Consider the following 119,424-nt stretch of genomic DNA (forward strand, 5'->3'; position numbering starts at 1 on the left):
AGTGTACCAAGTACACTTTATAAAGCTAAGCTTTCTCCAGCTTGACTGGGAACGTGGATCACCTGCAATCTTCCTAAAATTCAGATTTTGATCCTAATAGGTGTTATGGACTGAACGTTTGCATCTCCCAAAACTCATATGTTGAAATCTAACCCCCAGGCATTTGGAGGTGAGGCCTTTTAAGAGGTAATTAAGTCGTGAGGGTGGAGTGCTCATGGATGGGATTAGTGCTCTTATAAGAAGAGGCCAGAAAGCTAGCTCACTCTCTTCCCACCATGTGAGGACACAGCAAGGAGACCGCCCTCTGCAAACAAGGAAGAGGGCACGCACCCAGAACCTGACCAAGCTGGCACGCTGCTCTCTGACTGGTGGCCTCCAGAACTGTGAGAAATAAGCCACCCGTCTGTGCTAAATTGTTATAGCAGCCCGAACAGGCTAAGCCAGTAAGTCTGGGGAAGGAACTGAGATCCTATATTTCCAACAAGCACCCAGAGAGTGCTGACCCTGCTGATCCCAGGCCACACTCAGAGCAGCAAGGTCATAAAGCATAAATGAAAGCGTAAAGTATTAATAATAGCAGTACTACTACCTGCTGTCTTTTCAGTTCTACTAGGTACTGGGTACTCTTCTAGGTGGTCGATAAATGTTAAACTTATCAATGCTCACAAAAATCCTACAAGGTAGTGATTAATATCTCCAATTTACAAATGAACATTGAAAAAGCAGAATTGGCTTGGCTTTTAGTCACATTTTTTTCCCCCACAAAGTAAGATACACAGGCAGAATGGAAATGATAGTATCATTGTCTTTATTTTCATTATTAATATCAAACAGAAGAAATCAAGCTACAGGAGCCCGCACCACTGCCATGGCTTTGGCCAGTGAAGGTTTTCAGTGTCTGTTCTATTCACATGTCCTTTCTGTGGCCTCATTGTGAGTCAGAAAGTAATCTGGTCCAGGGATCAAAGCCTGAAAAGTTTTCCCATTTCCTTCCCCACATTCAAAACAAAACAGCTCTGGGCAAGGGACGCATTTCTGTCCCATGGTTATTTGATGAAGGCAAATAACTACTAAAACCTGATTTGGAATAAAAAAGCATTCTTAAAATAAATATTAACCACCTATGGTAAAAAAAAAAATACACACACATGGACACACACATACACGTACAGATACACATGACAGTTTCAGCTTCTGGCAGAGGAGCTGTGCTGTTGTCTCTGGTTGATAGTACCAATTCATTCCCACATGGGTGTTCTGTGAGTTAACTACTTCACATTTATGTGGTTCTTTTTTCGTAACGATTCCAAAATGTCTCATTAAAAATAAATCCAAGAAAAAAGTAAAAGCTAGGTTTCCTTTCAGAGGATCCTAGGGCCCCTTGTAGCTGGTGGGGAGGAGATTTTCTATTGCTCTGCACAGACCACCAAGGTGCCTTAGGTGTCTTCCTTATCATAAAAGACTTCACCAGCGAAATTTACCCCCTACTTGGCTAAACAGCCAAGATTTCAAGAGATTTCAAAAACCTGAGGGTTTAGGGCTCAATCTGGCCTGCTCAATTGGGCCTTTTTTCGTTGTGTTGTTTACTGTCTGTATAAGTCAGATGCCCGGCTTCACTTAAAAAAATCAGAAGACCTAGCGACACTGGACCCAGATTTCTGCATTAGCTTTAGCTACTTGGAGGGGTGGAATGGCCGTCCCTCTTGACTGTACCAGCAACTTTCACTCATGTCTACTACCTGCCTGGCCCTGTAGGCTTCTGAGTTTGGAATTCCTGATTTATAAGCAGGATATATAAACAGCCAACATTTGCTCATCATTATCCTGGGGAAAATCTGGCCAAGGATGTTGGAACACTGACAAACAGCTTCCTTTTAACAAAGCAAAAGCAGCTGGCTGACACAGAATTATTCACTGAGTTTGTGGAGACTGGGTGCGCCCTGATTTAAATGCTATATTGCTCAAATACACAAGCAACAAATCCCCTGTGTTCCTCCCTGTAGAGCAGCTGGTCATCAGTTGGTATACTCTTGGCTCATTTCCTGGGAGGCTCATTTAAAGTGCTGGAAGGGAGTTTAGAGGTGGCCCAGTAATTTCCCTGTCTAGTTTGCGGGTTAGCAGGAGGTGAACTTCCTGAGGGTCATAACGGTCCATAGAATGGATGTACAGTATACGGTAGAAAGAGATGACACCCAGAGAACTGAACTACTTTTATTTTTTTAAAAAAAGCAAATACCTTCTTGTACTCAATTTAGAGGGTGGAGAACATGAAGTCATCTGATCTTTTACTCATTCCATAAATATTTATTAAGCACCAACTTTGTGCCATGCACTGTGCTAAACTGGGGATGTGAATGATGAAGGAGAATGAGTCCCCTGGCCTGGAGAAGTTCAGTCTGGAGGTGGTTATCCAAATATTTATACCCTGATAGCGACCCGAGAGGTTGTTGGTGCCGTCTTACAGGTAGAGCAAAGCCCTGTCCATTAGGGTTCCCAAAGAGATCCCACAATACTCCCATCTGTTTGCTTTCAAACAGATATATTTTGCCTCAAGAAAGATTTTCCAGAGGTCCTACTGTTCTTCACCCCTAAGACCCCTCCACCAACATAAATACCCTGGGTAAGGGTGAAATCTCAAAATCCTCCAGGGCCTGGCAGCTAAAAGATGAGTGGGAGACGCCACTCAGCGACTGCCAGCCGTTGGTGGGCCGGAACACTGGTCCAGTGTTGCCAGAACCTCAGGGTTTGTGAGAGAAGCCAGAAATTGGGATTTTAAAAAAATGTGACATCTTCTTTTGTGAGAGTTAGGGTTCAAAAATATTTTTAAACCCAGTGTAGATCATCAAAAATGGCAGATTTCATCAAAAGGCAGATTTCAGTTAAGGGTCCCCAGATTGTGATCTCAGTTCCAGGAGACCCAATGCCCCACCCACTCACTGTATGTAACGCAAATCTTACCAAGAACTGGCAACCTGGAATTTGCCTTTTCCAGGAAGTCCCAATGGGCCTTTCATGTTTTTGAAGATCCAGCACATGGAGATATTGACTTCCTGCATCTCTCTCCCTCCCTCCCTCTCTCTCTCTCTCTCTCTCTCTCTCTCTCTCTCTCCCCCCCTCTCTCTTTCCCTCTCTCCTTCCCTCTCTCCCTCTCTCCCTCCGTCTCTCCCTCTCTCCCTCTCTCCCTCTCTCTCTCCCTCTCTCCCTCTCTCCCTCTCTCTCTCTCTCTCTCTCTCTCTCTCTCCCTCTCTCTCTCTCTCCCTCTCTCCCTCTGTCTCTCCCTCTCTCCCTCTCTCCCTCTGTCTCTCCCTCTCTCCCTCTCTCCCTCTGTCTCTCCCTCTCTCCCTCTCTCTCTCCCTCTCTCCCTCTCTCTCTCCCTCTCTCCCTCTCTCTCTCCCTCTCTCCCTCTCTCTCTCCCTCTCTCCCTCTCTCCCCCCTTCCCTCCCCCTCTCTCCCCCCCACTCTCTCTCTCTATTTCTCTTTCTTTGTTACTCTTGCTGTCTATCCAAAAATATTCTCATTATAAGTGTGAAACTTGAACACATTCGTCAATACAAGTTATTCTTTAAGAGTAACCTTTGGACGATATGTGTATCAAAATGTAATTGGGTTCTTCTGACACTCAAGCTTAACTGTCACATTCGCGTCATTCTGGCTTGGAATCAGATCCTTTCCTGGGCACTTTTACTTTTGGACTGGTCTTGAGCTAAAAGTCCCTGAGTGGCTTACCTTTCAATGCCTGCAAAGACTTCATTCTCTACCATTCACAGGTGCTCTATTTGCCCTACCTGGATTGTATAAACTAATTACATGAAAGATTTTGTTTTGATTTTCCATCTCCCTGTTCTCAGAGCTGCCTTCTTTTTATCCAAATTTGGCTGAAGAGAAACAAGGTAGAATTGAGAATATAAAGCCTCCCTGGCTTTGTTTTTATTCAGAGAAGATATTTTCATTCTTTAATTATTTTACTGCAGTTTCTCACCTCATTAGGACCTAAGTTATGCACAATAAGTAGAATTAATTTTAATTAGTAGCCCTGAATTGTGAACTTTCCTTAGCAAATCCCAGAAAAGCCCTCAGCTTTAATAATGCTTCAGATTCCCTGCCTTTCTAGAACAGTATTTGAAAAAACAAAAACAGAACTGATATATAAACCAGTTTCCCTAACACAATATAGTTATTTAAAACATTCTAATCACCTTGGGATGCTTTGACTAATGCTGGGTCTTTTTTTCCTAATCTCCTTCTAGTTGCCATCAAAAGAACCTGTTGAGTATCGCGGACACTGATTCTTCTCTAGAACTGCCTGTCCCTCGGGAACTTAAAAATGATGGTTTGATCATGACTTCAAGCTGAGGCCTTAGTAGTTAGTAATGCCTAAATGTGATCCAATTTTCTGAGAATGAGGAAAGTGACAATTTATGGAAACCAAGACAATAATAATAGCTGGCATTTTTAAATTGCTTGCTACATTCCAGCATTGTTCAAATCACTCTGCCTCTGTCTGTCAGCTCATTGAACTCCTATTATCACCCCATTCTTCTAGGTGGCATAGCTGAGGCATGGAGAAGCGGTGTGACTTGCCCAAGGTCACAGAAGTGGGAGCAGAGCACAGATTTGAATCCACACCCTCTGCCCAGAGCCTGAAGCCTTAACCACTTGACGGCCCCGCCTGCTGGGACTGAGGAAAACCGAAGCAGAGGTATGGTTGAAGCTGATGCCTTTTCCTTGTTTTTTTCCCTTAGTTTGCCTTGGGTAGCCTTAGTTATTCCGTTTGTCCCAAATTCTTCATTTGTAAATTCCAACAGTCTATTTCCCAGGATGTTGCGGCGACTCATTATTTAAATATATTCATAGTTCCTCGGAAGGCGACTCATTATTTAAATGTATTCATAGTTCCTTGGAAGAAAGGCTACATAAATATTACAGAACCATTTAAAAATAGATGAAATGTCTTCACCTGAGTATATGACGGTCACGTTTCTCATTCTGAATAAATGAATGGGTGCTGACTTTCTGAGTCCCGAGCACGCAGTTGCTCTGGGCCCCTCTGCGTCATCTCACAATAGGGGCTCACATCCGACTCTTCAGACTAGAACGAGGCCCCCTGAGGCCTCAGGAAACCACCTCCCAGGCAGTGGCTATGCCTCCGTGAGCCTTATTCTTCAAACCTTCCACTATGCTAAGTGCCAAAAGAGAAATATGACGAAGCAGCAGGAGAATGGATAAATTATGATGTACTCATACCGTGGAATACTACTCAGCAAGACAAAATGAACTAAATATTTGTACAACACGGGTGAACTTCCCAAGCATTTATGTTGAAAGAAGACAGACAAAAAGTAATACATGTTGTATCATTTTATTCATATAAAGTTTAAAAACAGGCAAAACCCAGGGTGATGGGTGGGGTGTGTATAGGCCAGGAAACTTAGTGTGGAGGGAATGTTTTACGTCTCGGTCTGGGTGTGGTTAACCATGGATGCAGACGTGTGTGACAATCGTAAGGCCATACGCTTGTGATGAATGAACTTCCTACATATTATACCTCAATAAAAAATAAAAGGAAAGGAAAAGTACGTTTGTAGAAGACTGTGCAGCTGCAAATGCATGGAGGGGATCCACAGCCAGAGCTGAAGGCTGGGACCAGCTTGCAGCGGGGCTTGGATGTCAGGCTAAGGGGTTCGCCCTTTAGGTAGTCAGCCCAGGGCCCTCATGGAGGAGCCAGGGGATCGGATGGGAGTGTTGAAATCTCACCCAGCATCATTTGGCAGAGAGGGAGGCCCAGAGCGGGGGCCAAGCAGAAAGCTGGGAGATGAGATAACTGTAAATAGTCCTCATCTGAGAAAACTAGAATTGTATTTCTACTCCCTTGATGAGTAGAAATCATCAAGCACATGTTGGGTGATACACATGTCCACCCATGAGGCTGGGGGAGCAGGCGGTAGCCATGTGGACCCACCGCACCACCCAGGCACGCGGACAGTGTTTAAACAGTCTGTCTGTGGCTGCACCACTGCAGGCCCAGAAAGCCTTGGGGCTCCCCAGGGCAGGCTTTCCCGGCTCCCCGCCCTGCTGGGCTTCTCCTACGTCCCCACTCCTCACTCCTGTCTGGTTGCAGGTTTCTTCTTCTCTTCACAGCATTTGCATGGAGGAGGAAGAAGCAGGCCCTGCTGGCCACACTGACCTAAATAAAATGCAAAGGTCACCGGGTCATCTCCATGGGGATTGTATATGATTTGCACATTCTCACTCAGGCATGCTGTCAAAATTTAAGACATTTTCCAAATTAAAATTAAATACTGCTGACTTAAAGATAAGCATTTTTGAATAACTGAATTGAACATAGATGATTTTTTAATGCAGGTCCTTTTTTTATATTTGTTTTGAGCTCTTTCTACTTATTCAATGAACATTTCTAACAAAAAGCTGAAGTTTATCTGTTTATGTGCTTTAAATATATATACATTGGGCATAGTGCTGTGTCAGTAATCTGGGCTCTTTTCTGACGTAAGCTTTTTCAGGTATGGTCATGTATTTTTCATCAGACACACTAAAGTAGCCACTTACAGGCCATTAAGTAAATAAGATATTTGGATTTAAAACAAATGCATTTCTGCAAATGTAATACTCTAATTTTAAAAATGAATTTGTGTGTATGTGTGTGTGCACGTGTGCGTGCTTGTGCATGTGTAATGTACAAGTACTGATTTACAAATGAACCTTCTGGTACTCTCAGAATGAAGTTGTGTGCATTTGTTTGTGTGATTACTCTTTCCTCTTTCATATGGCTACCTTAGTTTCCAGATAATATATTTTTATGAGTGAGAGAGAAAGAGGAAACCATAGTACCTCCTGAGTCAGGAGGAATGGCTCAAAAGCTCACCAGGCCAGTCGGGAGCAGAGACACTAATAGATCCAGGGCCTCAACTAGTGTTTTAGCAATTCCCACATTACTTCAGAGTCCAGTATCCTCTAATCTCACATTTATATCTCCCCAAGATTCATGTGAAAGCCCCTTTGGTCAGTTTTAAGTATGCACTGTGGTTCAAAAGCAACTCAGGCTTCCAAAGAAAACCACAATCCAAAGACGAAATCAGAATTTCTTCAGGATTTAAGTGGGCATTTATCTCAGTCTTACGATTCTTAGACACTCGTTTCCCAAATAATCTCGTCTGAAAGAACAGATCTGAAATGTTCCACCTCCTGCAAGAATGTACAGTACAATGATGCCCTGTTCCAGGACATTATATGCTTTAGTGAGTCTTTAACAGACTTTGGATACTTTGTTTTCCTACTGAGGTGTCAACTGAACTCATAATTGCGTTTAGGGTCACCGTGGCTTCCTTCTGACTGATCTAGTACATACTTAAAGACTTCCTGATGTCCAGACCTGAGAACATCATCACCCATGGGGTCATCGTGAAAGTAGTTGTCTTTAAAATCTGCAAACAGTTCTCAGAATGGCTAATGTGATGTTTGCGCACACACACCCCTCCCCCAACTCAAACTATTAATTTGGTTGTGCTGGAACTCTTTGGACTCATCTATACAGCCATTTATTCTGGAACAAGTTCATTTCTTGCCATGAGAATTGGAGCTATTTTGTATTATAGCTTTTGGACCTGATTGCTGCCAACTGGGATAATTGTATCCATGAAAGGTTTTCTCTTCTCTCTCTCATGTTTGAAGTTTTCCGTTGTTGTCATTGTTGATTCCTGAAGATATGGCAAGGTTTCTTTTTCTTTATATCATCCCAGCTAAACTGTTTGGTGTTTCACAAATAAATAATACATAGCACATAGTCATTCATTCAGGAAAAGAAAGTTAAGTCCCACTGAATTTCCTGGAGCCAAAGAACACCCCTTTATCTTTTCTCTCAGGGGGTGTTTAGGATATAAAATTAGAGCAAACCGGAGGACATGTTAGCATGCATCAATGTGCTTTGGCTGCCAAGTACAAGAGGTGAAATGAGTCTCTGATAAATATCTTAGAGGGTACACACTCGTACTGGACAACCCAAAAACGACTGCCCTGTACTGGGAAGAACACAGTGCTCCCTTCAGTAATTTAGAGGCTTCTGTCTTTGCTTGTGGCAGCCCGTACACACTGGGTAGCTCAGTTGGCTGGAGCATTAAGTACCCACTGCTCCACAGGAGAGAATAGGCCCAGAGTTCTCCAGGGGCTCTGAGATGGGAATGCCTGGCACGGACCCAAGGGGAGGGAGTGCAGAGATGGGCCCTGACCAAGGTGGGCTGGATGCCACCGGGAGCCATCTGGCCGGTAGGGCCTTTCTGAAGTTGAGGGACACCAGGCCTACTTCCATTTATTTTCAGGGTCCTGGTGTATTATAAAATAAATGCTGAAAAAGGTATTGAAATTGTGGCATATTTTAAATATTTGCAACAATTACAGCTACAAATTGAACATCTTTTTTTCCCATTGCTGTATTTCTGGGGTTGTTTTACCTCATTGGAGCTTATAGCCAAAGTCTACATTTGAGGCCCTCAGGGAATGGTAGGCTCTGGCCTTCCTGGGACACCACTGCCCATAGTTCATGCCCAACTCGGACCAGACAGCCTGACAGGCAAGGCCCACACTGTCCTTAGAGCTTCTTTCTTACCCTATCCTCTGTGCTGTCTGTGCCCCCGAGTAAGTATATGTCAAATACGTGAACTGAATGTTCTTTAAACATAAGCAAGAACTTTTTAATCTCATTCCTCTTCTGAAATGACTCCTGATTTGGCTCCCGACTAACTGTGCATCTTACCCACCTTTGACGTTCTAGACAAGCTCCATATTTTCTTTTTTTTTGATATGGACCATTTTTAAAGTCTTTATTGAATTTGTTACAATATTGCTTCTGTTTTATGTTTTTTTGGTTTTTTTGGCCACGAGGCATGTGGGATGTTAGCTCCCTGACCAGGGATCGAACCCCACACCCCCGGCATTGCAAGGTGAAGTCTTAACCACTGGACCGCCAGGGAAGTCCCAAGCTCCATGTTTTTTTATGAAGTCTACCCGTCGCAGTCACTGTACCGTATTTCCTGGATATGCTCAGAAGTCCTCCCGCGCTTTTACCGACAGAAGCATTTACAACAGTGTGACACTCCCACACCTCCATCCCCAACTCCCACCCCGGCCTGGAGAATTCAAGCTCTTTTCAGTCAGGAAACATGTCTTATTCTTCTTTTGTATCTATAGCGTAAGGCCTAAAATTTCATGGGCTACCTTGACATCTTCGAGCCCCACGGGGCCCCAGAAGCCTAACCATAAGTTCTCCTGCTTTTGCCAGATGTCCCCCACCCAGTGGGTAAGGCACCCCACTTGGGTAGTTCCCCTATTAACCCCACCAGCTTCATTCCCCCGGTCCTCAACCTGATGGATATTAGTTCCCTGTCAGCCATGAAGTTGTTCAAACTAGCCAATCACATCCTCCCGCCGGAACCAGGGGTCACCCTACCCTCTGGTTAATAGAAAGCCTACCTCCTCCCGCCCCTGCTTATTTACTCAACTCCCAAGAGCAACCCCCACGCGGCCCTACGTGGTGTGTGATGTCTTCCCACAGGCTGTGAGTATATGTGGCTAATAACCTGCTGTCCATCTCATCTGTCCAGGGCCAGGTGTGGTATGTTTGGCCATCTTGTACTACTTCGTGTGAGGAATCCCTCCTTCAATGACGGGGTGAATAGGAGGTGATCAGAGCAGTATCCTAGACAGAGCTGGCACTCAACAACTTTGTGTTGATTCCATGATCTTCCTTCTGTGAAGTTCCTAGCTCCAGTTAGGAGACTGGAAATTAAATAAATGTTCACTGTAGATGACGACAGATATATTCTCCTACAAAGAATCCACATCCATTAGAATCATACAGCAATGGCTTCCATTCACTTAATTATATTTCAAACAATCTTTTCTCTACTACTCACCATGTCGTTGACCAACAAAAGTAAAGTTGCCTTAGGGCGAATCTGTACTTAATTTCTATACTACTGATCTGGCATCTACATTGTAATTCCTAATTGCTAATAGAAATAAACTATAACATTGTCCACTTATGAAAACAAGATGCTAAGTATCATTTGATATGATCAAGAGACTAAAATAACTGAAAGCATATGAGAACTCAGGCTTTTCCCACAAAAGAATTTACTTAATCTGCGCCATCGCTTTCATTTATCTCACTTCTTTGTAAGCAAAAATGGCAACACTAAAGGCACTGAAAATCAAATAGCATCTTCCTCCAGGAATACTACTGCAGTTAGCATTAAGCTTATTAGTGCTTCAGAGAGAGTTTCATTGGTTACTCTTCTATTTTATCACTGGGTTTCCGAAGGTCCAAGAAAAAAAAAAGCCACATGTTTTTACTTCTGAGGGCTCCTGCTTATCCTAAAGCAGCAGGTAAAATAATGCACAGCAGCCAGCAGCTCTCCCATGCAGTTTCCAACTCACACTCATGCTCACATGGGTCACCTCCTCCCAGCGCCCTGCCACTCCTCTCCTAGGGCTAGTGCTGGTGACTCAGGGACAGAGGTTCTGAGAGGGAGCAGGAAGGCTGACGAAACCTCAGATCCACGCTGGTACCACTCCTCCACCACACTGGGCATGTCATGACTCGCTTTCTAGCCTCAGCTTGCCAAGAGGAAAACTCCAGGAGGCAAAAGCTATGGGAAAATGGTCATTAAATAATTCCAGAAAGCTTCAAACCATAAGCCAAGTACAGGGCCCTTCTCTAATGCCTGTCCCGGTCAGGTGCCTAAAAGTCTGCGCTCCCAGCCTCTTCACTGCTCCTTCTCCAGAAGGGATGGCCTGCGTGAAACACTCAGTATACTGTGATGCGTATGTGCTGATCACGTGATAATTATAAGGCTATTGCCAGAGGCAAGGGTATGCGCTCAGGGTGGAGAAGCAGACAAGGAAAAGAGATTGCCCAACAACCCCAATGGCTTGCTACTGGTGTCTAACACTTCACTGGCATGTGGAAGAGGGAGCCAACCGGGCCAGGCGTGCATGTACTCGTTAGTTCTGCAGGCTCCACACGTGGATGTCTTAGCTGTGCACCACGCATGCGTCAGTTCCAGAGCGTGGCTCTCCATGCTTATGCAGCTCCTGGCCTCTGCCTCCAAAGGAGGATGGACTTTGCTTCCCACAGCAACTGGAAAAGGCGGAAGTACAAAATAAAAGACATTTTCCCTCCTTTGCAGAGAGGGAAGGCAGGGTGCCAAGCCCCTAAGAAAAAGCAAAAATGATTCCTCTTGAAATAAGAATTCTGTGTCAAACGGAGAGAGCTCTTGGGAAAGCATCTGGTTTGCAGTTTTTTGTACCCAGAGTTTATCTGCTTTGCTGCTTATTGCTGCCAGCTTAATCAGCCAAAAAAAAAGTCCCCACATGTGACCTGTAGATATGGAGACCTTTCTCAGTAGTCAATATACAAACTTTCCAGATTTATTTAAATTTTTTCAGAAAAAAATCAAAAGAGAAAAATTGTTTTTCCATAATCCAAGTATCCAATACTAATACTGATACACTAATATGTATATTCCAGTAATTACATGGGTACATATATGTATGTTTTAAAAGCAGAACATACCATCTTTGTAATTTTTTTAAAATTTGCATCATGCTTATATTTCCATGATAAGAAATACCTATATCTACTTCATAATTTTTAAGGCTGCAAGTGGATGGATATGCCAGTCAATTCTCTATTATTAGATAGTGTGGAAATGTTCCATTTTTCTGGATCATAAAATCAAGATGCCCTCTCTGTATAATTGGGTTCTCAAGCTGGCAGGTCAGACCGGCTTTTTGGAGCCTCCACATTCCTGCTAAATCTCACCTCCACCCTTTTCTAAATGCTACTCTGATTCCTTCTAACAATTTTCATCATAATCCATACAGATATTACACAGAAATTCGATATTCCTTTCACTGTGGTAAGAAAACACACCTAGGAGTCAGGGAGCATGGATCCTAGTCTGACATCTGGCATTGTGTAAAGAAAGTTCAGCGCAACCATTATGGACTGAATTATTCACCCCCCTGCGCCTGTTCACATGTTGAAGCCCTAACCCCCAGTACCTGCAACTGTATTTGGATATAGGGACATTAAAGAGGTGATTATGTTAAAATGAGGCTTTGCGGGTGGGTGCCTCTCTGTGGACACACAGAGAGACCCCAGAGGAGTTTGAGCAGAGGAAAGGCCACATGAGGCCACAGCAACAATCTGGTTGTCTGCAAGCCAAGGAGAGAGGCTTCAAAAGAAACCAAACTTGCCCACACCTTGATTTTGGACTTCCAGCCTCCAGAACTGTGATAAGTTTCTGTTGTTTGAGCCACCGAGTCCGTGGTGTTCTATTATGGCAGCCCTAGCAAAGGAATGCAGCAAACGCTGAGTAAATGATTTGAATCCATGAGCCTCAGTGTCCTTCCAATAAACTAGGGGGTGAGATTCCGAGATCTGCATGATTCCTAAACCTAAATCTGTCATTTATTTTAAATGAGATTGGTATTGAAGAGAACACTGAGCTTCACTAGCACACACCCCTGGAAGTCCAGAGGACAGTCAGAGACTTCAGGGCTGTTGATTTAGTGGAGTCACCATGTTTTCAAGGGCCCACATCTTTTTCTGTTTCTTTGTTCCGCACACCACAAGTGTGGGCTTTGTCTTAAGCCTAGGTCTCTTTATGGTTCCCAGATAGATGGCTGTCCACAGCAATAGGGCAAAATCCTTCCTTATTCACAACCAGAAGTGGGGAGAGAAGGCCAGTACCCTTCTACTCATATTTCATTGGCCCAAAGGGCTTAGACCTCTCCATTCCCAACTTAATCACTCACTCAGAAGTACAGGTCCTGTGAAGGGCTTGGATTGATCATCTGGCTGGAAAGGGTGTGGAGAGTTTACTGTAATGTCCTCTAAAGCTTGGAGTAAATCATTTCATTGCTGGTTGGCTATGATTTCTGTGTAATCAGTATGCATACTCAGGAAAGTGACACCATAATCTGCAAATATATTTCAAGCATAATAACATTTTTGTGAATACTAAATTTAACAATTAATGTATGAACATAACTATATAGTTCAGAGACACTTAACTAAATATTTAATGAGTTTTGATATCACTGTTTTCTTTGTGCATTTAGAAGCCAATACATTTTTTTCAGGTTTAAAATATTCAGACCCCTGAAAAGCTCTTAGACTCCAGGCATCGTGCACAACGAATAAAAAGGCCCCAGAGGCAAGACTAGAATGTGAAGGTAATTAAGAAAATCAAAAATGTGATAAATGATTGCATTCTTTGCCTGAAGGAAAACTGTTTATGGGCGAAACAAAATCCCTCAGGAAGGGGGAAGCAAAAATAGAAAAAAATTTCAGTGTGTATCCAGGGAAATAAATTTTGACCACTAAAATCAAAGATGTGGGCAGGCACTACTAGAATCCCCTTTTCTTTACTAATATGTCCTGCAGCAATGTGTCCAGCAAAAAAAATAAATAAATCAAAACCAAAGCCAACAACAAGGGCAGCAACAACAGGAAAAACCAAAAGAACTGTAATTCCTCTCTCTCTTGCAAACTGGGATCTTTGTTTGACATAATACAGGCCAATGAGAAACAAGTGAAAGTCCACTGAAGATTTCTGGAAAAGTCTGCTTTCCTATTATAGATGTCTCCCTTCCTCTTTTTTACTTTTCTTTTTCTTCTCCCTACCTGGAATGCAGATTTATGGCTGGAGGTGGAGCAGCCATCTTGTGACTATAAAGTGACCATGAATAGAAAAGCCCCATGCCAAGGTTATGGTAAAATAAAAAGGCAGAAAGCACCTGAAGGTTGATGGTATCACGGAGCTGCTGCACAAGTCCTGAACTGCTCACCTCTGGACACAAGAGAAAGAGAAACACCTACTTGATAGAGGTATCTAACTGGTTTCTATTGCATGCAGCTGAATAGGATCCCTATTTAATGCAGAAAGCCTCATTGATATGGCAGCATTTTAGTTGGGCCTAAGGATGAATAGGATTTAAACATGAATTAAGATGGAGAAAGGCACTGCAGCCTGAGGAAACAGCAGCAAAAAAGTGCCCAACTAATAGCATTTTATCTTATGGGAATGAAGAAGAGGGTCTACATCGTTTATTCCTGTGCAAACACGAGGGAGAAAATGACGTTCAAAGGTTAGATTGAGAACAGATTTTAAAACGGCTCTTCCCAATAGACATATAATGCAAGCTATATATATAACTTAACATTTTCTGGTAACCACATTGAAAAAGTAAAAAGAAATAGGTGAAATTAATTTTAATAATACATTTTATTTAACCTACATATACAGCATGACATTTCAACGTGTATCAATATAAAAAATTATTAATGATATATTTTATATTCTTCTCTTCATTTGAAGTCTTCAAAATGTGGTGTTCTGAAGACCTCATTTGAGGCCTTCAGAACCTCTCAGTTAATTCTGGCCACAGTTCAAGTGCTCACTAGCCACGTGTGACTAGTGGCTACCATAATGGACAGTGAGGTCTTAGAGAGTCTTGAATCTCATATTTAAAAATTTGAACTCTGGGAATACCCCAGTGGTCCAGTGGTTAGGACTCTGCACTCTCACTGCCAAGGGCCCGGGTTCGATCCCTGGTCAGGGACCTAAGATCCCACAAGCCTCGCGGTGTGGCCAAAAAATAAAATAAAAGTTTGAACTCTAACTACAGAAGTATAAATAGCCATAATTTAATTTCTAAGAAAACATCTAATATAGCCCAAACATTATTGTATTTTATTTCTTTTTTTTAAATAAATTTATTTATTTTTTATTTATTGTTGGCCGCATTGGGTCTTCATTGATGCACACGGGCTTTTTCTAGTTGCAACTTCTCATTGCGGTGGCTTCTCTTGTTGTGGAGCACGGGCTCTATAGGTGCGTGGGCTTCAGTAGTTGTGGCTCGCGGGCTCTAGAGCACAGGCTCAGTAGTTGTGGTGCACGGGCTTAGCTGCTCCGCAGCATGTGGGATCTTCCCAGACCAGAGATCGAACCCGTGTCCCCTGCATTAGCAGGCAGATTCTTAGCCACTGCATCACCAGGGAAGTCCCTATATTTTATTTCAAAATATTATGGTTTATGGTTTTTGGAGGCAAAACCTACAAACAGTAAATTTTCAAGCTTCTGTGGAACAGTAACACCAGTGGTCTGGAACCCAAGGTCAGGGATGTCTGCTGAGTCCCCTTAGCATTACAATGCTTCTTTCACAAGAACATTTTTTTGGGGTACTTTAAAGAAAAAAACAGAAGCCAATAAGAAAGAAAATAAAGTCAGTTACCCCAGATAACTATGGTCAACATGTTAGCAAATTGACTTCTTGAACTTTTTTATGTATGAATACTTTTACACAGTTGAGATTATACTTTTTATACTATTCTATATTCTTAACATTATTTCATAAGCACTTTTTCTGTTAAAAATTCTTCAAAAACATCATTCTCAATGGCTACCTTATACTATTTCTTCATATGAATAAACTATAATTATTTTGAACATTACCTTAAATTAGACACTTAGGTTGTTCCAAACTTTTTGCTGCTGTAAATAATTTGTGCCAATCATCTTTATACACAAAACTATTCTCACACCTCAGTTTATTTCCTTAGGACAGATTCTTAGAGGTAAAATTACTGTAATAAAAATCATGAACTCTTCTTCATCTCTTGATATCGATCTTCCAGACTACTTCCCAGGAAGATATGAAGCAATTTACACTCTCACTGAAATTGTGTGAGCATATATATTCCTCCACACTGTTACCCATATTCTGTATTAACCTTAAAAAAAGGCAGTGGAGGAAGAGAATAAATGTGGGAAATCATATGTCAATGTGCTTTAATTTCAATTAGTTGATTACTAGTTAGAATGAACACTTTTTTCCTTTGTTATTTAGCAAGTAGTGTTTCTCATCAATTTTACGTACTGTTTATCTATTAACAATATGCATACTTTGTCACGCTTTTTTTTTTTAACATCTTTATTGGAGTATAATTGCTTTACAACGGTGTGTTACTTTCTGCTTTATAACAAAGTCTTTGTCATGCTTTTTAGAAAACATTTTCCAGTTTGATTACCTTCTAAATTTCTCTTTTTTTTTTTAAAGTCAGGTTTATTGTGATATATTTTACATGTAGTAAAATTCACCCTTTTAGTATAAATTTCTATGGATTTTTACAAACACATACAGTTGGGTAACCAGCATCACATTCAATTTATAGAATATTTCCATCACCTCCAAAAAACTTCCCCATGTCTTTCTGTAGTCAACCCTTCTCCTCTCTTCTGCTGCCTGTAGCCCCTGGCAACTACCCATCTCTTTTCTGTCCCTATAGTTTTGCCTTTTCCAGAATGTCATATAAAGAAATCATATAGAATATAGCCTTTTAAGTCTGGCTTCTTTCGATTAGTATAAGGCATTTGAGACATTCATCCATGTTATTGTATATGTCAATACCTTGTTCCTTTTTATTGCTGGGTAATATGTATGGAATCCCATATTTTGTTTATCCAAATACCAGTTGAAGGACATTTGGGTTATTTTCAGTTTTTGTCAACAATGAATATAGCCACTATAAACACTCACATACAAGTGTTTGAACGTAAATTTTCATTTCTCTCAGGTAAATACCTCAAAGTGGTATCACTGGGCTATAAGGTGAGTGAATATTTAACTTTATAAGAAAACCACCAAACTATTTTCCAGAATGGATCTACCATTTTATATTCCGACCAAAACTTCATGAAAATTTCCTTTGCTCCACATCTTCGCTGGTCCTCAGTATTGCCAGTTTTGTTTTGGGTTTTTTTTTGGGCTATGCCCCGAGGCTTGCAGAATCTTAGTTCCCCAATCAGGGATCGAACCCAGGTCCTCGCAGTGAGAACGCGGAATCCTAACCACTGGACTTCCAGGGAATTCCCTGTTTTGGGGTTATGTTTTTCAGCCATTGTAATAGATGTGTAGTGGTATTTCATTGTGATTATAATTTGCATTTCCCTGAGAAATGCAAAAACAAATAAATAATGCTTAATGCAATAAATATCCTAAAGAAGTTAAGTTTATGAATTCAAATGTAGTGAACTTTTCATTTGCTATTTTTCCACTGTTTTTAGATTAGAAATTTCTTTCCCAATGAAAAATCAGAAGAAAATTCAGCTATATTTTTAGTTTTTATAAAAAAATTACTTTCTCTAAATTATCCACATTTTAATCCATATTTAGTTAGTTGTATGATGGTGACAAGTATCTATATTCATTTTTTAAAAAAAAGGCTAGTCAGCTTTCTCTATAACGTTTATTGACTAATCCATTCATCCTATTTATTTGTGAAGCCTCCTTTATTAAATAATAGGGTCTATACCTCAGAAATCAAATGTATTCCATTTTTCTATCTGTCCCTCCATTCAACAATTGCTTATTAAGTACTTACTCTGTTCTAGGCTCCATGGTAGGTTCTGGGAATACAATAGTGAACTAAAAAGTAAAGCCCCCTGATTTCTTGGTGCTTACATTCTAGCCAGGGGAGATAGGTAATAATTAAAGACATGAATAATTGTATAATATTTTGGGTGGTAATAAACGCTAAGAAGGAAAGTAAAGCAGGGTAAAGGGCATAAAATGACAAGCAAGTGTCATTTGGGGCTATTTGGTCAGATCACTGTCTCTGAGAAAGAGCTACTTCTGACCAGCATGTATCAAGGTTGTGCAATGTATCAATGCTCTTCTAGAGGAGGAGCCTTCCAGGCAGAGCCACCCCCAAATGCAAAGACTGTGTCTGGAATGAGCTTGACATGTTGGGGAAGAAGCAGGGGGGCCACTGTGGATGAAGCTAAGTGATGGGGATGGAGCATGTAGATGAGGTGAGGAGGGCACGTAGAGGCACAAATCACAAAGATCCTTGTAGACGATGTATGTTCTAAAACAGATCAAAGTTATTGGAAGATTTTGAGCAGAAGGATGATGTGACCTGACTGACATTTAAACAATAACGTTCTGGTTACTTTGTAAACAATAGTTTCATACATTTAATTTAAATAAAAATCTATTGGAAGAAAAATTAGTAAGTAACAGCAGAGTCATACTTGAATATAGCCCCAAACGATAAAGGTCATATTTTAATGCCCACCATGTGGGAAACACTGCTTAACTGATTATTGCTGGTATCCAGGCAACAATTCCTACAAGATTCTCTCACGACAAGCCATTTTCCTGAACTTTCCTGTTAATTCTCAGAGTTCTCCCACTGATTCTTCAACAGGGATTTCTCTCCTCCCTGGTATTCAAGCCCAGTTACAGAGCTTCATGGTTTTCAAAGTTATCGTACATCTATGATTACAGCAGAGCTCGGAGGAACTCACCTCGGAAAGGTCTGGAACTCTGAAGCCAACCAGAGCTATCCGAGCCTCCATCAGTGATCCAACTGTGTGCTGAGAACAAAGTACCAGAGACAGAAGGACAAATAAGCACAGATAAACTGTCTCAAAGGCACGCCCAGGCACAACCTCCTCCATCACTGCGCCTGTTCTTCTGGATTGGCATTATCAGTGAGCAGTTTGGAGAGCTGTGGTGTGATTCCAGATATGCCTAGAGAATCTCCATGAACTGTCTTGTGATCCAAAAAACAGAGTTTGAAAGATGCTTTCCTACCCAACTGAATAAACTGGGCAAAACTACCTATTTATTTTGGAAAAAGTAATATATACACATGATAAAAAAAATTCAAATAATATGAGAGTATACAGTGAAAAGTTTCAAGTGGGAAGTATGTACACGTGGCTATGAATGAGTTAGCATAGGCATGGAATGTTTCTGGAAAGATGCCCAAGAAATTATTTGCAGTGGTTGCCTCTGCAGAGGGGAACTACAGGGGTCCAAAGTGAGGAAAATTAGAAGACCTTACTTTTCATAGACTCTGGTACTTTCTAAACTTTTATTGGATTTTTTTTACTATGTGTATATATTAATTTTCAATTAAACAAATTAACTCAAAATGATACAAATATGGCATTTGTTTCTATCACTCACGTGAGGGATCCTGGAAGTTCACAGTGCAGAGGCATTCAGCCAGGTACCTCAATTCTAGCCAGAGAGAAAGACAGTCCACCTGAATCTCAGCTTCCTAGCTGCTGCTGAGCCAGGAGGCCCTGAGCTCCCTCCTGGAAACAGAACTCTAGCCTTGCCTGAGATACGACTGGAAAGTTCAGTTTGAATCCCATCCATGAAACCCACTGTGGGACACACAGCAAATTACTTAACTGCTCTGAGCCTCACTTCCTTCATTTGTGAAATGGGGGAAATAATACCTGCTGGTGTTTTTTTTCCTTTTCAAATTGAAGTAGAGTTGATTTACAATGTTGTGTTAGTTTCAGGTGTATAGCACAGTGATTCAGATATATATATATATAGATATATATATATATATATGTATGTATATATATTCTTTGTCAGATTCTTTTCCCTTATAGTTCATCACAAAATATTGAGTAGCGTTCCTTGTGCTATACAGTAGGTCCTTGTTGGTTATCTCTTTTATATACAGTAGTGTGTATTTGTCAGTCCCAAACTCCTAATTTATCTCTCCCATCCTTCCCCTTTGGTAACCATAAATTTGTTTTTCTATGTCTGTGGGTCTATTTCTGTTTTGTAAATAAGTTCATTTGTATCTTTTTTGTAGATTCCACATATCAGCAATATGTGTGTCTTTGTCTGACTTACTTCACTTCGTATGATGAGCTCTAGGTCCATCCATGTTGCTGCAAATGGCATTATTCCATTCTTTTTTTATGGCTGAGTAATATTCCATTGTATATATATACCACATCTTCTTTATCTGTTCTTCCTTTGATGGACATTTACTGCTGGTGAATTTTTAATGATAGAGAGGGCTTTTTTGTGTGCAAAGGAACACTCCCAATTACTTGGATTTTAATTAATATTCACTCTGTTGAAAGTTTTCATTTTTAAGCCATTAAATACTGTTTTCAAATAGTACTTTTATATTTTTATGCTGCTATATATTAGATAATATATATATGTTTTTAAGAAATTTATTTATTTATTTCTGGCTGCGTTGGGTCTGCATGCGGGCTTTCTCTAGTTGCAGCAAGCGGGGGCTACTCTTTGTTGCGGTGCACGGGCTTCTCATTGCAGTGGCTTCTCGTTGTGGAGCACGGGCTCTAGGGGCGTGGGCTTCAGTAGTCATGGCACACGGGTTCAGTAGTTGTGACACATGGGCTTAGTTGCTCCGCGGCATGTGGGATCTTCCTGGACCAGGGCTCGAACCCGTGGCCACTGCATTGACAGGCAGATTCCACTGTGCCACCAGGGAAGTTCCAGAACATATCTTTTTAAAAATCAAAAAAACTCATTCTTTGATTAACGTTTAGTTCATTCATAAATTTAATAAATGAGAATTTCTTAAATGGTCAATACCTCCTACATAGTTAATGAGATTCCTTTAGACATTTCAAATATGAATTTACTACATTTTACTCTCTCAAACACTTAACAGTACAGATTTATAAATCTCACAAACAAAATCTTTCTTAGAGTTTAAACAATTCTTTATCTAATAGATCAGACTTAAACATTTAATCATCACATTCTCCTAAGCTTATCAAATATCTTTTAAAAAATCATGTATAGAAAACGGCCCAAGGATTTTTTTTTAAAACTTGCTACTAAACAATTTACACAAAAATATCACTAACTCAAAGATTTTAAATATTCTAAATACTTTCCTGGGGTTTTACTCACTACCACTGTAGGTCAGCTGAGATGACTCAGTTGAAAAGGAATCAGAATTTGAACCCACGTACTGGGTTGTTATTGTATCCCATTTTGTTTCATAATTTTAGATGTCTGTTGACTCCCATCCTGTGGCATTTTGTTGACTATATGATGATTAGATATGTTAATTTATATACAGATTCTTACCGAATATTCAGAACACTGGGAGTATTCAGTTATTCATCACAATTTACAGTTAGAAAGGAAGTGGAAGAAGATTGTGAATAGCCTCCCAATATTGTCCTCCCATTCCTTATAACAAAACCTAATTTTTCTCTGGCCACCCTACAGGCAGCTAATAGATGACATTTGTCAGCTTCCCTTGCAACTGGGTGTGGCCATGTGACTAAGTTCTGACCAATCAGATGGAAGCAGAAAAAAGTTGCAACTGTAGAATGTATAGGAAGCCTCCTTAAAAGGAAGGGGTACACCCTTCAGTTTCCCTGTCACCTTCCTGCTGCTTCAAATGAGGAGCTCCAGCAACCATCAAGTGCCACAGCCCAAGGATGACAGACACAAAGAGTTCTGTTCCCTGGTGACCACAGAGCACTATGCTACTCCTGGACTGACTTCCTAAAGATTTCTTTTAAATTGAAAAAAAATAAGGTTCTATCTTGTTTAAACTGTTATTTTTCAGGACGCTGCTACCCATAGCCGGACTTAATCCAACTGCCCCACCTTCCTCAATAACAGAACCCTGCGTTATGAGCTAGAAAACCAAGAATGTTACATATATTAGATACAAGGACCCAGTGTTAATAAAATACATATTTTTCATTGTTGCCACATTAGGGTCATAGGTTTTTAAATTTTTCTTTCATAATATCTTACAGATGCTAATTCATCTTTCATAAGATTAAATTGTTAATTTAAAAATATTTAAAACGTCTCCAGAAGAAAATAAGTAGCCTGAATCAGTGCTGCCCTATGCCAGGGTCTGTGTGAGATGTGGGCCCCTCTGGGGTGCGTGAAGCAAGCCCTGGGCTCTCAGCCGAGTTAATTGGAGCCTTGGGGGTGCTAGCTTGTCCCTCCTCACCTACGGGCCCTCCTATAGCCTTTGGCTCAACCTCTCCCACACCTCACACTGCCAGATTGGCTCTCCTCATCCATTGTTCCCAAAGAAGCTTGGCGGAAATATAACAAGAGGTTGGAGCTTTTCTTTCATTTAGCACTTCAAATATTTGAATTTGTATGGGATGACTCAATTCCAGGAAACTTCAGACATCCTGTGACACTTGTTCAGTGCAGTGTTAAAAAAAGACCTACTCCAGGGTCTTACGGAAAGATGTGAGCAAGCCAGCTTGTGGGAGGCAAGGACAAAATGTAACTTCAGAAGAGCGTCTCTTTCATTGCCTTGTGGTTTGCAACGCTGGGCTTCCCTGCCCCACTCCCACAGTGTTCTCCTGAACCCAACCCTGTGTGCTTGGCTCCAGAAAAGCCTGGCTACTGACTTTCCCATAGCAACTGGCTTGCACGCTCTTCCAAATGCTATTTATGAACGTGTGTGTTTAATCATAAACTCTTTCAAATCCTTCGCGGGAAATATTTACTAAATGCTCATTAAAGCCTTGATACAAACACTATCTCCTTTACTTCTCTTATCTATCCTTCAAAGTAGGCTTCGTGAGACCCATTTTACAGAGGAGAAAACTGAAGCTCAGAGGTTAAGAAACTTGCTCAGGGTCTCAAAGTAAGTACTTACTGGAGTTTGCATTAATCTCAAATTCAGGCAGTTTTTCCTACTGCCTGGCTCAGCCACGCCAGAAAGGAACTGAATTTTTTTTTTTTTTTTTTTTGGCTGCGTTGGGTCTTCGTTGCTGCACGTGGGTTTTCTCTAGTTGAGCGAGCGGGGGATACTCTTAGTTGTGGTGCGCAGACTTCTCATTGCTGTGGCTTCTCTTGTTGCGGAGCACGGGTTCTGGGCGTGCGGGCTTAGTAGTTGTGGCTCAAGGGCTCTAGAGCACAGGCTCAGTAGCTGTGGCGCACGGGCTTAGTAGCTCTGTGGCATGTGGGATCTTCCCAGACAAGGGCTCGAACCCGTGTCCCCGGCATTGGCAGGTGGATTCTTAACCACTGCGCCACCGGGGAAGCCCCAGGAACTGAAATTTAATGTCATTTGTTACCAACAAAATAGAAAAATCACAGGCTTTGGAATAAGACACACCTGGGTTTAATTCCAGTTGGTTGTTTCTGAGCTGTATGACCGTGGGCAACGTATTTAAACTTGGTTCTTTCATCTGTAAAATGGAATAATAACAGTACCTACCTAGTGGGACTGTCAAGAGAATGTAAAAAAGAGCTTGCACATGCGAGATACTGGATGAATAGTAAGCAATGATGGCTTTTTTGTTGTTGTTGTTGCTTTTTTTAAAAAATTGAAGTAGAGTTGATTTACAACGTTGTGTTAATTTCTGCTATGTAGCAAAGTGATTCAGTTTTATATATGTGTATATATATATATGCATTCTTTTTCATATTCTTTTCCATTATGGTTTATCACAGGATATTGAATATAGTTCCCTGTGCTATACAGTAGGATCTTGTTGTTTATCCAATGATAGCTTTTTAAAATTAATTTATTCTTCAAGATGATGACTGAGTGCCTAGACTATATCAGGCCTAGGAGTTTCAATTGCTTTTAAAATGGCATTAGAGAAATAGAAATTCATTTTTTCTACAACTGTTTATTAACACCTATTCTTTGCCAAGACTGTTCTGGGGACCGGGGGTCCTGGAACTTACAGTCTATCGAGGTGGTGCAGGAGGATCAGTAAATCTAATAAATAAGTTAATTATGTAGTATGTTGAAAGATAAGTGCTGTGGGGAAAAATGTTGACGAGAGAAGGAGCACGTTGCAGTGTTACACAGAGAGGTCTTGGCAGGCCTCAGCGAGAAAGCAAGATTACAACAAAACTTTGAAGGAGGTGAGTGAGTCAGCCAAGCAGACATCTGAGAAAAAAAAAGAAAAAGAAGTGGATTTACCGTAAAGCTAGTGAAGCTGAAATTTCAAGATCCCTAACTTGCAGGGCCCCTTTAAGGACTTGCATCTAATTTTATTCTTGTGATTTTTTTTTGAGAGACTATTAAACAGTTACTTTTTTTTTTAAGAAGATGTTGGGGGTAGGAGTTAATTAATTAATTAATTTTTGCTGTGTTGCGTCTTCGTTGCTGTGCGAGGGCTTTCTCTAGTTGCGGCAAGCGGGGGCGACTCTTCATTGCGGTGCGCGGGCCTCTCACTATCGCGGCCTCTCTTGTTGCGGAGCACAGGCTCCAGACGCGCAGGCTCAGTAGTTGTGGCTCACGGGCCTAGTTGCTACGCGGCATGTGGGATCCTCCCAGACCAGGGCTCGAACCCGTGTCCCCTGAATTAGCAGGCAGATTCTCAACCACTGCGCCACCAGGGAAGCCCTATTTTTGTGATTTTTTTAACAAAGTTGAATATATTTCAGTATTTAATCCTGTGGAAAAGTATTTCCAGCAGAAGAACCAGTTAGAGCAAAGCCTGTGAGGTAAGTCCACCTGCCTTGCTCGATTCATAGCAAGCAGACCCCTGTGGCAGGAGCGGAATGAGCAGGAGACGTGGGAAGAGGGAGATAGATTACGTAGGGCCTTGGAGGCCACTCTAAGGACTTTGACTTCTATGAGAAGCCATTGGGGGTTTTGAGCAGAGTTGTGACGTTATCTGATTTACACTGTAAAGCATTGTTTTGCCTGGTATTCTGAGCAGAAACATGGGAATGGTTGGGAGTCCATGGCAGAAATCCAGGGGAGAAAGTTGATGGTGGCTTGGACCAGTATGGCAGCAATGATAGCGGAGAAGTATTGGATTCCGAATATACTTTGAAGGTCAAGTCAATAGGATTTCCTGATGGAGTTACTGTGGGCTGTGAAGAAGAGTGAGGCAGAGGCCCTACTATTTAAAGTAGTGAAACAGCAGGAGATGACCAATGAAGTGAACCTAGAGAAGGGAAGAGGACCGAGGTTTTTTTTGTTTTTTGGATTTTTTTGCGGTATGTGGGCCTCTCACTGTTGTGGCCTCTCCCGTTGCGGAGCACAGGCTCCGGACGCGCAGGCTCCAGATGCGTAGGCTCAGCGGCCATGGCTCAGCGGCCATGGCTCACGGGCCCAGCCGCTCCGCGGCATGTGGGATCTTCCCGGACCGGGGCACGACCCATGTCCCCTGCATTGGCAGGCGGACTCTCAACCACTGCGCCACCAGAGAAGCCCCAAGGACAGAGTTTTGAGGCAGGAGGCATACCAACTTTTCAACAAAAGAGTTTGGAAACTCTGGCCTAATACTTGATTGAGGTAATTCTTTCAGACAAAGGCTGAGATTTAATTCGCTCAACATGCCCTTGTAATTTAATTGTCCTGATTGTTTAATTAAATTAAATAAAACTAAGGTGTGTGTGAGGCTTTTCCTTCCCTCTCCCACTCTGTGAAATTCAGCTAAGAAGATGTATTATATTAGGTCAAAGAAAAAGGCATCAGAACTGGAGTTTACAGTTAAGGGTTCTAGTCCCAGTCTACGGAAAACGGGACGTGGGCAAGTCACTTAAACCCCCAGTCACTGATCTCTGCGTCTGTGAGATGAGAGGATTGGAACAAATGTCCCTTCCCCTTCCATAGTTATTCTTTTTTGAGATGAGTCTGTAATTGGTAAGATTTCTTGTTTTGTTTGTTTTGTTCTTGATATAGTATAAGAAGGATAATTTTGAGCAGAAGCAACTTGAAGCACGCTTTATTTATCTCCCTCACACCCATCTTGGTCTGCAAGGGAAGGACATAGCCTGAACCAAATGCTTCCATTAAAACTGAGTTAGACATGACATTGTAAATCAACTATACCCCAATATAAAATAAAAATTAAATTAAAAAAAAAAGAAAAACTGAGTTAGAACACCATCCCCACTCTCTCTGCAGGATTCCTCTGGGAATATACTATGCACTTCCTGCTGAGAAAGGGATGTTTCATTGGCCTGGCAACCTGGGGCTCTCCTGCAGGTATTTCATCAGATTTTTGCCAGTAAGCAGTTTACAGGGCTGAAGCCAGAAGCAGCAGCTCTTCTGTGCATTGGATCATGAAACCCCTTGAGAATCTGATGCAACAGCTGCTCTATCAGGTCAACAGGAAAGATATCATTGCCACCAAATATTAGAAATGGAAACCTCATCCTTTAATAGATGAAGAGGCTGAAGATAGAAGTGAAGAGATTTGCCCTAGGCCTTGCTGTTGGTAAGTAGTGACTGCAGACCAAAAATCTAGGTCTTGACCCTTGGCCAATGTTCTTTCCATTATATGATGATGCCTTGGCAAATTTTATATTTCTCTTATTTTCCTACAAAGCTACTTTTTAAAAATATTTTTTGGGGGGCATGCCATGTTTTGTTCTTAACAGCGTTACTGAGATATAACTCACATACCATAATATTCAACCATTTAAAGGTACAACTCAATGGTCTTTAGTACAGTCACAGAGTTGTGCAACTATCAACACTACCTAATTTTAGAACATTTTATCACCCCAAAAGGAAACCCTATACCTGTTATCAGTCATTCCCATTCCCCCATCCCAGCCCTAGGCAGCCACTAACCTACTTTCTATCTCCATGGCTTTGTCTATTCTGGGCATTTCATATAAGTGAAATTATACAGTATGTGGGGTTTTGTGACTATAGCTTCTTTCACTTAGAATAATGTTTATAAGGTCCATCCATACTATAGCATGTATCAATACTTCCCTCCTTTTTAGTGCCAAATAATATTCCATTGTATGGAACGTTTTGTTTACCCATTCATCAGTGGATGGACATTTGGGTTTTTTCCACTTTTTGACCATTGTGAATAATGGTGCTATGAACACTGGTACAAAAACGTGTACAAGTTTTTGTGTGGACATATGGTTTTGTTTCTCTTGATTTATACCTAAGAGAATTGCTGTGTCATGTGATGTCTGTGTTTAACATTTTGAGGAGCTGCCAAACTGTTTTCTAAAGTGGTTACACCATTTTACATTCCTACCAGCAATGTATCCAGGTTCCAATTTCTCCATATTCAAGCCAACACCTGTTATCATCTTTTTTCTCGTTTTTTTTTTTTTTTTTTTTTTTGCGGTACACGGGCCTCTCCCGTTGCGGAGCACAGGCTCCGGATGCGCAGGCTCAGCGGCCATGGCTCACGGGCCCAGCTGCTCCGTGGCATGTGGGATCTTCCCGGCCCTGAGCACGAACCCATTTCCCCTGCATCGGCAGGCAGACTCTCAACCACTGCGCCACCAGGGAAGCCCTGTTACCATCTTTTTTAATCGTAGCCATCCTAGTAAGTGTGAAGTGGTGATATATGTGGTTAGTGGCTACCACAGTGGACAAAGTAGAACCAAATAGTCAGGTACTAAAATGTAATTCAAAGCCAGATCATAAATTCTACCCTCATTTTTTTCCCTGCAGCCCACACTGAATGAGCCTTTACTATGTGACATTTACTATACTAAGCACTGTCTTAGATTATCTCATTTAATTCTCATGATACTACCAGCAGTAGGTACTATTACTGGCCCATTTTATAAATGAGGAAACTGGCTTAAAAAAGCTAAGTTGGCTTGACTTTGTGACCAGTAAGTGGCAAGTCCAGGATTTAAGTCTAGGTCTATTTATTCCCTGAAATGAAGTCTTTAATCACTACACTCTACTGCTAAATATTTTATTCAGTAGATTTGCTTTTCAAAATGAATCTTAGCACTCATTACTTTTCAAAGTTTTACCCTCACCGTGCCTCTCTCTAGCTCCCAGGGAGATCTGAATAGTTGTTCGCAAACTCAGGTATTGGAATCACCAACTTCAATGTGCTTTATTAGCCTTATGGGTGTTTCTGATATAAACCAAAATTTGAGAACCACTGAGTCTGTTAGAATTAAGTGCAGCTGCAATGAAAAGAAACAGTGCCACAACCAACTTAGAAGTTTATTTTTCTTATCCATTAAGAAGCCCAGAGATGGTCGGTCAGTCTAGGTTGGGTATCAAGCTCTGCAGTGCTGGGAACCAGGCTCCATCCATCTCTTTGCTTTGTGTGGCTTTCGTTTTCCCAAAGTCATCTCATTGTCCAGCTTGCTGTTGGAGCTTCATCTATTATGTTTGCATTCCAGCTAGCAAGAAGGTAGAAGGGGAGAGGAATACATACATTCCCTTTAAGGATTGTCCAGGCATATGCACGCACCACTTCCACTTATTCCCACTGGCCAGAATTGAGATGTAGGGCCACACTCTGCTACAAGGGAGGCTGAGAAAAGCAGCCTTTATTTTGCGTGGCCACGTGGTCAGAGAACTATTATAAGTTCTTTTATGAGGGAGGAATTAGGAAGAGTAAGTATTTGGGACAATTAATCTCTGTCACACACAGCAAAGAGAAAAATTTACCTAATTCCACCTCTACTTTTGACACGAGACCTAAGAGACATTCTTTTTATCAGAAATTTTAGATCCCATAATGAAGGTGGCTAGGGCAGTGGTTCTCAAACTGCTGCACATAGGAATCACCTGGGGATCTTAAAGACCACTGATGCCTGGCTTCCACAGTGGCCCCCCATGGTGATTCTAAGGTGCAGCAAAGTGTGGGAACAAGACTCCTAAATCTTTGATTGTCAACCTAAGATCCATTGCATGTGGATTTGCTTCGTTCTATTTTTTTCTTCCGAATTGAAACCTCAGCAGTTGGACTGATACATATTACTGGTAACAGGGTTAGGTATGATCAGGGTAAATCCACTACCAGCCCTGAAAAAGACAACTCAGGGGGCATGTCCTCCCGACAATAGCCAGTGCCATTCTCACATACAGAGGAAAACACATTTTCATTGTAGCTATATTTAAACACATGTATTATTTCTGTGTGGCATGAAAATAACTATTCTGGTCGTGTGTGTGTGTGTGTGTAGCAGGGCTCAGATATGATGATGTATCATCCTTGAGCATTTATATTTCAAACAGAAGAACTCATTCAAATCAAATTCAGATGACCCTCTCTATTTGGCAGTATGTTTGTCATCTAGGAGCTCAAAATAGCACTTTAGAGATCCAAACAGCCTGAGCTAGTGGCATCTCAAACCATTACTAGCTGTCAGATATTTTATCCATTCAAGGAGTTCGGTGGACAAAGGTTATGTTTCTTTGAATTAATGCGGAGGCCTGTTTTCTAAGTTGAGCTGTGAAAGGAGGAGAAGAGGAGTAAAATGGAAAATTTTCAAAGAAGAAATCTAGACAGGTCATTTCATCCACCTCTTCCCCTTCAGGAAGAATGACACTAAAACATTCCAAGCAGATGAGAATCTATACTATTTTTATAGCTCTTAAATGACAGGATTGCGCAACCCCATTCTCCCTGTACCACATTTCATTATAATTGTAATTGTAATTGAAATAATTTGCAGCTAGGAAATTTTTCTTTGCATTGAAGCCAAAGGCTCTAACCAGGTTAATCCTATTTCCTCCTTGCTGGTCTTCAGTTCAGATGTGCAACAGCATCCTTTGTGAAATTTTCTCACACATTTGGAAACTATAATTAAATAAATCTTCAGGTTTCTCTTTTCCAATCTGAATAACCTCCCTTCACGCCTACGTATTACATTGCTTTTAAACTTGTGGGATTAAACTTGTGGTTCTTAAACTTGTGAGTTTCTCAAACTTGTCTGCACATTGGAATCACCTGGAGAGCTTCAAAAAAACTACTGGTGCCTGTGTCCCACCTCCAGAGATTGTGATTTAACTGTCTGGGTTATGTTGTGAACTTCGGACTTTTTAAAAGATTTCCAAGTGATTTGAACTTGTGGACAAGTTTTCGAACCCCTGTCTGAACCTGCTACTGGCCTATCACACTCCCCTCCTTCCTCCTTGCTACTAGAACCTCAATAACAGCCCCAGATTAGGGATCATAATTGACCTGAAAAAGTGGTTCCCATCCCTGAGTACCATTAGAATCATCTGCAGAGCTTTGACATTAGGAATGCCTGGACCCCACCAACAAATTAAATCAGAACATGTAGGGGGTGGCACCGGGGAACTTATACCGTTAAAAATGCTCTCCAGGGCTTCCCTGGTGGCGCAGTGGTTGAGAGTCCGGCTGCCGATGCAGGGGACGCGGGTTCGTGCCCCGGTCTGGGAGGATCCCACATGCTGCGGAGCGGCTGGGCCCGTGAGCCATGGCCGCTGAGCCTGTGCTTCCGGAGCCTGTGCTCCGCGGCGGGAGAGGCCACAGCAGTGAGAGGCCCGCATACCGCAAAAAAAAAAAAAAAAAAGCTCTCCAGGTGTTCCTAATGCACCACCAGGGTTGGGAGCCATTGGTGAGAAGTCAGTGGTTCTCAAAGTGTTTAGCTAAGACCAGCAGTATCTGCATCACCTGAGAACTTAATTTTTTTTTTTTTTTTTTTTTTGCAGTACGCGAGCCTCTCACTGTTGTGGCCTCTGCCGTTGCGGAGCACAGGCTCCGGATGCGCAGGCTCAGCGGCGCCATGGCTCACGGGCCCAGCCGCTCCGAGGCATGTGGGATCCTCCCGGACCGGGGCACGAACCCGTATCCCCTGCATCGGCAGGCGGACTCCCAACCACTGCGCCACCAGGGAAGCCCAGAACTTAATTTTTTTAATTAATTTTTATTGGAGTATAGTTGCTTTACAATATTGTGTTAGTTTCTGCCGTACAGCAAAGTGAATCAGCTATGTGTATACATACATCCCCTCTTTTTGGGATTTCCTTCCCATTTAGGTCACCACAGAGCACTGAGTTCCTTGTGCTATACAGTAGGTTCTCATTAGTTATCTTTTTTTTTTTTTTTTTTTCCTTTGCGGTACGCGGGCCTCTCACCGCTGTGGCCCCTCCCACTGCAGAGGACAGGCTCCGGACGCGCAGGCTCAGCGGCCATGACTCACGGGCCCAGCCGCTCCGCGGCATGTGGGATCCTCCCGGACGGGGGCACAAACCCGCGTCCCCTGCATCGGCAGGCGGACTCTTAACCACTGCGCCACCAGGGAAGCCCTTAGTTATCTATTTTATACATAGCAGTGTATATATGTCAATCCCAATCCCCCAATTCATCCCACCCCTCCCTTCCCCGCCTTGGTATCCATACATTTGTACCTGAGAACTCTAAATAATACAGATCCTCAGGTTCTAATCCAGGCCTACTGAATCAGAATCTCTGGGGGTGTTTTAACAAGCGCTCCAAGTGATTCCAGCGCCTGTTAAACTTTGGGAAGCACTAGTCTACGCCCATTACAAAGAGCCTGGTCCCTGATTTCCCAGCCTCCCTTTCAACAACAGGTGGTCATGTGACCCACTTCTGGCCAATGAGACCTGGTAGAGAGCTGGGAAGAGGTGGTTTCTGGGAAGGCTTTTACTTTCTTGATACGGGAGAACGGTTAAGGCTAGCGGTGCACTTCTGCGTCTTCCTCCGTCGCCATCTTGAAGGTAGGAGACCCCTCCCTGGAACTGTAGCTGCCATCTGGGGGCCATGAGACAAGCAAACCCAAGAGAATCTCAGAGACCTTGACCCCAATTATAGCATGCTGCTGACCAATACCAGCAGTAACCTACCTCCATACTTCTAGTTATGGAGAAAATAAATCCCTACTTATTTATGTAAGGTCGGATCTTAACAAACGGCACCGCGAAACAGAGGAAAGCGTCAAGTGAGCTTTATTAGGGAGCGCTCCCGGGCGACGTTCACTTGTCCGAGAGAAAGGGGCCAGAGAAGTCACACCCGGTCGAGGGTTGGGCAAGATTTTATAGGGGAAGAAGGGAAAGGGGTGTGGTGAATCTGGGAGGGCGCAGGGTATTCCTTATTTGGTGGTCTCTTCGGGTATCGTGGCAATATCTGGTGTCGGTTGCATCAGTCTTGGGACCCGTTAGTCCCGCCCCTCGAAAGGCGGGAAGGCTGGGCGGGGTGGAAAGTCCTCAGGTCAGTCCCTGGAACTGGGTGGTCCGGAAAGTCTCCATGTCAGTTTCTGGAACTGGGTGGTCTGGAGAGTTTCGGTCTGATGCAACCTGTGAATCTGATTGCGTTCCCCTGCCTCGGGCCAATTGGCCTTACATCTTAAGCCACTGTTAGTAGGATTTTATGTTGGTTGCAGCAGAACACTATCCTTACTGATAGAGAATCAGATCTCCCAGTACTTTCTACACGGAGAAAACTCAGAATTGGATCCAGTATTTATAGTTGGAGTTAATGCTAACTTTAAGGGAATGTCACCTTCTAATTGTGGTATCCTAAATATTACATCAGTGGACCCCAAACCTGGCTACGTATCAGTACTACATGAGGAAGCTTATTTTAAATGATTCCTGAACCTCACCCCAGATGTTCTGAATTGGAATCGCCCAGATTTGTACTGGGAAACCGAAACTTAATAAGGTAACTTTTGCTCCCAGCTGGCCACAGACTACGTGTTGCTGAGACTAGGGTGAGGCTAGTAAGGAGCCCAAGGGGAAATTTTAAAGAGACACTCACTCTCAGTGTCACGCAGCCGTGGATCCTACACTTGCAAGCCCCTGCCAGTGAGTGCCTCCTTAAATTTTGTGTCCTAGGCATGTCACTTGGCCTCACCCTGATTCAGATTATGTATTTAACAGATGATGTCTATCTTTAAGAGGAAACCCCAAATAATCCTTTATAAAAAACAATCAGCTCAATCAACTAAATTATCTAATTTTTCAGTGGTGGTTCTAGCATCGTAAAGACAGACACATTTATTTATAAATTATGCAACATACAGTTTAATTTCAGTTTGGGGTCTGCATCTTGGTGTCAGGTGACATCGGTTCCCTTCTGAGTTGAAAAATAACTACAGCACTGATTGTCTCAGTCCCTGTTCACCCACATGAAAACAGATATGTGATCTTGTGAGAGAAGAATTTAATTAGGTGAGTCAAAGGGTGTCAGATAGCGTGCTAGTGGCAGAATCCAGGACTGAGGTCCTCCTGTAGCTACAAAGCGGTCAAGTATCCATTACTTGAATTAAAAGTGGAAACTAGTAGGTGTTTGTAAAAATATGTGTTGAGCTTGGCTATTCCTGTTTCCCGAAAGCATTTTAGGACACATATAGGCTGCGGTCTCCCAGAAATAGAAGTGTGGGTAACTTAACCCAAAGTTGTGGTTCCTGTGTGCCGCCTGTGTTGGATGGTGCGTCAGCAGAATGCATGGTGAGGAGTCTGAGTGGCCTGACCTTCAGGAGCTTCCTCTGGATGCCTCGTTAGGGTCGGCAGGGAGGTGGGGGTGCTGGCCAGGCAGACTAAGGGAAGTCGCACATGACTTTGGTCGAGGCAGAGCCAAAGGTCCAGGCTAAAGCTTAGGTGCACGTGTTTCACTCCACGTTTCATGGCTCTGGCTTTTGATTTCATAGATATAGTACTGATGGCAACAGCTGGAGGCTTGTAGCAGGACAGCCTTCACCAAGTGAACCATAAAAGGGCCCTCTTGTCACACTGCCCTCCTGCTGCAGAGGTGGCCTTAGATTACCTGTCATCTTGGTGTGGCTGGTGGGCACCCCAGCACAGATCAGGCAAATATTTAACAAGTAGTTGCTACTTGTTAAAAATAATGACCACACTTTCCTGTCTGATGTAGGCTAGAGACTCTGACTGACCTGTCTCTGTGTGATTGTCTCAGATTTACGGCAGCAAGATTAGATGTCCTGTCTCGCTGCGGAAGGGGATTAGTTACAAATTCTACCTGTGAACCAGGAATTGAGTAACTGTTGTCTTGAGGCTACTTCCCTATTTCCTTTTCTGACAGTCTTGAAGCACGCAAGGTAGCACTCAGCAGCCACTGGCAAACCGAGACCGGATTAAATCAAAACTCAAATGTGTCAGAGGGTTTGGAGGGAGCCCAAAAAAGTGTTTGCTAGCCAGGATGACTGAGAACCCACACGTGGTGCCAGAGTGCAGCCAGCCCAGACAGCGCACCCAGGCAGATCTGCGGCGCTCGCTGGAGTCTGTGCTGCGAGGGACCAGCTGGCTCTTTGCAGAGTCACCCTCCTTCAAACACAAACCCTGGGTGTTTTTGTTTTTGTTTTGTTTTTGTGGTACACGGGCCTCTCCCTGCTGTGGCCTCTCCCGTTGCGGAGCACAGGCTCCGGACGCGCAGGCTCAGCGGCCACGGCTCATGGGCCCAGCCGCTCCGCGGCATGCGGGATCTTCCCGGACCGGGGCATGAACCCGTGTCCCCTGCGTCGGCAGGCGGACTCTCAGCCACTGCGCACCAGGGAAGCCCAACCCTGGGTGTTTTGATGAGATGCATCCAGAAATATGAAGGGAAGAAATGGCATGATGTCTGGGATTTGTTTTAAAAGTATTTAAGAATTTCAGCGAAGACTAAAGAAGAAAAATAATAAAAGGGGCTTGATAGAGCAACTGTGGCAAAATCATGATGGTGGTTGACTCTGGAGTTTGGGTAAATAGGAATTTATTATTCTATTCTTTCTGAGTTTGTATATTTGAACAGTTTCATAGTTAAAAATCTGTTTAAAAGGTTAAACTGTCATTGTAAAGATTGTAAACGCTGCAGTAAGTTGATGTATTTTTTGTATACTACTCATTTCTTTTGGGTGACATCAAGCAATAAGGGGCTAGAACTATCTGGAATTTGATCTGGAATATCCTTGCTACTCAGCCCCGTCCGCCTCCTGCTTGGGCTCAGGACCTTTATTTTTCGGTGAAAAGATGGCAGGACAGGGCTTCCCTGGTGGCGCAGTGGTTGAGAGTCCGCCTGCCGATGCAGGGGACACGGGTTTGTGCCCTGGTCCGGGAAGATCCCACATGCCACAGAGCGGCTGGGCCCGTGAGCCGTGGCCGCTGAGCCTGCGCGTCTGGAGCCTGTGCTCCGCAATGGGAGAGGCCACAACAGTGAGAAAAAAAAAAAAGATGGCAGGACTGGGGCTCAAGAAATGTGGGTGCAAATTTGATCTGTTCATTAACAGTGAGACCTTAGATAAGTCACTTGCCTGTCCCACAGCTGCTTTCCTTCCTCTGTGAACTGAGGCTGATCCTGTGATAACACCAGCCTCGCAGGTTCTTGGAAGATCACATGAAATAAGGTACCCTGTGAAGTGTTAGGGAAGTGTTAGTAACAGCAGCATGACCTTGGACCAGGTGGCCAAGTGCTCTGGCCTCGGATTCCTCATTTATAAGATGAGAGGCGAGGTCACATCAGCATTCCCAGAGCCGTGTGAGAATCGCCCCAGAGGAGTGTTAAAATTCAGATTCCGGGCCCCACCATAACCTCCTGAATCAGGATTTCCAGAGGTGAAGCCCAGGAAATGTATGCAGCCGATTCTGCATTGCAGCCTATTGGGGGTGGTGGGGGAGTGGGGGGCAGGCACTGAGTTAAATAATAGAGGTTCTTTCCTGCTCTAACAGCTGAAATGGCTGTTTGGAGGATTGGGAGTCTTTTGGTGCCCAGTTATTTTGATGGTTAGCTGCAGGTCACAGATTTGGGGTAATTTCATGGTGAAAAACAGAGAACCATAATAAATGAGGAGGAGGGAGTCTGAACTAGTCTGGTGGACCAAGGCCCTTATAGCCAGAGGTAGACACACAAATTAAGAGTGGAGAGTAGCGTCAACAGTTGTTCTGCTCTTGCAGCTGCTGTGTAAAAATGCCCAGTGAGCGGGCCTCAGCCAGCCACTACAAGAGCCTAGGGTGGGAGAGCGAACTGTCTCCAGTGAGAGCACCCATAGTTTCTGCTGTCTAGGGGACCCTGGGTGGCCAGTCCAGACAGCAGGGCCACGTGTGGGAGGGTGACCTTGCAGTCCTGTCTGCAGGCGTGCGCCTCTGTCACCATCACCGCTGGCTGGAGAGGGGGACTGGCTGCCCACCACACCCGCGTCCGTCTCTTCGGCGCCCCTCCATTTTCGCCTGAGGCACATTCCAACACTGGTTCATGTTTGCTCACCAGTCACTCTCCCCCCATTCTGAGTTCTCTCAGAATTCTTGCTTGTCTCATCTGAAAAGCAGTCCAAGTCAGTGTTTGTTGACTGATGTGTTCAAGGTCTTGTGCTACTGACCTCAGATGAGGCAAACAAGAGGAAAAGGGAGCCCTTGCCCTTAAAGCACCGGACTGATGTGGGGAGGGAGGAGAGACTGAGAAAAGCACACAGATAACCTGATGCAAAGGACCTGGCAAGCACCACAGGAATCCTGTGAGTTGTGGAAGGACTTTAAGGAGGTTGGTCACATTCAAAAGACTTGATAGAGAAAGCACGGGGACTTCCCTGGTGGTCCAGTGGTTAAGACTCCGTGCTTCCACTGCAGGGGGTGCAGGTTCGATCCCTGGTCGGGGAACTAAGATCCCGCATGATGCTTGGCATAGCTAAAAAAAAAAAAGAGGAAGAAGAAAGTGTGGTATTAGAGATGCATCTTGAATGGTAAGTAGGTCTTCTAGAGGCAGAAAAGGATGGGCAAAGTGTTTGGGGAAGAGCAGGAACAAAAGCATGGAGGTAGGAAAAGGGTGTGTGTGTGTGTGTGTGTGTACACGTGGAGAAAACCAAGCAAAGACATTTCAGCTGGATCCTGGTCTGAGTAGGAGACCAGTGGGACACAGATGTAGGCTGGGCCATTCAGAAGAGGCACTTACTTCAGCTTGCTAAGTAAGAAGGTTTTTGAGAAAAAAACCTGATGTGATCCAAGCAGTACTTTGGGAACACTGAGTTAGTGGCCAGTGTGCAGACCGCAGAGACAGACGGACCAAGCTGCCTACCGTAGAGAGGACAAGAGAGTGGTGACCCTCAGGATGGGCCACACGGGACCACCACATGGTGGTACCCAGAGTCCAGGAAACTCTGGAGTCGGGCTGAGGAGGAGATGTCATGAGGTGTTATTTTAAAAACTCTAGTTAGTCTGAGGTGAGCCACCCTCTGTTCTGACCTATACTTGAGGTCTGGAGAGGCCAGCATTTTCCTGTCTTACACAAGAAACACAAAATCAAGGTTCCTCCCCAAGGGAGCCGCCAAATTCATCTTTCCCTAATATCCACAGCCATTCCACAGGGATCTGCAAGAAAAAAAAACAAGCGGTTGAAATGGAGGTCGGAGTACCCTGTCTTTGTGCCTCAGAACTTCTAAACAGCCCCGAGGGTAGATGATTTCACTTGCGTGTAACAGCCTCCCTCCTCCACCTGTGCCCTCAGTTCTGTCCCTTCCCTGCCCACAGCTCCTGCGAGGTCTCCCTCTCCCATGGCTCCATCCCTCCACCATCCATCCCATGCGCCTTCTACTCCAAACCTCGACCACTGCTGGAGCCTCCTGACTGCCTCTTTGCCCTCTTGCCCCCTCCCTGGCCCTGCCCTTTGAGCCACAGGCAGACAGACACCCGGAGTGGTCCTTTTCAGAGTGAAATAACACTATGTCACTATCTTGCTTCAACCCTCCAAGGAGACCACTCTGGCCTCCTTGCTGCTTTCACGCCCGCCAAGCGTGTGCCAGACTCAGGCTTGGCCCTTGCTCTACCCTCTGCCTGTGATATTCTCCCTCAGCTACTGGTATGGCCCACTGCCTCGCTTTAGGCTTTTATCTGAATGCCACCTCCTCAGAGAGGACTTTTTGGGCTGCCCTGTCACTCCTATCCACGGACCCTGCTTCATTGTTCTTTGTAACGGAGATGGCGTCAGTATCTGTGTGGTGTCCATCTGCACCAGCAGCAGGATGTGAGCTCCATGAGGATGGGGTCTCTGTTTTGTCCACCTCAGTTTGCTCAGGGCCTGGATAAGGGCCAGGTTCTCAAATATTTGTCGAATGAATGAATGTGGAGATCTCTCCGGAAAACACTTTCCTTTGGCTCTGCTTCTGTTTCTTGGTCCTCATTCACTTTGGTCCTTGAAGGTTTTGACTTACCTGAGCACCATGGCTGGGCCCCTCGACGAGCATGGAGCTAAATGTTTCTCCTCCTCCGTCTCAGACCACTCCCAGTACTTTCACGGGCTCCCTAAATATAAATACGTCCCAAGATTCACTCCTTACTCTCCTCTCACTCCCTCTGCCTTTTCTCCATCTTCATCTCTTATCTCTGTGCAGATGATACCTTACTGTTCACTTTCAGCCTGGATCTCTATAAACTCCAGTCCTTCCAATGCCCAGTAGACGGGATGGCACCTCATATTTCATATATTCAATACTTAAAATTTTCCTCCCTCTCCTCACTTTTCTACGCAATATGTGTTACTAGCATTACTGTTTCCTTGGCTTCCAAGTTAGAAGTCTTAGAGTCCTTTTTTTTATTCCTCCTTCAGACTCTCTTTCCTATTAGTCACCAGTCCTATTGAATCTGCCTTTGAAGTGCCTCTTAATGTCTCTTCAGCTATTTCCATTCTCACAGCAACCACCCTGTTATGACCTTTGCCTGCCTGGCCAGAACCAGCTTGACCTCTTTGGTGGTTCCTTTCCTGCTGGCAGGCCCCTATTTAGGACCCCCTCCCCTTATATCTCTGCTTCGAGGAGTCGCTCCCGGCTCTGATCCACCAGCCTCACCTCACTGCGTCTCCAGCCCAGCTGTGGCTCCCTGCTTGCCCCTGCACTGCCCAAGGCTCCCAACCCTGCTCTTAAGTAAAAGTCTAAAAGCCAGGTAGGCCAGGCCCACTCCTTTCTCCCCATAGGCCCAGCTCCTAGCACCTCCGTCCACTCAGAGGCCCCAGCTCCCGTCTCCCCAGGCAATGAGGTTTGAAGTCACTTCTTCACCAGCACCTCTCACCCCGCTCCAGTTTCTTCCCCTCCTTCTGTCAGATGTGACGTCAAATAACAGAATCATTTTTGGAAGAGTAGCTTTAAGGGCTTGGCCACCCTGCTAAAAAATGAATAGCTCTGTATTTCCTATATAATGAAGACCGAATACCTCATCTTACAACTCAAATTTGAGTATGATCTAACTTTTAGCCATAAAATTCCTAAAATAGGCCTAAGACTCAAATGCTGAGAGGGGCTGGGAAGGTAATAGAAATGAACAATATGTATACTACAATAGGGAGTGGTGGAGACTGGCACACTGGAGAGCACGTGTGCTCTTTAAAGAGGAGAACCAGTTGTTGCCATGAAGAAATTTGGGCCTGGTAGTGCCAGATGTTCTCATTATTCAACAGACGCTAGAAATCTGAATTTTTATGCAAAATTTCCTGAGTTTTTAAATGTTGGCTTAAAAAAACATTTGGTACAGTGCAAATCGTGTCTGCAGGCTGGATCCAGCTGCAGAGATACAGACTGGAATTCTGCCCTCTGTACCAAGCAAACCAGCCAAAAGCTCTGAGCCTACACCTGTGAAAACAGTAATAATAGCAATAAGCGAGTGTCAGTATGGTGTTAAAGATCTGTTAGCTCCCGGCTGAGACCTCCTCCTTGGTGTAATCAGAAGGAGAGAGAATTCAAGTGGTAATAACTTTCTCACTATGTGAGTCAGTGGCATTTGCTGCCTGGTCCGTGTACAACCTAAAACCATCCCGTAGCGCCAGTAGCAATGGCCCCATTTGTGTCTCAACCTGGCATAAGGTACACAAACCATGCTTGTTGTAGTAAATAAGTGGCATTTCCAGAGGCTTGGAGACAAAATTCTTTAAAGAGTTCGTGTTCCAAATGTTTGTTTATAAGGGTTTTGGGTTCTTTCCAACATGGAGCACACTTTCCCCAGAAATGGGGATATAAATAGGACCACAGAAGCAACACTGCAGATGGATTACTTTACATTTGCAATGAAAAAGAGTAGCCAAGAAGGCTGTTACAAATATATGGTATGACACATCAACCCCCCACAAACCTCGTCTGCCCTAGTGGCTCCTGGTCAGAAATAAACCTCTGGGAGTCAGGCCTTTGAGAGGAGCCAGGACACACAGAAGGGTGGGGTGGGCTGGCGGAGGAGAGTGTCTGACAGGATATAGAGTTTGTGAAGTCCCTGGAGGGAAGGTGTTGGCCCTCCAACCGCTCTCCCTGGACTTGTCATCAGCACTGGCCTAGGAATGGCCCTCCTTTGAGGCTGAGGGCCTTGGGGTTTGGCCAGGAGTAAGGAAGGGGAGAACACAAGTTAGCGGAGCAATCCTCCAGCTATCCTAGAGCTGGAGAGCACCACAGGACAGTACAGTTTTCCCTCCTGACCAGGGTGCTAGTGCAGTGAGTTTGGGAGAACGAGCAGGCAGACACGTCTGGAAATGTCTCCAACTTACTCAGGTCAGAGGCCCCTCTCACCTCCCCACTCCTTTCTCCCAGCCCTGCCTCTCCCTGGGGGCTGGCTGGAGGTACTTCCTTTACAAGTTCAGCAAATGGAGCTGACAGCACCCCAGGGGACTCCTACCATCTCCTCAGTCTCCAGGGAGATGCCTCCTGAATGAAAAGATCTAAAAAGAGACACACACACACACATTTATACACATGGCTTCCTGTTCCCTCAAGCCCCAGGATAGTTCCTGCTCTGGGCTCCCACACTCAGCAGCCTCATTATCTTCTCGGAGATTTTTTTCTCCTTCCTCATACCACTGCCTCGGCTTCCACACCCACCCGACACACACACACACACACGCACACGCACACACACACACACACACACACACACACACACACACACTTCCCACTGTCACCTCTGAGGGCTAGGAGAGCTATTGAGAAGAGAGAAGTGTCTAGAGCTTCATCTACCTGGCGACTTGACCTCAGTCTCACTGTGGGATACTAAGAAAGCTGTTCCCAGAAGTATGGAGGGCACGTTGCTCTTTTCCCCTCCTCTCTTCACTCCCCTCAATCTCATTCCCATTGATCAGTGAGCCCCTAATTAATTTCAAGGCTTCTGTTCAAACCTAATTTTCCTCCGTCAAGACAGCCACCAACCCCTACACCTCTTCCTCCTCCCCCCGCCCTCCTCCCTCCACACCTCCATACCCCCAGGTTGGGAGACTGTGTGTCTGGCTTTTCTATTTCTGCCATTGATGAGATGCAATTCTAAGGGTAAGACACCACAGGGTGCTCAAAATGTCAGCCAAATTTGTTTGTAAACAGTATTTTAGTTACATTTCCAAGTAATATGCGGAATGTTTTTCTTCAACCTTCAAACCCCTTCTCAGGTGAAGCATCTTTAAATGTAATGCAGTAGGCCCAACTGTTAATCTGAAAAGTGCACTAAAAACACTACAGACGTATCCAAAAATCTGGAAAGGCAGACAAAATTGTATTTATTGTACTTTTTTCAGATTAACAATTAAACCCACTGTTTCTTTAAAGGGAGTGATTCCTCACCCGGCATATAGTTGAAAACAAAACCATATTGAGCATTTTTTAAAAATGTAAAGACTATGCCCTAAAAGGTCAGTTTCTCCCATGCTTCCTGACTTTACAAACACTCAGCATCATACCCTGTAATTTAAAAACCTTAAAAAGTGGACAGTATAATAGGTGTATGTTCCCTTATTGCCTTCTGAGCTAATTGGATTAATAGAAGAACTATTTAGCCACATGCAAACCCTCCCATGAGGATGACCAATTCAAATTCAGAGTAGGCTTATAATATATTTATCAGAATATGCCAGAAATGAGGATGATTTTGAGTTTTGCATTTTAATGAAATCCTGGAGCCTCCAATGAGAAGCAGAGTAGAAAAGGGTCATAGTGTCCTATTTCTCCTTTTCTCTAAAAATAGATTTCTTATTATATAAATATTCTATCTGTATTACACAATAAATCTAAATAAGTGCAAGAGAACTTCTGCTCAGAATCTTGTTGCCTCAGCAGAGCTGACTTTTCATTTGACCCTGCTCCCTTCCAGCCCTTGTGAAAAAACTGCAGTGAGTTCATTCTCCCATTTTCAGTTCATACCTTCTCAGAAGCATGTTCCATGTTGCTGTGTAGTCTTTCTAATTTAAATTTTAATTACTACACCATATTTTAAATTATTCCCCTGCTGTCAGGCATCTATTTTATAATCTTTTCTATAATAATTAATGTAGCAGCTAATCTTTATTTCACATTTTTTCCTTGTGGGCTGTTTCTTCAGAATACATTCCAAGAGGTAGGATAAAAGGTCAGAAGACTGGATGTGAGGAGGTTTTGATGTCACCCTGTGACCAAGGGGCTCTGAGAGCCCTGCCCATGGGCTCCACCTTTTCCATCAGAGATGGACAGTACTCCATCAGAGGTTTATCAAGCAGCTGCCGTCCCCCACTAGAATGCTGGGACAAGGTCAGGGTCCATTTCAGGAAAATATAGCTTAAATATTATGACCTTTAACCCACATGAGCTTGTTATATGTTGTTATTACATGGTTCTCAAGAAGGAGCATTACCAGCACTTTAAGATTATAACAGTCTAACTGAAGGAAAAAAAAAACCCCATGACCAAGTAGTGACATTTTAAGAGTTGTATGCCCCTTTAATAAGTGTAAAATGTTCCTCATTGTTTTAATTTGCATTTCTTTTACATTAGTGAGACTGAATACGTTTCCATGTATTTACTAGTTATTTCCTTTTGAATGTAGCATCTGTTTCTTTCTGAGATAGTTCCTATATTCTATAATAAGGACCTAATATTTTTTATGAGCATTCTATATAACATAGATTTAAAGCCTTTTTAATACACGCTAATAATATTTTCCAGTTTTTCTTTTTAATGTAATTCTAAAGTTGTGTTAATGAGCTATGTCCACCTTCAATTCTCATAGAATTGCTGCAGAAAGCTTTGGAGATTGATTTTGGTTCGAAGGTCAGGTACAAATCACTAACATACATGCTTCCAGAGACAATAATACAAAAGTGTCAAATGTTGGGATTTTTACAATATGCCAGGCATAAATAATGGTAATATCTTTGATAAATGCTGAATTATGTAGTAATTCATTTTGGGGGATGGGGGTACCGCATTAACAGAATAATCAGTTAAAATATATTGGGGGCGGGCTTCTCTGGTGGCACAGTGGTTGAGAGTCCACCTGCCGATGCAGGGGACACGGGTTCGTGCCCCGGTCCGGGAAGATCCCACATGCCACGGAGCGGCTGGGCCCGTGAGCCGTGGCCGCTGAGCCTGCATGACTGGAGCCTGTGCTCCGCAACGGGAGAGGCCACAACAGTGAGAGGCCCGCGTAGAACAAAAACAAAAATTATATATATATACATATATACACACACACACACACATATATACACATATGTATATATATTGGGGGCTTCCCTGGCCGTCCAGTGGTTAAGACTCCGCACTTCCACTGCAGGGGACGCCGGTTCGATCCCTGTTCGTGGGAACTAAGATCCTGCATGCCGTGCTACGTGGCCAAATAAATAAATACATTTTAAAAAATAGATTGGGATTTGGGGGAATCTCAATGCAGGTAATAGGGTTAGGGCCTTTTGGAATGTGGAGAGGCAGGAGCTGGGCTTTCATGGGCTGGTGTGAGATAGGGGTGTGTGTAAGGGGATGGACATAAGATGAGGAGTGGACTGGGAAGAACTGAGATGAGAAGAGTTTTCTCCTGTCTCTGGCCTTCTCCATTCCCTTCCCCTTACCCCTTTCTGATCCCTGGATTGGAGTTCCGTAGGAAGTTGTTTGCAATTACGTTTGGTGTCTCCCTTCATTGCCTCTCTGCTACATTCCTTCCCAGACTCCCCTGCTGCTTCCCCTCCTTTTCTCTTATGGCAGGATAGCACTATTATATTGGGGTCAAACAAGCTGGGTCCCGGCCCTGCCATTTGATTCTTGTTTGACTTTTGCCAGGTTACTCTCTGAGCTTCTGTTTCCTCATCTGTAAAATGGAGACAATAATAGTACCTATTTCTAGAAGGCTGTTATGAAAATTAAAGGAGAAAGTGTTTGAATGCATAGCATAGTATGGTGGGCTATTTTATTGTTCACAAACATTCGGTGCTCCTTCCTGGCGGAGGATTAGACTTCCCAATCCAAGTGATATCAGCCTTGGCCATGAGGGTTGATTTAGCCAATAAAATATGAATGGAGGTGACATATGACACTTTGAGGCAGAAGATTTAAGAGCCAGGACACTGCTTGCCATGTTCTCTTTTCCCTCTGCATAACAACAAACAACGTTCTAGAGAGCAACTGCTGCATTGCATTGAGTCTCAAAGAAAATGTAGAATAGATAGTTGCAGGCAACATGCAGTGAACATGTAGCATGAGCAAGAAAGAAAGCTTTGTTGTAAGTTATAAGCCACTGAGCTTTGGGGGTTGCCTGTTATCAGAACATAATCTAGCCCATGCTCATTGATGAACACAGTATCTGGCTTATTGTAAGAGCTCATATAATGACTGGGGAGCTGTAAACCAATTCCAGTGCTCACATAGGCCTGGAAGACATTTAAGTCCAGCTAGAGTGGAGTGTCCTTGATGACACCTAGTAACAAAGCTTCAAAATACATGAAGTGAGAATTAACAGAATGGCAAGGCAAAATAGACAAATCCACAGTTATGGTCAGAGATTTCAATACTACTATCTCAACAATCTATTGAATAAGTAGACAGAAAATTAAGGGCACAGATTACTTGAACAACAACCAACTTGACCTAATTGACATTTATAGACTATTCCACCCGACAGTAGCAGAATACATTCTTTTCAAGTGCACACAAAACAATCATCAAGATACACCAGATTCTAGGCCATTAAACAAGTCTCAATTCAAATCATTCAGAGGATATTCTCTGACTACAAGGTAAATTAATTAGAAATCAGTAACAGATATCTGGAAAATCCCTAAATATTTGGAAGTTACACTACACATGTCTAAACCTATGCATCAAAGAAGAAACACAAGGAAATTAGAAACCATCTTGAATAGAATGAAAATGAAAGCATAACATACCAAATCTGTGAGATGCAGCAAGAGCAGTGCTTAGGGGGAGAGTTATACCTTTAATACCTTATTTTAGAAAAGAAGAAATGTGCAAAATCAACAAAACTTTCAACTTAAGAAGCTACAAAAAGAAGAGAATTTAAACCAAAGAAGGCAGAAGGAAAGACATAAGGATAAGATAAGGATAAGACATAAGGATAAGAGCAGAAATTAATAGAATGAGTTAAACCCAAAGCTAGTTTTTTGAAAAGATTAATAAAATCAATAGACAAGAAGAAAGAAGAATATTAGAAACCGAAGAGGGGACATCGTTACAGATTCTACAGATATCAAAAGCTTAATAAATTAATATGAACACCTTTGTCAATAAATTTGACAACTTAAATGAGATGAACAAATTCCTTAAAAGACTCAGTCAACATTGATTCGAGAAGAAATGGGAAACCTGCTTAGCCTCATATCTATTAAAGAAATTGAATTGCTAATATCTATTTTTTTTCCTAATATCTATTTAAAATATTAAAGTTAGGCCCTAATCTGGGCCTAACTCTAGATGTGAATAGCTTAACTGGTAAATTTCACCAAACATTTAAAGAAAAATAATATCAATTCTATATAAACTCCCTCACAAAAGAGAGGAGGGGGGTGTATTTCCCAACTCATTTTATGAAGCCAGGATTACTGATATCAAAACTTGTTAAAAACATTATAAGATCACTGACCAGTATCCCTCATGAATGTATATGTAAAGATCCTTAGCAAAATATTAGCAAATTGAATCCAGCAGTGTTAAGAGGAGACTCTGTCACGATCCAGAGAGGTTTATCTCAGAAAAACAAGATTGATTTGAAATTCAAAAATGGATTGATGTTATTTACCATATTAACAAAATAAAGGAAAATACAATATGATCATCTTGATAGATACAGAAAATCATTTGACAAATGTTTCATTTATGACAAAATCTCTCAGCAAATCAGGAGTAGAAACTTCCTAAACCTGAGCTAAAACATCTACAAAAGTCTGCAACTAACACCATACTTAATTGTAAAAGAGTGGATAAGAAAACAAGGGAGAAAGTCTTTCTGAAGTTGGGATAGGCAAAGATTTCTTAAAACAAGGATAGGGACAATATAAAAGAAAAAAAAAAGTTGAACTTTGTCAAAATGAAAAACCTCTGCTCTTAGACAAATTCAGGCAAGCCCAGACTGGAAAAAATATTTGCAAAATACACTTTAGATGAAAGACTAGAATCCAGAATATACAAAGTACTCCTATAGCTCAGCAGTATGAAGATAAAACAATCCAATAAAACAATAAACAATAAAAAATGATTTGAACTTCACAAAAGAAGGTATATGAGTGGCCAGTAAACACATGAAAAGATGCTTCATATCATTAGTCTTCAGGGAAGTGCAAAGTAAAACCACAATGAGTCACCACAACATATCCATTGGAAAGGCTAAAATTAAAAAGACCAAAAATACCAACTGTTGGCAAGGATATTGAGCACCTAGAGCTCTCATACATTGCTGGTGGAAACAGAAAATGCTACCACGACTTTGAAAAATAATTGGGCAGTTTCTTAAAAGTTAAACATACACATACAATCTATCAATGCCATTCGTAAGTATTTACCCAAGACAAAGGAAAATATGTATGGGTATATATCTATACATGAATATTTGCAGCAGATTTATTCATAGTAGTCAAACTGCAAATCAAATGTCCATCAACAGATGAAATAATAAATTATGGAAAATTCATACAGTGGACTATCACTCAGCTATTAAAAGAAACTACTAGTGCACACAACGGTATCAATGATCTCAAATAGTATGCTGAGCAAAAGAAACTAGACATAAAAGAGTGCATGGTGTATGATTCTATTTATATGAAATTCTAGAAAGGAAAAATCTAATCTAGTTACAGAAAACACACTAGTGGTTGCCTAAGACTAAGGGTTGTGGGTCTAGGAAGCATGGACTGCAAAATGGTACAACAGAACAGTTAGGGTGATGAAAGTGTGCTGTTTCTTGACTGTGGTTGTGGTATGGTTGTATACACTTGTTTAAACTCATTAAACCGTAACTTAAATTAGGTGCATTTTATTTTATGGAAATTATACCCCAATAAAACTTATTGTTTTAAAAAGTTACAGAAGTGCTTCAAGGGTACACACACTGAACCTATCAGCCTGGGTTGGAAACCCAGCTCCAACTCTTATTAGTGATATAACTTTGGTGAAGTTATTTAACCTCCCTTTGCCTCTGTTTCATTATCTGTAGCATCAGGATGATAATAATAGTATCTACCTCATAGGATTGTTGTAGGGATTAAATGAATTAACATACAGAAAGCGCTTAGATCAGACAGCAAATATTAATATTATTACTGATATTTTCATTGGTCACAGGACGATCCACAGAAAGGCACAAATATTCAAAAATGAGCCACTCCCTCCATTGTTCATTTTTGTTCATCATTCGTGTTTATTGTTCGTCTCCAGCATCAAGCATGGGATGATAAACCTGATGATAAACTTGATAAATATTTTTTTAGTGGATGAACTATTTATTTAATGAATAAGCACTTATTCAACATGTTGCATAAAATATACCTAGTGATAACAGAGTTTCTGTTTAGAATAATGAAAAAGTTTTGAAAATAGATAGTGGTGATGGTTGTACAACATTGTGAATGTAGTTAATGCCACTGAACTATATGGTTAAAATGGCATACTTTATGTTAAGGACATTACCACAATAAAAGAAAAAATTTTAAGTATCTAATGAAAAAGAACCTACAGCTTTGGATTCCAGGTTTGCAGAGGCTACAAATAACCTCAGAAGAGTCGCTGCAGTTGTTTTGTCTGTGGTTAAAATGTGGAGGAAAATGTTCATTTGTAAAGGCCTTTAAGGTCTGAAGATGGGGATGTTTGTGATCATCTTGAAGGAAAAAAGTGGAAATTTGGATCCATCATAGGGTGCATTAAGAACCAAAAAACTTGATCTATCAAGCATTTGTCTAGTAACATAAAACTCCCACCAACTAAACTACAGCTTGCTTCCCACACAAAAGCTATAAAAATATAGAAGAATCAGCACCTGTTAGCAAAATTATGAATTGAAATATCTTGAGTTCCGGTGTTAAGTTGCTTGATAATTTTATGGTTAACATTCCTCTTCTTTAGAAATGTTGTAATATGATTTGCTTGCATATCTTGAACACCTGTATAGAAACACTGATTTTGCTGCAGTGGTCAGTTTTTAGGAAATGTTGTCAAAATGACCACTTGAAAAATATCATTGGTTTATTTCTGACACTTCTAAAGCACATGGAGAAGTGTTCATTTTATGGATATAAAATACTTACATGTTGTTCCTCCGCTTGGTGGAAATTACTTAAGAATTCATGTCCTGGTGTCTAAGATGATTAAAGTTACATAACAAGTACAGAAGAAAAACAGTTTTAGTGGTCAAATCAGTTTGACTAGCATGTAGTGTTACTTCCTATCATAAAGACAGAATTAAAAGATACCCAATAGTTCCATTAAAAAGGAAAGTTTTATTCGTTTCTTTCTTCTCCATTCCTGTCTCTACTGCTTCATGGCAAACATTGAAGAAAAGAGGAGGCGTATTAGATTCCGTGGTGGCATCTGCCGTGACGTAGAGCAATGCTTTGCCGTCTGCTACGTATTTGGGGGCTGGTAGACTATCTAAACCTTGAATAACTTATTATCAAAATACCACAATGATGAGTTTCTCTCCCTCAAAGAATCTGATTCAGTTTACAGTTACTAATCAGCAAAGAGCACAGGGAAACTTTTATGAAGAAAAAAGCTAGATATAAAGTGTATTATTTTCTTTACAAAATACATAGGCTAAAGCTTTGAATGGAACACCTGAAGGGAGTTTTGCAAGATATTTTAAATATTTCAAAAAGCCCAATGAAAATTCAGTCGATAATAAGAGCTACCTGGCTGTACTTTTGGCTTGCATATTTTTATAGCATGCTGATTAAGTGCTCTAATTAGGGGTTATATATGTCTAACTAAGGCATTACATATGATTAAAAATGGAAAAGTATATTATTGCATATGATAAATATAGTTTGTTTACTAGACATATTTTTTAAAAAATTAATGAGGAAAAAGCATAATGAAACAAATATGAGGTGATGAAAACGTTGGGAACCACAAATCTATACTGATCACTTGGCAATTAGTCACCTTTCTATACTGCTGCTTTAGTGAGTATTATTAATTTGTGATTTATACCTTACATTTTTCTGAAAGAATTTAAAGTGTCTCATGCTAGCTAAATATTGTTCTTTCAGTATTTTGGTTACTTTCTTATGTGTCCAATGAGATTATAGAATCCTTAAGGAAAAGAAGCACCAGTCTTAGATATCCTTATGAACTTCATCCTGTTTTTCTAGCAGGCATTTTCTGGCATAGAGTAAGTGGTATCCCCTTGTCCTACTCATTGACCAATGGATTATTGGTAGAATTTTCTAGTCAGATCCACTTGTTGCCCTCATCCGGCAAATACTGATTCAAAGACTACTATGTGTCAACTACGGTACCTAATGTCAAGTGTAATTAGGCAAAGGGAATAAACATAAAAGGAGTAGGCTGAAAGTGTTCAAGGAAAAGGGAATAGTTTATGCAAAACTGAAACTGGGAAAGAGCTGGGCTGGTCCCAGGACCTGAAAGGACAAGAGGTTTAAGCTCTGTGGGCAAAGGAATGAGATGAGCTTGAAGAGGCTAGCGAAAGCCACATCATGCATGGCCTGGTAGGCCACGGTATGAAGTTCTTAAAATTTTACTTTCTGACTGTTTGGGTGAAGAGATTGGGGTTGGGGTGAGGGTGACAAGAGGTGTATCAGAGAAATCAGCACAGAGGCCAGGTGTTGGCTTAGACCAAAGTGGTAGAAGAGGAATAAAGAGAAATACATTTAAGATTTTTTGTGAAGGTGGAACCATAGGGCTTACAGATGAGTTAGATGTAGGAGATGAGGGAAATGCAGAGGTTTCTGGCTTGCACAGTTGCATGAAACTGAATATACCACTGTCTGAGTTGGGAAGACTGGGGGAGGACAGGTAGAGCTGGGAGACTTGAAAGAGAATCAAGAGTTTGACTGGGGCTATGTTGTGTTTGAGATGCCTGAGAGAGATTGAGAGAGAGATGGCAAGTTAGTAATTATGTTTACAATCTGGAGCCTACTGGATATATGGTTGATCAGCGTATATAATATTTATATACAATATATATTTATTTAATTAAAATGGTATTTAAAGATATGTTAGCGGGACTCCATATTTCAGAGATTGAAGAGGATAGTGTAAGAAGGTAGAGAAGGAACGGGGAAAGGAAATAGGAAGGAAACTGGGATGTGTAATGTACCAGAGGTCAAGAGAAGAGAATGGTCAACTGAGAAGTGTGCAGCTTGAAGGCTACTGAGAAGTGAGCGTGAGGATAATAAAGTGACCATTAGATTGGACAACACCAAGGTCACTGGAGGCCTTAACCAGGTAGTTTGGAGAGCATGACAGAGGTGAGCAATTTAAGACAGTACAAGCAGATAAGTCTTTGGGGAGATTAGGATAGCATATAAAAAGGAAATTCAAAAAAGAGACAGATCTGGGTAAGGGAGATGGGGCTGAAATGAACTAAGTTTTTAGGTACGGTGAGCTTCAGGTTGCTACAGAACATCTGAGTGATAATATCTTACAGGAGGCTGGATTATGAATTGAGAACTTTGGAACCATGTATGTGCAGCCAAAGCTGGGACAGGCATCTCTGGCCCAGATGCCCTTTTAACATACCAGGTCCCCTTGTACTGTCCCTGCTCAAGGTCCTGATGTAAAAGAGATTTAGCATCTAACCTCTCTTCCAGACATGAGGCTTGAACTACTCACCTCAGCTAGTAGCTACTGACTCCATCCTCTGTCTAGAATCTACAAGCCCCCTTAGCCCTTTCCGTGGCCCTACAGTTTTTTTCTGTAAGCGAAATTTCTAGAAGTAGCATTTCTGGGCCACAAGATATGTCTTGATCTGACATTTCAGAGGCATGACCGTGGCAGGTTGGAGAAAGCTGAATGAGATATGCTGTCTCTCTCTGTTCCTGCTCTGAGTGGTACCTTACTTCTGCTTGGTTTCTGTAGCCTTTGCTAAATAAATCAAGAACTTCATCCTTCTTGGGTCAGTTAGTGTGGTCTCTTGAGCCACTCCATGGCCCAAGACTTTCTTTCAGTGTTGGGAAGGAGAAAATAGCTATGAAAATCAGAGGAGGTGGGAGGACTTTTGGAAGTGGAACCCATTATATATGATTACTGAGAACTTTTCTCAGCACTTTGGTTTAGACTGTTTTAAGATTCCTCATGGGAACACTTTCTTGTGAGAGTTGCATGCAGGTATATTTTACAGACTCCTTTTCCTTTTTTCAAAATAACTTTAACATACACCTACTCAAATAAGCCACCCATCTTATATGAACTGAGTCATTTGTCAATAACAAGTGCAGAAGCCAGTGTGGAGGCTGACTGCTCCACCAAGAGCACAAAGTGTATTGTATTTCAGCTTAAGCATGTCGAGCAGTGAACTTTTCCTTGTTCATAGGACATCCATTGACTTACATGTGGGTCCTCAGTGTCCTGAGAGAGACTGTAAGTTCAATGCAAAGGGGACAGGGACACAACATGGGTAGAACGTAATAGAGATGATGTATGGACTATCTCATTGTATTCGTTATTGTATTAGTGTCCTAGGGTGGCCACAACAAAGTACCACAAAGGGGTGGCTTAGAACAACAGAGATGTATTGTCTCCCAGTTCTGAAGGCTAGGAGCCCCAAATCAAGGTGTTGGCAGGGCCATGCCTTCTTCTGAAACCTGCAGAAGAAGTCTTCTTTGCTTCTTTCTAGCTTCTTGTGGTTGGCCAGTGACCTTTGGTGTTTGTTGGTTTACAGCTGCATAATTAGTCTCTGCCTTCATCATCATGTGGCATTCTGTGTCTGCATGTGGCTGCCGTCTCTCAAGAACACTAATTATGTTGGATTACGGCCCACCCTACTCCAGTATGACCTCATCTTAACTAATTATGTCCATTTCCAAATTTTTGTGACCCTATTTCCAATTAAGTTCACAGCCTAAAGTACTAGGGATAAGGACTTCAACCTATTTTTTTTTTTTTTTTTTTTTGAGGAGACACAATTCAGCCCACAACACTCATGTTCACATCAAGGAAGGGATGGGAGGGAGGAAAGGGGGAAAGAAAAGTGATAGTTATGGATAATGAGTTGGAAGGCTAGTTGTCCCCATTACTGTTTCCAGACCACTTCCCTACCCTCTTCTAACAAAAAATTGCTTCCAGGGGGCCCTGCTATTTGGCTAAACTACCCTCTCTTCCTTTCTTCTGGTAGATATTGTTATATACTGAACAGTCTTCTGTTCTTTGCACTAAATACTGGGCAGTGGTTCTCAAACTCTTCTGGATATTCCAGATCACCTGGGAACTCGGTAAAAATACACAGAAGTCCAGGCCCTATCCTACTTCAACCAGCCTGTCTCTGTATCTTCTAAGGCTCCCTCAAGTTTGAGAACCACTGGCCTTGGACATATGGCTTGCAGTCTTTACCCCAACCTTTGCCAACATCGTGGGTACGTTATCATCAGAGTCACAAAGATGACTCTGCCAGCACCAGACCTTTCATTTCTTGACCTCTTCACCCTCAGTGACCTTCTATTCACTCCTTCAGAGCCAGCCTGTCCCACAGCCACACCCTGGACCTTGTCGGCATTATCTCATTAATGTGTGGAAGCAATGTCTCTTGCCTCCTACTGGCTTCCTACAATTCCTTCCTCAGCCCCTGGCCATCTATCTGGTGGCAGCTCCTTCCAGCCCGTCTTGAAATCTGAGATAGCTCCAGACTGCCTCTTCCCACAGGCCCCCACGTGGTCTAGGAGAAATACCCACCCCTACCCCACCGTTGGGAGAGGTGCTCCCAATGCAGCCTTACCGCTCCCCCCTCTCCCCTTTGGTCAGAGCTTCTCTTACCAGTCCTTACACTTTTCAAACTTAAGGAGGCACATTTGAAGTTCTTCAGGTTGCTTCCTTAAAGTATCTCTCTCACTTGGTTTAAGAAGAGAGGAGAACCATTCCCTTCACCTGGTGGGGGGGGGTGGGGTGGGGGTGGGGTGGGCACGGAAAGAAAAAGCCAAGGTATTCCAACAATTCTCCAAAGAAAACTTCTCTCAATTTTTCAGCTCTTGTGCTTATACAAACTCCAGTTGGGTGGATTAAAGGTCACAAAACCAGTTTGACCCCTCTTTACAAGTTCTGCATTGGTGGTATAGCCCCTCATTATAGCACCTATTGTTTTCTTCTCAGTCTTTAGGCCAAAACTAAAACAGAAAGAGCCCCAACTGAACATCCTGTTTACACACACACTGCTCCCTAATTTAGGAAATGGCTAGTTCATTTGTTGAACAATTTTCACTAGGACCATTCCTTGACCTTAAGGGGACCCTTCCCTAATTCGTGGTCCCATTTACTTTCACCACTAGCCTTCTCCCGCCTCCCTGCATCACAGGTTAGATTTCATGGTTCCTACTCTCAGTAATCCTCTTGCCAATGCAATAAATTTCCTTGTCTCCTTATCTTTTCCTCATATCAATCTGGAAAAACCTCCATCCTGGATGAACTCAACAGCCTACAGCCTCCATGCCTGCACCCAGGCAGCTGTGCACCACACTTTAGAAACACAAAAGGGCAAGTTGGTATGAGTATAATTTTAAGGTCACTAGCTCTAGGCCCTTACTGCCAACAATTCTGTTATATTTCTTGGAGAACACAGAAGTCATTATACTGTAACACCTTCTCCCTAGCAAATTTGCCACCCAACCTTCAACTGCACCCATCCTATTCTCTTTCCCTCCTGTTAAAATAGAGATATTCCCCCTTTGGTCCAAGACCAATGCCTCTGTTTCTTCTTTGGATCTCATTCCCTCTCACCTTCTTAGGAACCATACACCATTAATTATCCCTTCTTCCATCTGGATTCCTATCGGTGTCTAAATATACGAAAGTCTCCCCTAGATTAACAAACCTGTAACAGCTTACACTTTATAAAGTACTGTGCATCACTATTATGCTAAGTACTTCATATATGCAAATTATTTAGTCATCATATTACCCTCTGAAGTAGGTAGTATTTTTATCTCCATTTTTTAAAGAGGAAACAGATTCAGAGAGATTACATAACTTGCCCAAGATCACACAGCTGATGAGTAAAGTGGGATTCAAACCCAAGGAGTTTGGTTCCACAGCCTTTTCTATTCTCTGGATTCCCTGTTGGTCTGTTTTTGTTGTCTGTTGTTTCTCCAGATTTTCCATTTCATTGTCTTGTCTCCTCCATGAACTGCTTATTCCCCCCATCCCACTCTAACTTTTATTATGATAAATTCAAAATTTACAGAAAAGCTGCAAGAATAGTGCAGTGGACCCCTATATATACTTTACTGAGATTCACACACATAAATAGGTGTATACACACACACACACACACACACAGAGGCAGTTACACAATGACATGATTCAAATTTCAGTTACCATGGTATACTAACTGTAATTGCGTAAAGACTTCCCTGCCAGAGCTTCAAATCGCTACATAATGAACAGATGCCCATGATGATCGGTGACAGTGACCAATCATGACACTTCTTTCAAAAATCCATCAGATTGGTCACTGCACATCTGTTACTCAGTTCATGCAGACAGCAAAGCATGCAGTTGTGTTACCTCCTTGTGTCTCAGTGATAAACTCACATGACATTTTATAAAAATGGATACTGATCAAAAAAGATGAAAGTGCAGGAAAGAAATTAAAAGTGATAATGCTAAAAGTGAAATTCCAATCAAACATAAATGGAGTTGTAGAAGACAGAACTGGGAATATTGACACTGCCACCATTAGAAACACTCTAGATATGCAGCCAGAGGAGCTTAGTGAAGGCAAACCTATCAAGATTAATGAGGAAAGTGGTTGTGATGAAAAGGATGAAGATGTCCCGGGAGAAGTGACATTAGCAAAAACTTCACATTAAAAGAGCTTCTGGAGATATTTCACAGCATTGTAAGTGCAAATGATAAAAGGATGCAAGCTGATCCAAACTTAGAAAGGAATATGACAATTTGCAAAGGCACAGAGAAGATTCTATATAGTTAGTTATATGATCAGAAGAACTGTTCAAACTACTCTCAGTGTTTTACAAAGAAAATATTTTAATCCTCAGTGTTTCTAATGGTTTAAATTACAGTATACTAAATAAAAATTAGTTTTACTAGTATTTCATTTTCCTACATTTATAACTGACCATAAGAGTTCATAGTGTTTTGACAAAACTGTTTAAAGGTCATGCAACAGTGGTAATTTTCCCCATTGGTTATTAAAAATAAGTTTGCACAGTTTCACTTTACACAGTCATTTCTGAGTCCTGTACTACCATGCAAAGTGAGGACTGCATATATGTATACATATATTTTTTTTTTTTTGCCTGAGCCATTTGAAAGTACTCTGCAGATATCATAATGCTTCATCCCCTAAATATTTCAACATGTATCTCTATCTCTTAAGAACAGGGGCATTCTTCTAGGTAATCACAATACCTCTCTTACCACTCTCAAGAACTTTAACATTGATACCATATCTAATATTCATTATGTATTCAAATTTTCCCAACTGTCTGAATAATATCCTTTGTAGCATTTTTTAAAATCCAATGGCTACATAAAGGCCAAACATAGCCTTTAGTTGCCTTTAACGTAGAATAGTTCTGCTGCTTTTTCTTTTCTTTTCTTCTCCTGACATTCATATTCTTTAATGAGTTCTGTAGAGTGTCCCACTACTTGGATTTGTGTGATTGTTCTCTCATGCTTAGATCTAGATATTTATGTTCTAGAACTTGTTTCCTTCACCTGCCCTCCTCCCATTTCCCAATCAGTGCCCAGGTAGCTATGGTAAGGTATGGTGAAATTTCTGTAATGTCCTTCTCTCCTTTTTATTCCTTTCTCTCTCCTTAACCAAGTAACCAACCAATCCTCTTCTCTCAAAAAAAAACAAAACCAATCTACTCTAAGTAACTCCCTCAACCCTGCCACACATTCTTATGACTGACTGAAATTCCATCATCCATTCCCTTCATTCTGTTGTTTCTAGGAGAGTCTCTCTTTTCACCCCTTGGGTGCTCAAATGCCTGCACATTCTCTATCCCAATCAAAATCTGCTCTCAAGAAAAGACTTAAAACCCTTATATTCAAAGTGAACTGACTACCAGCAGTTTAAAAAGGCACATCTCCCAGGGGAAGATTTGCCTTTTAGCAAAGTTCTGTGGAGATATATGCCCAGTGCTCAGCCAGTTGCCAGGGCATAATAGAGTCTCTAATTTTTTGTTGAATTAAATTGCCTTATAGCTCAGCAGGCAAGTTAGAGATTTCCATATCAAACTCTGTCTTCATTAAAGCACTGCTTTCAGTGGTAACTCTTTCTACTGATAAGTTCATATAGGAGGGCTAGAGTCTTGGATGACCAGGTGGGCATTTGAAGAAAATCTTTGTAATATTGTTGTTTTACTCTTGGCAAACAAAGTAATTCTTGTAATATAATTTTCATGGATGGCTTGTCTCATGAACTAGTTTATAAACTTGAATTCAGAGAAAACAGTTATGATATCTTAAGGTCTCATTCTCCCACGACTCCTAACACATGCCTTACCTGTAATCAAAGTTCAACAGATGTATACATTTGACAAGAATACTACATAGATGATGGTTTGTCCTCTTTTGTTCATCATATCACAAGGTATATAATGTCTGTTCGTAGTCATTTAAGTTTTATCATTGGGTTAAGGTGGTGTGTGAGATTTCTTTGTCAGATTACCTCTTTCCTTTAATTATTAATGAGTACTGTATAAGGAGGTACTTAGAGACTATGTGAATATTTTATTTTCCAGCCTTTCACCCAGTAGTGTTAACATCCATTGATAACCCTTCCCTTCTCAGTTATTATTTTGGTGGTTACAAAATGAAGATTTTCTAATCCCATCAATCCATCTACATTTATTACCTGACATTTTTCTGTAAAGAAGAGCTTTCCTTCCTCTCTTGCACCCTACCCCCACCCCCTGCCTTTTTTTTGAGTATTTTAATTGACTCATGGATCCTTTTTCATTCAATATGCTATAATGAATTGCCATCGTTATTTTTATCTTTCAGATTGCCCTGTTTTGGCTAGTAGGAGGACCTTTAATCTGGCTTCTGTGTCTTTTGACATATCCCATTCGTTTGGAATGCTTATTTGGTTGCTTTTAATTGAGTGCCAGATATTGCATTTGGATAATTGTACAAATAGTTGGAGGCCTACAATAACATCTTTCTCCAAGGAGGATTTATGTTTGCTTCTGGCAAGAGGTTAAGGACACTAGCAATCCTAGATCATTTTAATCCAATTGGAGAACCTGAGAGGATTTGAAGCTGGGAGGGCTGGTCTATTTCTGGTTTACCCTCACTCCCAATGCAGTTCTTTGGGTCCCAACCCAAAACCTGGCGTCACTCCCTTTGACCTTCCCTGAACTTCAGTTTTTATACCCCTATCCCTGCTAGTCTGTCAAAAGTTCTGTTCAGCTTCTTAGCCACCTCTTTGGAAAAAGTGGCTTGAAATGTTCTGCTCACCTCTGAGTTTTCTTCTCTCAGGTCTTATTACCTTAAATCTTTGTGTTAGCTCTTGGAGTAATTTTTAAAGTATTTTTTTCCCAGCTTTTGTGGGTTTTCTGGGTAAGGTGCTAGCCTGAATTACCTAATCCATTACTAGAAGTGGAAGTTCTCCTGACCCCAGAGTTGACTTTTAAAAATAAAGTATGGTCACATCATCTTTCTAATTTAAACACTTCAGTGACTGCCTATCTTTCTGCAGAATTGTTAATTAGGCCTGAACGTCTACATCCCCAAATCATCTCCAGCCACTCTCCCTCTCACTTTCTGCTTTCCAAACCCACTCACTCTTTTTTGCATGCCACACCTTCACAATTCTGGCTTTGCACTTGCCGTTCCCATCTCCTGACCGCTGTTCGTTTCTCCCACCCATCTCCCTCTGAGCTAGTTAATGCTTACTTAATCATCAGAGCTCAGTCAAATGTTTCTTCACCAAGGAAGCTTTCCCTGGCTCTCCCAGCCTAGGCAGGTCTCAGTGATGGCACCATGCTCTTCTGCAAAGAACTTAGTGAGGTTTGTAAGTTTAGGTTGTTCTGAGTGATTATTCAAGTAAAACCTGTCATCTTCCATATCCTATATGAAGGCAGGGATCATGTCTGTTCTGCTCACCATTGCACACTCAGCGACTGTTTGTGGCAGGCATTCAATAAGATAGAAGAATGAATAAAAATAATTGTCAATCAACAAGTCCTTTTCTGGGTCACTTATCTATGCAATTAGCCCACTTATTTTTACCAACAGGTCCTCATGTAGGGTTTCGTTGATGCAGCTAAAATTTCCTGGCTTTTAACTTTGAAGTCTGATAAAAAAACAGTTTCGGTTTCCATTTCTCTTACGGTCACACTGATTTCATGTCTATAGGACATTATTTTTAACCAAAGACACACTGTTTTTTTGATGACTTTACAAAACTTTGAAACCAAGAGTTTTCCTAGGTTTCAATAATCATCGAGAAAAAGCCAGTTCAGATCCTTGATTTCCAATTTAGTTAAGTCTTCAGAAAGTGAAAAAAGTCAGAGTCTCAGGCAGGTGATGAAGTCAAAATAATACGGCAAATAATGTTGCAAATATTTTGTTTAATATAGATTTCCCTGACAGAGTAAATTTCCATCTGTTTTGCATTTGAAAATAAAAGACAGCTGTTTTGTAGGCAAGAAGTCAATAAATAATGGGAACTCTAATTGATACTATAGATTTCTGTTTTAAAACCAGACTTAGGCTTACATTGCTAGAAACTTGTATGCACCTGTACCAATTGTTAATTTTCATACTGTAATATGCTTGACTTGGATATTTTTCTTTCTGTAAACTCATAGAACACACAAGTGTCAACTGTTTCTTTAGACTCTAATTTCTTACTCAGCTTCCCCAAATGGGGTCTTCATTGACCAAGTTAGGTAATAGGAACTGTAAATTAGCTTAGATTTACAGGGATTACAGCTTGCCTCAGCTGGAGAAATATGAAATGAGTGGACACCACTGGGCAACACCTCACTTTCAGGCTTTGTGAAAATAAATCTCCCTCATCTACAAATGAAGAATGCAGCCCAGTACTCTTTTTAAAAGACACACGTTTAGGGACTTCCCTGGTGGTCCAGTGGTTAAGACTCCGTGCTCCCAAGGCAGGGGGCCCAGGTTCAATCCCTGGTCAGGGAACTAGATCCCGCATGCCACAATGAAGATCCCGTGTGCTGCAACTAAGACCCAGCGCAGCCAAATAAATAAGTAAATATTTAAAAAAATAAAATAAAAGCTAGCCCTAGTCCCACCAGGGTCCCTAAGTTTAAAAAACATAAAATAAAATAAAAGACACATATTTAGGCCCTCCTAATTAACCTTTATGTCAAATGGAGGAACCAATGTATTCACCATGTAGGTTTAGAAATGGGGAAATTCTTAGATATGATAGCAAACAGTCCCAACTTTTCTCCTAAACTCTAGTCTTCTTATCTACTAACCATCTCCTCTTTGTTTTTGCTGCGTTGGGTCTTGGTTGCGGTACACGGGATCTTTGCTGAGGCCCATCGGATCTTTCGTTGTGGCATGCAGGCTTCGCTCTAGTTGTGGTGTGCGGGTTTTCTCTTTCTAGTTGTGGCGCACAGGCTCCAGGGCGTGTGGGCTCTGTAGTTGTGGCGCATGGGCTTAGTTGCCCCATGGCATGTGGGATCTTAGTTCCCTGACCAGGGATCGAACCTGTGTCCCCTGCCTTGGAAGGCGGATTCTTTACCACTGGACCACCGGGGAAGCCCCTAACCATCTCCTCTTAATGTGTCCAAAACTACACTCTTGTTTCCCTTTGCTCCCAAAAGCCTGCCTTCCACAATCTTCACCCATCTCAATAAATGACAATTCCATTTTCCTAATTGCTAAGCTGAAAACTGAGGGATCATCCCTGGTTCTTCAGTTTCCCTCATAAACTGTGTCCAATTCAACAGCAAATCCTCTCAGTTCTACCCTTATGATGCTTCCAGAATCTAATCACATCTCGCCACTGCCACGGTTAGTACACTGGTCCAAGCTACCATAATCTCTTGCCTACACCAATAAATGATCTTCCTGCTTTTACTACTGCCATCCTACAAGGCTCTTCTACACCCAGTAGCCAGAGTAATCCTTTTAAAATGTAAATTATATAGATTTCTGTCTCAAGTTGGAGTACAAACTCCTTACCATGGGCCTAAAAGATATGAGATCTGGTCTCTGGCCACCCCTTTGACCTCTTCAGCAGAACTTCCTTTCATTCATTCCACTCCAATCAAACTGGCCTCTCTGATTTTTTTTCTAATATGCCAAGCTTGCCTCTACTTCAGATGCTATTCCATCTACCTGGAATGTTCTTCCCCTGATATCCTCATGGCTAGCTCCTTTATCTTCCTCAGACTTCTGCTTAAATGTTTCCCTTTAGGAAATGCCTTTCCTGAACAGCACATCATTTTTAAAAAGCACCATCTTACCCAGAGTGACTATACATCTCGATTTATCCAGGACAGTCCTGGTTTTATTGGCATCGTCTTAACATAATTGTGAATAATTACTCTCAATGTGTCCTTGTGTGATATATTATGTGGTTGTCCACCCTTAACATGTCTTATTTTTACAGCTTTCACCACTACCTGATATCACCTGTCTGTCTCCTCCCATTAGAATATTTGATAAGAGTTAACCATTTGTTCTATTCTCTAGTATCCCTAGCACTTAGAAATGTCTAGAACATAAATACTCAGTAAATGGGTTGAGTGAATAGGACATTAAGTACCCGATAATGTCAAGTGCTCTCCTGGGAACCAGAGAGGAAAAGATAAATAAGACAGTCTATATTCAACGTACCAGCCCCACCTGAGAGATTCTGGTTTGACTGGTCTTGTGTAGAGACTAGAAACGGATGTATACATATAGGGTGTGTGTGTGTGTACACATATATATAGTCAGTGGCTCAAGTGATTATCACAGGCCAAGTTGCAAACCTCTGGTCTAGGAGCTATATGCCTGTAGAGGAGTCAGAGGTGAAAGGCAAGTGCACTTCAGAGCCATCTCTTTTCAGTGAATGGCTAGGATGTCCAATCTGCCAAAATCATCATATTGAGTTTGGACATTAGCATTAAAATTTATGCTCTGTACATGATCTTGCCCAGTGTGGCTGGCCAGGGCTACTGATGAATTAAATTCCTAAATTCTGTTTTTGTCACTGGAAACAGTGTTTACTGTAGGGATAGAGTACTGGTTTTACAGAGCCTGAACAGCAAGACTGGGAACTATTTATGGTCCAGAATGTTTTAAGACAATATAAAAAGTAGGGACAGGGAAGTTGTCCATGGAGAACAGATTCTGGGACTTGATGAAAATGAGCAGTTGGACACAATTTATTTGCTGCAGGGAATAGCTTTGTAATCAAACCTGTGCATAACCCTAATTATATCCTTAGGATAAATTTACACAGTAGAAATGCTGTTAACTCAGATGATCTCTGCATACAATTTTCAAGATCATCTTTAATTACTTGGGAATTCACTTATTTAAAAAGTAAACTTTTTCTTATTAAATTTAGGAGTACTTCAAGAAGAAACAATTGAGTTGCTTAACATTCTAAGGAATAATGATTCTAGATACTTCAAGAAATCTTGGTAATTCTCTCCTCTGACAATTTATAGTCAGGCTTAATTCTTCCTCACTATGTATTCTTAGCACTTTGCAGGTGTAACTCTATTATAGCACTTACCACACTATAGTGCATTTATTTGTTTTCCTGTTTGGCCATACCCTCCACATCTCCTTTCCCTCCCAGCACTTACCTACCCCTGCTCCAAGTCCACCTCCCCAACCCCAGAGTGTTTTAAACTCTGAACTCTTAAAGCAGCAGTGCCTAGGACATCTTCAAAGTGCAGAATCCTCTGCCCTCTGAGATTTTGATTCAGGAGGTGTAGGGTGCGGCTGGGGAATCTGCAGCCAACTTTCCCAGGTGATCTGGGTGGTCAGTTCACAAACAATTGACAGAAAGTAGGAATTATCTTAGTCATCATTGCATAACTAGTACCTGGTACATATACACCCAATAAATGAATAAACTGAATGAATGGCCTGGAAAAAATGTGGGACTTCTCTGAAGGAATCATTTCATATAGACCAAAACCAGTTACATCAGAAAGCACTTTGATTATGTGCTGTGTGAATTACTCAACAGGTCCAAAATGAAGGGGATGAAAGAGCACACTTGGCTGTCATGGATCCTGTGAAGATAAGAACAGTCCAGCAGATGATTGGGCAGTTTACAAATACAAATCTTGGCTAAACAGAATAGCTGGTGATCTGGCATAAGCGTTTTAGAATTCATCCTATTCATATTTTATCTGTATCATTTTCTAGTAAGCCTTCACTTTTCCTAGACATACGTACCTTGTTGCCTCATCAGAGGTGGAGAAAGAAAGTTTCAAGAAAAAGATTATAAATGAGAAATATTTTTAAAACTTGGAAATGGTCTGCAAAGCGAATATTCTATCACTTTATGAAAATATGAATCTTAAGTTTACATTTATCAAGGCATGTTCATGTCAAGCTCTAAACCAACCTACCTCTGAGCTTTGAATTAATTCACCATTCACGCTGATGAAATTCTCTACTTTTAGTTGCTGTGACATATTCTCTAGTAGCTTTTTCCAGTCTTCTCCCACCAATACCATATTTAAGACCCACTTGAGGTAAATACATTTCAGCCAAAATCTTTTCTTACTCTAGGATCCAAGGGTGCAGAACTGCCTCTCAGGAAACTAGGAAATCTTCCTTCAGATACATTCCAGGAGTTGGCCCATTAGTAACAACATCAAGACAGAATTTTCAATAATAGGTTTTATGTTTTAAAACATCAGTAATTCAGTTGCATGATATCAATTCGTCTTTTCTTTCACTTTGAATACAGTACATACATGCACTTTGAGTTAGAAAATCAGTTTTCCTTATGTACATAGAAAAAATTATAGCTTGGACTTAGCACTCACAGATAAGGAATTGTCAATCTGCCATTTATGCAAATTGGCTGTGTTCTCAGAACAGCATTGCTAAGAGCCAAGGCCTCTGCTTTCAAATCTCAGGTCTTTAATGACTCTCTGAGTCATGCTAGTCAGTTTCCTTCTTGGTGTGGTAACCAGAAATGATTATCTTTCCACCAGAAGGTTGTTGGGGAATTAAGTATTACTGATAATTGTGAAAACAGAAAGGAAGAAAGAGATATTAACACTTTGAAGCATGTATTCTGTTAATAAAAATGAAAACAGGAGGTCTTTGGTCACTTGAAATTTCAGGTGGTCTCAGCTTTTACATAAGTTGTTCATTGGAAGTGCTATACTGAACTGATCAGTCACGCTAAAGCAAATCCAGCAGACAAGGATAACAGAAATTATCAATAAAAGGAGTACATGGAAAGGTAATTAGAATATTTCAATCCTATAAGCATATTTAAAAGCAATTAAATGGCTTAGGGCCACATACAGAAAGTGTGCACATGCATATGCTATATATGTCGAATGTTATGTTTTGTCTTTTGTAGTTGTGAAGAGCGTTCAAATAGGAGCCACTTCTTCATGTACTTATAATATTTAATCCAGTGACTTGAATGTAGTAGATACTCAGTGAATGAATGATTTTTTTAAAAAGTGAATTAAGTTCAGTGACAAGAAGCGAGTTAGGTAAAACTTATTATAGTTACTTGGAATGTTAAACAGCTATTTGTTTAAAAGCTATTTGTTTCCATGTGTTAACATGGAAAACTGCTTATAATATAGTGTTAGGTAAAATAGGAATACACTGTAATGTTATTGTGAAAAACCTGTGAATAAAATAAGACAGCACAACTATAGGAAAATGTTAAAATGGGACTTGAGAAGTTTCAACTATGGGTAGTCTTATGTCGCCTCTCTACTTTCTATTTTTTCTTTAATAAACATGTATTTCTTAATCATATAATTTGGCATATCTGGAATTGGCAGCAAATGCTATAGGAGTTGATGTATTGCTTTGTGATAGCTCTTATATTTCTGACATACTAGATCATGCTGCTGCTGTCTAACTGGTAGAGCCTGCAAGCAGGAAGACTAGTTAGAAGATAACTTATGACAGTTTATGTATTAGCCAAGAATATGTTTAGCTACACATAACAGAAAACAGTTTAACCAAATTGGGGTTTATTTTTCAGACTTACTAAGTCCACGGGTAGCCACTCTAGGGCTGTTGCAGCCTGAATGACCCAGGCTTCTCCTCTCATTCTGCTCCAGGATCCTTAGCTTATAGACTTCATATTTTCCACATCATGTTCACCTTCATTCTTGTCATGAGGTTCCATCTCCATCTTCATGTTAATATTCTAGGAGGAAGAAAAAAAAGGAAGAAATGAATTGGGGTATATCTACGTTAGGAAAAAAAGTTCTTTTTTAGACATCTTCACCGTGTGTCTAGAACTGTATCCATGGCCACCCAAAAGTGTATGGGATCTAGGGAAAAGCATTTGTGGCTAGGCACATTGCTAGCCCTTCTCCTCAAAAAAAAAGTGTCAGGATCTTTCTAATAAGAAAGAGGTAACAAGCAATGTCTTTCCCTTCTTCTCATATAAGGAATACTCATCCCCTCCTTTAAAGAAAGAAAAAATCCCAAAGTCTCTGCAATGAGCTTAGAGTCCAAGATTCAGGAGTCCCAATGATGTGGAGTACTCCCCAGTAAGAGTGTGGATCCTCATGCACCGGCACCAATTTAAAAAGTTATCTGCCTCAATACTCCTATTAAGTAATGATGGATAGACAGGGTACATGATGTTGGTAAAACTCCTATTCAGAAAGGCGAAGATGGAAACACCCAGTGGTCACTGGTCCATAGAACATCTCCTATCCTGTTGGAAAGAGCAAAGATCCCACGCCCTTGCTTAATCAGTCAACTCCTGGTTCTGTTCTTTAGGAGGATCTTACTACTCCATTATACTCCAGGGATCACATCTGAGGCAGACAATGTGGAAGATACATTTTCTGGAGAAGTAAAATTCTAGCAGTCTGAGAAGTCTAGATCCAAGAGTGGTGAGTCCAGAATCTGGTGCCATTTTTCCATTTGGGCCAATTGACACTCTGAAAACAGTAATGGAGAGGTTGAGAACTAGCTAGAGTTCTCTGTTGCCTCAAGGGGAGTAACTGGGGAGTGGAGGGTGAAAAATAAGTTGGATTCCAAAGAGCTACATCCTGGGAGTAACTTAATTATTAATCCTTGATTGGGGATTAAGGTGATCTGCTCTTAGTCTAAGCATCTCCCAATATTCATGGCCTCAAGCAGTCCCCCTCCCACATAGACTCTGAGCCGGGTAGTGTGACTTGCTTTGGCCAATAACACATTATTAAGCATAACGTAAGCAAAGGCTTGCATATTGAGGCCTGTCTTCTTGGAATGCTCCCTCTTGGAACCCCGAGAGGGGTCCATGCTGTGAGGAAGCCCAAGTTAGCCACATGAAGAAGCCTTGTAGAGAAAAACCAGGGAATTCAGCCAAGGGCCAGAACAGAGGCCCAAGACATGTGGCCCTAGTTGAGCCAGGCCTCAGCCATCTGAGACACCCCAAGTGAGACTCCAGATATGGAGCAGAGATGAGCCATCTGCACTACGCCCTGACTGAATTCCTGAGCCAGAGAATCCCGGATCATAAGCAAACAAGAGTTGTTGTTTTAAGTCATAAGTTTTGGGGTCATTTGTTCACAGCAATAAATAACTGAAACACTGCTAAAAGAATAAAGAATGTATAACAAGTAACCTAATTGTTGAGAGGGAATAGAATTTAAAATACTTCAAAAGAAGGCATGAAAGGAAAGAAAAGAACACAGAACAGATGAAACAAATAGAAAGCAAACAGTAAAATGGTAGATTTAAACTCAGATACTTGCTTCTAGGAAATTCCATATGTGAGTAGGCATACATCAAGATTTTGTCTCAATACAATTTGTAAAGCCTGGAAATTCTTGACTTTTACTTAGTAGTCCCTGAATTCTGTCCATATCATTCTCACCTTAGTTTAAATGGCATCAAGGCACCTGCCCTGATGCCATTTGTAATAAGCCTGCTGGGGTAGGATACTACTCTTAATCTATTCTTTGCTGATGTGTCACTCAGTTTGGTTTAGAACAGTTTAAGAAAGGCTTGGAACCCTAATATTTATTACTACAACCTCTTATTTTTTACAGGCTTCCATGTTTGGTAAGGTAATAGCTGACTTTTTCAACCCAGAATGCCTCCAAGTTACAGAATTAAGCCACTTTAGATTTCAGGCCACATGAAGAGAGTATCTCTTTGCGAGCTGTGTTCCTTTTTCTGCCAGCTGTTGGGGATACAGTCGTGATTAATTTTCTTTGATTTTGATCAGGGCCTCTCCCCCCGCCCGACACACACACACATATGGCGATTATATGAATTTAACGTAGTGTATCTTCCTCCACCGCTGAAAAATTATTCAACAGACTCACCATCCAGGGCATTTTACAATCCAGAAAATATGGAAAATTCACAGGTGGTGTATATTTTAGAGGTGAGTACATGGTGCTCCGAAAGCTCCATGAGGACAGGCAAGGTGTCTTGGCTGATCAGGGCTGTAGTCTAAGCCTCCAGTTCACCCGGCATGCAATAGGCACTCGACAAATTTGTTGAATGAATAAACAAGTCTCTACCGTGTTTGTGGCCTTTGAGACACATATACGTGCTTCTACTGTCAAAACCCAAAGCTAGGTTTCCCTTCTGCAATGCTGAGAATGTTTCCCGTGAAACTGGAATGCGTGCAACCAGGTCGGGCAATTGCAGGCCATGGTGCGCCGCAGGGCCTGCCTGTGCGGAACGGGGCGGGCGACCCCGTCTGGCCGCAACGGCCATAGCAGCTGATCGCCTCCTCTCGGGGTCGGTGGCGTCAGGGGTAGGAGGCCTCTAGTGAGGAGGCAAATAAACAAAGGCAACCGCACAGAAACGGGTTGTTCCGTTTCACATCCTCCCTCTCCTCCCTCGGGTGCCTGAGTTTCCTCCGAACAAAGTGACCCTCCATCTGTCTGCAGGTAGGTGGAGCCCGCCGCACGGTGCGAACCTCCCCTCCTCACAGCCACGCGATCCCAGACGCTTGCGGACGTAGACCCTCCGGGACCCAGCTGGCGGCGAAAGGACACGCCCCCTCCAGGGAGCACGGGGCCGCTGCACGCACACCTCCAGCGCGCCTCCCCGCGAGTAAGCGCGCATGCGCACGCGGGGCGGGCCGCCTACCCGTCACCCACTGAGCTCCTGGTCCCCTCACCCCACCCCAGCCCCCCTGCCTCTCAGGCTCCGCCTCCGCGACGGGGCTGCCGAGAGGAGGCGACCGGAAGCCACTTTAAAGCAGAGCTCGAGGTGACAGGCGAGCGAGCCGGGTCGGGAGTGCAGTCGCGGTTTTCTGCGCTCCCGGCGGCGGAATGGCCCGAGCGCCGCTCGCCGCGTCTCCGGCCTGCGACCCCTAGACTCCCGAGCCCGTCCCCCACGCCCACCCCCACACACCCCCTCCCCCCCCCCCCCCCCCCCCCCGGCGCGAACAGTGTAAGCCGGCGGCACCGCGACTCGGCTCCTGTGGTCCGTTTTCTCAGGCTGCCCGTTCAGGTAAAGGGCTCCGGGTGGGCTCTGAGGGGCCGAAGAGGGACCCTCGCTGGGAAGGCGGGCGCGGAAGGGGTCGCCGGCCTCGCTGCCGGCTTTCACGGATCCGGGGTGAGTGCTGTTTAGACTGCCTTTTTGTACTGAATTCACTCGGATCCCGTCAATATCAGGACGGCATTGGTTTACACTTCTTAGTCACTTCGGGCCTCTGGCAGGTGTATAAATTGGAGTTAATTCGCTGAAGGGTTTAGTCTGGGGCGCCGGCGTCTCCCCATTCCCACTGGGTCGGGGAGACTCGGGGGTGCGTCTGTGCGGTTGCCCCCGCTGGGCAGACCCTGCGCGCTCTGGGGCGCAGATCGAGGGGGAGGGCACGGCCGCTGAGAGGAGCCTTCCGGAGGACCCGTGTTCCGGCTGCAGCCCAGAAGTTTGAAAGCTGATTTCAGTTTAACTTTGAAGTCGTTGCCTTCCTCCCCGCCGGCCCGAGAAGCGCCCGCCGCGTTTCCCCGGCTCTTCTCGGGTCGAGCCTCCGAGCCTCGCAGGACGGTCTTCGCGGGAAGGTCGGTTGAGGAGAGAAAGAAATTAACTGTGGAAGGCGCCACGAGTGGCTTCTGGAAGGGAGGGCAGCCAGGGCGGGAGTCTCTCGTTGGGTGGGAGGAGGCTGGCCCGGGGGTGTGAGGGCAGGCGGGGGCAGGATGCTCGGGAACACACGGGATGGGCCGCGTTGCGCGGAGTTGGTGCGGCCCGGGGGCCCGAGCTGAGCAAACTACCGCGGCCGGCAGGAGGCGTCGCTCGGACCCGAGCGTTGCGCTGCGCCCGGCCGGAGTGCTGAGTTTGGAGCAGGCAGTTTCGCCGGATGGTGCGAGGGGTCGGGAGTGCGCGAGAACCGGGGGCATCACGAGGTGAAGGGTAGAGCGGTAGGTCGCCTACAGCGGGGACTGGAGGAAGGTGTCCTTCCAATCTTTATTTCTCTGTTATGCAAACTAATTGAGGAACTAGGTTCTAGTGACTTCCCCACTCCAGCCACTCCTCCAGTTCTCTGCCCCTTTCTCGGTTTTATTTCTGAGGTTGACAGAGGGCAAAAATAGGAAAAGTTGTGGCGTGTGTGTATGCACCCGTATAAATGAACTGGGTTTCGTCTGTTTTGCCTTGATTGGGTGTGATAGGAGTGGTGTGTGTGTGTGTGTGCGCGCGCGTGGGGGAAGGCACAGGCCGGTTTGGTGTGGTGAAGAGGGAATACCACAATCTGTGCCAATTGTGCCTTGAGGCAAGAGCACCAAATGATGAATAATAACGCCTGGTTTGGCTGCTTTCCAGTTGATTTATGTCTTATGTCAAGTCTCTCCTTCTTCATGAAGCTTTCCCTAACAATGCCAGCTCACATTGAACTTTCCTTTTTCTACCTTTTTTTTGTACTTACTGTGTGCATTAACACCTTGTTATAAAAAAAAAAAAACTTTGTTATATACTGTGTTTTTACTTTTTTTGAGTTTGATCATTAAGCACTTTTTACACATGTACATTTATGAATCTCTCCAATTAGTTCTTTTTAATATTCATTTTTCTGGGTACTCAGTTTTATCATTTTGTTGCTATTGTTGACTCATAAAGCCTCACAGAACTAGGCATTTAATAGGTGCTTTTTCTTCAGTAATTCAGCAAAAAAATATTGTGGAGCACCCACTATGTGCATTGTGCCAGGCACTGTACTGGGTACCTGGGATGCATACTTGATGAAGTCACGAGTCCTTGCATCAAAGATTTCTTTCAGTCTGTTGGACAAGGGAGAAGATTAATTGCTCATCACCACCCCTTTACCACCTGGCACAATGCTCAGTAAATATTTTCAGAATTAGTTAATGAATGCTAGATTGTGGAGGAGACACCATTCATCATTTTACAAAGTTTTCTTTGCTTTCTACTTTAAGTTCCAGTTTCTTTCAAGGGGTCTGATTCTTTGAAGAAAGCACTTTTTTAGTCACTGAGTAGTTCTTTAGGGATCTGAAATTTGGTGGGGTTTTTTTTCTTGTGTTATTTTTCTATGCCTTCATTTGTCTTTTTGAAAAAATGCATATATGTAACTTTTCTGAAGAGAAGGAGGCCCCTTTCTGTATTAGGAAGTTGTGTTTGGTTTCTAAAACAGTGTGCAATGGTTGTTGGTGATGTAGCTTCTGTTACTAACAAGCCCTGATATTCTTCCTCCAGTAGTGGTGATGTTTGGGGATTGCAAAAGTAGACCCTTAACATCCTTGGGGAATATATTGGAAGTTTCTGAATCTAGAAATGCTTCAGTAGGCTTTCTCCCATATAATATTTCGATTGAGAAGCCCCGGTTTCCTGAGTATATCCTTATACCCCAAATTCACTCACAGTTAACTTTGCAGTTTTTCCTGCGTTTGACAAACTTTTTTTTTTAACAAAGAAATAGTTTTTGTCACCTCATGAGATAGGCAATACATAAACAACTGTGAAGAGAACCACAAAGCAGTAGAGATGTGGTTTCCCCACTGTCATTAGATGCACTTATTTCTACCCCTCACCCTCCACCCCATCCTAGACTTACTGTAAACATTCATACCCCAGCAGAATTACAAGTCGTATATTAAGTCCACAAATAAATGTCAAGAGCCTATTGGAAGATACTATCTCTCTCTCACCTTTGCCTGTTGTGGGCTTTTGAATAACCTTGGCTGCTTTGGAGCCTTGATTTCTCAGTAAAATTTAAAACTGACCTGTAAAGGTGAAATACAGTATAAGAGGAATGATTTCAGGGACTTAGAGACTAGAACAAAACACGTTGATGAATGAATAGGATTCGGTTGTTGTCAGCTTGTAAATGATATTCTTTCTTTTCCTGGTAGGATTTTTTAGACTGAGGAGCAATTGGAGCTAATCCACATCATGGAAATGGAAACCACCGAACCTGAGCCAGACTGTGTAGTGCAGCCTCCCTCTCCTCCTGATGACTTTTCATGCCAAATGAGACTCTCTGAGAAGATCACTCCATTGAAGACTTGTTTTAAGAAAAAGGATCAGAAGAGATTGGGAGCCGGAACCCTGAGGTCTTTGAGACCAATATTAAATACTTTGTTAGAATCTGGCTCCCTTGATGGGGTTTTTAGACCTAGAAATCAGAGTGCAGAAGAGAGCAGCTTACATGAATCTATGGTGAAAAAACCTTTGGAAATCAATCCATCGTGTCCACCAGCAGAAGACAGTATGTCTGTCCTGATTCCTGATGGAACAAATGTCGGGGGCCAGATACCAGAAGCCCATCCTACCACTGATGATCCTGAACAAGTGGTTCCAATCCAGGATCATAGCTTTCCACCAGAAACCATCAGTGGGACAGTGGCAGATTCTACAGCAGGGCACTTCCAGGCTGACCTTTTGCACCCAGTTTCAAGTGATGTTCCTGCTAGTCCTGACTGCATAGACAAAGTCACGGATTACGTTCCAGGGGTTTTCCAAGACAACAGTTTTACAATCCAGTACATTTTGGATACCAGTGATAAGTTGAATACTGAGCTCTTTCAGGACAAAAGTGAAGAGGCCTCCCTTGACCTTGTGTTTGAGCTGGTGAACCAGCTACAGTACCACACTCACCAAGAGAACGGAATTGAAATTTGCATGGACTTTTTGCAAGGCACTTGTATTTATGGCAGGGATTGTTTGAAGCACCACACGGTCTTGCCATATCATTGGCAGATCAAGAGGACAACTACTCAGAAGTGGCAGAGTGTATCCAATGATTCCCAGGAGCACTTGGAAAGATTTTACTGTAACCCAGAGAATGATAGAATGAGAATGAAGTATGGGTATGTATTTATAACTACTTTAAAGCTATTATTAAATCCTATAGAGAAGGTGAAGAGGCTTTAGTAGGGTAGTTTCTTTCAGTAGTAACCTAACAGGTTTTTTTTTTTTCTACTGTTATTCTTTTGGCTGTATGCTATCCTGATTTTTCATGGCAGTTGAATGCAGGCTATTTATCTAACCAGACAATGAAGGTTTTATGATTTGAACAATTCAAATGTCACTCTGTGCAATATGTGTGTGACTGAGAAGTTGCATATATATTGAGTGTTGTGAATCAAATACTATTTTAATCATACAGGAGAGCTTGCTTTTGAAAGAAAATCCATGGAGAATCTTATAAATTACGAATGCCTAATTTATCTAATTTTAAAGTTTTGTATATTGAGTAGTTCCTGTTTTTTAAAGGAAAATAGTATTATTTGGAGATTTTTGTGGCCCTCTTTACATTTTGAATAGTCCAAACAATTTTTCTGTGAATGATTCCGAAGTACCTCCCAAACTTCTGAATCATGCCCAAACATGTTAAATCTTTTTTAGTTTCCTTAAAGCTTTTTACCATTAATTTTATTATTCTGTTTATCTTACAGATAAAATAAATTGTTCCACAACTCAGGGTATTTTTTTAAACCTGAAAGAGTCTTACAACAGTGAGTGAAGGGAAAATTTATGTTAATGGACATATTTGTTTGTCATTTACATAAAAAAAGTTATTCTCATGTTTTTGTAGGCAAGATATGTATATAAATAATTTGGTTCTTTTATGGATGTCCAAGCATTATTTACTGATAGGGAACTGAGATTTCCACATCTCAGTTCTTCTTTAATGAACTTGAAAGTGGAGAAAATAATACTTGCACATGTAAAGTTGCTAGTGCAAAAATGGCTGTATAATAAGCATTGATCTTTATATTCCTAAGTTGTTTCTTCTGTAGTATAAAGGGACTTAAAATAGTAGGCTGACCATCCTAACCCAGAAGTTCGGGAGAAAAACTTTGTGGAGAGTCATCTTTGTTCACAAATAAGTCAGGTTACACTACCCAAGTGTCTGGAGAGTTAGAAGGCAAATGGTGGCAGTGAACCATTTTCATGTTGTCTGATTCTATTAGTTTTGATGTTAACCTTCTGTGTTCTAACAGTGCCAGAGCGTTGTTGGCATTACAGTAACCTGGTCTTTGTTTAACTTCTGTTGCTCCCATTTAGTATTAGCTAGGTGGTTTTCTTTGAATATTTCAGTTGTATAGTACACAGATCTATGTGTGTTTTTAGCAACTTAATTACCATGAGACTGGAATTTTGCGTCTTGTGTTTCAAAAGCGACATATGGAACAAGATGAGAAACAATATAAAGCCCAAGTTTAAAGGCGTTATTATGTAGAAGACCTCTTCGGATAAAAGTAAAGCTTATATCAAAAATGTAGTTCTCCTGATCATAAATGCATTCTCTTGATAATGTAAATGCATTCAAGATTCTGTCTTGCTTGGGTAGCAAAATTCTCACATCCTGTAACAAAGCTAAGTACTTCTGACTTATTCTTTTTAGCCAGCATTGGAAGAGAGAAAAATGTTTTCCATTTTGTCTTAAAAATCTTTTTAATAAGGTATTGTCTAAAATCTCTGTTGCCCATGAGCTAGAAATTCTGATTGGTATGTCAAGGGTAATTAATTTTATATACTCTCAAAGCCACTCTAATCCTTCCATCTCCAGATTGCAAAACTGTGCAGAACAGTGGCCTCCCACTTCACTCTTATAAAGCAAATTTCCAGTCTGCTAAGTACTTCAGCATCTTGGTACATTAAGTTTCTCTGTTTGAATCGCTCAGGAAGAAACTAGCAGGATTATTGTCCAACACATTACGTTCTGTTACCTTGAGCAAGGCAAGACAGATATTTTGATTCCCAGAAAATCCAAGAACTCTTGTGATAGCAGCACACTGAGTATTTTATCCTTTGGTAAAATTTCTTTGCTGAAGAATAGACACAGATAAAAGCCCATACGCATTCATTGTTGGATCAGTTATAAAGTAGTTGCAGTGACTGCTTGATTTCCAGATCAGTTTTAAGGAAGTAAATTAGTGTTTATTTGACACTTGAGAGGAGAAGTATGAGTGAATTATTATACGTGGTTCTGCCCTGATAAAAATGGCAAAAAGTATTAACAGTTAATTACTAGTAAAGTGAAGTTCTTTGTGGACTACAGGAAGAAATGTTATAAGATTGTAGATAGCTAAATGTCAAAAATTAGGCTTTTGGGAAGTTGACCTGTAGTCATTGCAACCTGGTTTTCCTTGTATTCCAAAGCGATGTTGTGTTTCCTGGCAACAAGATGCAGATAACGGCATGTTGAGCCTTGCTGAGAGATTCACAAACAAGCTGGAGCAGCCCAGGTTCACATGGTTACCACATTATTTGGCTAAAGCTATTAATCTCTGTGGTCAGGCCTGTAAAGCTGGTCTATCTGTGCAGATTGCACATAACCAGGAAGTGTGTGTTCAGCTGTGTATATGCCCAAGTCGAACCAGTCTTTAGATTCAGGAATAATGAATGGCAGTTGTTTATCCCACTTGTTTTCAGCAGTTTATATGACTTGGTAAATCATTATTATATACTATACCCATAATAGTTCATTGTGTGGAACTTGGGGAAAGTTCATAGTTCTGAGTCTCTAGCAGAGACAAAAGTTCATAGTTTCAAACTGTGTAGATAAAATTCTTTGGTTTTTGCAAATGGATTTAACATCTAATTTAATCCAAATTAGATGTGTAGTGTTCATTTTATTCTCAAGAGTGAATGGAAGGAAAGTTGAGCTAGATAAGTTCACAGGTGCCTTCCAACTCCTTAGTCAAGATGCTTAGATACTAAAAACACATGTAAAAACAGGATTTTAATAATAAAAGTGCCTACTTGGTTCATTATAATGAAATTATTTTAATTACTCTTTTCCAATTTTGCCTTCACCCCGAATTATACCATTCCACTTTGCTTTCTCATTCCTTTTGTACATCTGCAAAATCAACTGGAAAGTAGTTGTATGTATGAACTCCCCATATTTAGATGCTAAGGCTTTTGCACACGGGATGGGCTTTGGAGAATTTCCAAATTCCAGATAAGCAGTTAAGAAAACAACATCGAATGTTGTGTTTTCCATTAAGAAAACATAGTCTCTGACAGTTTAGGCACTTATCCTTAGTAGAAAATGATATTAAATGGCAGGACTAAGCAGTTTTAAAAGGGTCTCGGTAGCTGTGCGGAATACTGTTGTGGATAATTGAAATTGTGGAGGATGTGCAAATCTCCCTTTAGCAACTGAGACCACCATAGGTTTTCACATTACATTCATTTTAAAGTGTGCCAGAATAGTCTTCTAGTTATTATCGCCCATAAGGAAGAGGCACTGTGCTGACCTTATTTTGTAGGTAATTTCACCTACTGTGAAAATATGACCAGTGATTATTTCTAATTCTGAATTTCCTGCAAAGGGGGGAGGATGAAGAAGAAAGTTGCAAGCTCTGACTCCATGGTTAATTTTTCTCAGAAGACAGTGTTCTTTTCTCCTCTTTAGAATTAAAGCTTCTTGATAAAAAAGGAGTTTAAATTTTATAGCTTAAGCCTAGAGTGTTGTCATAGTCTTAGCTAATTAGTTTTGAGTGATTTTGATTGCTGGTGGCTCTTAGAAGTTTTTGTTCTTTTAAAAACTGTCCAAGGGACAATACCATTAGAAGACTTCACAGGAACTCTGAAAGAAGACAAGGAGAATTGCATATTAGTGATAATAAAGAGCATATGCTGTTCTTTTCTATATGACTTGCAGAGTGGATTATCTAAAGTAGAGCAAGCTCCTGACTGAACTCTACTGGAATAGTTAAATTAGCCAACTTAGCTCTGGCCTGCACAGCTGTGATGATGTATGAACTAACTCATTATGTGTTATTGATAATACTGGAGAGAGGAGAACAGCTGAAACTTACTATGCCTTGTGACTTTCTGGTATTTCTTGAATATACACAGCTGGATGAGTTTGAATTTATTTTAAAAATTCCTGCCTAAGAGAAAGCAAGAGCTCCATAAGCAAGAACTGTGTTTGAAGTGACTTTCAAAATAATGTGCCTTGTGCTTTAGGAGAGAGCAATCCAGTGAATTATTTTCTGTACCTCTTTATGATGCTATTTACATATGAAATAAAACTAATTGGCTTCTGTCTATACTAATCCAGGGAAGTTAATGGGTCTGTGTAGAGCTGTCATGGGAATCAATAGCAATCATTCATTTATTCCCTTTCTAAGCAGATTAGACTTTTTGAAGCAGCTGTCACCTGGCTTCAGGTTGGGGTCAGTCTGTTCCTGATATATTCATGGTAATGAAAATGAAGCTTGCAAAGATGTGTAACTTTTAAATCAGACAGTTGGAGGAGATAACTTACAAGGTTATCTCACAGTTCCTAAAAATAATTGCATGATACATTCATTATACATTTTATTGTTGAGTTGACTCTAAAGCTTTTACTTTTTATTGTAAATAAACAAAAAAATAACTCCATTCAGCATTTAAAACTTCATTCTGCATATGTGAACGTGCAAAAAATGCAACTTTTGACTGATTACTGTGCTCCTGTAAAACTACTTCCATTGTTACACTAGAATTTCTAGATTCTAGATTTGCATTCTACCATAAAACAAAGGTAAATTCATAAATTCCATCTGTGTGCATCTTTGCTCTTAGTGATCCTTAGTTTCATATTGGGTTTGGGGGGGCTATTTCTAAAGGGTGTAAAGCAGTATGTAGCCCTTACAAACCTTGACTACTTATGGAATTCTACTAAAATCCAGCCATTTGAGATGGTGACTGTTTTCCTATGACCTCTTATATCTCATCCCCTGATTTGAGACCACCAGATTCTGCATCCTTTGTCTGATGGTAATAATTTTGAACACATTTAAAATAGGACCTGAGATCCTCTTAACCTAGGTCATCAGCCTTTGATAATTACCAGTATCCTGTTTGTGAGTTGTAGTTGCCTTTTTGTGGAAGGAAAGCTTAAGTACTTTTGAGTTACAAGATGATTCTTGATTATCCTGGAACAACTTTCTGTAAGGCTGGTTCAAATTGGACACTGGTAAGTTTTGCAAGAAACTCCCTTTGTAAAAGCAGTAGAGTTTCTCTTTTAAATAAGTCTGAGAGTCTTAAGCTAAAAGGAAGTGAATATGAATGATATTTGTATCTTTGGAAGATACCAGAGTGCTGAGGATTGAGCCATTTTGTGTTTCATTCTGGGCTTGAAATCGTTAGGTAATAGCTTAAGCCCTTGAGGTAAACTGTACTTTGCAACACCATAAACAGAAACTGTACAAAAGAATAAAATATTTCTAATTAAAGTTCATTTCTAGGAGCAAACAAGTTATGTTTTTAAATATGAAGGAACTCCCTTAACAAAACCAAATATTATTTTTGTATTTATGGCAGTGCTTTCTAGGGATCAGGGATCATACTGCACAGACTGGCCTCTATTTAAAATCCCTGTAAGTGTTAAACGTAATCCAGCCCAGTCCCCAACACATTAACTGAAAGCCACAAATTTCTAATGTAGATGAATTCCTTGTTAATAGGGGGATTTTAAATTACAAGGGATAGGTTCTGAAATACATTTTGAAATCTTTGAAAATAAAGGATTTTACGTAAAAATAAATTCCACTTATTTAGCTTGGTAGTTTGATATATATTTGATTTGTGCAAAAGATAGTATTGCAGTCTTGTTCTGAATAAATATGACTAATTCTGTGATCAGGCACTCAAATTTTAGAAGTTGCTTATATTAATAAACTTCTGATTATGAAAATTCCAATTTTCCTTGCTGACCTGTCCAGTCGCTGTTGCTAAGACAAGCATAGAAGGGAGTTAACTGAGCATTCCTATTTGCCGTGACCACACCGCAAAATGTGTCTGTCTCCTCCATCTTTCTCTGCTATTGCTGTTTACTTACTGGTAACACCCACTTGACCAGTAAAGAACCTTTGCATGGTCATCACAATGAAAGGATAAGCATGTATGAGAGTGGGAATGCTAGAGCAAGTGTTTCTTTTCACATTCTACAGAAACCAGTGATTTGCGAGTATGCGTGCCACAAAATGTTGTGTAAGGAGTGTATTAGAATCCCTCGTGACTAAGTTATCTGAGAGAGAGATCGGGAAATTTGTATTCCTTATGCAAATAGATATCCTTTGTTTTGGTGCTATTGCTTCTGAGCTTAAGGAAGAATTTGTGAATAGTCTTATGTTGAAGCTTAGCACTTCTCATAAAGATTGGAAAATGTTTAGTTTAAGCCACATTTACTGGAATTTCTCTTTATTACATTAATTTTTTGTTTCCTTTTCGGATTAAGACATTCTTAAACTGTCCCTCTCATTTGACATATAGCCATAGAGTTTGTGTGACTTTCTTTGCTCTAGGTTTTTACCAGCACTGAATAGTCAGGGAAGAATGGCAGGGGTAGGGGTCCCAGGGTGAACTTTGCTTGCAGTGTAGTACATGTGCTTTCAGAATCTTGCCTGCACCCTGTGATCTTCAAAGCTCCTGCAGCTGATCTGGGCATAGGGAGGGCAAATGGCACAAAATACTTTAAGTAATTTCCTGCTGCGGTTGGTCTTTGGTTTCTGACTGTCACCTGGCTTCGCTCTTTCATTTCCAGGCATTGTGAGAATAAAAATAAGCACAGGAGAAATACCAGGTTTGCCTTCCGAGGTAATAAAAGAAAGACATCGTTGAATGGGGGGGGTAGAGTATGTGAAACAGGAGGAACTTTGCTTGCTTGCCTTCTGATGTTTGGATTGTCAGAAATGCTGCCACACATCAAAAACTTTGTGTAAAGTCTTCTATTGATACAATTAATTTGTTACTAAAAAATTAATTTAGACTGTCTTAACTAATCGATAAAATTGAAGGAAACTTGGCTTTGTAGAATCTCTCTCCCCTAGGAAAAGTTACTGACTTAAGACCCTTTTGAAAGGTTTTGTGGTCATAGTTTACAAAACCTAGACAATAAAAAAAATTCTCTTAATATGTTTTCTGTAGGAAGTTTTTATTTTTCTTTCGGAAATTTGCTTTAAAAACTCTCAGTGATAAATTCTTTATATAGTTTGTATACATTTAAGTCTCTCATGCTAAGAGCCTCTTAGTTATATCTGGGTTCTCATGATAAGCCATCAGTGAGTATATTTTTAATTTGGTCACTTATCAATTAGTTTATCTGTACTAATTGGGGAAAAAGACACGGCAAAATTTTAAATAAAAAGGATTTGTTTATAATTTTAAAAGTCAATTCAGAAATAAGCTAATAGATTGTATCTTACTAGGGGTTATTAGGGGATATATTTTATGATAATTATAATTAGTATTTCATTTATGTGTAAATGAGTTCCAAATTGTTTGAAGTTATTTGAAAACAGTTATTTTTAAGAAATTTTAGCATTTGCATATAACTGATTTTATAATTATGTAGAAAAGTTTTATAAGTAAATATATTTCAGCCCACTTTAAACGTCAAATTTCATATACACAAAATTTAATTAATCAGCTGAGAACACAGCAGACATTTTTTATTGTCTACTTTGAGACAATTAACCTCCTTTCTTGATAGAAACCTCTCAGTTTTAAAAATATTTCACTTAAAGGGGATATTTACTATTCTTCATAAAAAACAATAACTGCATAATTTAAGGTAGTATAAGGCATGATACATTTCTTTTTAATCTGTTGCATGCTTTCTATCCCAGCTGTTCTTGTAGAAGTTGTTTCACTTCCTTTTCAGGCCATGGTTGAGAAGTATGTCTCACTTAAGTTACCTTCTAGGAGTCTCAGGACATGTGACTGAACTGGGATAAAAGTTAAGGCTATATGACATTTTTGAGGTCTTCAGTGTGCAAATTTAAGCCCGTGCCTCCATAAATAGCAGTGAGATCTTTTGATCTTATAAGCATAATTTTTATTTATGAAAGATTTTAGGCTTATCCACATTGTATTCAAAAGTTCTTTTGTATTCTTTGCTTTGAACTGATAGTTTTGTAATAAAAAAAAAAAGCCCAACGTAACAGTATTCTAGTAGGTTCTCTTCCTCAGGTGGCTATTGTAATTTGCTTTAAGTGGTTGTATGGGGTAGAGAGGACTTCAATGTATGATATATTTAGGGGTTTAGGAAACAGGTGTACTCAGATGGCTGTGTCTTAGTACAAAATTTTTTGAGAATAAACTGTTACACGTATTTGTTTAGTTCCCCACATGCTTTTGGAGAATATAGAATAATAAAAGCTTAAAAACAAGTATCCTTTCACTTAGAAAGCCTACCTCACTGCCTTTTTTCTCCTATTTCTTATCCTCTTGTTTCTATTTCACTGTGTTCACTTCTAGAATCACTTTAATACCACAGATTATATGTCTGACAATTTGTAAATCAAACATGGGGTTTACAAATAAATGTGGTTCCACACAGCATCCACTCATTAACTTACTGCCTTCTCATTCACCTGTTTCGAAGATGTCCTAGGAGGGACCAAGAGAGCAGCACACACAGCCAGAAGTTTGCCCTAAGAAAGTTGATCCCCAGAAACTCATTGACTCTTAAAGTACGGAATATTTTTACCTACCCAAAAATCTTTTGAGGTAAATCCATGAACCAGGTTTAATGTTAATTGTTTTACGGAGTGATCTAAAATCTCAGTAATCCTGCCTTGAATAGGTCAGTGTCTCCTTAGAGGTGGGCAGGTTTAGTTGTGAGTCAACATTTGATTCTTAGTCTGCTCATAAGTACTGAGGGCCATATGCAAAATAATTAAAAAAAAAAAAACTCCCAATTTTGATTTGTAGGTATGTCTGTGCCTGCAACTACTTCTGGATACAAAGGGGAAATACCCAGTTGTTACCAGGGCCCAATGTCATAGTGTAGAAGTTAAATAGAGAATTTTAACCTCTGGTACATATTGAAAGATATTGCTTTGTATATAGGCAACATACAAAGATAGATAATTTTATAGATAATTTTTATTGCCTCCCCAAATAGCTCTGTGCTATTTATTCGAGTCAGTGTTAGCAAAAGTCTTAATTAGTAACAGAATAAATGACAGTTACTATGCTTCTAAAACAGAAAGAGTACATAGTCCTCTGAAGTTTAATAACTACACTGCTATCACAAAGTATGTTGGTATTATATATGCCATGGCTTTGATTCTCATCACCTTGTAACATATTTGAAGGGATCTATAAGCTGCCAGATATTCCAACATTGCTAAATGAGTTCCTGGAAACATCAAAGCCAGGTATCAAAAGACAGCTATATTTCGTGCGCCTGTGAAATTTCTTTAGCAGCAGCAAACATACCCCATCTGTCATGCCTGTCTCAAGTCTGTAGCAGAAGAGCCTAAATACTCTCCATATTGCATTTGATCTTTATCCTTCTATCATTATGACCCTTAGTTCGGGGAGACATTTTCACTTTACATCATAGTAATAAGTAATTGTGTCTGATTAATCCAGCTATGAGGGTGGGTGTTGATTAGTTTAAGGTCACAGGTTTATCCTTGTAGAAACCAGTTAACTTTTATGGGCAGGAAGCCAAGGTTCCAAAGTCTAACCCACCTGGTTAAAACTGTACAGAGTAGTGTCCAGAAAACTTTATACTTAATTGACCTTTGCTGAAGTCTGAGTTCTATATCTTATTTGCATCATCTTCCCACTTAAATGTTTTCCGTCTCCTGTGTCTCCTGTTTCATTTAATGGCACCATTATCCAGTCATCCAGATCAGAAACATGGGACACATTCTGGACCCTTTCTACTCCCTTCAGCCCCTCCATGCAGTTAGAGTCTAACTCTTAAATACTCTCAAATCATCCCCACTGTTACCTCCTGAGTTCTCTACCATCATTTGCTTTATATGCAGTTCTAGTAGCTATAGGTGGCTAAGCATAGAATAATAAATATTAATAATAAACATGCTAATAAATATTTAGCAAATAAGGGCCTGTCTCTACCCTTCCCCCACCGTCCTCTACCAAAAATAAACAAATCAGCCCTCCATACCACTACTGTTGGAGTGATGTTTATAAAAAAGCAAGTCTCTGACCCTTTTTGAAACCCACCAGTGATTCCTACTGCCCACAGAATCAAGTCCTAACTCCTTAACCTAGCATACAAAGCTCTTCATTATCTGGCCCCAGCCAGCCTATCCAGTCCAGTCTTATCTCTTATCATCCCACTCACACACACATACACCCTGACCTCCCACATGAACTGCATGTGCCGCTCACTCTGGGTCTCTTGTGCCTCGCTTGGTTGGCTTCTACACATGTCAGTCACTCTGCATGTGGTGACTCTCATTGTCTGCCTGGTGGCTGGCCAAACTTGGTTCCCATTTCATCCATTCTGGGACACCTTCCTTGACCAGCTTGCGTGACCCCTTTCCCAGCAGAGTTAGGCCCTCTACCTCTGGATTGTTCCAGACCACCTTTGTGCCACATTTCACACTGTGCCACAGGGTTTGCTTGTCTGTCTCTCTCCCCACTGACTTTGGGTATTTTGCCTTTTTCATCTTCTTATCCCAACATGTAGTCCAGTGCCTAATCAGTGTGTCTACTTAAGATTACTTTCGTTTGTTTTCAGTTGTCACATTTCTTTCTTGGTTTCAGACAATTTATAGAGAAATTGCCTAAAATGGTTACACTCTCCTGAGCTCCCAAATGCATAGTCCCAAGAACTATTTATCCAGCAAAGAGATCATGTCCTGACTAATTTCTGTTTCATTCCGCAACTATTCTTTAATAGTTTTGGTTTTCATTACGGCTCTATTATTTATATCGCACGCCTTTTTTACTTTTTAGTATCTGAAATATACATAGAAGAAATGATGGTGTGTGGGGCAGACTTTCTGACTTAGTGTGGGTGTTGGTGCTCTATGTGTTAATAATATATGTTGGAAATGTTGGTATGTCAAGGTATTTAAGTAGGAAGAAAACCACTGTTAGAAAGCATCTAAGTTATGAGAATGGGTGTTCTTTTCAGAATTTTTAATTAGTTTTGTATCTGGATTCTTGTATTGGTATATGTAGTGGTATGTTTGTTGGTGAAGCATGTGGACACAGAATTGTTAATATTTCAGCAGTTCATGTTCATTCTTCCCATCAAAACAAAAATCAGCAATCTGTTCACAATATTTTTTTTAATTCATCATGATAAGGTTATATTTTGGGTGAGTCCAGATTGACTGATGGTAGCCACATGATATATTTAACGAAATCTAAATCCTACTGCGCAGTGGCTATCTCCCATACTCACTCTTTTCTGGCCATCCCTCAGTAGGGCTACCATTAAGTCAGATAGGGTTCTCATCTGCCAGGATGATTGCATCTTGCCTTTGTGAAGCCCTATCCTCCCCACCTCCACCCCCATCTCTAGCACTGTCTCTGTTGCTCAGTTTTTACACATCCTGTATTTACTACTTTGACCTTTTACCACAATCTGCTCAATACTCTAAATTCCAACCTTTATTTAAGGCTCTGAGACCCTGGACTTACCTCCTTAGCTCATGGCCCGACATCTCTCACAGTGTCTGTTACATATCCTGTTCACATTTGCTCATCTCTTATGTACCCTTGTTTAGGTTTCCGTTTCCAGCTCTCTGTTCCTGTCCTTCCCTGTCCCTACCCTTCAAGCAAAATACTGGAAGAACTCTTTTTTTCTTGTTCTTCCACACAACCTTCACTTACTGGTAATTATTTCCTATTAAACTATTCCTAAAATTCTTTCTCTTACAGAAAGCTATCTTGGATTGATACTGGAAAGCCTCTTACTTTTCCTGACCTTTATCCATTCCTGGAGGAGCAGCCATCTCCTCTCCCATAATGCTGCATTATTCTGCTCTTTGTCCTCTCATTCTATTCTTTGTCCTCTCATTCTTTGTCCTCTCATTCCTAGAGTGTACTTGCCACCGATGAGTTTAGATAGGCAAATGTACTGCTTCTTTGGTTTTAGAGTTTGTTAGTTATTTCCCTCTTGAAGCCCTGGAAGTCAGGGACTACATCTGCTTAATTATTTGTGTATTGCCTTACAGCTCACCATCACCATTTCCACACACACGACTCATAACTGCTTTCTGGTAACATGAAACAATGGCTTGATAAGAGTGGTAAATGTTGAACATTTGGCATTCGTGTTGCATGAATTTTACACTGATGCACATTGAGGAGAATAAAAACTCTTGGCTTTGTTTTTTTTTTTTTGGCTGCATTGGGTCTTTGTTGCTGCACACAGGCTTTCTCTAGTCGCGGCAAGCGGGGGCTACTTTTCTTTGCAGTGTGCAGGCTTCTCACTGCGGTGGCTTCTCTTGTTGCGGAGCACGGGCTCTAGGCGCGCGGGCTTCAGTAGTTGTGGCACATGGGCTTCAGTAGTTGTGGCTCACGGGCTCTAGAGTGCAGGCTCAGTAATTGTGGTGCACGGGCTTAGTTGCTTCACGGCTGTCGGATCTTCCCGGACCAGGGCTCGAACCCATGTCCCCTGCATTGGCAGGCGGATTCTTTAACCACTGCACCACCAGGGAAATCCCGGCGTTGGATTTTTTAAGGATTCCCTGTTTAAGGGAGAACAGGTGGTAAAATTAATCTTATAAAAAGATAATGTTTTTCAGATTTGTTGTTTTGTCTCTTTCAAGTCTACTAAAGCATATTGAAAATCAAATAGAGCTAAAACAGTACTTTGATACATCAATCCACAGAACAGTTGATTGTAGTAAATTAGGATTTGTCATAAAAATTTCATAATGCCCAAAGGACTGAAGTACACAGAGAACGTAGCAAAAGCTGCAATTTTAGGTATCTTTCTCATGCAGATCATTATCTATGAAGTCTCAATAATACAGGAGTAAACAGAAATTGCTAGAGAGATGTCCAGAATAAAATCTGATACTTTAATAGCAAAAAGCATTGGCTGTTTATATTATAATGTATGTTATTAACATAATGACTGCTCTTCTAAGAACTCCATAAAGAAAATACTGAGGATTTATTAACTCATAATTGGGAACAGTTACTGGGAAATAAACTTAAAATAGGAAAATCTGTTTAGAAACTGGAAATGATCTTAACAGGGAGAAGGAGGTTAATATCTCTCCACTCAGTGATAACATCAGATTCTCCTAAAGTTAAGGAAAAATTGTTTAAAGCAACTTGTTGTGAAATTTAATTTAGATATAGGGGTTCCAGTTTTCAGTGTTTTTCTTTTTTGAAGAATTTCCCAGAAATGTTTTTTAAAATTTTGGATTAAGTATTCCTTTTGACCATAAATAATTTTAAACAAAGTAGTGTTCAAATGTGATGTAAACTACATTTTATTGTCTTCTTCCCATTTCACACTTAAAATTATATGTTCCATTTAAGACTACATCCTACTAGTTAGGTTGAAATTAGGTATCCTAATCCTAACTTGAAATTAAGCAAGAAATTAGGGTTTTGGGAAGCTTTTTAGGAATTTTTTAAGGAACATACTGCTTTTTACAAGTTATGTGCTCCATGGCACCATCAGTTGGTATATGACTTTTTTTTTCTTTTTTCAAATAGAACCTGATTCACAAATTGTGAACATTGGGGTGGAGGGTGGGAAATATTTTCTTTCCTCATATTTGCCAGGGTGTTTAGTGAGAGATGTTAATAGGTCTTCATGGGTAAAAGGGACAGAGCACTGTCATAGGTTTCGAAGAGTACCTTCTAGCCCTCATCATGGTACTTCAATATCTACCTTAGCATATTAAAGGGACTGAGGAGTGGCTGCAGTAAGTAAATCGTTTAACTTTGTGTAACCAAGTTTTTCAAACTTTTGACCACAGAATGCTTTTTGCCTAGAATACTTATTAACAGTCCTTGAAACAAATGTTCGAAGAGCAGTCTGGAGCATCATACTAACCAACAAAACCCATAGATCAAAATTAATACCTTTTTCAAAATCTTGATTTACTGAAAGGAAATATGTTAATTACTGGGAATATCTGTCCAAACACCTGGATTTCACCTGAGCCAGTTCTGAGTGCCACTGGATCTGGAGTATTTGGATGTGTGTTATAGACAGTCATTTAGAAATCTGTGGTTGAAGAATGTATTTGGAAGCTTAGTCACTCTGCTTATATCTGTGATGTTATTATTTTATGTCTTCTTAGGGGAATTTTGAAATATACATGAAGAGAGAGAAAAATAAAATGAACATTTTGCCATTAACGGTTTAGATGTTTCAAACACTAGATGAAGTTCCATTAAAAAAGGAACACGTTTTTTAGACCACCCTTTATAATTTTTTAAGTGATTCTGATTTATATAGCAGGACCTACACACACACACACACACACACACACACACACACACACACACACACACACACACACACACACACACGTAAAGTGCTTATTAAGCAGCAGCAGACCAGATAACAGGACCTACACACACACACACACACACACACACACACACACACACACACACACACACACACACACACACACACACACACACACACACACACACACACACACACACACACACGTAAAGTGCTTATTAAGCAGCAGCAGACCAGATAACAGAATGACGAAACTATTCTCATAGCTGAACTTTACAGTAATCCAAACTATTTTTTCTCATGTTTCGTCAACTTTTTTTTTCTACCCACAGGATAAAGGACAATATTAATGTTGGGTAGGTAGATTAGCAGTACTTGCCTCATCTGGGGTCATTTTATTTTTCCTGTCTTTCATCAGACAATATTGTGTATTCCTATGTTGACTTATGAAAACTGATGCCTCTTGAAAAAGAGAAGTTCGTTTCTCTGTCTGCTTTCTGTGGCAGCTTCATCTTAGAGCTGACTCCCTGATTGGTTGAGACCAGGTTTGGCTCATCCCACTGTGGTAGGGAGGGTGGGACTGTGTTGATTGGTTTAGGCCAGTGATGTTAAGGGATAGAATCAATCCCTACTCCATGGCTTGCACGTTTTGGTCTTAAGGCATATACGAAATGGGGAAAAAACCAGGAATGATGTCCTTTTACTCCAAACAAGACAAGCTTTGAAAATTCTACAGTATGCTATACTAGATATTTGTAATATCACATGAGATGTTTAGATATTTCCATTATTTATTAACAGTTCATTTTTTTTCTTGGGTCTTTTTAGAGGACAAGAATTTTGGGCAGACTTGAACGCCATGAATGTGTATGAAACAACTGAATTTGACCAACTACGAAGGCTGTCCACACCACCCTCTAGCAATGTCAACTCTATTTACCACACAGTCTGGAAATTCTTCTGTAGGGACCACTTTGGATGGAGAGAGTATCCTGAGGTATTTACAGGTTCTTTTTTCCAAAAGTGCGTTTAAATTTTTGTCTTTCACTGTTCCTTCTCAACGATGACTCGACAGAACCAAGATCAAAGAACGTATGGATGTAAAATTGAGTCTTGTTGATATGAGTAATGCTATTCTCTCTTGATTTTTCTGAAAATATATTTCTTTCCATTAATCTGTAACCCATAAATAGAATACCACTATTATCAGAAAATGCTTTTCCCAGTATCTTTCTTTCTTTCTTTTTTTTTAGATGTGGGGGTAGGAGTTTATTAATTAATTAATTTATTTTTGCTGTGTTGGGTCTTCGTTTCTGTGCGAGGGCTTTCTCTAGTTGAGGCAAGCGGGGGCTACTCTTCATCGCGGTGCGCGGGCCTCTCACTGCTGTGGCCTCTCTTGTTGCGGAGCACAGGCTCTGGACGCGCAGGCTCAGCGGCCATGGCTCACGGGCCTAGTTGCTCCGCGGCATGTGGGATCCTCCCATACCAGGGCTCGAACCCGTGTCCCCTGCATTAGCAGGCAGATTCTCAACCACTGCGCCACCAGGGAAGCCCTTCCCAGTATCTTATACTATAGGAGCCAAGTATTAAATGTGGTAAGTACTCAGACTCAGTGCCACCTTTGGAGTAATTTTAATGAGATGAGCACTGGTGTAACTTTTGGCTATATCTGGCTCCTGGTGGTTGGATCATGTGTTACACTATTAGCAGTTTAGAAGTCTAGGGGGAAACAATCACCCTTAAGCCCCTGGAAGAAGTACTTGAAAATGTTTACTGAACTGTGGTCAGGCAAATCAGTCATTTAAAATTCTATCACATGTGCACATGCATCCTTAGTCTGAGATGGTAAGAATAGTTCATCCATCACAAAGCGAGGTTTTAAAATGATGGTGGTTTATTTTGCCTGTGAGAATTCTGAGTCACATTTAAATGCCCTGAAATGGACTTAAAGATTAATTTCACATTCCAAAGATCTGACTTCTTCAATTTGATTAAGTTCATTTCCAGTATTACAAAAAGGGAGAATTGACTTATCTACCTTAGGTTTTCTTTTAAGGCAATAGCAAAAGAAAATGACCTAGTATGTTAATTAGTGTAAAACACAATATTGAGTTAAAATTTCTGTCTCTTAAGTAGTCACTAGGATCTAATACCTTTCAAAGAGAATAAGAGGCTGTTTAAAATGTATCCTCAGAATAGTTGGACTGTCCCTGTGTTTTTCCTCAGAGAGGTTTCTTGGGTTTGGAACTTAATTGGTTTATTTGAACTGTATATACTACTATCTTTAATCCTGTTCTGAAAATCCCTTAAGAAATATTAAAAAAAAAATCTCCAGGACATTCTTATAGCCTCAAAATAGAATAGACTAATCCTTCACATGTTTCATAAGGTGGAAATCCATGTTCTGAACAGGAAGCATTTTTCTATTCTGCATCTTTAAAGAAAATAAAATTCCTACGTGTAACAGGAGGTAATTTGACTCACTGTACTTTATTGAAACACTTCTGATGTTAATAGCAAAGTTAACTATTTTTACCTTTAGTTACATTAACATTTTTCATATTTTATAGTGACTATTTACCATTTATTGCTCTTTTAACTTGCTTTTTTTTTTCTTTACCTTCTGTTTTCTGCTCCATAGTCTGTTATTCGACTGATTGAAGAAGCCAACTCTCGGGGTTTGAAAGAGGTCCGATTTATGATGTGGAACAACCACTACATTCTTCACAACTCATTCTTCAGGAGAGAAATAAAAAGGAGACCCCTCTTCCGTTCCTGTTTTATACTGCTTCCATATTTACAGTAAGTGTCCAGCAGAAAGTCTCATCTTTGCTTCCATTTTATGTAAATGTACACTTAATGCCAAAGAGAAAAAGACTGTAAAAGACTAACTTATTACCTCTAGAATATAAAATTCTGAGTTATCTTTAGATTTAATTCTTCAAAAAATGTAGTTCAGATAAGCTGCAGTTAAAACCCAACACTAAAAGAGTGAGTATCCTATTGAATTTTTTGAACTGAAAAGCAGAGTTAACATTTTTCCACAGCTAAAAGTACTTATACAGTATCTGGAATAAGGCAGAGTTTGCATTTGCCTCCTTCATGGAAGATTGAGATACCGTTCCATGTTATGGGACTGTTTCCCAGCCCAGGTAAACTGCCTTGGCAAGTAGAGAGAGAGTCCCTCAAGGTGGTGTTCTCCATTCTTCTTCCTTGAGTGAATTTGCATGGGAAGAATTCACCTTTTCAAATAATTTGCATTCTCATTTGCTCAGTAAGCCCCATCTTCCTATAATATGCACTAAAATTACCTGTCATACTTTTAGGTCAAGACAGAACTCATCCTTCTGAATTATAGGTGAGCTCTCCTTCCATTTTCCCAAGTGCCATTTTTCTTTTCCCTCTCCAGAGAGCCCAGTGGCACATCTCCATAGGTCCCAAAAGCTGGGGCACATTACCATTAGCAAGGCCATATCTGAAAGGTAGTATCTCTAGGGAAATCATTATCTACTCTAGTCAGATACACCATATTTAGAGCTTGACTTTTAAAATGCTACTAGGTTTACTTGGTTTTATGAACTGGGGAGGTCTAGGGTGATATTGGTTGGTCTCTTCTGCTGATCTTTGAGGTAAAAATCTTCTTTTGTATTCTTACTAGTAGTTTTTTATTCCAAGGCCAAAGTGTGTTTTTCCCAGATCATTATGGCAGAGTGTTAATGATTCTAATTCTGAGATTGCAACGGGAACATTAAAAACAAAATATAAACAAAAATCCCTGAAATGCTAGGTACCCAAATACAATTTGTTAATAAGGCAGATTTTAGAAATATATATATCAACTTGAGGTAAATATGTGCTTTCTTCTTAGTTCAAGCGTAAGGTTTTTTTTTATTATTATTAGAAACTAATAAAAATGCCATTTCACTAGCACAGCTGGAGATAGTGTCAGCGTCCAGTAGTTAGGAACATATTGTCCTCCTAGTGAGATAGTAGAACTCATTAGTGAGACCGGCAGCTTGGCATGCTGAGCCAATCAAGCGAGATGCAGCTTCTGTGAGAGAGGAAGAATGCTCATTCAAGTGCTGCATTGTTGGGGGAGTTTTACAGAATAGTGAAAGGTGATTTGTTTCCATCTTAAGTAATTATGGAATACCCTCTTCCCCCCACCTTTTTTTAAACTTAGGCTTGTTTTGTAAAAGTATGAACTGTAAAAATAATATGAGCAGTAGTAGAATTAATGCCACAGATATAGCCTTCCTATTTATAACATAGGCTTACAAGAGAACAAAGAAAGTCACTCTTTTCTTTTTAAAACTTCCTAGTTTAGTCTTCTTATCTGGAACAGTGATCATCAGGTATAAAGTAGGAGCTTAGCAAGTCAAAGAGATAGTGCAGACATTTCAAGAGGAAAAGAGCAGAGAAGCAGCAAGTTCACCAGGGTGGAATGGGTAAATGCAGCCTTCAGTTCCTGTTTGTCCTAGAGTCTGGGGCTGGCCTAGAGGGCAGAAAGAGGAGGGAGACTAATTCCAAAAAGCAGATTTCAGAAGTAGATTTCTAGAGAGACTGTGATCTTAGCCAGGAAGAAAGTTTTGTTTTTAAGTGTTAGCAAACACAAAGGGTCAAAGAAAAACATAGGTGTCAAAAAGGCCACAATTATCAGGGAACCAGAGATGCCTAAGAATTGGGAATGCTGGAGTAGGGAGGTGGAGGGTGAGGCAGGGGCTTAGTTCATGAATTACGGCAAAAGCTTGGCTCTTTTTAAACGAGGGTTTCCCTGCTTTTTTTCCCCTTCCAGTTTTATTGATATATAATTGACATAAAACACTGTATAAGTTGAAAATGTACAGCGTAATGACTTAATATATGTATATGTTGTAAAATGGCTACCACAATCAAGTTTAGCTAACATTCCTCATAGTTAAATTTTTTTTCCTGTGCTTTGATGATTTTTAATAGGGCTGATAAAAAGGATCTTATTCTTTAATATTCTTAGAATACTTGAGCTAAGGCTGCATAAGCACACAAATATCAGATTTAGAGGTTTGGAAGTCCATTTCAGCTGGAAGGACATCTGCCCTGTGCAATCACCTCATGGTCATGAGAAGGCCTGAGAGGATTTCTTTGACTCCTCCCCAAAAAGGATAAAATTAATTTTTACTTCATCACTAAAGTTAGGTTAGGAAACGTCTTTCAGAATGGCCAGGGGAGGGAAGGAGAATGATAAAAGGTGACCTTGGATTAGGAAAATTTGTTCTTCAGAGGCCCTTGAGTACAAGTGCCGTAGCCTTTGACTTTGCCTCTCTAAAGAAGGCTGGTTACGGTGTGAAGCTCGCAGTATGTCATTGGAATATCCATGAGCTGAATACAAACTCAGCATTCTTGGAAAATAAAGCTACATTTGTAAGCTTAGAATATGTATTTTTAACCCATGGCAACCAGAGTGTAGAGTTCCATCAGACAGATGTCTGTATACATTTTTATGTTTTAGCCCAATTAAGATGTTGGCTTATTATAAGTAAGCATCCATGGGTAAGAATGGATGCTTAACCAAATACATAAAATCTGATTTAATGTCTTAGGATAGATGGGATTTATTTACACAGGCTCATCTTCAAGCATGTGTAAGGAAATAGTAGACCCCCCCCCAGTCCCCTGAAAAAGGAAAGCAGACATTTGAAGCGTTCATTTTGTGAAACTGATTTCTAGGCAGGAGTGCTAGCAGAAGGAAAAGGAACAGTCTCTTCCATTGTCAGTGCCACGTTTTCAGTATGGCTGTGACAGCCTAAAACCTATTTTGGGCAGTGGTTGGGAGAATCTTACCTTCCTCCTTCAATCCAGAAACCTCTGTTGGTAACTTCAACCCCTAACAATACTGGGAACTTTGCAGAGCAGGGATAGAGGGAACAGCTAAAAATAAGCAGCTTATGGTCTGTGTTTCCTACCATTACTCTAGAATGGTGATGGCTTTTTAAGGAGTTACAGACCTATCAGAGTCTGATTAAAGCAGTAGGGGCCTCTCTTCAAAAAAATGTACCAGTGAAGGAAGGCTCTGGAGGAATCTGTCAGGGCTTTGTGAAAATGCTCCAGAAGAGAAGAAGTGTTGTGCCCTCTGTCATGAAGGTTGGGGAAAACGGCACCCCTTTAGATCTGCTCCTGAACTTAAAAGCACCTGGGGGATTCTGCAAGCCCCGGATTCACCCAGAACTCTCTAACAAAGCGACTTTGAGGCACATTAATCATAGGCGCAGCTACTTGAAGGAGGTGGGGGGTAGAGGAGGCAGGTTGTACCTCTATAGCAAGCCATCTCTTAAAAGTCAAAAGGCTGTGGGGTAGTGGCAATGGTAGTGGGAATCAGGCAGACCTGAATTGCAATCCTGGTATCCATCCATCACTTTCAAGCCTTGTTTAAAGATAAAAAAAGAAGACAAAGAAGAAGAAAATATATGTACATGTGAATTGTGAAATATATGGAAATGCAAGGAGTATGTGCTTAGAAACTAGATAGGCCTGGGTTCATATGCTGTCTCTGTTCTTTACTAGCCGTGCTGGCAGTTTCTTGATTTGAAAAGTGCTCTACAGCAGTATCCAAGTATCCAATAACCAAGCCATTGTGTGGGGTTATGACAGGTAGTGACACTGGGTGTGAAGTGCCTGGTCCACAGTATGTGCTCAGTGTAAGGTGGCTGCTGGTAAACATCCTCCTGGAGATTAGATGCATGTTCACCTATTGTTGTAACCTCTGTGTCCCAAAGCTCTTTCGAAAATTTCAGTTTCCTAATGATTTGGCAGACTTAGGGCTTCCCTGTGACCAGTGTATGCTTATGAGTGGAGTAGTACCCCAGCCCTGAATCTGGGTCTCAGGGTCAGGATTATCTTTCTCTCTGCTTCTTCCGTTTTGCTCTGTTTTGAAAATGGCTAAGAAAAATGATTTAAATCATTTAATCAGGCAGGAATAAGTAACTGCTTGTCTAAACTCATCCTTCAACGTAACAGACCTGAATTTAAGGTTCAAGGATGTTCTAGTGTCTAGGGCTTAAAGTAATTAGCTCCATCTTAAGGACATCTGAAGCTATAACATTTGAATTGTATTGATGGTTTTGTTGTTATATGTGATATTTAAAACTGAAGCAAATGCCAGCTTTCAATGCCTACTCCATGATTTGTTTGTATAAGCTTTTTATTTTTAATATTTTCTGTAAGCTCCCTCTTGCCCTGCTTCACTTTGCCTCCACTCACTATGCTTCCCCATGTACACAACCTCTAGCAATGATACGTTTTGTGCTTAGTACAGCAAAGTTTGAGGAACGTATATAAATTGTTCCTCCCTTGAAACGGAGCATAACTATATAGGCAAAAGAGGAATCCAGGATTCAGAAAGTAAAGATATTTATAAATTGGTACTTGGCTTGCTTGCCTTGCAGCAGTACATTCCAGAGTTTTCTCCACAAGGAGGAGGCCAGGGGAAGCTAATAATAGGTTATCTCTATACAGGCAGTGTTAGCTCTAAGGTTTTTTTTTCTTTAGTTGATAGCATTTTCTATGTTGTTTTTTTAAACAAGCATTGAAGCTATTCAAATTATAATATTAGATACTGCTGTAGAGCACTGTATGTGAGATGGAGGTTTTGGTGTAGAGCACCTTACTGCTGAGGTTGTACATTGACGTTCTCCCTCTCCCTTCTAGGACACTTGGTGGTGTTCCCACACAGGCACCTCCGCCTCTTGAAGCAACCTCATCATCACAAATCATCTGCCCAGATGGGGTCACCTCAGCAAACTTTTACCCTGAAACTTGGGTGTATATGCATCCATCTCAGGACTTCATCCAAGTGCCTGTTTCTGCAGAGGACAAAAGTTATCGAATCATTTATAATCTTTTTCATAAGACTGTGCCTGAGTTTAAATATAGAATTTTGCAAATACTGAGAGTCCAAAACCAGTTTCTTTGGGAGAAATATAAAAGGTGAGTCAGCAGTATGAAAAGTTTGAGAGCTTTTCTTGATGTAGCTAATGACAAATGCAGAACATAATAGTAGAGACTTGCATAGAACTTAATGTCATATTTGTTCATATATTTTAACTCACATATAATTCTCATAACAGACCTACAAGAAAGATTATTACAATCTGCATTTTACAGAAAGGAAACTGAGTCACAGAAAAGTTTGGTAACTTGCCACAGGTCATACAGCTAATATGATACAGTGCTGGAATTTGAACCCAGGCAGTCTAGCACCAGAGGCCTTGTTTTTAATCACTTTACTATGCTGCCTCTCAAGTCAGCAACAAATTAATGTAATTCAGAGGGGATACATGTAGATTTGAGGAACCTCAGAATTAAGAGACTCTCAGGTTGGTGGAATTAGATAAGGAAGTCACCCTGAGAAGATGTGAGAACTAGATTTGAAATGGAGGAGAGAGCAGGTGAACAAATGGTTGATGGAGAAAAAAGGGAAAGGGCTTTTCTTGTCTGCAGTGGAAAAGATAAGTTTAAACTTTTAGTATGATCTTTGATGAGATTTTTGCCCTTGGTAGCTACTTTAACATTTCCTCCCCATTGAAACCATAAAAAGAAGTTTATGACTACATCATGCCTATTAAAGTGATCTACTCATTTTTCTGAATTCCCTGTCCACTCTTTGCCTTAGGAAAAAGGAGTATATGAACAGGAAAATGTTTGGCCGTGACAGAATAATAAATGAGAGACATTTATTTCATGGAACATCCCAGGATGTGGTAGATGGAATCTGCAAGCACAACTTTGACCCTCGAGTCTGTGGAAAGCATGCTACAATGTTTGGACAAGGCAGTTATTTTGCAAAGAAGGCAAGCTACTCGCATAACTTTTCTAAGAAGTCCTCCAAAGGAGTCCATTTCATGTTTCTGGCTAAAGTGCTAACTGGCAGATACACGATGGGCAGCCATGGCATGAGAAGGCCCCCTCCCGTGAATCCCGGAAGTGTCACCAGTGACCTGTATGACTCTTGTGTGGATAATTTCTTTGAGCCTCAGATTTTTGTCATCTTCAATGATGACCAGAGTTACCCTTATTTTGTTATCCAGTATGAAGAAGTCAGTAACACTGTTTCCATTTGAAAAATCTTGGTACTGATAAATTATTTGTATAAACTCAATCCAGCATTTGTAGCAGGTTTTGGATGGGTGGGCCAGAGTGGGGAACAGCATTGACATTAATAGGGCACTTTTAAGACCCATTTTTTTTAAGTTGCTAGAAAGTGAAATTTTTTTTTTTAAGGAAAAACACAAGTTTTAAAATGACCACTTATTCTTTAATTATTTACTAATTGTTGTTAGTGTACTCAGTGTGGAAAAGACTACAGATTGCATACTCTTTTCATTCACACCTGTACATATAGGCAGCAGTGTTATTGGAAGCATTTTTTATAAAGAAACTGAACAGCCTAACTAATTACATGTGGCTTAAGCCTGGTAGAAGTTTGGCCAAATGAAACGGAGGCTGTGAGCAAAGTGAGGATTCTGTTTATTTACAAAGATTAAAACTGAGTGGAACTAGTACTACCATATTTAATCCCTGTGCAAAGCATCACTGCTGTGCTGTAGGATAAGTTCATGACATTCTGGTGGGTGGAAAGAAATTTCTATTTCTATCAGCAGGACTGAAATATGTCACCCAACCAGAGAACATCAATGACTTTAACTGTTCTGCAGAGTTTACCCGAGAACTCAGAGTTCTGTTTAGAGGAAGTAAGAAAGAAAAAAAAGGAACCATTTGAAAAGTTTGTCACCAGCAAAATTTTTCATTAACTAGTTCTCTGAAATGTGATTCTCGTGTTAAACTTCAGCATTGGAAAACTCAGTCTCTTTCATTATCATCCCACCCCAGTTTGAAGGAGTTGCGTATCTAATTTGGTTAAAGCCAGTCTGGAGAATTAGAAGTATTACTTTATTTTAGGGTTCCAGACCTAGGCCCTGACCGAAGGTTTTAGAGAAAGGAAGTACGTAACTGAATTGGTCAGGTTTTTTACTGTGCTTTGCACAAAGTAGACCCTCAAAAGAAGTCTTTGTTGACATGGAAATATTGTTCAAGGTGGAGCTCCCACCCTTCCGCCTGCTCTGCCAGGTGCAGCTGGGTTCCCTGGCCAACTCTGTATCTTACACTACTTCACAGAAACACAGACTTGGAAATTGTGCCCCTGGCCCAGCAGGAGCAGTGTTAGGTGAACATGCCACTGCCTCAGCTCAGAGAGGCAGCAGCTTGGTGTACTTCGCCTTAAGTAAAGCAAGTGGACCTGGATTTATAAAAGCAGTAGTGGTTGTTCACAGAAGAATTCACCACGAATTCTTTCAGGTACCAAGCTCCCCTAGTATGTTTGTGGTTATTTCATTTACACACAACCCTTCAGGAACTTCTGTGTTGTTGAAAGCAAGATCTATCTATCCTGATGTCTCAGTGACTCGGCCTGTTTAAGCACTTACCAGGGCTTCCACACAGTAATTTATTTTGCCCTAGTAGATCTTGTTGTTTGCTGCCATTGGCATGAAGCAGCCAACTGAGGCTGGTACAGTTGTCCTTTCATTCAATTGTAACTTGTAAACCAGTGATTCCCAATCTTTTTCAAGTTAAGATACCTTACCGTTGCTTATTTGATTTTATGAGACTTGTTCCGTTTTTTTCTCCCTAAAGAAAAAAAAAAGCTTTATGACATATTTATTTTTCTAATAAAACTGAGCAAAAATAAAAGTTCTGGTAATTCTTTAAAACTTTTTCTTGTGGTTTTGGTTCCATTTAAGACAGCTGCGTTCAACACGTAGTGGGTGATCTGTAAATGCTGGTCGGTTGCTTGAATGGATGTGTGATTGAATGACTGAATGAACAGACCTAACCAGAAACTGCTGCCTAAACACTTGTGCTCTGATAATCAGCAAAAAATACATTATCTGGCAGTCAACCGTAAGTCACAAGAGAATAGTGAATATTTTATTTTGCAGGTAAGTGCTTGAGGGAATGGGACAAGTTTTATTTCAGCAAAGTGCTGTAGTAGAAACTATGACCAGGTTGTCCCCTGCAACAAGTGCTGAAGGAAATAAAAGAAGTGTAAAAATCTCATCTGCTCTCAAGCACCTCCGCTTTCAGCTAACCTAAAGTGACCCAACTGGTAAACGTGAGCCTCTCTGACAGTACTTTCTCTCCAGTGTAATGATTTTTAAATTCATGTATAGTATTGTATGTTCTAACTAAACAAGAACTATGGAATCAGACTAAATTTTGTAATGGTTCCATGGATTTAAAACATACTGAAAAGCATTCAGTAAATCTATCTCCCTACTGGCACAGCTGTAATTTACACCATTTCAGAAAGCTGCAACTCACTCTTAAACTATGGTTAAGATTTTCAGGGGGAGTCTGCAAACTAAGATATTCCAGTGTCATACAATTCTGTAGACAGGAAGGTTTATGTGTGCAAAGTTAATAAATATTGGGCCTTTGTATTTATAAATTCTAAAACCCAACTCCACATTTTGCTATTAACCTCTTTTAGTAAATGGCTTACATATAAAAATAATTATTAGGGCCTGAAATACTGATCTTTGAGGAGGAATTTTTGTTATACTGGGTCTGAAAATGACTTTAAGAATATATTCAATACCCAAACAGTCCTATATGGTCAGTTTAAATCAGGGTTTTTTTCCCTCCTTTATTTAAGGAAGGTAAGAAGGTTTCATGTGGTTAGTTTACTCATCTTTGTAGGGGTTTTTTTTTTGGTTTTTTAAGACTACAAATGATAAGAATGTTACAACTTTGAGACCCTACAATGCAAATTTTTGTAAAGTGCTGTACAAATCAATAGCGTTTATTTACAAATTAAGAGCCAGAAGCAGTATGGAGGCTCCTCAAAAAACTAAAATAGAATTACCATATGATCCAGCAGTCCCACTCCTGGGCATATGTCCAGACAGAACTCTAATTCAAAAAGATACGTGCACCCCTGTGTTCATAGCAGCATTATTCACAATAGCCAATACATGGAAACAACCTAAATGTCCATCAACAGATGAATGGATAAAGAAGATGTGGTAAGTATATACAATGGAATATTAGCCATAAAAAAGAACGAAATAATGCCATTTGCAGCCACATGGATGCAACTAGAGATTATCACACCAAGTGAAGTAAGAAAGAAAGACAAATACCATATGATATCATTTACATGTGGAATCTAAAATATGACACAAATGAACCTATCTACAAAACAAACAGAGACACACAAAACATACTTGTGGTTGCCAAGGGGGAGTGGGGCAGGGAGAGGGAGAGGGATGGATTGGGAGTTTGGGGTTGGTAGATGCAAACTATTATATCTAGAATGCATAAACAAGGTCCTACCGTATAGCACAGGGAACTATACCAAATCTCCTGGGATAAACCATAATGGAAAAGGATATAAAAAAAGAATGTGTACATGTGTGTAACTGAGTCACTTTGCTATACAGCAGAAATTAGCATGACATTGTAAATCAAGTATACATAAAAATAAAAAAAAAAAAGCCAGAAACATTTTCCTTAGAAATGATAGTGTTGCGTTTTAAAAACAGACCCATCTAGTTTATTGACTTAGGTACTCTTATTGCAGGAAAGTTAGAGAAATAAAACAGTACTTTTCCTTAGCTTGCTTACCTCACTCATAAGCTATCATCATCATAGGTAGAAAAAGATGTTATCGAAGAGTTTCATCAGCATTATTAGTTGGTCTTATTTTATTGCTTTACTCACTCTTCAGCATATTTTTTGGGAGACTAACGCCTGAATAGAACTCTCAGATGGCAGCTCTTTTAAGGCTTTAATCTTAGATGAATGTGGAAGATTTGTGTGTTAGAAGTGTTTCATGAACACTGCTAAATCCTCCAAACCAGAGCAAAGATGCCCACCCACTTTGATGAGGTCAGAATTTTATGGGCTTAATTGTTCTTAAGTACCTAATTAATAAGATGAAAAATGACCAAAAGCTTCTATGAATTCAGTGATCTTTTAAAGCAAATTCATATTAACATCACAACAGTATCTACGTTTGATATGTAGGATATATTTAGTCTACAGGCAACGTTTAGTGCTCACATGGATTAATGGGCTCCTTACGATAACTCCCATATGCTGCTAAAGTTTACAGCCAACAGGCTGGAAACCACTGGGCTAGACTATTTCTATATTCAAGTTTTATGTCTATCTCGATTATATCCAGTCCTAAAATAGCCTTAATCAAATCAGCTAAGAGGCTCAACCCAGTGTTCAAGAGCCTCTAACCCTTCTAAAATAACAAGTTTTAGGTGCCAAATTGTCATTTGTGGGGCCTTATGTCCACATACATCAGCTGCCCTTCAGTGTTTCACAGCACATTAAGGACTGCATCTAACAGATCTGAGTGGCAAGAGAACACTAAACAGGTGCTATTCAACTATATGATAATGCAAGACTCTTCAATGCTAATATGAAATTCTTGTGTAACCATCAGTTTATAAATTTTTTTGAGGAGCAGTGATGGATTTGGGGCATTAACCCACATTTTTCTGACAAAGGTCCTCCTTGAAGGTTTGCATTTCATAGTATCTTGGTTAAGGATTTAAATCATAATTTCTAAGCTGAGTTCAATGAACTGTTCCACTTAGGAGTAGCAGCCATAAATCTAATGAGAATTACTCTCAATGATCTAAGCCAACTGAACCCAGTAACTACAAGCTTTAGTTCCAACCACTCATAAATGTAGCTGAACTTCTTCTAAATGTAAATTTCTACCCATATGACTACATTTTCTAAAAACACAAGTTTGTGGTCTCATTTATAATTAACTTGTAGGCATATATAAGTCAGTGCTGGATAGGAGTAGGAATGCAGATTTTGTGAATCATTGTTACTCAATTTTGCAGTGAATTACTGTCATCGGAGAGCAGTGGCTTAGTCACAAGCCTGTCTGAGAAAGTTACACAATCTTAGTGTGTGGCTTGTGGACTAACTGAGATAAAGAATGTAAAGCAGCATAGTGCCTGGCTCATGGTATACAATCAAATTTTAGCCAGTGGTAGTAATAATAGAAGTAGTAGTAGGGTAGGCTGAATAACGTCCCCAAAATATCCAAGTCCTAATGCCAGGAACCTATGAATATGTTATATGGCATCAAGGCTTTGCAGACATGTTTAAGGGTCTTGAGATGGGGAGATGATTCTGGATTATCCTAGGATGCCCAATGTAATCACAAGAGTTCTTGTAAGAGTGAGGCAGAAGGTCAAGAGAGATTGGAAGATGCTATGGTGCTGACTGTGAAGATGGAGGATGAGGCCATGAGCCAAAGAAGGCAGGTGGCCTTTAGGAGCTAGAAAAGGTAAGGAAACATGCTCCCTTAGAGCCTCCAGAAGGAACGCAGCCCTGCTGACACCTTGACTTTAGGAATTCTGGCCTCCAGAACTTTTTAAGATAATACATTTGTGTTATCTTAAGCTACAAGTTGGGTAATTGTAACAACAGCAATAGGAAGCTAATACAAGTAGTAAATATAATAGAAATTATATTGAATCATCAGGAAGCTGTTCTAATATAAATTAGTAATTAAAAAGAACACTACAAATATGAAAAATTCCAACGCTTGTTGGAAATTTTTAAAGGTTATGTGAAATCCCAAGAGAGTAGACTGCCCGCCCGTGGCTTCCCAGGGGTGGTATACATGCATACCAAAGACAAACCTCACTTAAAATAAGGCCGCTTCTAAGAGGTATTTAAAGACTGAATAAAGACAAGCACTGTAGTTGGTCAGATAGCCCAGTCTTCATGAAAGACAGGAGAGAAAGCAAATTGCTTTTGAGAAATGGTTGGTGAAAAAGATGTAGGGATGAAAAATGTTAGCACTGAGATTGTCTAATAGTGGGTTTACTTTGAAGATTCAAGCCTCTTTGGAGTGATCTTTTGTTCCTACTAGGAAAGAGTACACATCTATTTAGAAAACATTTGTTGACTAGCTCCTAGAACCCAGGGAATTCCTCCTTGAAAGGGCACTGCTCCAGGATATAAAGTAGCTTCCTTTAACTTAGCAAGGTACAGAGTTTTCCTCAGCCCCTTGTTAAGGAATATCAGAAACCCTTGTCTTTTTACTGCCTCAAACTGAAAGACTAACTCCACTCTTAACCAGCTCCTATTTTTCTGTAATCAGAAAACAGAGGACCTCATTTGGAGCTTTGTTTTGAAGGAATGAACATCCGTTTAGCTTTGCTTTTCTCTGTTACACCTTCCTCTGAAGAGTCTTGTGGAGAGGGTCAAGGTAATCAGTTTGTTGTGGTAAAAATACATAAAGATGTCTTAAATCATAATGAATACAATGAATTCTTTATCTCTCATAACGGAAATCCAGAACAGGTTATTCCAACACTGATTAAATTCAAAGGTGCAACAGCTCCCAGGATTCTGTATGATTCTCTTGGTTCTCCCCTCATGATTACAAAATAACTGCTCTGGCTCCAAGTACTACAATACATCCCATTTGTGACATCCAAAAGTAGGAAGGGATGATCCTCATCTAGTGCCTTTTATTTTTTCTTTCAAGAGTTAGTAAATCTTACAAAAACCTCCTAGTTGACTGCCATTTTTGTCTTTTGTCCTGGGTTGCATCTGGTGACCATGCTTAAACCAATCCCTGGCAAGGGGTACAGAATCACTATGAAAGATGTGAACTAACCAACAGTCACTCCCTAGGGCAGGGGACTAATCCATTAAGCAGGTGATGACCCATACCTGAACAAGATTGGGGTTTTGTTAGGAAAAAGGAAAATGGCCACTGGGGAGAAAACCCAACAATTATCTATATCAAATATTGTTTTTCAAGGTTAAATGAAGGAATTGTATTAAAGAGCACCCCTTGGGGAAGTTTTTCAATCTATTTACAAAGACCCTGGGTACCCATTTCCTTAAAGATCAAATGGTTATGGAAGAAAAACATTACTTCAGAAAGCTTATAAACTGACTTAAAGCTGGATTTACCACTGTCCGGTCTGTGAAACTTCCAGATTCTAAGTGGAGCTATTTTTAATATGAAACTTTGGCCCTTATAATGGACTGACATCAAAAAGACCGTGCAGCATGGAACGCAGAAACAAATCTTAGCCCCATTATCTCCATGTGGGGTAACTTTAGCAGGTTAGCATCACTTTTCCTTATAATAAATAACCTCATGGGCTGTATAAGGAATAAAAGAGAATTCATGTAAAATGTTTAGCACAATAATTAATAAATAATAAAGCTGACTTCTTGTTACTTGAGTCCAAGGACTCAAATGAGGCAAACTTGAAGATCTATATTTGGGAGTAGGGATAAATCCCTGTAAAGTTAAAGTATCCAGTTTCCTTGGTTTTAGACTCAAGATCTCCTACCTCCTAATCACAATTTTTAAAACTATAAACTACAAACATTAAAAAAAATACAGCTAAGTAGAATATAATGAAAACATACTTCAATTAAAGAAAAAATAGAATTGACCACACACACACACACACAAAAGTTAACTGTCTACCCTATCTCTTAGCATCAATGCCAACCCCTCAGCTTTATGGAACTGCTACAGCAGGCTGGGGTTCTCACTCAGAATTTGGGAGGGGAAGTAGGATTGGCAATGGGCAGCACCAGAAATGGACACTCATCCCTCAGAATTTGCTGGGACACTATAGGCCTTGAGTTTGTGGCAGTGAGATAAGCCTACTTGGAGACAATAAAGTTAAATTATCTCATTATCAGCAAGCAAACTCAGTAGCTTTCTCCATTAATGCACACAAACATATCATGGGATTAAGGTATTACCAGGCAGTATCTGACTGAGAAACTCAGGAATACCCCATCCTGGGTGTGCCCCGTTCTGCCTTGGACTCATCACTTCACCTTCCCACAAGATCTCTGAGGAGGTATTTGCCCAAAGGAAGCAAGCAAAGAGACTCTTTATTATCATCTGGGGTCTTGACTCCAATCTCTTAATACAGTAAACTGGACTGAGGGTTGGAAGGTGGAAGGCTACTTTTTCTATTATTAGTTAGGACCAAATGCCCTCGGATCTAGCAGGATATATAGAAGCCCTGCTTCAACTACTCCCTACTTCCAATGCCTTAATTGGGGTTAAGCCTTTACTTCTATGATACAAAGAAAAACCAGTTTAATTCACTTTCCTGTCAGCTCTAAGAGAAAAGTATTCATTATTTAGAGCAAGGGTTGACAAACTTTTTCCTATAAAGAGCTTGATAATAAATATTTTAGACTTGGTGTGTCACACAGAATCTCACAGCTACTGAACCCTGCCATCATAGCACAAAAGTAGCCCCGGATGATGTGTAAGTGAATGAGAATCGCTGTGTTCCAATAAAACCTTACTACTAGCCTGAGGTCATCTATGGTCTATACCACTTTTCATTCAATGTAAATAATTGAACCATAGTTTATTTGACTTGTTACTTGAGATGTTCAGGTACTGTATTAAATTTTTGCTTCTTGCTCCTACTGTAGCTGTGCTCCTAATTATAGGGAATGTACTATTATTACTTGTTAATATTTTATTTTCTTTCCCTCCCTATCCTATATTAGACTATGTTCAACTCAAAAAGAAAACGGAAAACCCTTAAGAAGTCTAAGCCCTTGCGGCTGACATTACTTGTGAAGGCATGTTTTTCACTTTGCAGTCAGTGATGGGTGATGAGGCCACTATGAGAAGGCTTCCATCATTACACTGATAGATACACCAGTTGAAAGGTAGTCCCATCCTTGCTGTTCTGGTTCAACAGAAACCTCCCATCAGAGGACAGAATAGATGAGAATCCAACTGGATAAAATAGTGGCAGATGGTCAGTCTCTTACTGGGGTTGCAAGTGGACAGAAACATTTTCTGACTTTGGAATTTTCTGTCATAGGGTGGCCAAGGGCCTAAAGAAGTCCCTAAAGGCAAGAGGTCACTTATAATAATCCTCATCCCCTTTGTTCAAGAGTTAGAGTTGTTTCGATGGTGGTGGGGTTCCCCAGAGCCAAGAAATAGTACAGGGCATTTCACTGGAGGCAGTGAGAGACAACAGGATGGAAAGGGTAGAAACTATATTACAGAGCTATGACCATATATTGGACAAGGCTCAGGATCAGCCCCAAGTCTGAAGAGGCCTCAATGTCAGATATGCAAGAGATCAGCACTGGGATATGGGTTTTATTCTAGTCTTCTGTCCGGAAATGGGAGAAGAGGGTATCTGATGAGTAAAAAAAAATGTTAGAAGCTGCAGACATACCTAGAGACAAAATAAGGAGCTCTAGAGGGCTTCCCTGGTGGCACAGTGGTTGAGCGTCCGCCTGCCGATGCAGGGGACACGGGTTCGTGCCCCGGTGCGGGAAGATCCCACATGCCGCGGAGCGGCTGTGCCCATGAGCCATGGCCGCTGAGCCTGTGCGTCCAGAGCCTGTGCTCCGCAACGGGAGAGGCCGCAGCGGTGAGAGGCCCGCGTACCAAAAAAAAAAAAAAAAAGACCTCTAGAGAGCTTTGGCGGGTATTCATAGAATTGCCACCGGACCTCAGAAAAGCCAGCGAGGTGGTAGTGATGGCTATGGGGGTAGTGATTATGATCATTGGAGTGATGATGTCGGTCCTTCATGTTTTTGTTTTGTTTTTTTTGGCCACGCAGTGCAGGTTGTGGGATTTTAGTTCCCTGACCAGGTACTGAACCTGGGCCCTTGGCAGTGAGAGCATGGAGTCCTAAACACTGGACCTCCAGGAAATCCCCCTTCATGTTGATGTTGCCTGTGATGATAGCAGTAGTGATGTGGTGGTGATGGAGATGATATGGTGATGGTGGTAGTGGAGTCATGCTCGTCGTCAAGGTGGTCATGTAGGTCATGACGGTGGTGATGGTGATGATAGCATTGTTGCTATCAGTAGCGGTGGCGGTTGAAAGAGAAAAAAATAAAGACAACTAGTACTTGATCTAGAAAGAAAGTAGGGGTAATAAATTATATAGTGTCCAGCTCCACTATAAAGACTCACAAGGAAAGTACAAAAATTTTGACCTTGAGCCCTGCCTCAGAATTCAATCTGATAACTTTGGAGCCAGAAAAGAAAAACAGTAGATTCAAAAGCTTCTATTGATTGTTTAGGGAGAAATAGAGACCTATGGTGAATGGTTTTCTTCTTCTTTTTTTTTTTTTTGGAAGATATGTTAATGGATTCTTGATTTTGAAAGTGAAGCTTTTCACCACCTCCACTCTTGATGGCTTGATGGAGAGGGTCAGGGCTGCCTTATTGTATAACTCCAGGGAATGTTATTCACACATCTGTGTGAATAGCACCCTGGAGGAGTTTAATGCTCAGACTGCAGCTATGCTTAAGGCCTTGGCATGATAGAGTAGCCTGTAGTTGTCTGAGAAACTGGGGCAGGGATTCAAGGAAGAGCTAAGAAGGCAGAAAGTTCTCGGAAGGGAAGGAGTAGTGCCAACAACAGGGAGACAGGCCAGGCCCAAAGCTGTACAGAATCGATAAGATATTCCCAGCAGTGGACAGCAGTCCATGAACTTAGGAAGGACATTGTGTGATACCGAAATTTTGAGTGGATTCCTGTTCAGAACTGTATTTACCCTGTGTTATCCACACACATAAGTCTTAAGGCTTATGATAGCCTTGAGTCTCAAGGAATGCTGGAAATGAGATTATGTCCACTCTTGGGAGTCATGTGGAGAAGGAATAGGATGGAAGACTACAGGAGATGGACAACTGAGCGAGGACAGAGATATCAAGCAACCACCAGGAAAATGTAACCACCAAAAGAATTTAAGAACCTTCTGCAGAAATTCAGGGGCATGTGCTGGCCTTCTCATAAAAAAGTGAGATGGGAGGAATCGAGTTACTTCATTGGAATATTAAAGAAAAGGGTGACCCTGGAAGGCTGGAAATGTTTATTGAATATTTATGATATTTACTGAACATTTATTATGTGCTACACTATGTATTAAATGCCAGGCCTTATCTCAATTTATGGTGAGAAAATAAGACCTATAATAAATTATTTAGATCAAGAGAATGTAGCCAGTGAGTGGCAGAGCCCTATTTAAACCTATCTGCTAAATTCCAAACTCACACTCAAAAACCACCGGTCTCCAAACATTGTGATGATACGTTCCCATCATTAAAAACTTTGGAGGCATGTACCACAATCTTTGTATATTTATTTACTCATAAATTATATATAATGTACATATCTTCTTCTCCACTAATAAATTATATGCATTATAAAATAGACATGAAAATAGAAAAGAGATGAAGTAAATAATTTTTAAATGTTTTAAAAATAAGAAATGTTTTTATATTTATTAAATGTACACAAATATTTTTATTCTTACTAAAAAATAATAATAGCTGGAAAAAGCATATCACAAACATATCCAAATGGAAGATGTCCATCACTGACTAAGCTTACTAAATCATGATAGTCATTTTTCATTCTTAACTTCCTTAGTTTTGGAAGTCCTAGCCATGGCAGTCAGAGAAGAAATAAGAGGAATCCAAATTGGAAAAGAAGTAAAACTGTCACTGTTTGCAGATGACATGATACTATAAATGGAAAATCCTAAAGATGCTACCAGAAAACTACTAGAACTCATCAGTGAATTTGGTTAAATTGTAGGATACTAAATTAATAAACAGAAATCTCTTGCATTTCTATACACTAAAGATTAGAGAGAGAAATTAAGGAAACAATCCCATTTACCATCGCATCAAAAACGAATAAAATACCTAGGGATAAACCTACCTAAGGAGGAAAAAGACCTGTACTCTGAAAACTATAAGATGCTGATGAAAGAAATTGTGCTGATGAAAGAAATTGAAGATGACACAAACAGATGGAACGATATACCATGTTCTTGGATTGGAAGAATCAATATTATGAAAATAACTATACTACCAAGATAATCTACAGATTCAATGCAATCCAAATTACCAAAGGCATTTTTCAGAGAACAAAAAATTTTTAAATTTGTATGGAAACACAAAAGACCCCAAATAACCAAAGCAATCCTGAGAAGGAAAAACAGAGCTGGAGGAATCTGGCTCCCTGACTTCAGACTATACTACAAAGCTACAGTAATCAAGACAGTATGGTACTGGCACAAAACAGAAATATAGATCAATGGAACAGGATAGAAAGCTCAGAAATAAATGCAAGCACCTATGGTCAATTAATCTATGACAAAGGAGGCAAGAATATACATTGGAGAAAAGACAGTCTCTTCAATAAGTGGTGCTGGGAAAACTGGACAGCTATATGTAAAAGAATGAAATTAGAACACACCATAATACCATACATAAAAATAAACTCAAAGTGGATTAAAGACCTAAATGTAAGGTAAGATACTATAAAACACTTAGAGGAAAACATAGGCAGAATACTCTATGACATAAATTGCAGCAAGATCTTTTTGGATCCACCTCCTAGAGCAGTGAAAATAAAAACAAGAATAAACAAATGGGACCTAATGAAACTTGAAAGCTTTTGCACAGCAAAGGAAACCATAAACAAAAAGACAACCCACAGAATGGGAGAAGATATTTGCAAATGAAGTGACCAACAAAGGATTAATCTCCAAAACATACAAACAACTCATGCAGCTCAATATTAAAAAAACAAACAAACAACCCAGTCAAAAAATGGGTATAAGATCTAAATAGACATTTCTCCAAAGAAGACATACAGATGGCCAAAAAACACATGAAAAGATACTCAACATCACTAATTATTAGAGAAATGCAAATCAAAACTACAGTGAGGTATCACTTCACACCAGTCAGAATGACCATCATCAAAAAGTTTACAAACAATAAATGCTGGAGAGGGTGTGGAGAAAAGGGAACCCTCCTACACTGTTGGTGGGAATGTAAATTGGTACAACAATTATGGAGAACAGTATGGAGGCTCCTTAAAAATCTAAAAACAGACCTACCATATCCCATTCCTGGGCATATATCCAGAGAAAACCATAATTTGAAAAGATATATGCACCCCAGTGTTCATTGTAGCACTATTTACAATAGCCGAGACATGGAAGCAACCTAAATGTCCATGGACAGAGGAACGGATAAAGAAGATGTGGTACATATATACAATGGAATATTACTCAACCATGAAAAAGAATGAAATAATGCCATTGTAGCAACATGGATGGACACAGAGATTATCATACTAAGTGAAGTAAGTCAGAGAAAGACAAATGCCATATATCACTTATATGTGGAATCTAAAAAAAATGATATAAACTTATTTACAAAATAGAAACGGACTTACAGATATTGAAAAAATAATTATGGTTACCAAAGGGGAAAGGTGGGGGGAGGGATAAATTAGGAATTTGGGATTAACATATACACATTACAAGATATAAAATAGATAACCAACAAGGACCTACTGTATAGCACAGGGAACTCTATTCAATATTTTGTAATAACCTATATGGGAAAAGAATCTGAAAAAGAATGGATATAGGTATAACTGAATCACTTTGCTGTACACCTGAAACTAACACAACATTGTAAATCAACTATAATATAAAAATTAAATTTAAAAACTTTTAAAAACAAGAAATGTAGTGTTTTTATATTTATTAAATGTACACAAATATTTTTGTTCTTACTAAAAAATAATAGCTGGAAAAATTATATCATGAATATATTCAAATTGAAGATGTCTATTACTGACTAAGCTTACTAAATCATGATACCCATTTTTTTTCATTCTTAACCTCCTAGACAAAGATTTCTGTTGAAATTCAGCTAGTAAATATTCATATTTCCAGGGCTTCCCTGGTGGCGCAGTGGTTGAGAGTCCGCCTGCCGATGCAGGGGACATGGGTTTGTGCCCTGGTCCGGGAAGATCCCACATGCCACGGAGCGGCTGGGCCCGTGATCCATGGCCGCTGAGTCTGAGCATCCGGAGCCTGTGCTCCGCAACGGGAGAGGCCACAGCAGTGAGAGGCCCGCGTACCGCAAAAAAAAAAAAAAAAAAAATTCATATTTCCAGATGTCAGTCATTCTTGCAAATAGAGAAATGTTGCATTTTTATATTTTTAACCTATGGCTTCAAATTCCATCGAAACTCTTCATTTAGATGACTTTTAAATGGAAAATTTCACTTCTGAATGTTTCTAAGAATGCACGAGAATATTTTTATGTGATATACTGTTTTTAGAAATAGAATCACATAAAATGGAAACACATCAAAATATTCTTTTTCAAAATGTTCTCTCCAAAGTATGTCTCGTGAAATAGATAAGTATTTCTTATGTATCGTTTGAAAGTGAAAAGACAGTGTCACTTGAAAAGACAAAAATGTTTGTTTTGTGTTTTTTCAAAACTGTCTTCTAAGTCACTAGCGTCAGCTACTTGTCATCAGAAGAAAAAGTCAGAAACTTTGAAACATTAGTGTTTTCATAAAAATACGAAGGTGTAAGTCATCTTTAATGCAACCTTTCTTTTAAGCATTTTATCACGAGGTAACCAGTGAATCTAGGTAAGAGACAAAGATTTTCATGGCCACAATCCTCCCATACCTATCTTATAAAATTTTACAAAAATAAAACTATTTAGACAGGGTTTGGCAAATGTTTTCTGTAAAGGCCTTGATAGTAAATATATTAGGTTTTCCAGGCCATACAGTCTCTATTGCAACTACTCAACTCAGCTGTTGATGATACTAAATAGATAATATTAAACCAAGGAGCATGCTGTGTAAATAAAAATTATTTACAAAAACAGGTATCAGGTGGGATTTGGATGTGGCCATACTTTGCCGAAGCAAGACTTAGGGTGGAATAATCCTTAAATCCACTCAACGAAGTGCAGATAACCTGTCGTATGTTACTCCAAAAGGGAAAAGAGTGCTAGTGCCTCTGTCTCCTCTGGGAACCTCTCACTTTTTCCCGAAGTTACTATGTCTACTGTATGTGATGTGTCCCCATCCAACATACAGGCCTGATGAGGGTTCCAGTGTCAAAGTTGGGGAAACAAGATTTTTCTTAAATACCTTTAGATAAAGAAATGAATGTAAATAGATGTTCCAAATTTTTGTCTTGCATCTCAGTTGATCATTGTTTACACCCCACTCTGGAGATCTTCACTCAAAATTATTGCACATCTGGCTATGAAAGCAGATCATTGGGATAAAAATGGGAGGTGAAGTGAAGGAGCGGATTGTGGGAGCTTTACGGCCTCTAACGCTAGCCAACTTTCAGATTGTTGGGCGTGGGGGGCGGCAATGTGATGGCGGCCTTCAAGGATGAAGGTCAAAGACTACAGAGGTGAACCAATGGAAGAAGAAACAGAACAGGGCTTGGGCTTTGGACAGACTTTCTAATCACCATCCATCCAAAGTCTGTTGTGCTCTTACCACACTCTGTTGTTACGATTTAATTAAAGGTATGTCTCTACCAGTAGACTGGGAGCTAGCTCCATGAGGGTATCTTTATATCGTTAGTACCCTTTTTTTTTCTTTTCTTAGAAACCAGGTGTCATGAACACTCAAATAATGTTTGCTGAGTGAATGAAGGCAGAGGTAAAGAAGTGTCACAAGATTTGGGACTCTTTCTTAAGGAATAAGGTTAATTTAAGATTAACTAAAATAAGACACAAAAATATAAGGCAGTGTATGTCTCCAAAGTGTCCCTGTGCATCTCAGCACCACCCCAAGTGAGGGAGGGAGGAAATTACTATGACTCAGGAGAAAGGGATATTTCGCCATCACCAGGAGATGTGCTACATAAGGAGATGCAAGGTAAGCAACCAGTTTTTTTAATTGCGTTTTTTCCAGATAGCCAGAGTGGCAATGATTTAGTTGATTTGATCAACACAGACTGCAGAACTGGAAAGTAATGGTAAAACACAACCTACTTCATGCCAAATTATGTGGTTTGTTCAGACTCACTGAACTGGAAAAGGCCAAATCACTTTTCACTTGGCACTGCATAATCACCTACAATGATTAAGGGCAGAATCCCAGACCATGTCAAGATATCAGCCAGCTGATGACATGTAGTCCTCAAGCAGGCATGGCTTCCCCTGAAAACAAAGGCTAATCCTATCTTCTGTATTTCGTATGTTTGAGCTGGTATCATTTCATATACCTCAAGTGTTGTTAAACCTGAATATTATTTGTCAGTTAAGATTCTTTCAGTCACACTAATCTTTGTGAGCCTTATATATAGGTTTGTGCTAGCTCTCTGAAAATTCCTGCTGAATCAACATATTCACTTCTCTTTGGGATAGGGAAATGGACCACACAATTTGAAACGGAGTGAACAGAGGTGTGAGTAAAATGTAAAAGTAGGAAATTAATGTTACTTTTCAAGTAGCAAAGCACTCTCCTTGGAGAGTGAAAGCTGGGACTCTAGTCCCAGCTTTTCTGATAGCTTTATCCAAGTTACCCAGCCCTTCTAGGCCTCAGTTTCCTCATCTGTAAAATGAGTGGGTCAGATCTCTACTAAGACTTCTAACTCTATGATTCTAAGACAAATGAAGAATTAATACGTCTTTAATACTGAAGACCTTGACCTTAATGACATAATATGCTTCATCAAGAAAGTCATCTGATTCCAGGCTGACTGGAAGGTGGAAAGTACAAGTCAAAACTCAAGATTATTCACACTCCCGCATCTCCACAGGACTCTCAGACATATTTACTGCCTCTAAGAGCAGCCATTCTTTGTGACAGCCAATCTCAGTCTTGATTTCTAGAGTTGTGTGAATTATTCTTCCTCAGGTTTCTCTCCACCTCCACTAGCCAGTGCCCACACCACAACCTTTTCCCTCCCTCCTCCAAGAATACCAGAGGGTGTGTGTCTTCAAGGGCCACCAAAACCTGCCCTGAAACCTGATCACGAGGACAGGGGACCCTGATCTGGAGTCAACCCAGTCCTCACCAGTGACCCACTTTTTAATGGATAACTTGCCGGCTGGAAAGGCCTCCCGTGATATTGACTCTGGCCTTCTCCCCTGCGGCTCGCGCTGCTGTGCAAGCCCAACGGCCTGGGAGTCCAGAGTTTTTTCGGAAACACCTCTCATCTGTACCGGCTTCCCAGAGCAGGGAAACTCTGCCAAGAATGGATGGCATCCTCTTCTTGAATGGAGCATTCAAAGCTGCTGCCACGTGTTGAAGGTGAGCCATTTCTGTCTCGTGTGCCCCTCCTTGGTCAGGCTGTGCTCTGACTCAGCTTCACATGCAGCTGTTCCCTGGGGTGTTATCACGGTTTTCTCTAATGAGCCATTTCTCCTTCCTGCAGCCGCTCTGGGACTCAGACCTCAGGTCACTCTGCGAGTCCCCCAGCCTCTGCCTCAGCACGGATTCTCACAGCGACCTTGCAGCTGATGGAAATTCTGCCTGCAAGCAAGTTAATTCCTCATGCTTCTACTAGATACATATTTAATGCATTTTTAAAATAGATACTGAATGTCATTTCCATGGCTCTTGCAGATTACCGATGGCAAATTCTTTTCAATAAACTTTTATATGCATAAATGATTGATTTAACACGGGGCAGATTTTATTACCATGAGGAATAGAGGTTATAAGTATTATTTGCTGTCCTCCGTGGCACAGCAATGTCGGAAACCACAGAGACTATGCTCCGAACACAGACATCTGAAAAACATGTGATTTCCATCGTATTTCTTAAAAATTTTACTGGTTGCTGAAGACGCTTATCGGGCCATAATTATAAATGGCCCAGAACATGAAATAGCTGTGAGAGCTAAGAAAGACCTTCCTGCTGGAACAAGTTCATTCTTAGAAACCAAGTTCTTCTTACAACTTAGGAGAAAATTGTAATATCGTATGTGCATTAGACAGTATTTTTCAAGAAAAGTCTTTTTCCAATACTTTATCTGAACATTGGTCAGGTTAGTTGTTCAAATCTTCGAATGGATTAGAAATGAGTGCACTGTCTTCCAAAAAAAGGAGGTCCATCCTAAGAGAAAATGCCTTTCCTGAAACATTTCCTGAACTCCCTCTTACAGAAGCCATATTTACGTCTGACTAAGAAATGCCCACATATTGAACCAGCCAAGAAGACGATTACACACTGATTTTAGGAGCTTTTCCACTGTTTTCTTTTTTTTAAATAAATTTATTTTTGGCTGCGTTGGGTCTTTCTTGCTGCATTCAGGCTTTCTCTAGCTGCAGTGAGTGGGGTCTACTCTTCGTTGTGGTGCGCAGGCTTCTCACTGCGGTGGTTTCTCTTGTTGTGGAGCACAGGCTCTAGGGCCGTGGGCTTCAGTAGTTGTGGCACGCGGGCTCAGTAGTTGTGGCTTGCGGGCTCTAGAGCACAGACTCAGTAGCTGTGGCACAGGGGCTTAGTTGCTCGGCGGCATATGGGATCTTCCCAGACCAGGGCTCAAACCCGGGTCCCCTGCATTGGCAGGCGGATCCTTAACCGCTGCACCACCAGGGAAGTCCCAGAACTTTTCCCCTTTTAACATTTGAAATTAATTCCAGCCAGAACTGTGATGTATAAGTACACATGAAAAGAACTTTGTATGAAGATTATATATAATTATACAGCAATGCTCTCTTTTTCAACATGTTTATCAAATAGCTAAGACATGCACAAGTAAAAAATGCAAAAGTTACAAGAGAATATATAGTTTCCCTAATTCTCCCTTAATCCCTATTGAGGCAAAAACTTAGTTTCTTGTATACCCTTCCAAAGATAATGTGTATATATATATTTTTTCAAAGATGATAGCATATTGAACATAATTCTTGCGTGTTTTTTCCTCGCTTAAATTTATCTTGGAGCTCAACCTCATTCTTTTTAATGACAAGGAATTTCTCTCATATGAATGTTCCATAATTTACTTAGCCAGTCTCCTAATGATGAACTTCTGGGTTGTTTAGTCTTTTGCTATTATAAGCTATGCTGTGGTAAATATCCATATATATAGATAGATAGATACCCATATATCTTCCTGCATATATGCCATTGTTTCCATAGATTAAACTCCTACAAGTGGGATTATTGGGTCTAAGGATAATTTTTTTTTTGGCCATGCAGCACAGCTTGTGGGATCTTAGTTGCCCCACCAGGGATCGAACCCAGGCCCCGAGAGTGAAAGCACCAAGTCCTAACCACTGGACCACCAGGGAATTCCCAATAATGTATTTTTAATTTTAGTAGATATTGCAATTTTGACCTCCTTAGAGACTGAACCGATTTACAAGCATTCCTTACATACCTCCCCCAACTCAAAAAAAAAAGTATGAAAGAGCAATGCTCTCCTAGTAAGTCTCTTTGCTCTATTTGAGTTTGTGTTTGTGGAATTGCTTTAAATATAGAGAATATCAGACTATAACACAACTGACATAATATTATCACTCAGGTCTCAACTCAAATGTTATTCCCTCCACAAAGCTTCCCTGACCACCCAAAACACACATCCCCAGGCACACTCTAGCTCACTCTCCTTTGTGTATCACCGTCACTTATCGCTATCAGAAAATTACTTTGCTTCTTTGTTTATTCTCTCCCCCTACCCTGCCACCTCCCACTAGAGGGTGAACCTTGGGAGAACAGGAAGCATGACGACCCAGTACTTTGAACAGAACCTGGCATGGAATTGACACTCAACATGTGTGTGTTGAGTGAAACCCTGGCTTCAAAGGTACCTTTGTTACCCATGGATGTGAGTTTGCTCTGGAATAACTTTCCAGAGCCCTCCAAGAAAGGGGATGGGAGTTGCTCAGGGAGTTTCTAACACATTCTGGGAATACTTTACAGGCCCCAGAGAGAAAACAGGCTCCCACAATTTTGAGGAAAACAAATGGGGCTGGTAGAAACCATCCAGTTCTTTGATTTGGGCCCGAACAAAAATCACATTATCCTTAGTTCTGAGCAAACTATGGGTCAAAGTGGAATAGAAATTAATATTTGTAAAGTGGTTTGAAGAGTGTCAAGCACCATTGCTACGGCTATTAAGAGAATAGAGATATTCTTAATGAAAAATAAAGAAGTGACTTTCAGTTCATAAAGTGCCCCCTTTTGAGGAAGTTCTGTCAGGTGGTATCTGCTGGAGAGGTGATTCACTGAATACAGGTGGTAATAAATGAGTGTTTGTTAAAAGGGTGTTTCTAAATCCTCTGTGGGTTATTAGCTGGGTCCCAGGTATGGCTGGCAGGCTCAGCTAGACCTAATTAGATTCAGCTGTGTGGGAAACTTTAGTAATGACTGTTGGTATGACTATTTCTTGCTGCCCATTAACTGGCTTGGCACCAGGAAGACATGAAAATGCCATCTGAGCTTTCTAGACGTTATATATTCCGGGAGATACAGGATGTTATATATTCTGGGAGATACAGGAGATACCATGTGAATTTTCCCATTGGAAAAGATTTTTCAGTCTTAATACAGGAAGTAGATTCGTCTTCATTGTCCAAGAAAGTACATTTCTCAGGATTCTTAGAGAAGCTTGCTACTCAGTTCCTTATACAGAACTTGCATGTAGGCTTTCATGAGCCAGTGCCATGTCAAGGGGAGGCTTCTGGGGTTTAGAGCCCTTTAATCCTCATTGGAGTCACCTTTGCCAATTCTTTAAATGGACAGTGAGTGTTTTCTCAACCTTAAAGTGTTATGAAAGTGCAGCTTCCTAGACAAGTCTCCCAGCTACATGGCTGGCCCCGAGCACCCCCGTAGAGCGGTCCTGAAGGCACCCTTGGGCCTGGTCCTCTAGATCTGAAGGCCCTGGAGAAAGCAGCCCTTGCAGGGCCATCTGTCCAAAGACAGCCTCGATTGTTAGCTCACTACTTCCTCCCCACCAGACATACCACCTCCGGGGAATTCAGTCTGGGTGGCCTTTCATAGAGTTCCCTGTTCTGATCTCAGCAAACCCAGGGCCTAAGTGAACTTCTGACTCTGGGGAAGAATGTTGTGGGACTGGGTTGTCCTGTGTGGAACAGAACAGGTTCAGGAGAACTTTTCTGAGTCTGCCAAGGGGTTTCTTCTCAGGCCCAGGCTCTACAAGTGGAAACTTCCAAATATTAACTCTTAGTAAAAGGGCCTGATAGTCACACAAGACCCACCCTCCGAGAGCTGCACAAAACCCTGAGCCCCCCTAGACTCGGCCATTTGAGCAGGTGCAGTCTCCAAACCTGGGAGGAAAGTACAAAACCAAGTTGGGAGTGACTAGAGGCATTCAAGATTTATTTGAAACACATGATTTCTAAGATGTAAGCACCAAAGTTGATCTGAAGGATTCAAGATATTCCTTTTCATACCACATATTTTCCAGGCCTTTCGTAAAATACCCTCCAAAGAAAAGTGAAGGATATATTTGTGTTTAAGAAATACACAAGATTTTGAAAAAAGGTTAATGCTAGAATCCTGCCCTATTTAAGATTCTCCCATATATTTCCCTTACAGGTTATCAAACATCCGTCTGCCTGCCTTAGATTTTCTGTCCAGGAAATAAGAATTTTCCCACAAGTAACCTAAGCTGCCTAAGGGGAAAAGGTGGAGAGACACACATACTTCCTGGCATGTGGAATGAGGAGTGATGTTATGATTCCCACTCATATGATCCACTGGGATTGTTGCTGACACAAAATGCCCTCTAATTAAGAGCGCTGCCCCTTAGAAAGGCTCGTCTTGCCAAGCCCTGCTTACAGTACTAACAACGTCTGCCCTTTGAACGAGTACCTAGTAAGAACCTGTGTCTCCACTCAGCTTTGCAGAGATGAGGCACAACGTAAGGACATGGCTTTCTTTCTTCCTTTTTTTTAAAGTCCTGTACAGAACTGTTCTGTCAAGGACCTGTGGCCGGGTGACCAGTGTGGCTATGAATAGCCTAACCCTGAGTCAGGTTTGTATGAGAAAAGCCTATGTGGTATATTATCTTAGTCAGCTGGGGCCACCATAGCAGAATACCATTGCTCGGTGCCGTAAACAGCAGAAACTTATTTTCTCACCGTTCTGGAGGCTGGAAGTCTGAGATGAGGGTGCCAGCTTGGCCACACTCTGGTGAGGACTCTCTTCCTGGTTCGCAAATGGCCATCTTCTTCCTGTGTCAGAGACAAAGAAGGAGAGAATATGAGGGACCCACCCAAAAGCCACACTACAAATACCATCACCCGGGGGGGCGGTACAGGGCTCACAAAGGCACCAGCCAGGCAGGGCCCAGCTATCCACACTGAAGGCTAACAAAACACAGTCCAGATTCCTTCCTCCTTCGTCTGGTATTTATTGAGCCCCTACCGTGAGCCAGGCACAGGTCTAGGCAATGGGGATACGGCGACCAAGAAAGTATTGACATTCCCTGCCCTCGTGAGGCTTCCAATTTATATATTCCACCAAAAGCCTGGCCCTCAATAATTCTGATACAGAGCTAGAGGCTTTGACAAGCTAAGGTCTGAGCACTCAACCAGTGCTGCATTTTAAAGATGTGCATTGTTTCACGTTTCTTGCCTTTGTCAAGTTTTGAGTCACCCCAGGAGTCACATTCTGTTCAGAGGTGGAACCACCCAGGGTGGGAGCAGAAGCCCATGAGCCTCACCCCATGAGTACTGCTTGGCCCTGTGGCTAACATACCCGCCACCTGGCTGTTGGGCTGCACACTGCAGACTTGCAAGCCTTGTAGTTGTCCAGTCTAGAGACTGAAGGAAGAGCAGAGACATCAACGGCTTATCAGACAGGAGGATTCTTACGCAAATGTGCGGCAGGCAGAGAGCAGAACATCGGCAACCATCCTCGCTACCCATGGGAGGAGACTACTATTTATAGAGGGGAATTAATGTCAGGTGGACTCAGTTACCAGGGACTAATTAAGCCCTATAATTAAGAGAACTGGGTAGTCCTGTGAGAGAAGCAGGACCTGGTTGAGCAGGGGCTATACAGAAGGCAAAAGAGTAGCCATCTTGAATGGCCTGATCATATATTGGCCCTGGACCAGACGGTTCCAACATGCACCCGTTTCTTCCCTGACAAAGAGGGGATGATGCTATTTACCTGTGTCCTAGGGATGTGTGTAAATTTTACCCACCAGTCAGAGATTGGAAAGCCCACTTCGGTGGAAAGACAAGTAAATGAGCTTTACAACTTGCCTTCACACAGCTAACTTGCTGCCTGCCTTTTAGGAGATCCGCGATTAAACACAGGACCGTGTAATTAACCTGATGTCAGGAGAGACACATTTGGGCAGAGGCTTTGGGAGAGAAGGAGCCCTTTCTTCTGGCTCCTCATTCAGATCCCTTCAAGGGAGGAATGACCTACCAAACGTGGGCAAACGGTTCCCAGAACTGCTGAGTTTCATTCACACAGAAAAAAATCACAAAAAGTTACCCCTGGCAGGCATTTATTTTCCAAGAAGCCATGGGCAGCCAGCGGCTGTGGGCACTTGTCCAGATACTTCAGGTGGAAGCTGCCATTACCTGATATGGTGATGTCTGCTGTGCTAAGTAGGGCGTGGAACATGAACTGCATTTGGTCCTGTGACTGCTGACAGAGATGGGGGAGGGGTGGGAGTTAATGGTTAAATTTCTATCTCCCATGTTGTCCAATGTTCTTCTTCACTTGGGGAAATAACTAATATTGTGATGAGACGATTTATAATGAATTTTAAAGGCATAAATGCCTTTAAAACACAAGGTGTGAGAGAAAGCCATGTTGTCACTATAGTAATAAAAAATGCAAAGGTAGGGCTTCCCTGGTGGCGCAGTGGTTGAGAGTCCGCCTGCCGATGCAGGGGACACGGGTTCGTGCCCCGGTCCGGGAGGATTCCACATGCCTCGGAGTGGCTGGGCCCGTGAGCCATGGCCTCTGGGCATAACCAGAATGGTTATCAAAACAGAACACAAATAACAAATGTTGGTGAGGATGTGGAGAAAAGGGAACCCTTGTACAGTATTGATGATGGGAATGTAGATTGGTGCAGCCACTTTGGAAAACAGTATGGAGGTTTCTCAAAAAACAAAAAATAGAACCACCGTATGACCCAAAAATTCCACTCTGGGGTATATATATCCAAAGAAAACGAAAACACTAATTCAAAAAGATACATGAACCCCAATGTTCATAGCAGCATTATTTACAATTGCCAAGATATGGAAGCAATGTAAGTGTCCATCAACAGATGAATGGATAAAGAAGATGTGGCACATATATACAATGGAATACTACTCAGCCATAAAAAAAATAATAATAATGCATTTGCAGCAACATGGATGGACTTGGAGGGTATTATACTAAGTGAAATAAATTAAAGACAAGTACTGTATGACATCACTTATATGTAGAATCTAAAAAATAAAACTAACTAGTGAATATAACAAAAAAGAAACAGACTCACAGATGTAGAGAACAAACTAGTGGTTACCAGTAGGGAGAGGGAAGGTGGGAGGGGCAAGATGGCGGGGTGGGGGGGAGTGGAAGGTACAAACTATTATGTATAAAATAAACTACAAGGATATATTATACAGCACAGGAAACATAGCCAATATTTTATAATAATTATAAATGGAGTATGACCTTTAAAAATTGTGAAGCACTATGTTGTACACTTGTAACTTATACACTACTATACATCACTATACGCAATTAAAAAAAAAAAGACATAACGAGCTCAAAGACTGTCAGGGCAAGATGTGGCAGCATTAAGGAATCGTCTCCCCAAGGCTCTCCCACAATTTAAAGGAAACTTCCTTCCTTCCCTCTTCCTCTCCCTTCCGTCCTTCATTCTTCTCCCTCTCTGCTCTTAA

General features: G+C 40.9%; 1 protein-coding gene and 2 long non-coding RNA genes across 7 annotated transcripts; 2 read left to right on the plus strand and 1 right to left on the minus strand.

The window, feature by feature from the left end:
* The first annotated feature begins 281 nt into the window (after positions 1 to 281).
* LOC117197487 (uncharacterized) lies at positions 282 to 65,305 on the plus strand. Its single transcript, XR_007477407.1, has 3 exons — positions 282 to 383; positions 4,544 to 4,699; positions 64,854 to 65,305. It is a non-coding gene; the product is annotated as an uncharacterized LOC117197487 (long non-coding RNA).
* Positions 5,344 to 13,603, minus strand: LOC125964427 (uncharacterized). The gene is made up of 2 exons (XR_007477406.1): positions 12,835 to 13,603; positions 5,344 to 11,392 (listed from the first exon to the last, which is right to left on the minus strand). It is a non-coding gene; the product is annotated as an uncharacterized LOC125964427 (long non-coding RNA).
* A 1,620-nt stretch (positions 65,306 to 66,925) lies between the features above and the next one.
* TIPARP (TCDD inducible poly(ADP-ribose) polymerase) lies at positions 66,926 to 96,417 on the plus strand. Of its 5 annotated transcripts, none has more exons than XM_049709874.1 (6): positions 66,926 to 66,941; positions 70,362 to 71,318; positions 86,501 to 86,669; positions 88,314 to 88,474; positions 93,356 to 93,634; positions 94,320 to 96,417. In XM_049709874.1, exons 2-6 carry the CDS (start codon positions 70,402 to 70,404, stop codon positions 94,765 to 94,767), a joined length of 1,974 nt encoding a protein of 657 aa, XP_049565831.1. In that variant the 5' UTR covers positions 66,926 to 66,941; positions 70,362 to 70,401; the 3' UTR covers positions 94,768 to 96,417. The 5 variants fall into 5 exon arrangements, with proteins under 5 accessions (XP_049565831.1, XP_033265423.1, XP_049565828.1 ...); XM_033409532.2 differs by lacking the exon at positions 66,926 to 66,941 and adding an exon at positions 67,244 to 67,614; XM_049709871.1 differs by lacking the exon at positions 66,926 to 66,941 and adding an exon at positions 67,244 to 67,509.
* Positions 96,418 to 119,424: the final 23,007 nt, after the last annotated feature.

This window comes from Orcinus orca, chromosome 5 (genome assembly GCF_937001465.1).
Source record: "Orcinus orca chromosome 5, mOrcOrc1.1, whole genome shotgun sequence".
NCBI classification, from domain to species: Eukaryota; Metazoa; Chordata; class Mammalia; order Artiodactyla; family Delphinidae; genus Orcinus; species Orcinus orca.

Bases quoted from the DNA above. Each gene is read 5' to 3' on its own strand.
- TIPARP (XM_049709874.1), top strand. From the start codon at position 70,402: ATGGAAATGGAAACCACCGAACCTGAGCCAGACTGTGTAGTGCAGCCT. The intron at 88,475-93,355 runs GTAAGTGTCCAG...TCTCCCTTCTAG, and splicing joins ATACTGCTTCCATATTTACA to GACACTTGGTGGTGTTCCCA. The intron at 93,635-94,319 runs GTGAGTCAGCAG...TCTTTGCCTTAG, and splicing joins CTTTGGGAGAAATATAAAAG to GAAAAAGGAGTATATGAACA.